At 39.2% G+C, this 104,822-nt stretch overlaps 1 protein-coding gene and 1 long non-coding RNA gene across 4 annotated transcripts; both read left to right on the plus strand.

Annotated features, from left to right (window-relative positions):
* The first annotated feature begins 5,594 nt into the window (after window positions 1–5,594).
* Window positions 5,595–103,318, plus strand: spon1b (spondin 1b). Of its 3 annotated transcripts, XM_044356351.1 has the most exons (16): window positions 5,595–6,261; window positions 7,574–7,680; window positions 20,896–21,029; window positions 40,035–40,108; window positions 41,117–41,239; window positions 42,253–42,401; window positions 78,874–78,938; window positions 81,099–81,300; window positions 84,671–84,811; window positions 85,385–85,460; window positions 90,342–90,524; window positions 96,783–96,953; window positions 98,577–98,744; window positions 98,909–99,067; window positions 100,572–100,841; window positions 100,934–103,318. In XM_044356351.1, the coding sequence occupies exons 1-16, from the start codon at window positions 6,036–6,038 to the stop codon at window positions 101,092–101,094; spliced, it is 2,409 nt and encodes an 802-aa protein (XP_044212286.1). In that variant the 5' UTR covers window positions 5,595–6,035; the 3' UTR covers window positions 101,095–103,318. The 3 variants fall into 3 exon arrangements, with proteins under 3 accessions (XP_044212286.1, XP_044212287.1, XP_044212288.1); XM_044356352.1 differs by lacking the exons at window positions 5,595–6,261; window positions 7,574–7,680 and adding an exon at window positions 17,065–17,206; XM_044356353.1 differs by lacking the exons at window positions 5,595–6,261; window positions 7,574–7,680 and adding an exon at window positions 19,522–20,063.
* Window positions 21,036–32,738, plus strand: LOC122985585. Its single transcript, XR_006404153.1, has 3 exons — window positions 21,036–23,518; window positions 26,238–26,241; window positions 32,727–32,738. It is a non-coding gene; the product is annotated as an uncharacterized LOC122985585 (long non-coding RNA).
* Window positions 103,319–104,822: the final 1,504 nt, after the last annotated feature.

The following is a 104,822-nucleotide window of genomic DNA, read 5'->3' on the forward strand; positions in this document are numbered from 1 at the left end:
AGCAAGTATGTTAGGAAGATTCTGTCAGAGAACTGCATGTGTGTGTATCTCCAAAATGTCAACTTTTTATGAAATAAGGGGGAAAAAAAGCTTTGTTATAGGCTTTGTGATAATGCAATTTAAGGCAATTCAGTGGGTTTTCAGTGTTTTTCTGACATAAGACTCAGCTCATAAAAAGGCACTAAATCCTTCATGTTATCTGAAAATCTTAAAATCACCAAATATCGAAATGCAAGCTTTTCAACTGACGGTGACTATTGATGTGACTTGTCAAGAGTTTGACTCATGATATCTGGTTACACATGATATTAGATATCTAATTAGAGAAAAGGCATTGGAATCATCTCCATGCTGTCTCGTGCACTCTATAAAACTAAAATACAATGTGTTCAGTATATTCAATCAAGCAATAATCAAGTGTTCAGCAATCTCTCTGATGTTCCTTTGTATTCCCACACTGAAAAGGAGTGCAGCCATTACCGATGTTATTAGTTCCACATGCATTTGACAAGTCAACATCTGATCTGTTTGTTAATATGCAAAGAGAATCGTCCATTGTGTCTTTATCTTGTCAGATTTTATGTTTTTTTAACCAAACCAATGAACAAGCCAATGAAAATTCTCATGTTCTCACATTAAGGTCCTAACTTTTGGCAGTTAGCACTAATCCTGGAATAGTGCTAACCACGTACACTTAGGCCCACTTAGCATTTTGTTGCAAGATATTCATTAGTAGGTGATGGCGTGAAAGAGTGGTAATCTTTACCTGCCTGTTTTTTTGACAAGCAAGGAGGTGTGACAGTTCTCCACATTTCCCATTTCTTGAAGTTGTGAAATATGCCTATAAGTTTTGAAACATGACTTTCAGCAGGTTTGTTCCAGCAGCAAGGCACACTGGGAGGTAAGCTAGGTCTCAGTCAGTGGTGGGCAAGTTAATTGAAATAATTTATCAATTACTCATTACTTATTACTCATAATAAGTAATTACATCATACTTTACCAATTGCTGAGTTGCAAAATTAATAAGCTGCATGACTTTTTACATTTTTGTCTGTTACACTACTTAGCCCCATCCAAGCGGCAACTATCACAGCTTAAGGCTGAAGCCACTGACAGCCGCTGGATGCTGGTTTCCAAAAAATCCCTGGCTCCAATTGACTCCCATTCAAAAAGCGTCAACTTCCCTAGAAATATTGAGTCAATCAAACCATTTTTTTGGCTAGACCAGCCATGGACCAGCCCTATAACTGCGATTGTCCATGAGTGGGTGAGTGAGTTCCTGAGAGAGTGATGAAGTTTCACCATTGGTTGGCCGGCCAAGTGTTGGAGTTTCACCATTGGCCATTGCTCTGTCAAAATGAATTGGCGTGAGATGATGGGAGCGGAGGACAGCAGCGACACAGAGTGACTTTATTTCTGCTCCGTCGCTCTCAGCTGCAGTGTTAAATGAAGTTGGTTAAAGTCCTGTTTAAACAGACACATACCTGCATCTCTGCATCTCCTCCTCAACCATCCAGTGTTATCGACTCTCCGGCTGACAGCACTGTCAGCAACTGGCAGGAGAGATGCTCTGCGGCGCGTTTGGATTTTATAACTGAACTAATACCAGGGCTCAAGCTTTTTATTTCTTTGATATTTTCACATCACAAACGATGAACAACAGCATTAAAACACGAGTCTTGCAGGTAAAACATGAGACTTGATTTGACGCTTGATTTTTTTTAGAATTAAAAGTTCTCTTTCAAATCAAACATCCCAAGATATGAGTAGAAAATATTGTTCTTCCAACTGTATTTATACCCCCCTTTCTTTTTTATTCAAATGTAGCTTAACCATGTCATGTGATATGCTACTTCAGTACACTTTAACAACAAATATTACTGGGTCCACAACAGAAAATTGCAGATGAACATTTAATACCACATTATAGACAATACCACTGACTATCCCTGTAACAAATTGGCCACAATTACACACATTGACTATACATGGTCCAGCCATATACTAGGTTTTGACCCAGTAGTGTTCAATGAGCCATTATGGTCTCTATCAGACTCGCAGTCAGGCTATTGTTAGCACAATTTAACTAAAGTAGCTAACATTAGCCTAAATGTGCAGCGCTCGGTGTTCACAGTAAGCTAGTGTTAGCTTTGGTCTGAGGTAGTGGGTGTGTCTCCAGACGGACCCACGGACCCATGGAAAATCTACCTGAACCTGACGTGCATAAATTAATTTTCAAAAAAGAGCTGATAGTCCAGAGCATAACAGACCAGATCCAAAATGTGGTCGACCAGAACAGAGAGAGAACACAAACACCAGCAGCAGCGTGATGCAGTGGGAAAGAGCAGCAATATTATAATAATTATGTCCTAAGAATGAATGTAAAATCATAGAAACAAAAATAATTGTGTGTTATTGTGTGTTAATTTGTGTTTCAAACATAAATGTATAGCATATAATTTATTAACATATAATAACTGATCCTATTCCACCTCCTGTAACAACAATAAAACCTTTTGTAGCCAACTGGGTATTTACTCTTTATTTTATTTAATATGAATTATTAATAAATATAATATCAGTGAATCAAATTCCAAAGTTAATTTAACAGCATAAATCTTGTAGACGACTGATTTTCCTAAAATAACTTTGACTTCAGTTCCCTCGTCAGAACCTTTTTCTCATCTTTGTCGACTGTTTGCATAAAACAGGAGCAAACAGCTGATGTTCCAGCTGGTTTTACTTCCCTGTTCTCCTTTTCCTTTACCTTGTTCCTCAGAACCGATTGGACCTGTGAAGACCTCTACTTCAAACTGGCTCCAATAGAAACCAATTGGTGATATTACACCTCCCTGGGTCCATCTTTATATACAGTCTATGAGTCCATTAAAGGTTCCTTCCAACAACACCAAAAACGTACATACTGACATGTCACATTTTCAATATATAAACCTCATGTAGAAATAGAAAGCGAGAAATTGTGGTTTAGCAAACAGCCAGCCTACTAACAATCAACAACTAGCTTAGCTCAGTGACTACAAACAGTACTCAAGAAGTTCTGTCTTTGCTGTAAACAAAACAGGGTGACTCCAGAATGTGTGTGGACACTGAACATGAGACATTGTTGGACTTTTTTTTTTCTACCAGTCATCTTGGCACACAAGTGACCTATGGCCTTAAAGCACTTCACTATATAGGAAACTGATGTTTATTTGTATTTTCTTGACAGGCACTCTGAAAAAAGTGAAATTGATATGAAGTGGCGGCACTTCTACTTGAGTGAAATATGTCTCCATCACCATTTATGGAAACACAAGACAAAGTGAGGAATGTGTTCTTGTAACAATGAGCACATAGCCTACACAATTCAATCCATTCAATCCATCTTCATTACTCCAGATAGCAACAGGGCCCTTAAATGAAGTGAATGTCTTCTTTGAGCTGAATTTTTAAAAAAAAAAAAGCTTTGTAAAATAATCAGAAATTCTATTACACACTTGAGCACAATATTGAGGCATTAGAGGAAATGACTTCCACACAAGATCAGTGCAATTTTCATATTTAATACACCCTTTTGGCCCTTTCTTCCTGTATCAGAACCTTATTACCCTCATGAAAGTCTTATTTAAGTTGACTAAAGACAAATGCATATGTTATTAAGAGTGGCTGTGGGACAGTAGGCAGACTATTTCGCACTCTGGTGAATCTGTCTAACTTAAAATATGTAGGCTATACGAGTAAATATTGTATCAGAGAAAACTACCCTGAGCCAGTAAACAACCCTGAGTGTGAATTTTGAACAGCATGAAACTCCCCATGGTCATTTCACATGATGTTCAAGCGGGCAGACTAGAAGATTTCACACCACATAAAAAAAAAAAATTAAAAAAAAAGTTGGATGTTTGAATGCAGGAATGTTACTGGCGGGTGTGCAAACAGGTTGTTTTCATTCTGAAAGGTCAGTGGGTTGTTTTGACTCCAAATCTTGGTCAAGGGTACACTCCAGACGTCAGCCATCCGTCAGTGAGTTTATAGTGCAGAGTCACTCCAGATGGGATCCATCACACACAGACATGCAGGCTGATGCTGTTAGTTTAACCATCTCCAGCTCCGAGGAGAGTTTTTCAGTTAGGTAATACTTCCCAGGTTTGGACGCACACACACACACACACACACACAAACACACACACACACACCACATGTTTGGCGATGCAGAAACAAAGCCATGCATACGAGAACAAATCGGTTGGGTGGAAGTTTATTTCATTCAGTTTATTTCCGTGAGGTTTCATTATTTACACACAAACCCACAAACATTTGTTACTGAAAAAATAGACGTTGATCTTGATTATAGTATTTTAAATAAATGAGGAAAGCTGCAGTTAATCAAAGTTGTGCATGTTTCTTTGTAATCATGTCAGAAGAAAAGGAGGATTGAAAATGTCATAAGGAACAAAATAAAGTAAAAAGGGGGAAATGGATCAAAATATCATCTAACTTCAACTTCTTGCTTCAGTCTGCTCCAAACTACGCATTTAATATGAGACCTTAAACCCTGCATTTCCATAATCCCTCATACTTTTCTCTACACCATAATAAAACTTGAGAAGATGGAAGAGTAAAAGGGGTGCAGTGATGAGGAGAGTGACAAATTTACTAAGTAGCTCCAGACGACCTAAAGGTGCGAAGATACTCTTGCGACACCTGCTGGCCGGCACACACTGCTCACTCTTATTGTGAGTGCATGTGTATCTAAAAGTGTTTACAAAGGGATTACAGTCGGTGTGTGAGGAGATGCCGTGAGGAAAGCTGAGAAAGTGTTTCACATACACCAATGTTTATGTAGAAAAATGTGCATGTGCATGAATCCATAAGAAATGATCAAATAAACATACATCAGGTTAGTTCTTTTGAAAAGCTTTATTGGAATGTAAATAATTTATCATGAGAATGGAGTAAATTCAATTACTCAACATTTGAAGTTCGTTGTTCTCCAAGCCTCTGCTCAGGTGTCCTTGAGTCTATTATAGCCAGAGAGCGCAGCATATTGGCAGCTACACAGCATCTAATGCTTGTCAGGAAGTCATATTAAGTGATGTTCGTTTATCATTTTTTCATGAAACACGACAAACTCGTCATGTGCGTAAATGCGACCAGTAAACACTTAGTCTATGTTGCCCACTGTTTAGTTTACAATGACCCTATCTAATTTCATGAAATCTTTCAATTCCCATGTTGCCCACAATACTCACTACACAGGGCAGAAAATGAAGTCATGTTCGTTGTTCATTTGTTTCATGAAACATGTCAATTTTGGAGAAAAAGATGCGTAAATGCGCACAGAGATGACGATTAATAAACAGAACTGTATTTCTCATTTACTTTTAATATGACTAGACTCACTTTTGAGTTTGTAATGACTAACTTAACTTCATGTCTTTCAACCTCCATGTAGCTCACAGTCTATACAGAATTCAAAAGTAGTTGTCGTATTAGCACATCAGGCAGAACATTTGTATTTTCCCCCGAAGAGGCAGCTTCATGTGTGAGATCCCCCCCCACACACACACACAGACAGCGTGTTTACTGCGCGTGTGTGTGTCTCTCTGTGTGTGTATTAGGGGGGGCTGGCTCTTATTATAGTGCGGAACTCCAGTTTGGACCTTCCCTCGCTTCAAGTCAAGGAGACAGCCGCGTGCACCCGCGCTCGGTTATTTGGCGGCCCCCCGCTGCTTCCAGGCTCTCTATCAACACAGTGATCCGGGAACAGCAGCGGCGCCTCTGTCCTCTCTCCCCGCTCAGCACCGCTTCTCCGTGGTGCGCCTCAGACGCGCTCTCCAGTTCAGGATGGGATCGTCTCCGTCTCGCTCTCGTCACCTTTACCACTGACTGTGACGCTGCTGTAGTTTGGAGGGAGTTCCTGGGGAAGGAGCTGGAACTGATCCTCTGTCCGCTGTTTCGCTTTTTCACTACTGGGTTTTTGTTTTTGATTGAACTGCCACTGTAGACTCATCTCCGGGCTATACGGCTCCGAAATGGGAATGTATTTGCATCTGCTGCTTTTGCAGTATTATTTAGTCTTTAGTTTTGTGTGCAACGCCGTCGCTTTCGTGGAGGAGCCTTCCGGAGGCAGGTCGGACGGGTACTGCGGGCGGATCCTACGGGCGCAGACCCAGGGGACCCGGAGGGATGGGCACCATGAGTTCAGGCTCAGAATGGATGGGGACCCGGAAACCTACCAGCCTGGCAGCACTTATAGAGGTAGAGTTTGTTTTCAGACTCCATCTGCCCAATCTGTGCGTAAACCTGCACGAAATGTATCAAGTGGACTGTTTATCAAGATGGAAAACGGTGCACGTGTACTCTCTATCTTTATTTATTACTGGAAAACTTGAGTCTTTATGTATAACCACCATGTTCCCTCTAACATTTAACCCAAGTATTCTAAAAATGCATTAGAAACTACAGCCTGCGGAACAAAATTTCCAAACTATTCGGTCTGCCTACCCTGGCTCCTGCAGAGCGGCTTGTGGTTTGATAGGGCTACTTAGTGTTATAATGTCTGACCTATATTCACTTCCTCCCCTCTCCCTGCATGCAAGTGGACACACACACACACACACACACACACACACACACACACACACACACAAACAAACAGCACATATAGATCTGGCTCCAATTAAGCTGACCCCTACACATTTAAAGTCGCAATCCTGCCTGTTGGATTTGGCCACATAGAGAAAAAAAAACGCTGGCTTACTTAGAGATTCTTGGTGAGTTTAAAACTGAACAATAAGCAGTTTTCAACTTAAAATACAACAGTTTAAAACCGTTTCTCTTCTTTCTCATCTCATGCTACAGTTTTGACACAAAAACAAGGAGGAAAAAGGAGGATCACCTTGTCTTAGAGTCTCCCACCGAGATCTTACTTTAGATCATGCAATTTTTGGCTGTGACGCCACATTTACTAATCTGGGAATAAATTCTAATCAGCTATTAGGGACCTGTGAAGGACACCATCCAGAGATAAAAAAAAAGAAGTTATTCCATAAGCCTCTACTGCCTTTAAGTAGCAAATAAGTTCACTTTTTTAAAAAACAGATAAGATTGAAAATATTGACATCTTCCCTCTTGGTGCTGGGAGTGAGTTTGAAGATAAATGAGCTGGTGTGAAAATGCAAGGTCAGGTTTAAAAGATGGTTTTCTTTGTAAAATGATTTTACTAAAGGAGGCATCAAAATAATTAGGGTACAAGGGTGAGACGTACTGAATAAAATTTCACCCTCATCTCATTACTGTATATAGCTTTCATTCCTGGCCTGCTCCCCGCACCAGACTCCCTACATGGGATTTATAGGCTCTACATTATTCTAAGGTGAGATGCTAAGCTCCTATTTACAGTCCTCACTCTTCCATATCGCACTGATGCTCACAGGAATGCTGCTTTCCCCCTCGGCTTCATCCTGGGTGACCCTGCGTCATGCAGTGCGACCCTGATGCGTCAATGTAAAGCCTCTGTACTGCTCAGTGTCTCTGTGGAGTGAAAACACACTCTCTGTCCTCCCTACAGTGGTCCTCCTGGCAGCCAGCCCTGCTTATTTCAGAGGTTTCACCCTCATCGCGCTGAAGGAGGGCAGAGAGGGCACCACAGACGATGACTACACCGGCCAGTTTCAGGTAAGGATAAGCAGGTGTGGAGAGAAACAGGGGAATCTCTGCATACTGAGTGCGCTCTGAGCTTTCTGGGAAAGTTCGCAAAGATGAACTCATTTGCATGCTTTAATGCACATGGGAGTCGACTTAGCTGCTCCCTGCTGTCTCCTGATATGGAGGTTAAAAGGAGGTGTCGCTGACAGATGCAACACAGCTCCCACAGATGAAGCTAGAACACTGAGCTCTCCTGTTGTGGTGGAGGAGAAAAGAAAATCCTGTCTCCTCTTTGGTGCAGCTCTTCTAGGGTGAGGCAGATATGGCATCCTTCCTTCTAAGAAGCAGATATTTCCTCCAGCGGAAGAAGGAGAGGAAGGAGAGGGCAAGGAGAACAGAGAGGGAAGAGGCATGTGAGGACAGAGAGAAAAGAGATAAACAGAGGGAGCTGGGGAGAAAGCAGGAGAGAGATGTGAGATGTTGCGTTCAGTAGTAACACAGCTCCCGCTGAGCAGCAGAGAGCTCCCCAGACTTCCTCAATTACCTCCCGCTCAGTGTAAACAGGAACACACATATGCGGCTGTGTTTCCACACGCTGATCCTAACCAGACTCTTACCAAACAGAGCAGGAGGCTGCTTTTATGTAGCCAGCTGCTTGAAGAGAGGACGGAGATTTTGCTTCCTGGTTCCACCAGACTTCTGACCTTTAAACAAATAATAATGTTGATTTTACATCATGATGTAATCATCATGTTGTTTTTCTCCACATGCAGACTGAACAGTGAATGTAAGGTTTTTAACCAACTCTTTGTTTTAAACCTAAGATCCTCCTTTTAAAAAAAAATGATGTTGGAAACATCTGTTGGCAAGTGAAACAGTGTGGGTGGTATGAAATGTCCACTATATTTGGGTTTTTCATTGATGACGCAGTGAAATAAACTTTTAGTGACCAAATCAGTTCCTGTTATGTGAATGAACAGTCAATCAAGGCTGGCGCATGCTTGTGTGACAATAACAATGTTTACATTTCAGTTTGAGGAAACACTGTTTGACGCTGTTCCTCTGAACCCTTTGCACCCAGTGGATGCGACTTGCGTCAATGACCCCACTCCTTCTTCTCAGAGTCTTAATTCAGTCAAATCTGAGCACACAGGCATGATACACATCTGGTGTGATTGAGGATGACTATAACTTTTCAGGGCCATAAATATCTCAGATGTCCCGATCACAGATAAATGTCCATAAATGTGCTTTGAAGTAAAAAAGAAAAAAAAAAGCTTCTTGCAACTGCCCCTTTAATCATCAAGTTTTGAGTTTTCTTCAGTGTCACAGTAATCCAGTGATTTCAGGGAATGTCTGTATATCCATGTTCACAGTGCAAAGAGGAACTGCTAATAGTTCATTCACTCGTTTGCCAGAATGTTGCCAGAAAGGCTAAATGAACAGAGCTCAGGTGTAGCCCACAGCTAACTCACACTGACTCTATGGGAACATTACTTCCCGTCATATAAAACTACAGTATAATGGGAACTGTAGTTCCAAAACTTTGAATTACATTATCATTATTATGACCATCATTTTTTGATATTACTTAAGGCTCAGAATGTCCTATCAACATGGTTCTGATATCCCCTCTCCTGTATCTATTCATATACAGACCTGTGAACATACAGGCAAAGACAGTTAAATTGCACAAAACTATTTTCTTCATAACAATTATTTTAAAATCTGTTTAGTAAAGGTCTTGGTATTTCTGAGTAACTCAGCTTTTTACAATGTAAGATATGTGGTGACTCTGCCAAAAGCCTGTAAGTCAAGGGATTGAAAACTGAGCAGTGCAATCTAAACATCTGTGCAATGTCTGATTAATGATTGTACATGCACCTTTTATTGCTTATATATATATATATTTATATATTTAATATATGCCTTATATACATTTATTTGCTGTTTTCTGTAATGGAGCCTCCCAGTTAAAGAATTTCACACGAGTGTTCTTGTACAACCGGAGAGAAAATAAACATCTTGAATCTTGAAGGATATATTGTAGGGCAGTTGTGTTAGCCTGCTTAAGTTTTAACCAAGGTGGACCTAATAAACTGGCAACTGAGTGTAATGTACACTGTATGGCTAAGAGTAAGTAACCTCAACATTAGACACATTCCCAAACCATGAGCATTTATCTGCTGCTGTAACAGCACTCTCCAGTGAAGGCTTTCTGCAGAATTTTGGATCCTGGCTGTGGGGATTTGCTCCCATTCATCATTGAGGTCAACCACTGATGTGGGGAGATAAGGCCTGGCTTATAGTTGTAGTTCCATCCCAAAGGTCAGCCCGGTTCTTCTACACCAAACCAGGAAAAGCATGTCTTTATGGACCTGGCTTTGTGCACGGGGGGAATATCATGTTGAAACAGGAAAGAGGTTTCTTCCAACAGTTGCCACAAAGTTGGAAACCCATTTTTGTCATAAGTATGCTGTAGCATTAGGATTTTCCTTGTAGAATAGATCTGGAAGTAACTGATCCGTTTGTTACCCTCACCGAGGGTGTTTTCAGTTCCATTTGTTAGTCTGTTAGTTGGGATGTTACCAAATTCAAATAAAACGTGGTTGACAGTCCAGCCATGGGCCAAGGAACAAATGATTAGTGGATCTTGAAATTTGCAACAATTGCAAGATGGACAATTATGAACATTTTTGCGGTTTTCAGAAATACTGCACTGATTTAAATGAAAAATTGGCACATGTATCTCATGTTTCTCTATCACCATGTGTATTTTTTGATCCAAATCCAAATGAAAATGCAGTTTCAAAAAATCTACAGTGATTAAGTTGCTCATTTGTTCCTCTTGCTACTGGATCTTTGCTTCTTATGTGGTATAAACTCTTGATGCCTGGCTGAGGTTTGACCTCTCACAGCAGCACTGGCTCTGGATCGGCTCTCCGAGTTTTCCTACCTCTGAAATTATGAACATCCTTTGCGAGTTTATGCAGTGCTTTACAAATGATAAAACAATAACAGCCACAAGATAAAATATAAAAAGTGTGGCATCAATTAAATCAGTGACATTTGAGAATGAACACCAATAATTGAAACAATTTGTTTATTTATAAAAATGTGCCTTCAGTAGGATTGTGGTTTTGTCTGAATCACGATGAAGGAAAGTGTGAGACACCCACTGTGGAAAGCAGCTGGGCAGTCACAAAGTGCTGTTAACATGCTCGGATCGTTTTAGTTTAAACAGTTCAAGCTCAAACATCTCAGCTCACTCTGCTCTATTTGATTTCTGCTCTTTGCACAATAAACACCTCACAGTCTCAACCTCACAGGCCCAACAGAGTCCTGAGTGAGGCGGAGACCAGGAGTAGAGCAGAGGCTGGAACATTGTAGATTGAGCTGGAGCAAAATTGAAGTTGACAATCTGGCTTTGCAATCTCTTTAATTCATATTGGCAAATCCATCAGACACTTCTCGTTCTGTAATTGACAGTTGTAATTGACACTTTTATCCACATGTGGAAAACGATTAAGGCCTCCAGAGATAAGCTGCTGCCAGAACATTGTCAAGTGTTTAAAGAATATATTTGGATCAGAAAAGTTCTGAAAAGTGTGTCTTGCATGACGCTTCATTATAAGCACACAACGTTATCTCATTGGATTCTTATAATAACAAAAATTAGTTTGAGAACGATTTGATTTATTAAATACGCCGTCCTTTTAGTCACAGTTATATTAGCAGGTGGATAAGAGGAGATGCAGCATGACAGTCAGTCTGGCTCTTTATCTAAATGACCTCAATCCATCAAACTCAGCTTCTTTTTATCAGAGAGGTTTACATAATAATACTTATGTAAAGTGAAGTTTATAGAACAATTCATATTCCTGACAGTTTATTTTCCACAAGTTAATTATGTAGCGAGTTTTGCAATGTCATGATTGTTATTGTGCAGTGGAAGAGGAGCCAAATGAACACAGTTGTGGTTCCCTGTACGGCTGTTCTCTCTGCTCGCTCTCTGGTACTTCGGTTGTTTCTGGCATCTGTCCTGGAATGTGCCCGCCTGCTGTTTCACTAAAACACCACAACCACGAGAGTCGCTGCTCATTGTTTTTTCCTTAAGCAATAATCTGCTCTTTGTCCCCAATACTACCATTAAAGGACTTCTGTCTTAATGTGTCAGACCTTAGAGAGTATGTCTGCGAGTGTGCATCTGTGTGTGTGTGTGTGTGAGACTCAGTATCCCTCTGAGTCTGCAAGTCATTGTTTGGTTGGGAATGAGTGTCTTTGTACTTATATATGCACCGAATGGGCATGTGTGTATACGTGTGGGTCTGCATGTGTGTTTTTCCCAGCCCTCTTTGCATTAGTGTGGGACGTGGGTCATATTTATCTAGGCCAGCAACGTGTTATTGCTCAGGGAGACAAGCAGAGTTTGTTTGGATAAGGGGAGAGATGAGCAGACATGAGATATTATCTTCTTTTTTTCTTGCACAGATTATCTAGGGTTCTGAGTTTAGCTGGGGATAAACAAACCAAATCAGTTTAAAGTGGCACAGCAAGTCATAGGTTTCAGACTGAAGCAATTACATAAGTGAAGCAGAGCTTAGAGAGCTTTAAAGAAAAGGATGTGTAAGATGTGCACGAGGTTGAAATGATGGTGACCTGATATGTAGTATAATCATGCTCAAATGTGATCCTAGCGTAATTATTGCCTCTCTAAGCACCATAAGACAAATAAATACTACAGGAGCCCAAGACTTGCACCCCCTCCTTGTTTTCTGATTAACAGGAATTCACAAGGACATCTTCAAGTAACTTTCAGTGGAACCACAGAACAGTTTACACAATGTTTATTTATTATGCTTGACAAGCCGGTTGGTTCAGATGCGTGAAGTCTGCATAAATAATGCTGTGCTCTGCACTGATTGCACTGATCATGACTTATTAAATACATAATGCATCAAGACTATGAGTGTGAGGCCATTATTTCCTACTTACTGCACTCCATGGTTCTCTAGGGACTCAGTTGTGGTTCCTCAAGTGTCGGAGAAAATGAGCTCAGGGAGGTGACAAATCATTTTGAGGGTTTTGTGATTTGATGTAAGAAATGTGAGCATAATAGATTTTTACAAGTCAAGTGCAAAGCATTTTCAGATAAATAAATGGCCATTATGATAATCTGTATCACAGATAACATAACAAGCTATACCCAGAATTGGATTGAGGTTCATTCACAGGAGGCAGAGCAACATGAGTTGTTGGTATTCATATATGCCCCAACCAACGAGTAGATGTCACTAATGCAGCAACAACAACTGATCCCTCACTGGCTTCCCACCAACAAACATTGTGTTTGATAGAATGCAAGCGAGAGCAAATTGGAGGCATCATTACTGGAAACTGAACCTTGGGTCTTGACATTTTGCACTCGTGCATTAGTGCTCACACTGTTTGACTGACAATTGATCTTGAAGTTGCATACATAAACACTACAGCGAAGATCATTTAGCACCAAAGATGAAGACTAGATGAGGATCCAGAGGTTTTTCATCTCTTGTGTATCTTTTCAAATAAATGCTTACATATACCGTATTTTGTGAAATTATGGTAAATATGCTCTACTCTACTAACTGGTAGACTGAAATTGCTTGAAATAGGAAACTAAATACCACTGTTTGGTATCATTTAAAAAAAAAACAAAAAACGTCGCCACAAGCAGAAATTGATTGAGGAGGACTGTTGTAGTCTCAGAAGCTCTGTGATTCAACCTTGGTGTGAGTAGGAGCCTGTCTAGTTTATTCATGCTGTTTCTTATTGAGAATAGCCTAAACAAACTGAGTGGGCAAAAACAGGCTGGAAAACAGACACACACGCAAACACACACACACCCTACATGTGCACACATACACAAAGGCCATGTTTACTTGTTCAGAAAAATATTGGCCCTGCACTATGGTTAGGTTATTATGCAGGTTAAATTGTTGACATGAAACCGTGATAGCCTGTAAGTGAAGCTCCCTGTTGCCATGAATAAACCAATAACCAGCATTCTTCTGTCCTCAGAAGAAAACAGCTCCATCCAGTCTACAAAAGAGGATGAAATATTATATGTATATATATATATATATATATATATATATATATATATATGTATATATGTATATATATATATATATATATATATATATATATATATATATATATATATATATATATATATATATATATATATATATATATATGACAGCATCAACAAGCCAGTGATTGACAGGTGTGACTAATTTACTAATTTAAAAAAATAACTTGTATAGAACTTGGGAATATAGAAGAAAATGTGAGGTTGTATTTTGAAATTGGAGATACTTTAGCAACTCAAAACAGCTGTCAATTAAACACATGACTTGACATTTCTTTTAGGGAAAAGAAATGATGATACCAGTTGGAAAAACTGCTTGTTTTAATGCAGGTTTACTTTATTTGCAGACAGCAGTCAGTAGCAGTTCAGTAGCGATTCAGTAACAGGTCAGGTAAAAATCACACTTTAGGTCAAAAGATGGAATGCCCAGTGCTTGTAATGGCTAGCCTTCGTCATGGAAAGTCTTCGTCTTTACCACATTGCTTATATATATCTCGGTGTGATTTAGTCTTTTCCCTGAGTACGCTCTTTAGTTAAGGTGACAGACTTGCCTGTTATTGTCAAAGCTTTTCACACCAAAACCCTGATAACGTCAGAGCTTTCGCACAAGAAAAACAGAGATGAGAAAAGGACATGACAGACTTAAAGAAATGCAGAAAAGAAATCATCCAACCTTTCTTTACAAGTCAAATTTTTGTGTCTGCATGAACACAGACAAGACACAAACACACACACACTCCTTGGTTTGACAGCACCGGCAGCATTACAGCTCATAGAAACTTTAAGAAATTCTCTTAAATTCACCTCTACAAAGCATTGTTACTCTAAAAATGTGCATATAACTGTGCATTTTAGAAAGAGCTTTGGGGTTATTTTTACATTAAACAGACCCATTGAACAATACACTGCCTTTTCTCCAGTGTTGTTTTGTGTAATTGAATGCCACAAGCCACAGAATTGGCTCCATTTGCTAGGAAATAAACCTGCACACACACACACACACACACACAAAGAGTAAGTCTTTTACAGAGTAGCTGTTTGGGTATGTGACACTGCTGCCTTGGTTGGGTGGCTCAGACACAAAATGTAATATGATGCAATATTGGTGATAGCCCCAAGATCTCAGCGGTATTCTGCAGTAATAGTATGGCTTTGATTGATAGAAAGCTCAAGGCAAAATGGCGGCGCCTCCAAGGTCTTCATCGAGGCAAGAGAACTTTGTTACTTTCTGAAATAAGCTCATCTTCGAGTGTTGATGTGACATTTCAATCTATCTGTCTACCTGTTTTTCCTCTGAAAAGATTCATCTCCGCACTAAAGTCCCAAAGGTTGTAACTGTATTCACTCTTTTGTAACTGCTTTGCATTTAATTAGTAACCTGCAATGTGTCCTCACACCAACCACACGCGCATGCACACACACACACACACACAGCCACAAAAACGCACACCTACACACTAATATCACTCTTATTGTCAGTTTTCTCCAGGGATCCTGGGTGTCTGTTCGAGCCTGAGTTTGCCTTTGTCTGTCTCCAGCTCTCTGTCTCTTTGTGTGCATGATGGTGTATGTGTATGTGTGTGTGTGTGTGTGTGCGTGTGCGCGCGTGCGTGTGTGTGTGTGTGTGTGTGTGTGTGTGTGTGTTTGAACAGGGCTTGGCGTTTGCTTGTGCAGGCACTCTGAAGCATCTGTGTTTACCGTCTCAACAGAGAGCGAGAGATTGAGGGAAAGAGATTGAGATAGACAAACCGTGGACACACACAGACATGCCAGCCTCTGCAGTGAAAACAAACGCTCCTTTGCCAGTCTTCCCACACTCCCTCTAAACCTCTCTCTTTCTGTCTCTCTTCCTGTCTGTCTGTCGTTCCATCTCTCACAGATATCCTGTAAACAAGTGATGGAAAACTATTGCTTGAAACTTTAACCACATGAGCTGGACTTGAGTCAAACTTGACCGATGACCTTGAATTCTTCTTTGACAAAATCAGAAAAAAGACTGGCAACCTGGTTTAGACTCGAACAGCAATGACTTGACTTCACCTGGGCTTGTGCCTGGTAACTTGAAAGACTTTGTCTCCCCACTGTAAGCACAAATTGAAGGTGTCGTTTCTGGACCAGCAGCAAAGAGAGCACAGGCAAACTAACGAACTGACACATTCAGACGGGATGGTGGGTATGCATGCAGCCAAATGCCATTCACATTCGGACTACAGATACTGCTCTCAAACAGGGGGTTGCCAAATTAGAATGAAAAACAAGAAAAAAAGAAAAGAATATCGAGTTTACAACTTGAAATCTAAAGTGTAGGACTTGAAATGTACCTGTTTTGTTGTAGGACTTGACTGTCTGGGCCTACAGGAGGATTTGATTGTCTTGACTTTGAACCCAGTGTTTAGGACTTGGGACCTAACCTTGGACTTAGCTGTCTTGACATGCGACTTGACTGTCTTAATTTGATTGACTTGACTGTATGGATTTGGGACTTTCTGTCTTGAATGTTGACTTGCTAGTCTTAAAGAAGGGTTTCCATTTGAAAGTTTAAAGTTGATGAAAAAAAAACAGGAACCCACATTTAGTCTAGGGACCTGACTGTCTGGAAAATGGATCTGAGTGTCTTGACTGGGCTTTCACTATCTTGACCTTAAATTGGAATTTTACTGTCCTGACTTGGGGCTTAACTTGGGACTTGCTCATCTTGAATTTGACTTTGATTTGCCTTGGAATGCACCGTTAGGACTTTCAGGATTTAACATTGTCTTTCTTGTCTTCACGTGGCACTTAACTGTCTTGACTTGGGATTTAATTGACTCACTTGTGTTGACTCTAGACTTTACTGTCTTGAGTTCAAATAGGCCTACCCTGACTTTGGACTTGACTGTCTTGAATTGGGATGCATCTGTCTTGACTTGGCATTCACTATCTTGACCTGGAACATGACTTGAGATTTGACTTCAGCAATGATTTGGGACATAACAGACTTGAGTTTGGAATTGACCATTTTGACTTGGAACCCAGTGTTTAGGATTTGGGACTTACATAACAGTGGGGACTCACTTGTCTTGACTTGCCATCTATGACTGTACTGAATTAGTACCGAACTGTCATGAGTTCAAACATGCCTGTCTTGACTTAGGTCTTGTCTGCCTTGACTTGGCATTGACCATCATAATGTAGAATGTAGAATGACCATCATAATGTAGAATGTAGAATGACCATCGTAATGTAGAATGTGGAATGATCAATCCCAAGTAATGTAGAACATTACTTGGGATTAGACTGCATTGACTCTGGTCTAGATATACTGTCTTAATTGTATTATTATCATCGCTATCGTACAGAATGCAGTTTTCCAGAGGACAAATGCAGTGATGGACACCCGTCCTATTCATACACTCTGTCATTGTTGTGCCATTGCTCTAGATGGTAAGTGTGTACATATACATGTGAGACCTCAGCTTCACTACACAAAATAAGCTATATTTTTCTTATGTCTAGACACAGGTTTTAAGTATTATCCTTGTACCATTTCAGTTTCAATTTATCATGTTAGGCCTGTTCTATCTCTATATTCCCCTCTCTCACAGAACTCTCAGTCTGTCTGTCTATTCTTTAAGTCTATGCCTTCCTCTTCTTTTATGTTTCTCTTGCTCCTTTTCTGTCCCTATCTTTTTTATGTCTCTCCCTGCTCTCCATCTCTTTCTCTCTTTTTCTTCATGTGCTTTTTAGCCAGTTGTTTGTGCCTGCTTTTGACTGACAGAACATGAGACTTCGTGACACAAAGTAAACCAAATTGTGAATAAGGAAGCATGGGGAAGTCAACACAGAAGTACAGAGAAGTGTCTGTATGTGTGTGTGTATGCATGTGTATGTCCAGATCTGTGTTCATTTCAGTATGTTCCTACTTTGTGCGTATGTGTTCTTGTGTGCGGATGTGTGCGTGTGGAATAAATAGGGGTGTTTGTGAAAAAAAGAAAATGAAAAAGAAGGAAAGAAAGAGCTGTCTTTGACTTTCTTCTCCCTTTTAATGTCCTATGAGGACATTGGGACTGGGTCTTAGGTCATTGTTATTGTTGAGCCGAGGCAGCTGGAGAACACTAGCAACAAGGTCATAGGTCATGTGTGCATGTGTGTGTCTGTGTGTTTAGTCTTTAAAATGTCTGACAAGGTCCAAATACTTCAGGGCTGGGATAGACGCATCTTGAATACACAAGGCTGTTTTTATACAAAGCTTCACTTTGGGAATTTGAGAAATGTCCTTTTTCACACAACTTTACATTTGGCTCAAGCTGATGTCACTGCTGTGATTTAATGAGAAAAAAAACAATAAGTCATCGAATCAGAATTTAAGATAGGCCATATTACTGTCACTGGTGCTGTTTTAAGCATAGACATCAGTTAGCCATCGATCAGATTAATGTTGACTTGTGAGTTTATTTAATGGATCACTCCCCAAACTTATACATTATTAAAACTGGACATGCACAGTGCACACATCTCTGCACTCTGCAGCTGCCCCCATAGCACAGTACCTCTCATCACTGATGAACGGGAAAGACTGCTCACTCTCTGCACCCACAACATATTTACGAGGATGCAAAGTGCATAAATTCTCCTCTGATAAAATCACATAAACCTAGCCTCTGCTAATGTGTTATTGTAGGTGAGCAAGCAAAGGAACAAAACAAACAAATAAATAAACAGAAGCTAGCACTTTTAGTCGTTTTAGTCAAAAAGGTTGTTTCCATTATGGTTTTCTTTATGTGGATAGCTGTTCCTCAAAAGGGCCTTTGGCAGAAAACTTTTCCCCAAATTTCCTTTATTGCTATTGGTAAACCTCTTTGACAGCTTTGATGTGTGATGTTTAGTTGAATGGTTAGTAACTGTAAATCAAAATGGATTACCTATAAGCAACTGTTTTCCTCATGAACATTTAATTGTAAAGTTAATATTCATGCACAATTATTTTCATTAATGATTTATCTGATTATTTTCTCTACTAATCGTTTTGTTTATAAAATATTACAAAACTAGTGAAAAATGCCTGTTACAATTTCATGGTGATGCCAAATGTCTAGTTTTGTCTAGTTTTACTATCATTTATGACAAAGGAAAGCTTCAAATCCTCAACTTTGAGAAGCTGCAACCAGCAAATGCCATTGTCATTTTTGCTTAAAGATTGCTATAACGATTATTCAATAATCAAAATAGTTGATAATTAATTTTCTTTCAATCAACTTACTGATTAATTTAGGAATGGCATCATTTTACAAAATTTGGACCAAATATGACATAATCCCTGTTGTTTCCTAGCCTTGCAAAAACCAGATTAAATCTTGCAAGTTAAAATGTTTTTCTAAAGAAGTTAAGTCTGAACAAGACTAAGAGTTTACTGCCATGCTAACAGCTCTTGCAAGTTGTAATGCTCATTGTAAAGAAAAACAGTTGGTCTAATTGAAATTTTGACCTGTTGATGGCAGTAGATAAAAAGTCAGGATCACCAAAATTCACAAAGACCATGAATGTCTGCAACAAACTGCATAGTAATCAATGACACAAATGTCAACCTGCTCATGGTGCTGGAGGTAAAGTCACCAAAGTCACTAGGAATTTACAGTATCCTCTGGGCACCATAGATACTGTATCTGTGCTAATGTTAATGCCAATCCATCTAATAGTTGTTTCCTATTTCCCCCCAATAAAACAAATGTCAACCTCACAGTGGCCCTAGAGTCAAAGTCAGAGGATCATCAAAGTTAGTCAACCTCTGTGGACCATGAACACACACATATTCATGACAATCCATCTGTCAAGGACCAAACAGTATGGCTCAAGAGCACCAGGTGTGTGAAACAATTTCAAAACTAGGGTCCTTTAACTCAAACTGAGATCAATTAAATAAACAGCAAACTAACCGAAACTGAACATAACTGACCTACTAAATGACACAAAGGGAGGGTATATACACACAGGCAATCCTATGCAGACATAGAAGGGGGGCAGGAATAAACAATTAACTCTATATCACAAATTAATCTTTAATATCAACAAAGATTTAAATCAAAAAATATTTAGAACCAAACTAACTGTCCAACCCAAGAAAAACAACAAAACTTAAAATCCCCAAATAATTTAAGTTGCCTGGATCCTGAGAGGCAGACTCCCCTCTGGCAAACCCAGTTGGCCTCTTCCACTTCCTACCTGTCACAGTATAAGAGGCCATCTTTACTGGTGCCACTTCTTTTGGCCAAGGGAGGACTTGCCTGATCCATGAAAAACAAAGGTAGAACAATTTAACGAATGTTAACCAAAATGTGTGCACTCAATTTAGCAAACAAACTGCCAGTAATAAAGTGTGTGCTGTATGAAAACAAAAGGCTGTGTGTGCTGTCATTACTTGAAATGTTTGTATATTAACAGTGTTAAAAAGAATACTACTAACACTTGGTGTTGACATGTGGTGCAGCCACCGCACCATCCAATAGTTGTTGTTTAGGTATTTCAGTCTACATCAAAGTGTTGGACTGACCAACAGACTGACATCACCATCCATAGACCCACGCTGCTAGCATGGCTAAAAAGTTCTACTGAGAATAAACTGAGCCTGACCAGATCTGTGCTGTAGCAATCAGATAACTACAGGGAGTATTAGGATGTTGATTTAACTTGCCACCCTCTAATGAACAACTATTTGAACAAGGTGCTATTTTAAATAAACTCAGAAACTGAGTTCAGTGGATGGTTCAGGAGATATCTGACAATATTTCCACCATGTTTTCCTGTTTAAAATTGGGAGCAAATACCTAGAGAGTGGTGTGTTTGTCCAGTAAAGTGTCAGAAGTTTCATGTTGATTGAGAGAAGAACAGATTACTAGTCTACATGCTACCAGAAATAACTTCTATCTCAATATTGAGCCTTGCCAGAACACAGTAAGAGAAAAGCTCTTGTGGCAATGCAAGGCCTGTTGCCTCCTGCAGCAGTAAGTCTCCACTGCTTTGGATCCTCATTTTCTGGGAAAAACTGGTTTGGACAAAAAGATCATGGTGACATTTTCAAAATCGAGTTAATTTGCTTTTCAATGTTAATACTGTATCCTCAATTCTTTTGTTTCTAGATCATTGATGAGGATGACACACAGTTCATGACCAACTGTCCCCCTGCAGTGACGGAGAGTACACCTCGTAGACGCACCAGGATACAAGTGTTCTGGACAGCACCGCCTACTGGGTCCGGCTGTGTTATACTGAAGTAGGTTTCATTTTGAATAATGATGCTCCCATTCCCATAAAATTGTAGTTATATTTGTGTCGGGGTGGCAATAACAAAATCCACCTGCAGAGACTTAAACATTGAGATATAGTTCATACATCACAATGACCAAATTCATTTATTTCATGTTTTTTAATGTGTGAATTAAGTTACCATCACATGATAATTGAGCTGTGAGGAGGGACTGTTTTTAAAACTCTCCAAAGCACTAACAACCAAGATTTAAAAGTCAGCTACCAAAAAGTATGAATTAATGAACTACGCTGGTGGAAAATCAAATCCAAAAGACTAGACTTAACACAAAGTAACTGAGGTAGATGGGAATGCCATTAGCTAGATGAAAGGTCAAAGCATCACCAAGGTTTAGAATTATTCCTGAGGGCATGAATGTCTTTACCAAATTTAATGTCAATCAATCCAATAGTTTTTGAGACATTTTCAAGAACGACATTGCCATTACTAGAGCCAATTGATTTTGGACACTTTTTGCATTAATGAGTTTAATTACATTAATTGCATTAAAAGAGTAGTCGACTCATGGGTGTCAGATGTCAGAAGCAACAACAAAGTTCAATAGTCCCTATGCACCGATGATGTAGTCTTGATAAAAACATTAAAGTTATATCTGCGACAGATGATGTTGCTCAAACAAGTTTCAAGTCTCTGCAAGTTGATTATCATGCTGTGATGAAATGAATGGAAATCAATTCAAAAAGCCATATGGTGTGCTTTGGGTAAAGTACAAATGGAAAGCAGTTTTTAGGTAAGATTAAAAATCACCAGTCAAGTTATATAATTCCACAACAACAGGATCACTTTATCCACAGTTTTTCCATTTTTACTTGCACAAAGCAGAAAGCAGAAATCTGGACTGCTTCACTGGCAATAATTATTGTGCCCTAGCATGGTCATTGTTGTTTTTACAGATAGTCGTTATTGGTTATGGGAAACACATTAAGTAAGCTAATGCCAGGTGTTTCTCCAGAAGCTATGACACACTGTGGCTTGTGTAAAGGGACCGGCTCTACAACAAAGAGACAGATGATGATTATGGGGGGCAATTTGTGGTTTGAAGCAGGTTTGACTCTAAACCTGCACTGTTATTTCAACAGTGGTGTGAGTGTGTGAGAGAGATTGCTTTGTTGGATGCGACTGTGTGAAATGGCAACAACAACTCCAAGAATACTCTGAAACTCTGAATTCCTGGACAGTGTATCAGATCGAAGTGTCTGTATTGTTTCATATGGTATTAAATTGTCTTTTTAAAGGTTCCATAAGATGGCTATGAAACTGCCCCTTTTTCACTATGAGTGTTTCCTCATAGGACTAGTGGTGTAGTGGTAACTGATGAAGTGTGTATTCGATAAATATCATTGATAGGAAGGACATGACTTACAGAAGGTGTTAAAAAGTAGACCCTGACCAATACAAATGGTCAAGGAATATACAGTATATCAGTGAATGTTAGCTTATTGCAGATGATGGTATTGAGTATATGAATATAAAAGAAGATGGAAAGAAGAAAGGAAGAATAAAAAGAATGTGAAATTGCACTGAAGAAATTCAAAGCTATGTTTTAAGTAATTTAGAAACAGTGTTGTTTGTTGTTTTATAGTATATCTACCAGAGAGCACTAGCAAGTCTTTTAACTGTAAAATATCCTCTTCAGTACATCAGAGTCAAAAATTCTTTAATGTTGAATGTTTACATAATGTATTTATGTGAAAAAATATCAGTTAATATGAATACGTCATAATATAATTTTTTGAAAGCAGTATTAATTAATTTTTTTTGCCACTTGGAGGTCACAAGCTGTAAGTTGTTAGCAAACGGTTGTGCAATTACACAACAGACACAGAGCAACATTAACATTAATTTGGAGTCATGTTCCTTTTAGCTCTGTTTTGGTCTCCACCAGCTCTTGAGGGAAATATCTGCTTCTTTATTTACTTCAGTAAGTTTCCAACTGCCATGTCTATCTGCCATTTGGTGCTCAGCATGCAGCGCACAGTGTTTATCAGATTTTTCACTGAAAAAATCAGACTTTTCAGACATCAGACTTCTTGAACTCCAGAATAGCTCTGGTTGACTACAGTATATGTTATGCATTGGAATTATTAGCAGATCCGCCGTAGAAGTTTATTATTGGTCGTGGTTAGCATCTCAGGTAGGTCTGAGACGATATGATTATCTCCTGATTCAATACAATGGCAATACTTGGGTGCTGGTTCGATTCAGAATTGATTCTCGATTGAATGAATAGAAAATGGTGCCAAACCATTGACTGGTGTCCTTAGTCCACAATACAATATGAAACATAACTGGCAGATAAGATAAATAGTCGGCAGCGTTTTTATTTTAATAAGTTGCATTAAAAACTGCATTAATTAATTAATTAATTTGAAAGCATTTTACAGTCTCCTGCCTGTATGAGTATAACAAAATGAGGGGAGGCGCAGTGCTTCGCTGTGTTATTAACGTCATGTCTCCAGCAGTGGAGAGCAGCCTCTCTGCTGCTCCGTTAACTGCGGGGAAAGCCATTGTTGTCCAAGAAGATAAGCAGGCGCAGGGTTTTTGAGGCAGAACAGACTTTAAATAAGGAAAACCCTAAAAAAAAAATTGTGCTCTGAATCACAGTGGCATTTTCACAATAATCGATAATTAAAAGTTATTTGTGCTGCCCCATCCCCAGCATATTTACTGCTCATTATATTTACAGAAGCTATAATCACAGCCAGAATTTCATAGTTATATTCAGTGTATCCATGATCGTCCCGGCTGCTCTGTGGAGAAAGAAGTATTAGTTTGCGTTTGATTTGAAGACAGCAGAATGCATTGAACCCTGTGTTTAGCCCCTGGACTACAATACTTTGACGCTTGTGTCATGATGAACACATTAATTCCTAATGTAGCTCTAACCAGAGCCACAGGCTGTTGTGGAATTAAGAGGAAAATCATTAGGTAGAAAGCCAGAGAGAGAAAGAAGGCAGAAGATTTTCACTTTGACTAAAAACATAGTGAAAGAAAGATTTGATTAATATGATTAATGGTTTAATGGATTAATGATTCAACAAATGTAATATTGTCTGATTAGAAATGGCTATTACAATTTCCTTGTTTCAGTAATACTTGAGGAAGTACAAAATGTAATCCAGGCCACCTGTGCAAGCACAAACAAATCTTATGTGGGCTCACACACGTATAGGAATGACATTTCTTTACCGCAATATGTAGCTGCTCGCCACTTTTTGACGAATTGAGAATACAAATGATAATCAGACGATAACTCAGAGTGAACACACCTCTGAAAATGTCTCTCCCTCTGTTTGCCACCCTCTCTCTTTCTCCACAGTTCTGCTTTTTTCTCCTCTCTCTCGTTTCCATTTCCTCATCCGACTTCCCGAAGGGAATAACCTCCCTGACACGCATCTCTTCCTCCTCTGAGCGAGATGCTATAACTTGCCCTTACCTCCACAGTATACTCACAGCTGTTACTTTTAATTTATCTGCTGCTGCTGTATGACAGATGGCACGTAGCCATCCCAGTGTTTGCTAGTCCAATAAATCTAGCCCTGCGTAGGGGAACATCTGCTATGCAAATTCACCTCATATTACTGTCACTTTTGTCTGTCAGCAGTGAGATAGAGATTTAGCGTTACCTCATCCGACTTATGCGCCTTTCTGTCTCACTCTTTCTTCTTCTTAACTGTCTGCGCTCTGCTGTTGTAACTTGCTTGTCACTTCATCTTTGTTGAGACCGTTTTTCTTCCCCATGGTTCTATTGACACAATCTTCAGAAGGAAATTCATGACGGTCGGGGAGGAGATACTCCGCAGTACGTCTGCACTGTAAAACATCCCTTTGGACAACATCGGTGTCTTCTATGAATCATGTTGCTTTATACAGGCTGCTAGTTAAAAGAGAGAAAATGTAACTTCAGCTATGAACCTTCATACCAAAGCTGCACATTTTCACTCACTTCCCCCATCCTCCATTTGAAAATTGAAAATAATCACAACTACACCATGGGAATGCCTCTTCATATTTCTTTCACTTTATCTTGCTCAGCCTGGGCAGTCTCTCCTTACTCCTCAGCACTCTGTTATAGAGTATATGTTGCCATTCCAGGATTTCAACACGTCTCTTAGCTCAATCCAAGAAGCATCAAATACAAAACTCCTTACAGTTGGGAGAGCTCCAATACTTTCCCCCATAGAAATCTCATTGGTCCTTTCACTAGTGTAACAGGCCTCCAGGATTATCTTTTAAATTTGGTGCCAACTCCAAAACCTGCTATTTCAAAATCACTGCAATTATTTTTTCAGGAGGAGGGTTGATTAAGCTGTTGGTGACAGCTGTAGAGCTTAAAAAGAGGGACTATTTTTTATTAAAAGATTAGCCACAGATTTAGACTTTTATTTAAATATTTGTCAAAATCCTTTGTTAAGTGATGTGATGGCAGAAAGCCAAATCTACTCAGATTCAACCTGTGTGTAAACTTTCAAATTTTGTCTGACCAAAAGTAAGTTAGAGGAGCTGAAGAATATGTAGTGCCTACTCAGTGATGATTACTGAGGAACAGAGAGGAAAAAACATTGGTTTTGAGTTTAGTGAAGTAAGTTATTCACTGTACTGTGTTGTGTTTTAACTAAGAGCCAGATATTGTCTTTATTTATAACTGTGCATTTGAAAATGAGCTTTGTCTGGAGCCTTTCTTGATCCGTGATTTTGTCTAACAACGCAGTGATTTATTGTAAGTTAACTGTTGCCCTCACTAGCTGAGATAGAGGGTTTGATGAACTGTTTTTCTAATTGCATTCTGTGTTATTAATGAGCTATAAGTACTGATAGAACAGTTACATGAAGAATTATATGAGGTCCAACAAGCACACCAAACACAAATGTTTTTTTGTTTGACTACAGCTTAGTTCTATCAGTAATATTTACTTTACTCACCAAGTTAATCGCTAAGATCTGGGAAGGTGGTGACATCACAAAAAAAGAATCCAGACCATAAAAGAAATATGAGCAGTCAGACAATCAGGCAGGATTTATATAAACCCCTGAACTTATTTGAAAGAGAAAATGAAGGCAAGTGCAAAATTATTAATCAAACTGTCGATTATAAACCTCCATAATCGTTTACACGGGGCCTTCGTAGTTCAACTTTGACTTACTGTACTCCAGTTGTGTGCACATGAAGTCATGTTTCCTGTGAAATGATACAGTATCACTGGCATTTTGTATGGGCTCATTTTTGGTTTAACCCCTTAATAAAGTGGTTTAGTTTAAACTGGCTTGTTTAATGACTGTACAGTGATATCATAACCAAGACTGATGGGGTGGAACAATTAGTCCATAAATCGAATAGCCAGTCAAGCACATTATAGGGTAACAATTTTAGTGATTGATCAAAATTCACTGCTGTGTGATTATGAAGATTTCTTAAAACTAGGTCACCTATATAGTAGAAATGTGCAATTATTTTTGAAATTGGTGCCCTATGACCAGAGAAAACTGAGAAAAAGGCTGTAGATTCCTCATACCGCTCTTAAGGGGGAATCCTACAACTACCAGAATGCATTGGGTATTGAATTGAATCAGACTGACTGACTCTACTGACAGTGTGTTCATGGCCAGCAGAGCACCAAAGACACAGTTAGTCAGTAGCAGTATTATATCTCTTTACTGATGCTTATTTTCATTTACAAAACGTTTTTTCGTCATCAAATCTGGATATATTGTACTGGAGTGCAAGGATCATAACACCAATGGCGTACTGCAGTTAGTTAACGTTATGTCGAGCATTGCAAATTTACTGAGTCCTGCACGGTGCTGGTGGACAGTCAGAAAGTCAGCTTGTTTTGGGAAACAATCGTGGATGAAGGGGTGGGAAAAACTACAAGCACTTGTCAAATCAAGTGCTCAAGCTGGATGCAGCCACATAAGTTACAGTTAACACAGTTGGTGTTTGCTGTTCTGTATTCACAGTTGGCAAAGTCTGATATAATAATCTGTCAGAAAACAAAATCAATATCAAAACACCGTTAAGTTTGTTGCAGCGTAACAAAGTTTTCTGTTCTGTCTCCATTCTCTCTGCCCCGGGCATCAGTCAATGCTGCAGCCGTCTGTCTGGCTGTGCCTCTCTGTCGGCTGCTGCTGTACCGTAGCTCCAGTGGTAACGTCCTCCTCCATACTCTGTTGTGTCAGATTCCGAAGCACTACATTTGGCTTCGTAAATTGTAATAGTGGCACCACATCTTAGCTCCAACATTATATTGTAAAGGTAGTTGTTTGTTTGTGTCAGTGTTAGTGTTTGTTAGGAATCACAGAGAATTCAGCAGCTGAAAGTCTGCGGCTGTAATGTAGCTCTGATAGTACATTGAATATCTTTAGGTGTTAGCCTGTTGGTTGGATAAACAAGCTATTTGATTCTGTGAACTTGGGCATTTTTGGTGGGCATTTCTTACTATTATCAACAAATGATCAATCCATAAAGTGATTTGCAGCCCTATTTAAGACTACTTCATGACCATGTACTGTACAGCTCCAGTTGGGATTCCACTTTTTTCCCATACGTTCGCACAGTGAAGTGATGTATGAGCTGAACACCTGAAAAAAGTCAGCTGTGAAACATGCTCATCAGTTTATAGCAACAGAACAGAACATGTCAGCAGCTTTTAAATAGCTCTCTGTATTAAGTGCTATCTCTACTCATCTCTTACTGGCACTGGAACTAACAACTTCAAGATAAAATGTGCAACTTCTCATCTTGAGGCAGGAAGTGTGTCAGACCTGCCCTCCTCCTCCTCAGTTGGTCAAGTTTTCACCCCAACTCCTGTCATTCATCTTGCAAAGCTGTCTGCCTTGAAGCAGCATGTAGGTGTTGACCATGTTTTTAACTTTTCTGCCACATATTTAGCTTCACTGTCTTCATTTTTTGATGCCACTTTCATCCTTTCCCCAGTTCTTGCTGTTTTTGTGAGTTAAGTTTCAGCTTAGATATACAGTCAAACAGGAATTTAGGCATGAACACACAGGGCAGCAAATAACTGATCATGCAAATACTATTTACTTATTGTTACGTAAGTAATAATATTTGAGGCGTAGGTGGCGTTTTCTCCACCAAGTCCATTATCATTGATTATACTGAGTGTATTATTGAGATTTTACCATGGCCACTTACCTCAGGCAAAAAGAGGCTGTGGTCAGATTTTTATCCTTAAAGTGTGTTTACACTTGGTTCAACTCATGGATGGGTAAATTCTACCAGTGAGTAGGGTTGATAGCATTTTATTCAATCTGAATCCATTGTCATATCCACTTTTCAAATCTAAATCCTTTCAAATTAAAATTAATTATGTTTAGCTCTCAACTCCAAGTAACTACATTTATAAATAACTAAAACTCGGAGATTCAGTTTAGATCTGTAATCATAATTTGTTAGCTGAGAAGGCAGTAACACAACTGTTTTTAGCAGTGGCCTAATTGCCTGCGAAATGTCTTGTTTATTGCTCATTACTAAATGAAAAAGTGAGGAGGGATAAAAAGACTCAGCTTGGTGGATTTGAAATTTTATGAACTGGGAACCTGATCCAAAATGGAAGTAGCTATTGGAACCCAACCTTACCAGTGAAAGTTAACTGGTCATGTGGCACAAAGACGTTGTGATACCATGGTAACATGCAGTGTAATATACTCTACCTTGTGCACTTATTTACAACAACATATATTTGAGGTGTCCTGTTATACAGTTTCAATGCACATGCATAGTATTTATGTAGCTATGATGTAATGCTGAACATGTTAGTAAACAGTTGCCTATTTACACATCATATCGGCACACGCAAAGTAACATTAGCTTCTGTGCTGAGTTGTGCTTCTGGCTACTGAATGAACGTAGGTCCAATATTCACTCTCCTTTTAGCTTTGTTGTGGTCTCTACTAACTGAAATATCTTGAGCTTCTAAATGTTCCACTATATTCACCACTGAGTTACTTACCTGTCTGCCTGCTGTGCATCTGGTATGTTTAGTAGAATACTTTTGCTGAAAACAGATACCTGCTGCTGCTGAAAACAAGGTTGATGGGAGCTGTAAGAGTGAATCATGGCAGTAAAGTTGCGGGCTGTAAAACCAAAACAGTAAGCTGAAAGATGCTAAAATGTTTCGTAGCCTAGCTGAGGGGAACTCTAGAATCGGGTGACACTTCTGTGTGTTCATCATATCATTGTTAATAAAAAATTGCAACAAGTCCTCCAAATTAAACAACCAAAAAAGGTGTTTGACCATGCACTCCAGAAAGACACATAGGAGTTTCTTCTAATCTGGCGCTCTTATCGGCTGTAATTGGCAGGACATCATTTGTCTGTGCTTTCTAAATCAGTTGCAAATTGTTAAAAAAATATGTTTTATGATGTGACAATGCTGTGCTTAAGGTCTGGTTAGGTTTAGGCACAAAAACCACTTGGTTAGATTTAGGGAAAGATCATGGTTTGGGTTAAAATGATAACTTTGTTAAGGTTAGAGAAACATGTGGTGTGGGTTACTACTTCCTTCAATGTGACATTTGTGGTTGGAAACAGGAAACAAACAAGGGCCTTCTGTAGGGCTGTGTGATGTGACGATATATATTGTGTGGTGATAGAAAAGCATCTATTGTTTCATATTATGCTCTATCGTGTATTTCTTTTGTCACAAATCACACTCTTTACGGCAATATTTTTTGTCATTTGGACGATGCCTTGCATTCCTCCAGCATGGATGCAGGCAGGAAATTTGCATGAAGGCAACACTAACAAACATGGAGGAGAGTGACATGGATCAAGGTAATTCCAAACAGGAGAAGGACTCCGACCAGCAAAGACAAAACAAGGTACTCGTACCCAGAAGAGCCGCTACTTCTGTCACATGGATGTGGCTTTGGTATGAAAAGTCTGACTGACTGGTCCCCACAACAGACTCAAACACCACTAATGTCTTTTACCACCTATCCAAAAATCATGTCAACAGTACGGAGAGAGTCTACAGATGAGAGCCACAAAAATACAGTCAAGTGCTCAAAACAAACCCCAGACTCAGACATTTTGCCCACGGCCCCCTTTTTCTTAATTGAATGTATGCTTGAATGAAAATGTACACAAAGGTTTTAAATAAAAAGAAAAATAATCAAATATGAGTAAGTACCTTTTATTTGTTGAGTATATAATTCAAAATGTAATAAGAAATAGTTCTTTCCATTTGGTAATTTTATATAAACAATTTATTGGTTGAATTTACAGAAAATGTGCTATATCGTGATATGTATCGTTATCTGGATATGAAAGGACCTATATCAGGATATGGGATTTTGGTCATATTGCACAGCCCTAGTCTCCTGTGGCAAAGTCCGCTCAAGTCCACTGTTGGGTTACAGCATCCATCCAACCTGCCGCCTCCAAATGAGGATATTTGTCAATTTATGTAGATGCCATCTCAATTGCGCCCCTGCTTGGGGTCATAATTACTACGCTACTAGTTCAGATGGCATCTGTCACTCAAATGTAACTATATGTCGTATTTTGGGCGACTGATATTACGACCTATTGTGTGGCTTTAATAATCATAACGTCTTCCAATAATGTGACTTCATCATTTTGGTTTAAAATCTTTTTAAAGCAAAGTTTTAAAAAAAAACTTTCAAATGCTGAAATGTAATTGTACCCACAGAAATATTTAGTTTCAAAAGCAGACAACTCTCAATCACTTAAATCTAATATCTTCCAACTTCAGGTTTGACAACCTCTGTAGATGATAGCTAGAGCATTTTGTTTATGTATTCAGACTATAGAGTAAAAACATCTTGATAACATTGCTGTTTCATGGCGAAGCTGTCAGATATTCTCGGATTGCTTTAATAATGGTGAATCACCCACATAATTTCCCTCCTTTCTCCATCTTCAAAGCATCATCCAGTTTTCAACAGCTTCATGTTATGAGGAAGATTTTCAGCTGAAAGGTTTTCATAGTTCTACCTTGTTTTGACTTTTATCTTGTGCGAACATGACATGTCTCTATACACGAGTTCCTCGGGGTGCATCAGAGTGTGTATGTCCATGTGAGTGTGTATGTGTGAGTGTTGAAGAGAGTATGTTTGTCTGTTTCCTCCCCAGGTCACCAAGGTCCTTCTGGTAGATCTGATGAGCTCAGCCCAAATCTGTTCTTTAATCTCCAGAAACTCCTGAAAAGTCTTTCAGTGTCTGGAAACCACCTGGAGCTAAAAGAGACAGAGAGAGGGAGAGAGATGAGAGAAGAATGAGGCACAATGTTTTCCAATCTAAGTTTTGCTGTCCTGTTGATCACTTCTCAAGTTTATACTTAACATTTCTCCTCTCGCTCCATCACTGCCCTGCGGCCGTCTGTTCATCACATTTTCACCTCACATCGACCTTCAGCTCAATCTTCCCATCAGTATTCTGGTGCTGTTAACTGGGAGGACTCCAGGAGGAGGAAGAGGTCACCAGTCGTCTGCTTGCTCAGTGACAACACAAGTCTAACTGTGAAAGGAGTTTGACAACTGGATCTTAACTCTTCGCTCTTGACACAGCCACAGACAGAGACAGGCTTTTTGTATTGATCACAGGACTAGATTATTTCAAGTACACTCAGCTGTCAGAGACAACTGCTGTCATGGTATTTGCTGGCAAGTCATGTTAGCTTTTAAGAAATGAATTCAAGCTGATATAAATGGATTCTTTCTGTATTGCTGCCAGTGGGGCCTAAAGACTGATTGTCAGTCTGATAGTTTAATACCTTGACAACTACTGGCCTAAAATTTGGATGGAGATTTATGCTTTTAGAGAATAATTGCTAATGACTTTTCTTGTGACCTCCTGATCTTTCGTGTGGCACCACATCAAACAGTGATTAACAGTGACCATCAGTCGAAGGCATTCTATCCACCCTCCACCCCAAACAACAACACGTCTAGATATGCAACTTATGGCCACAACCAAAAGGTAAAAGTCAGACTAAAGGTACTCATATTACAGAACAGTATACTGAGTTAACTACATTTTTATCGATGCTAGTTGCGTGTCTATTGCAATAGCAACATTGGTCTGTTGACTGTTTCGATTGTTCCACCACTTTAGTCCACACTGAAATAACTCAACAACAATGTTTTGACATGAAATATTATACAGACATTCAAGGTCCCAACAGGATGAATCCTAGTAAGTTTGGTGATCCATTGACGTTACCTCTAGTCCCACCATATAGCTTGAAGACATTTTTTTGGTTTTTAGTGAAGAGTCTGGACAACTCTTGGATACATTTTCATGAACTACTGTACAGATATCCATTGTTCCCAGAAGATGAATCCTAATGGTTTTGGTGATCTTCTGACATTTCATGTAGTGCCACCAGCAGGTCAAAGTTTTCACTAATCCAGTGAAATATCTCAATATCTACTGGATGGATTGGCACAAAATTTGGTACAACATTCATTGTTCTCAGATGATGTATCCTACTTTGTTGGTCCCCTGACATTTCCTCTAGTACCAACATGTTCAGATTTGTGGTTTATAGTGAAATGTCTCGGCAAGCATTGGATGGATTTCCATAAAATTTTGTACAGAAATTCATGTCCCTGTAAGGATGTGATGCAGCTGTGGTGACATCTTAACTTTTCAGCTAGTAACATCATCAGGTCAAAATTTGTGTAATATTTTGGTTTATGATTAATTACCAGAAAAACGAATGTAGTTTGTAGTTTTTGTGATAGCATATGATAGCACACTAAACTAAGATTGTAAACATGATAAAATGTACCTGCTAAATACCTTCATGTTAGCATTGTCTTGACGTTGATGACCGTTGTGCCCAAGCAGTGCGTACAGCCACACAGAGATTATTTTTTGTATATGTGAAAATAAAAAGCGTATAAATAAGCCGGATGAACTGATTTGTGTTTCCTACTAACGTGAAGTGAATTTCCTCCACTTACTCCTGATGTTTATTATTGGAGTCAGGAGCACTTGACATGATTGCATGAACAGTTGTATATGTTGGACCGCCACACATGAATCCAAACAGCATGCTAAGGATTCAGCGTGGAGTGCTGTCCAGCCCTCCAGGGTACGCAAAAGAGAAGTCAGCAGACATCTCATTGAGATGTGGAATATATACAATGCATGATGCCATTGGAAGTATGATTAATAAGGTACTTGAACAGAAAGAGGCGTGGGAGAACAGGGAATAAGAAAAAAAAAAAAAAAATCAGTCAACAGCAGAATGGCAGGTTGGAAGCAGATGAAAAAATGTAGATTTGGATGCATTAATATACTAACTGTTGCAAGATTTGTTTGTGTTCTGTTATGTGTCCTCCCTGAACGAAACTTTTGTCATACAATAGCAAAAAGTATAATATATTTTGCACAACATCTTATAGGCATTTTCTTTAACTCTTGCTGCAAAGCATTTACAGTGTAGAATGTGTCAGGGATATACTGCAGCCACAGCAGCTCCATGGGTGTGCTATTTGACAGAACAGTGAGAGAGACAGGCTGTCTCCAGAGAAAAGCAGGACTGAGTGTGCTTACCCGATGTGAGAATCCAGATCTAAAGGGAGAAACTTGGTGCTGAATCCAACAGTCAGACGGGAAGTATTAAAGGAAAGAGCTGTGATTAAATCTCACTGTTGGAGAGGATGTCTAGGGGAAAAGCTGTCGACTAGATGCAGCCCTCTGTGAATTAGGTTAAGGTCTGTCTTTCCTGATGGGCATTCTTGAATTGTCAGTTTATTATGTGATCATATAGTCAACTACAGGATACAATATGGACACCCAAAATGGTGAAATAAGGGAAACAAAATGAGTATTTACACAAGTCACAATCCAGGCACAAGTAGGGGACAAATTACTCGTCCAGTAGTCTCAGCGTTAGTGGTTCAATACTGGCTCCTTATATCAGTACTTTTAGCCATGCTAGTGGGGATGGTGATGTCAGTCAACTATGAAATGTATTGCTATGAAATTTTGTATAGACATAGAACATTTTGCATAGATGTCTTTCTCAGGAGTTGGTGGAGACCCAAACAGAGTTAGCTCTGAAGGAGAGTGAATGTTAGAGCTTCTATAAAATTTACTTAAAAACTATCAAGGGCAGCTCAATAATAGTCTCTATATTTCACTTTTGTTTTTCAATTTCATGCCTAAGCAGTCAACCCATGTTGCAGGGTATATTGCACTATTCAGTCTGTGTAAGATTTATAGGAGCAATATAACCAATAACTCCTACTTATTGTCACCAGTCCCTCCTCTGTCTCCGCAGTCAGTGTTGCTCAGCTCCTGGGCCAAATTATCCATGTATCGCATCGGGCGAGTGCCCGGGGATACCAGCCAGTTTGCTGTGCTGGGGGGCACCAATGTGAAAAAAAAGAAAAACGTAAATAGTTTTCGTGGTCGGAAATGGCAGATACGTTTATAAAGCACCTGATTAAGCTTTTATTCAGCATTATTCTTATTAATAAGAAGATGAATAATAAGAATGAGAAAACAATTGAAAAAGTAGCCACTGTTGTGTGTCTTTCAGCACCACGGAGGCGTTGAGAGAAGGAGAGAGAGACGCTGTTTATTTCAGTAACAACAGTAGTAACTATAGTTGTTGCTGATAGAACATATGTTCAAAGACCATTTTGCTAATCCACCCTGCTATGAGGAACAAGTACACCTTCATATTCCTGAGTGCTGCAGTTCATACATTAGCTTTATTTTCTTTTTTACAAAGGCAAGAAGGAGAATCAAGTCCTTTTTATAAATGTTGTATCTGCCGTTTCTGACCAGGAAAAAAAACAAAAAATGCCTTTTCGTTTCTGGGTTTTGAAATGAAAATCAAATCACTATTTTGTTTTCATTCCTTTAATTTCTTTTTCTGAAAACAATAGAACAACAAAACAACCATAATTTCTAATAGCCTGCGCATTGCAATACATTTTCTCAATGTGCCATTCCCTATGCCTTCACATCACCTCACCCGGTGCGCTATGATCATTCAGCTGTTGAAATGGTTGCTTGCAACAGTGGTTATTGGGCTTGTATTATTTGGTATGTGTGTGTAATGATTTTTTTAGACATACTCTGTAATGGCTTTGCATGTAGTCCTCATACAGGCCATTTATGATGGAAATAATGATATTAAGCATGAAGTGTTGCATTGGGATGTGAGTTGCATTCAGATTTGAACATCAGTGTAAGGGCTACTATGGCATTTGTAGGCCAATCTCTATCTGTGGTGTCAGATTTTTTGGTTGTGTCTTACATTTTTCTGTAGTATGTGTGTTGAGCCTGTACTTTAGCAATAAGTTCATATAAATCTATGGTCTTTATAGCCACAGTGTGGTCACCCTAGGGCACCACACTGTGTTAATCCAGGCCATCTCAGCTCACTTTCATTACCCAGTTTTATGTGTCTTTTCTGTATGAGGCAGATTGAACACCCTGTCGCTGTTATGCTAAGACTGCTTTTAAAATAATGTTAATTACATTATTGAGAAATAGCATTAATACATTTATAGTCACAATGTCTAAAGTACAATTTTTCCAATTTTATGCATTCTGACTGCAAAGCTTGATCATGTTTAGTCATTAATCTGGGCTTTTCAGTAATAAAGGTTGGACTGTCTGCTGTCCTAAGACTTTGCTCCTACAAAAGATAACAGTTCTGAAATGTAATTTGGGGTCTGGTGATTAATTACTTTGAAAATGATGAATAGAATTTCAAATCAAGTTTAAGATTACCTGAGTCACAGTAAGATATGTAGCTGCAGTGAATCTTGTATCCAGTGAATCTCATCTTTTAGTTCTAGTTCTAAGTCTGTCTTCAGCATTTTGACCATACTGCAGATGCATGTGGTTTTCTGGCAGAGGCAAGAAAATAGTTACAGCAGTCAATGTGAAATGAGATGTATGGCTTTATCCAGACATGATTTGCTGTTAGTGATATGTCTTCATTTATACATTTGTTTTTAATTTGCTTCTCACTGTAGAGCAGTTTTTCCTAAACAAGGGGTAGGTTGCAAAATCACTTCATATAGTGGCTCTGCTTCACATCAGCATCTGCTCCTATTGGCGACTGTTTGTTACCAGGACATGTTATACACGTTTTTTCAACTTTGTGTGCATAACAGGCCTGTCAATGTCCTGTCTGAGTGTTTGCAAAATCTTTTTTTAATTCCAAAGCAGAATTTAGGGAGTTGAAATGTAGGTGAGGTGCGTTATAATTTTTTAGACACACTTGAGGCAATGTCGGCCTATTGGTCAGTCCACCACTTTGGTTCCCAAAGAAATATCTTAACTTTTGGATGGACTGCCATGAAATTTGGTACAGGTACTCATTGTCCCCAGAGATTTAATCCTAATGACGTTGGTGCCCCTGACGTTTTATTTAGCACCATCAACAGTACAGATCAACACTAAAAATGCCTTTGTTCAAGATCAAATATATTCATAATTAATGACATTCCCATCAGTCTCAGCTATACTTTGTGCTAATAAGCAAATGTTAGCATGTGGTAAACGCTGATGAAAACACTGATGTTTAAACTGTATAGAAATGACAGCTACCACTACCACGCCTAAATCTTCAGGAAGAAAATACTATATTTACCACAATTTCTAGTTCATTTTTCACAGCTTTGCTCACCCAACACCGCATATTGATTGACTGATTGAACTTACCTCATATGTTGACCTTTTTGCTTGCACCATCACCACCATCCTCACACATGTAATACTGCCACACACATGCCTGAGGACTTTCTTTGTACCCTTCTGATATGCAGCAGGTTATCAAAGACCTTCATTCTGACACAGTCTTTTAGCCAATTATTACATTTACTTCACCATGACTACTAAAGATCATAAAAATAAAAATTTTCCCGAGGTGAGGGTCCAGACTAAGAGCACTTGACCTCAATGAAGTAGCATTCCAGGCACATAGGAACCTCATCCGGAGGGGGACCGGAGCACCCTCCTAGAATCAGGGCTGGGTGGGGAACTTGACGTTGAGCATCTGGTGGCCGGCCCATGGGGCCCAGTTGGGCACAGCCCGAAAAAGTAACACCACCTGCAGGGCTAAAAACTGGCGTCAGGTGCATTACCAGATAGGCAGTGGACAGGAGCAGGGAACTGGGCATGCTGATCACAGGTATCATAAGCTAGCTATAGAGACGTGGAACATCACCTCCCTGGTGGGGAAGGAGCTGGCGATAGTATGGGTGGTAGAACGGTGCCGACTAGATATAGTTTGGCTTGCCTCTGCGCACAGTGCAGGCTCTGGAGAGATACTCTTGGAGAAGCGCTGTACTCTTCTTTTCCGGAGTTGCCCAGGATGTGAGGCACCAGGCGGGTGTTGAAGCTCTCCCTGTGGAAGGAGAGGGTCTTCCTCCTGGGGAAAGCTTATGCCAGGGTGCTGGAAAGGATGCTCTGGCCGACTGTCAAACCGCATATACAGGGGGTACAATGCTGATTCCATCCTGGCCTTGGAACAGTGGACCAGCTCTTCACTCTGGCAGGGATACTTGAGGGGTCATGGGAGTTTGCACATTCCTCAGTGCACCTTGTGGGGGTGCTGCGGGAGTATGGGGTACCGAGGCCATTCTTGTGAGCCATTGGGTTCTTATATAACTACAGTGAGAGTTGTGTTGTGCATTCTCGGCAGTAAGCCAGACTTGTTCTCAGTGGGTATTGGGCTCCACCAGGGTTGACCCGTGTCACCGATTCTGTTTGTGATTTTCATGGACAGAATCTCAAGGTGCAGCCAGGGGAGGTGAGTGTCTGGTGTGGGGACTTCAGGATTGCTTCTCTACCTTTTGCAGATGATGCGGTCATGCTGGTTTCAACACACCATGACCTCCAGCAGGCACTGGACAATTTGCAGCTGAATGTGAAGAGGTCAGGATGAGAGTCAGCATCTCCAAGTCTGAGGCCATGGTGCTCTGCTAGAAATAGGTGGACTGCTCCCTCCAGGTTGAGAGTGAGTTACTGCCCCAAGTGAAGGAGTTCAGGTATCTCAGGGTTCACGAATGAGGGTAAGATGGAGCATGAGGTCGACAGGCAGTCGGTGCAGCATCAGCAGTAATGCGGGCGTTGTACCGGATTGTTGTGGTGAAGAAGGAGCTGGGCCAGAAGGCAAAGCTCTCAATTTACCAGTCGATCTACGTTCCAATCCTTACCTATGGTCACAAGCTTTCGGTAGTGACTGAAAGAATGAGATCGCGGATACAGGCCGTCGAACTGAGTTTCCTCCAAAGGGTATCTGGACTCAGCCTTATGCCATGTCAAGACAGCAAGTGTAGTGTAAGCAGCACATCAACAGAGCAGCAGCATCAGCAGTGAGTGCTCCGTCTGTGTTTCTATACTGCAGGTGTTCAGGTGCAGTGTCGAGTATAGGTCACCCACGTGTAGGAAGCGCTCAAGAGCCCAATTCACAATGACTGTAGTTACAGGCGTAAAATTGAAGAAAACAGACTTGAAGCATAAATAAACACTTCAGATCGCAGTTACGCCCATGAGACGCAGCTGAGACGTGAGCCTGCATGGAACCGGTGCAGACAGCTGCACGGATTACAATGAGAGCATATCTGTTGTGAGTGACATGCATATGAAAAATGCATCTCACACACACTTGCTGTCTAGACACAGGGGTAGAGAGATCCTCGGAGATCTAGGGGGAGCTCGGAGTAGAATCACTGCTCCTTCGCGTTGAAAGGAACCAACTGAGATGGTTTGGGCACCTGGTTAGGATGCCTTCTGGACGCCTCCCTTTGGAGGTGTTCCGGGCACATCCAACTGGTAGGAGACCTCGGGGCAGACCTTGAACATGCTGGAAGAATTACATATCTCTTCTGGCCTGGAAATGCCCTGGGATCCCCCAGTAGGAGCTTGAGGGCATTGGTGGGGTGAAGGATGTTTGGGTTTCCTTATTCAGTCTGATGCTACCACAACCCGGTCCTGGATAAGCAGCTGAGAATGGATGGATGGATGGATAATGTAAAAATTATGCATTAATGAGTTTGGGTTGCTGGGGCACACTAATTTAAAATTTTGAAAATAAATTTAAAAAAAAAAACAACAGAAACAACACCCAGTTTTCTATCAGGCAAAGCAGATTCTCTTTTTTGCATTGATAATAATTCATATGAAGGGTTAAAAATCTTTAGAGATGTAAGTTTTAGTTTGCAACACATTTTTAAACATCCAACTGTTAAGAACAGCACAGTAGTGTAAGGCAGTATTGTAGGTGCCAACTTACTGAACTATTCAGAGGAAGTGTAAAATACTGGGAGGGTTTGCAACACTACTGCAATGGAATATAAAACTATTGCAAAAATATTGTAAAAGTATTGCAAGGCCAGACTTCTGCTGACAATTTTTTACCTGCTTTGTCAACTCAAGATTTCCATACAATCGGCATCACACACAGTTTTACAGATCTCTGTGCAATATGAGAAATGCATTTCATTTTAATCAAGAAGAATGTAAATGGTATTGGAATAACAACCTACTTTCATTGGGACAGTTTCATTCTCAGACAATATTAGCTCATAAGTTAGAATTTGGCTCTGTCCACAGTGTGTGTAAAGATCTATGTTCCTGCTTCCGACTGTAATTCCAGCTATCCGGCCTCTCTCTTCTTTATGTCTGTGGGCATGATTGCTCTGTTACATTTCATATTGCAGCAGTGGGATTGTGTCATGAGGTTCAGAGAATACGGCGCTGTTTCTGTGAAAAGATGTGTACTCTGTGTCCATTATGAAACCTCAGGGAACCCATTACCTTCCCCTCTCGCTGAGGATTACATGGATCAGATATTGGAAAAAAAAACTACAGTATTATCCATCTAATGCCCTCTTTGCACCCCTCTCACTGTTCAAATTTCTCTCCCTTTCTTTTCTTTCATAATTTTATATTTCCCTCTCTCTGTACAACTCTCTCTGTCTCTCCAGGGCGAGCATTGTCCAGAAGAGAATCATCTATTTCCAGGATGAAGGATCTCTCACCATTCGGCTGTGTGAGAAAGGTAATGACAGCTGCCCGTCATCTTCTCCTCTCCCTCGCTGGCTGCTCATTTTTTCATCCTTGACCACTCATCATGGTGTCATTATCCCTTCCTCTATCTGTCTTTTTTTTTTTTTTTTTCATTTTTCGGAGCAGAACAGCTCCCAGTCTTTCATACCATATTTTAAAAAATATGAAGCCAACAGGGAAAGCAGGGAAAGCTGCGAGGACAGTGAATCGCAGATCTCATGGGAGTCTGTGTGGAATTTAAATATTCCTTTGTATTTCACCACAGAGTCACTCCATAGCTTTTATGTTACCTGTGATTTCACCGCAGAGAAAAATGCCACACCAGATTTGGAAAGCTGCCGGCTCCCCAAATAAACACTAAACTCTTGTGAGACAGAGAGGCGACAGGACTCTTAGCTTTGATGCACACGTTTATTTGTACAATAAAAAACAAGAGTCTGGACTAATGGTTTTTCAAACTTAATCTCAGGGGAATTTTACTTTTCATAAAATCTTCCTCTCCCCACTGAAATCTAATTTTCCAGGCTATTATGCAAGCCAATCAAGCCACCCCGTTTCAATTTGCTGACAAAAGTTAGGTGCCTTCGATGTTTGACTCATCCTGCTATAACTTAGATGTTAAGTGAGGATTTCTTCTGAATAATTTGGTGACTCATAAATATCCAAGTACTCCCCTTGACCTATCTTTGCAAAGCATTGGTCAAGGGCAATATCTGAATATTTATAAGTCTGCGTCAAGGCTAATGTATTATTTAAATACCAGTTTATTCCAGGGATATAATTTTGTGACATTCTGACTGGTTCCAAATTGTACTCGTTCATCTGGTATTTATGCAGGTGTGCATCTGTGTCAAAGCTCGCACACTGGCTGATCTGTTTGTCTCGTGGTTCCTGAATTGTGTTTTCTATATTTTATTAGGTTGTTTATCCATTTTACCCTTATATCTTTACATGTGAGCTCTTGTGTGTATTGTCATGGTCATGTCCTGTTGCCCTGCAGAGCGTGTGTTTGGTGAGGCTACAGAAGCTCCTGCCATTGAGTGCTGCGCCTGTGGAACAGCCAAGTATAGACTCACTTTCTACGGCAACTGGTCGGAGAAAGTGCATCCCAAAGATTACCCCAGTGAGTAATCATGCATGCATGTATACTGTGTGTATATATATATATATATAATGACAGAATGACACATACAAACATTTTCTGATGGGAAGCCCCATATCGGCAGTAACTGGCAGGATAATAACAGTTACCTGTGCCTTCCAAAACTGTTAGAAATCACTGTTGAAGTGTATGACCTCCTCCCTACATGAACTTTGTCACTCTAAAATAATGACTTCTGCTCCCTTTGCTCCCGTCATAATTTCTACGGCCGCTAGAGGCGTTATGTCACTTGAACGTAAATTTATGTTGTTTTGGGGCACCTGCATAAACAACTGATCCTGAGGACAGTCTCCCTTTAAATCTTTAAGATGTGGGCATACTGTGGCATCACAAATAGTTGAGAAGCCAATCCTGGTCCAGTATTCTACTTACACACAAGTGTGATGTGGAAACTTGAAGCCTGCAGTGCACATACAGTGAATAGATTTTTCAGTGAAGTGGGAGACATGTTGAACTTTTGAAACTAAAAATATTTGATACTGGGTTTGAAGGAGAAGGAGTCGATAAATTAAAAAAAAATAAAAAAATTTTGACTAGGTAATTCAACTTTTTTCTGGAAAAACCATATCAGACACAAATTATTATTCAAAACATTGTTATTTCTATATATCCTAAAACATGTCAGGACATTGTTAACTTGATCAATTGATCAGAAAAAATTTAAATTATTGTTATACAATCTATTATGGTATGTAGAAGTAATGTAATCAGTATTATATGCTTCAGTGGAGTACATCTACATATTGTATATGATCTGGTAAGTAGGAGAATCAAGGAAAACTAGAACAGAAAAAGAATCACTGACCAACTGAAAAGCACAGTTTATCATCTGTATCAGAAAACATGGATGAAGTCAGGCAGGCAGCTAGCTCTTCATTTAATCAGCTAGTATTTACTCTCTTCCTGACTCACTCTTCAGACTTTAAAACCGCTCAAACCTAAATGTCTTTTCCTCTCCTGCTCCTGTCTTCCAGGACGAGCCAACCACTGGTCTGCTCTGATTGGTGCGTCCCACTCCAGAGGCTACGTGTTGTGGGAGTACGGAGGCTATGCCAGCGAGGGAGTCCGTCAGGTCGCTGAGCTCGGCTCCCCCATCAAGATGGAAGGAGAGATTCGACAGAAGGTATGGCTGACATCAAATGGAGCCAGGTCTTCTGTCTCTCCATTTTTTATATAACAGAACTATTTTCTTGTCTTTTTCTCAGTGGCAGTAAAGACTGAGACCATAAAGAGAGAAAAAAGAACTGAATGCAAGAAAAAAAAAGAAAAAGAACTCACTCTCAAACTGCAGCCTTTATCAGTGCATACAGAGTGTAGATACAGTATAATCATGATTGTGCCCTACTATTTGTTGAGGGCTATACAACATACTGTGAGGTTAATGACAGGCTGAGGCAATAAGAGTCTGAAATGACACACACACACAGGCACACTAATTTCCCTCTGTCAAAATCCAGCTGATTGTGCAATGCAGTGAAATTCGCATTTCCACATCGGGCAAAGCATTTACATAGAGACACAGGGCGTCTTCAGACTCATACCCATTCATTATCCTTCTAATGAAAGCAAATGTATATTGACATTTGTGGTGCTGGACCCAGCTTGAAATGAAATTCCTGTGGAAAACTTCAGCAAACTTCTTGCGAACTGTGCCTTTAGGGCATCAGATATTTTTAGAAGGCATGGATAGCACCCTGAGAAAGTGGGCTGTTGCCTCAGCTCCTCAGGAGTGTTTGTGTGTGTGAAACATGGTACGGACAGAAAAGAGTGCATAGCAGAGCATAGCTGAGAGCTGTGTTGCGCATACTCTGTGTGTGTGTGTGTGTGTGTAGGTGAGTTAAATACTTACATGTCAAATCCACTTTAGGGTTGGGCAATATGATGATATATACCATGACACATAGAAATCTGTCTACCATCTGAGATTTTTTGATACCATTGATACTGTGGTATGTAGCAGTTGCCTTAAAGTTATAATCCTTAATATTTTCATCATATCAAATCCCATTTTTGATATTATTTATCAGTTTATTCTGCTCTAGTCATTTACACTGATTAGTTTCCTCTCTCTATAATAGTTTGAATTGTTAGTTGCGGAGTCTGCCATTCCCGCGCTGCATTTAAATGGTGTGCACATACACAGAGGATTTGCAGGAAATGCAACACACACTTACTGGACAGAACACGAAAGACCAGAGCCGATGCACGTTATTAGTGCAAATTTTCATCCTGGCTGAACAACAGGGGAAAAGAAAATGACCATCTGCAAGTCAAAAGTGTTTTGAACAGAACTATGGGACTTGTATTAAGATGTTGTAACATTATCACCAGTAACCACAGGCGTCACCTTAAAACCTGAATTTCCATTGTCTGTGCCATCACATAGAGCTGATTTTTGTTGTGTCTTAATAAGGAGGATTGCCTAAATCAGAGAGAATATCAGTGAAGGTCCCTTATATGTTTTTGGTCTTAAGGACAGAATTACTCAGTTTTCTCTGGAAAAAGGCAAAAAACTACATTGGGATCAGAATTAACTGACAGTATTAACTAAAAGTGTTAAAGGTGATGGACTGCATATAGCCGTTTTGTACCGAAGCATTTTCTATAATGTGCGTTTCATTCAACAACACACACAAACACTCACTGCGGTCCTGACCATCAGGAGAATTTAAGTTCATTATCTTGCTCAAGGACACATAATGTGGACAAGAAGATCCAGGGATCACCAATTAATGGATGCCCCGCTCTACTCTACTCTACTCTACTCTACTACCACTAACCCTAACCATAGCTGTACATAGAGTATATTGTAATTTACACAACGTGTGTGTTGTTGATGTGTGCTGGTTCGACTGAGGCCTCCAGTATATGGCTGTCTCTGTGCGTCCTCTTTCTGCCACACTCTGTCTCTCACTGTGGGCACTGAAAGGTGTGTCCTGGCCATTTGTGGGGGAACAATAGTGTGTTGTTAGTGGGCTGTCAGTCTGGTGTGTGCCTGTCAGTTTGGGTTTGGACTGTTGTGTGGAGACATTAGAGGCTGACGGACAGCCCTAACTCCTCTCTTGGCTGGCTCTGTCTGTCTCTGGGGCTAATAACTACCCTGACACAATGGAAACTTCAGCCTGCTTCATAGCGGAATGAGATAGCTTGATTGTGTACTGTAGACTGGAATGTTAGCTATTGAGCTGTAGAATGAAACAGCTCGATTGTACACTGTTCAGTGGAATGTCAGCTATTGAGTTGTTGGAGTCTTAAAACTTTTTTACCCATGAATCAAAAAGGTTTTGTGTCTTGCGCTCTGTCCCATTCACATGGCAAAATATAGATCCCACAATACGTTTAGTGTCTCATCCTTGAAGAAGAAATGGTGGATAGCCATAGTAGGCTGGCATATTTTTTTCAATGTACCGAGGCAGTATCGACCCATAATACCCCAAAATACCCCCCAATTTTTTATTACTTTCAAATGTTGATTATCCTTTTGATCAACTGATTAGTCGTTTAGTCTATAAAACATCTGCAAATAGTCAAACAAACCCTGATAAAAAAGTTTCCAGAGCCCAATGGGACATCTCAAAATTTTTAGGTTTGTCAGACCAACAGTACTAAAAATATTGAAAAATACTAAATTTGAAGAAGAAAAAAAAAGGCAAATCACCTCATTTAAAAAACTGGAACCAGTGAATGTTTGACCACTTTGGGGAAACAAGCCGTTAACACAACAATATACAGTCCCCTTTAAAATTTGATAAGGCAGATTTGTTAGGAAACTGTTATTAACTGTTATTTACATATCAAGCAACACTGATACGCTGGAACAACACTGATAAAAGCTGTGAGACCAAACCAAACAATAAAGTCTTACAACCAATACAATGAGCCAAAAGACACTAAAATGCTTCATAGAGCTGAGAGGAATTGCAAGTCAGGTGATATTTCTCTGTGGGTTTGACACTACGAGTGACGCCTTCCATGTTATACAGTCATCAGACCCTATTTTGATATAAAAAATATTGATTAGAGCAGTAAAGTAAAAGAGTAGGTCCTGTAGTAGAGTAGAGGACCTTTATTGAAATATTTAATATAAGTCAATAGTTCTCATTGTTAAATCTAATGACAACTTGAAATGTTAAATGCTGCAGTTTAAGTGTATTACTGTAATTTCCAGTGTTATTGTTTCCTTCAGTTAATATTAATATTCATGTTCGTACACATGCACACACTTTGTAGATACCTTGTAGATACAAAATTTTTCTTTTTTTTCCAGAGATATTAAAGTTATCTTTTCAAGGTTTAGACACAAGCAAACTAAATCACACACATACATTCCCATCTTTTCAATTCTCTGGAGCGTCTAAGTTCAGACTGGGTGAACATCGAAGTGGCTGCTGTAAAGGTGGGAAGCCGACATGGGTCAGTAATCCCTGTCTTAGCTGAGAATCCCAACCATCCAGAGGAGCAATCAGCTGTGGTGATGTGTGGACAAAGCCTTAAGACCAACCTCTCCAGCCCAGCGCCGACCTCCGCTCCCCTAACTAACACAGGCCTAAGCCCGGCACAAGACAGGCAGACTGGCAGACAGAGATGCAGACAGGCAGGCAGGGAAGACGAGACCTTAGAGCTCTCGCTGTGATGATGTGAGTACAAGCCAGAACATCTCTGTCAGAGAGGTGCTTCTTCAAACTGTCAGTGCTGAAAGACATAATGTTCAGAAAGTCATTCACAGCATTTGATAACCAATCAGAAATTACACACAGGTTTCTTTTAGAAGCAAATATTCATATGCTATATAGATGTTGACACAACAGTGTGCTCCATCTTACTGGTGTAAACCCAACAAGCACCAAGGTGAAAGTTGAATTGCTGCTGCATGCATTACTTTGCTAAATCATGACCTAAGTCTATAACGTCCTGCTGGTTAGTGTTTATGTTAACCTTGGCCATCATGCCGTCCATCAAACACTCCCCGCTAAGCATGTGAGCACAAAGGCCCACTGGACAGGGCCCGACATGCGTGAGCTTGTTGAAAATATGTGTGATAAAGCTCGTTTTGAAAACCTCCAGGCACACATAAGCTCATACTGCAGCACGTACAGCGCATTGCTGCACACCAGCTGAGAGTCACAGCTCGGACTGCTTTCTGAAAATGGATCTCTCTCTAAACCCTGGCACCCACTGACTTAGCAGCGTTCAGCAACAGGTTGAAACGTGCCAAGATCCTGAAGTGCCTCTGTCAGTTCACTGAAGCTGTCAGAATAAGGTGCACATGCTTTATCAACAACTAGAGCTGCAAGATGAGGAGCACAGTCATTAAGTTTAGAGGAATAGTTGGACATGTTTATTCACTTTCTTGTAAAGAGTTTGATGAGATCAATACCACTCCCATGCCAACAACTAGTTGTGATTTTATGTTCTGAAATTATTTCTTAGCCGGTTTTGTCTTTATTCTTAGGTTGCCAGGCAATTAGCGTCACAATTATCCCTGCTGAGAAATATTTCCAGCACGTAACACTGTAAAACATGTTGTTTTTCCACTTTGGTTCTTGTATAGATCAAACAAACTAGATGTAACATGTTAATCAGTGAGCTTTAGAGGTGCTGGTAGGTGGATTTTTTTTTTTATGTGGGCAGGTTGTTTGTGTCTATACCAAAAGAGAAATCTGTCTCCTGTTAAGTCCAAAGTTGTATTATTTACAGTACATATAGTGTCGTCTTAGCTGGCTTGTTAGCATTACCCACTGGTAAACCCACACTCAGGAATCTGCTGGTTTTGTTCAGACTTGGAGGGCGGGTGACCTCTCAAGGGCTAACGGTGAGCTAGTTGAACGCTTGTTAAACTCTTTTTTTAAATTCTATACAAGGAAAACAGAGATGTGATGTGTGGTGGATTTTGAGTTATTTAGAGGCACCTTTTGATTTAGCTGGGCTTTGTAACAACAATGATGTAACAAATTAATTTTACTGTTGAGTAATTAATAATCTAATTTGTTTTTTAATGAGTTGTACTTAATGTGTAATTGATTACAGGTTTCCAGTAATTTGCCCAACACTGCTTTAAGCAGAACCAAGCTAGCTGTTTCCTCCTTACAGTCTTTATGCTAAGCTAGGCTAATTGCCTGCTGGCTCTATCTTCATGCTGTTCTTAGCATACTGACTTAAATGTATTAATCATGATCATTATTAATTATTAATTTTTTATTTAGGTAACATTTGAACTCAAAAAAACATATCAGAAACTCAAGACACTCATCAGCAAGACATTTCTCCATTCTCTGTTAAAGAGCGGCTGAGATTGACATTAAAATGAGAATTGCTGGTCAACCTTAAAGATCAGTCTTAAGTGAGTCTGGTCAGGTTAGGCTAACACGTTGTTGCTAACTTTGGGGCTAACGCCCTTCGTTAGACGAGTATTTTCTCGATCTTGAGGAGCTGCAGCATTTATTAACTGACACACTGTAGTCTGTACTGTACATTAACTGCCACATTGACAACTTACTGCTAACCTTTTCCTCTGCTCCACTCGCATTCATGTCACTTTTCTGCCGCTCACGATGCACTCGCTCAACTACACACTCACTACACACACAAACACGTTACGCACTGCCTTAACGGAGCTACGCTACTATTATAACAGTACCTTTCACGTAGATGTCCTTTGAAGAACAAAGAGATGTAGGATGACTCAAAACAATTCCACAATCACATAGGCTGTTACTGTGCTCGCACAGTGTGCGAGTGAAAATCATTAGTAGTCCATTGATATTAATGATCGTGTGAAAGCAGCAGTGCTCGCAGTTTTGCAGTGGCTGTGTGCCGCTGCTGAATGAATATAGGGGAAACACTGGTATGTGTGTATGTACTGCATTCTTATTCTCGCGCTTTTCTTTTTTCAACTTTTTCTTGTTGTTCAGCAACATACAGGAACTCCTCAGCTGCATTCAGACTGAAAACGGTCCTGTGTAAAACAATAAGGGGCTGTGTTGGTGTGTACTTTATGCCAGTGAGACAATGAAATGCGATCCAGCAAGTCCAGTTCAAACAGATTATTGCGTTCAAAGGCTCATCAGAAAAATCAGGCACAGCGGTTTGCAGTATTCACAGACTGGATTTTACATTTATGGAAAGTTAACACGCTGCAACTCTGTTTACTATTGTGCACATGTGAAATGCATCTGTATCCACAGACCCTTGAAAAAAATGTATGGAACCACTTGCATGTCCACAGCTGTCCATGGAGACGTAATGAGGAAAGCATGAGTTAGCCTTAGGTGTGTAACAGACTGTTCAGGAATAGAAACCTTCTTCAGATGCTACTATAAATTTCTCTCAACTGATCTGCTTATAGATAACATGAAAACCTGATGATATTTTGTTTTTATCCAGCAGAAGCCAACTTGTGTGATACCTTATATTGTAATATATACAGCGCACACCGTAAATACTGTTAGCTTTTATTTAGTGAAGGAAAATTGACTGAGATCATTTTGAACTGAAGTTATAAGTCTCAGTAGGTTAAGAACAACACAAATTTGTGTCCTTTTGTCCAGGAAACTAAAAGTATCTTTTTAATGTCACCGCTCTTACTCAAGAAACAAAATTACACAGCTCATCTAATTATTGATTGCTTGGAAATGTCATATGCAGCCTAGATTGTATAACAATGACACGAGTGGAGGTTGTAAAATGTGAAGAGCTGCTGGCCAAGGTGTAAATCCTCAACCTTTTTAATGCCACAGCGCACTGACAGAGGACAAAAAAAAATCTGTAGCTACCTAATTATTACCCTGTGAAATGCCACGTGCTCTCAGCCAGGTGTGATTACACTGAGATCAGACACCGAAATGTCAAGAGCTGCTGGCCAACAAGCCGTTTGTATCAACTTTAAAGGGGAGAAGTGTGATCACAGGCCCAGTCAATAACATTTTAATGAAGTTAATGCAATTCTCTGCCTCCGCAGTGATTTCCACATCCAAAATATCAAGGTCTACTGGAGCTGGCTCGCTCCACCATGCACTCTAGCTCACCTCTAAAAGGATTTGTCAATTGGGTTTCTCTTCTTTCCGCATGTATTGCTCAGCAGGCGCTTCAGGGTTAATGTCTGTCATGGCTACAGCTGTTGAGAAGGTGCCATGCCAATGGTCCTACGGCCCATTATCTCGAAAACAAGTCCACTGCTCCGAAGGATTCTTTCTCTGAAAATACACACTCTCCCTTAGAGTGCCCTAAATATCTTAGTGTATTTCGATGTGCAAACGCGAAGATACCATTTATAAAATGTTTTCTTTTTAGTGCATGTAGCGCATACCAACCCTAACCCAAAAGACGACAGGTAGCCTAATTGCAACGCCTAACCTAACTTTCAGTCTGATGGGATATTTTTCGAACTATTATGGTCTCGGAATAATGGGTCTTCGGACCAATGGGCATTCCCCGTTGTGAAAAGCCATTTGACATGTGATTCCTTTGTGTGGAAGCTTAAAAACTGGCTCAGTTTTTAGCACTGCAGTAAACGGTGAGCAGCTCACCTTTTCCTTTTTAGAAAAAGAGAGACAAAGGAAGTAGGAGTATAAAGACAGGTCGACACACAGTCACAGATTTCCCTCCAAACACTGCCCTGAGCCACAGGCATGGCCTTATATTGCCCTGGGCTAGTGCCTATCAGGCCTCTCTGGGGAAAGCAGCAGCTGATATGTCCTCTGTACAAAGTGGCGCTTCTTTCCATTACAAAGTCTCAGTATGACAAAAAGTTTGACTGTTAGAGATGTGTCGCTGTGACCTTCTCTGTGCCTGGAGAGATCAGTCATGTGGAGAGATGCACCTATGGGTTTCTGTTGGTTTGAGGCCACTGCACTTACACAACCTTCTTCTCCACAGATGATATGAAAGTATTTTTGTGCAAAGTTTTTTGTATGGCTACACTAATGTTCTTTATTAACGCCTTCCTTCTTTCTTTCCCTGCTTCTTAACTTTCTAATTCTCTTACATGCCTTACTTTTGTTGCATCAGTTGTTTCCCCATTTATATTTTCTTTCCTCCTTTTAATTCTCTAACACCCCCCCCCCTACTTCCTACTTGTTTTACTTTTCTCCTATCTTTTCTTCAATCTGTGTATTTCCTTTCTGTTATCCTTCTTTCCTCTCCCATGAATTTAGACCATAAATCTGAAGTGTTTTCCTTCCAAGAACCACTAATTTTAGCTCACTGGCCAAGACATAACTTTACTGAAATGCAACATGCTGCTTATTAGTGCAACAGGTCAAGCAATTAAATTACCTTTTTCCATTCCTCTTTCCACCCTTCCACCTTTTTTTCTTTGCCCGCATGCCCTGCATGATTCTTGTCTTCCCTCCTTTCTTCTTTCCTTTCCCTTCACGAATACCGGAAACATCTTTTTACTCATGCTCTTGAGCATATCAGTTTTCCTGCTCATTTTTCTGCCTCCCCCAATTCTCTTTCTCATTCTTTCTTCTGATTGTGTTTTTTTTATTCTTCTCTTCTTCTGTTTTGAAAAGACTTATTCCAGACAAAATTGTCAGAGAAGGGTGGAGGGTGAGATGAAGGAGAGAAGGCAGGGTGGGAGAAGAGGAGCGCTATCCTTCACTTTTATCTCTCTACTCGAAACACTTCACAGGAAATTGCTGCAGACATGCCACAGAAAGGCAGACAGGAAAGCACACACACACACATACACACACACCACTCCCTACATCTTTATTGCTTCCCGTAGAAGTCCGGATCGCACCACTGAATAGAGAAAGAGAACACAAGGCGCTCCGAGAGCGCTCCAGAGCCTCCTCCCATTCCTTTCTCATGGCTGACACCTGTCAGATTAAGAGCGAAGGAAGTAATGCTAAGTGATGTACTTTCTCTTTCTCTGAGTGTATCCTTGTGTACATGTTCACAAACCGTCACTGCTTTCCAAGATGTTTTGTCAAGCCGTCACAGCGTCTACACTTCACCGAGAGAAATGTTTTTGTAGCGCTGCTCAAAATGCCTCAGCAGGGAAATTTTCTCTCTGTCAGGTTTGGTAGTTAGCCAGAATCGCTGTTCGACATGTGTGCAGTGAAGAGGAGTAGAGGAAAGATTCAACTCTAGACTCCACAGCTCTGTCTCCCTCCAACTATATCTGCATTTCACACTCTGAGTGGAAATCCTTTTGACTATAGTGATGCATTTTCTCTCGCTGTCTAACTAACTAATAACTTCTGCAATGTTTTTTTTCTTTTTATCATGCAATATGTATGCGTACAATTAAAGCTGTCTGAAATCTGATTTAATTTTATTTGGCATACAGAAGTGCAAATTTTTTAAGACTTGAAAACATATTTTTATTCTGTTTTAGGCAAATGTCATTTAGTCATTTGTTTTTGTTTTAGTCAACAAAACCTTAAGATTTTTTTTGCATAGTTTTTAGTAAAATATTAGTCTTGTTTACATCATGCAATTTCAATTTTTATATCCTCTAAACATTCTCAAGCTACAGTTGCCAGCAGGGCCGTTATGCAGTCAATTTTTTTGAGGGTGCACAGTTTCACAATGCATATGTTAATATTCACACCAAAACCAAGTTGTTACCAGTAATTATCTGGTTTGGCTTCTATGTTTATGATCAAACCGCCTCCCTATCAATAATTATCTACAACTAACTCACAATTATGAACACTATATTTTACATTTAATAGTAATATTGAACAAGAAAAAGGCTTTAAACTCAGGGGTAACGTTAGCTAGTCAGAACTGTTGATTATTTAATGTAAAGTAAATTTAAAGTAAAGAAAGCTCACAAACATTTAGCTACTGTTTTTACTGACACTATTTAGCTATTGACATTTTGTAAAAAAAAATCTCCTTATGTCCATCCTGTTTTGAAGGACACATTTCAGTGCTGCAAATTTGTTTTGACAAAAACAATACTTTAGCTCCTAATAATAGCAAATGACAACAAGCTAACACTAATGTTAATTAACTTTCTGTCGTTTTTGCTCACATGCTACCTGTACTCTCCACTGCAGAAGAAAATCTGTATTCACTCTCTTGTTAAATAAAATACTATTCACTGCCTGGCTTTAGTTTGAGATGAGCAGAAAACTCACAGATAGCCTATAAACACAAAAATAGATAACATAACTAAAAGTAATGCTAACATTACATTTGCTGGCTTTGGTAATGTTACATTACGTTAGCTTAACGTCTGCTATGTTTATTTTATCTCATGTACAGGTAACATTAGCAAACATTACAGCAGAAACATTACTTAAATGCAACATGCTGCTTGTTAAATGTATTTTTTGATTTTTTTTTTTTTTTTTTCATATATAGGTATGTTTTTCATAGGTTACAGTTTATTTGGTTTAATTTAATTTTTGTCAGAAAAAGGTTGTCAATGAGTTTTTGTAAACATGTCTGCCTGCTCTAACTTTCAAATGGATTTTTTCATTTAGAAACCTGGGGGTGGGTATCATACTGCATTAATACAATTTAATTTTAATCTCTAATAAAAAAACTCAGGTGAATATTATACAATAGTAATTACTTGTTGTGAGTACACAGTGTCTATGTCACATCATGTTGTCCCTTTGGGAAAGCGGAAGTGATAGGCAGCTTGTCAAGCTTTCATAAATAGGCTAGTGACACACTGATGCCAACAGCGTTTCTTGATGGAAACATGGGGAATAATTTTATTTTCATTCCGTGCTTGTTATGCTTCACAGAATGACTCCCATCTTGATAGCTATTGGTTGGGAGGTGTCTTGAGGAATTCACATGGCTGCCTTACACAAACATGATGCCTCACACTTCTCTCTGCCTCAAGGCATCTCCTTTTTAATCAGATACATATCATCTTCGATAAAAACTGAATAGAATATATTAACCCCAGATCTCTATTGAAGATCATGCTCTGCTTGTTTATATATGTAGTTCACACATGTATTTCGCACATCTTATGCATTTCACAACCATAATCACAGACACATGCATGTATGTGCTGTACACACACTTTATTAGGCCTTGGGGTGATTTGACAGTGTTTGCGAAGCTGGTCATCTAGCAGGTTGCTATGATGTGTTGTCAGCTGTATTATATTTGGACTTAATGTTGTAGGTACCTGAGCAGTGGAGCAAATGCAACCCCATTATTTATTAAGGGCAGCAAAGTTATGGTTTTGCTACCCAACTTTGTGTCTCTCTAAATAAACATCATCATACAGTCCCGGCAATCAGGTGATTATATTTAAGCAGCACGTATCAATGATTATTTTCCTATTTTCAGCAACTGACAAAAACAAGGAATAAAAAAATTTTTGGACCATTTTTGGACCACCCTTTGAGTTGGTTCAGTTGAACCTGTCGCTGATTGATCATAGCAGACTGACAGCACAGTGAGAGACAGACAGACAGAGCGGAGCTTTTCCTCACTCCATGAAAGTGTCTGAATGAACAAACAGTCAAATGTTCCAGCAGTGGAAAGTGACTTATTTAAACTTCTATAGACTACTTCTTTTTAGTTTCAGTTTTAGTCAGATTTTGGATGGCATTATTTTTAAATATGAGGACGCTCCTTTCATTCAGCCACTCTGCTGTCATTACTTACATTATTCTCTCATACAGGTTAAATGAAAGAAGCAAGTTTACTCTAAGGGTGGTTTGGCAGTAAGGTCTAGTCCTTGACTAAAATGGCCCTTTTAAGTCTTGAGGAGCAAAAGTCACCTTAGTTGTACATTAAAATAGTCCTTGATTTGAGATGTTGATTAAAATGATCAGCTTTGAAGTTACGATTATTCATTCCTGTATAACATTACAGGTGGGATTGGAATTAGATAGTTGTTGTGAGGCCATTTCATTCATCCAAATTGTTTGTACTTTGTTGCAATTGTTAGACATTAATTTCCTGTCCTGATCCACCCAATTATATACTGCATTCTTGGTTTTCATAACACCCTCAATCTAACTAATATAGTGCAGGTGGCTGTTTCTTGATTTAATCCAAGAGGTTAGGTGGTGTAGAAATTACAGCCCCCCAATTATGTATCTTTCCAAGTTTGCTCCCCCATTTTAAAACATAACCAGGCGCCTGTGCTTAACTTCACTTGTCTCCAAGAGCGAAAGGTGGGTGGAAAATGAGAGACGACTCAGCCCAGTGCTGGCTTTGTGTGTGTGTGTCAGTGTGTGCGTGTGCCTTTTCCTCTGTGTGTATCTTTGTGATTTGTGCACACGTGGGAGTAGTATTATGTAGGGGTATCTTGAGTTCTCGCTTTGAATGTGTGTACATTGAGAGGTAGTTAAGCCAGGGAGCAGCTGATGACATTGGGACATGTGCGCACACACACACACACACACACACACACACACAAATACACACATTGCATTCACAGAGTTAGTCCTCGGGGGATTTTTGGGAAGCTTTTGGCGGCTGACAGACGGACAGAGTCTCACAACTGACTCTAATTGGCTGGGAGTTTCAGGAGGGAGACAACTGGACAAATGAAGCAGAGGATGACGACAGTGACAGCCAGGATACATCCTCTATTGTTTTAAAGATTATTTAATTTCATTCTCTCTCTCACGCCTCAGCTTTCAAGCACCAATTAATGACTGTGTGACTGATGTTACTTCCAGCCTCATCACTGTGCAAGAAAACTAAGAGTCTACAGCCACAGTGGCTCTGTGAGGCTGTAGGTATAGGTACAGCGGTGCTTTGAGCCAAATGCTTACATCAGTATGCTAACCACATCCAAGGTTTAAGGTTTACTATAATCATCATCCTAGTATAGCATTTTAGCATGCCAATATTTGCTAATTAGCACTAAACATGAACTACAGCTGAGGCTGATGGGAATGTCATTAGTTTTGCAAGTACTAGTCATAAAGTATTGGAGGAATGGACATTTTTACCAGTAGATAATGCTAGGGGGAAAGTTAAGATGAATGTCTACAAAATTACATGGAAATCCATCTAAAAGTTATTTCAGATTTTTCGGTTTAAACCAAAGTGGTGGATCAGCCGACCAACCACCAGACAGACCAACATTGCTCTCCCTAGTACCATGCTGTTAGCATGCAAAAAATTATAGTGAACATTTAATACAGACCTGTTATTGTAACATTAAGGCATTGAAGGTGGTATGGTCTGAAGGCCTTTTTAAGCTAAAAGTAACATTTTAGCAGTGCTTATTACAAAGGTGTTTTTTGTTTGTTTGTTTGGTTGTTTTTTTGTTTTTACCAAGGCTGGTTTCCCGACATTAGTATGCTTTTTTTGTCAAATCATTAATTTTAGTCCAATGTTTCAGCTTGTTAAGTTGTGTAGTTTTGTTTGTTCTCCACATGGTTACCATCTGTTAAACGGGTTACATTAGTTACACTAATTACCTCCTAAATCCTGCCCCGTCACTGTGAAAAGAGTCACAAGCCTAGTAAACAGTATAACTTACTGTGGTGATATATGATGTTTTTGATGTAGTGATGTTGGTGCAGATCATCAGCTCATTCAGTCATAGTGGAAACAGATATGCATTGTCAAGTTGTTACCTCTTTTTTCATTAACTTTTTTGTTAATAAACTTCTTTGCATGGACTCTTATAGTACAGCTTTCCTGCTATAGTGTTGCCTTCTTCAACATCTCCTTCACAAAGGAGCGCTACACTATTGTTTCAGGGGGGTTGTACTCTATGCATTTGAATTTTCTCTTCTGTTCTTTTCCTTCCCTAGTAATAAACTTTGGAGAAATTACAGATTATAAAGGAATAGAGTTTTGATTGTCATTAAAAAATTCTCTTAAATTATAGAAACTAACACAAAGAATTGTATTTCATTGTGATTCTGAGACCACAGATATTTTGAATACCTCTTTAGAATCAATTTCAGCAGCCTGACCTGGACTGATTCTTTAGAACATGTGTAATATATACTGTAGTCATTGTGATTTTGTTTGATTAAGAAAACTATCATAGGATCTTAACATTAATATTCTAGGAGTAATAATAACTGGGAGCTTGGCTGATAGTTAAAATGAAATATCCATGTTTGTTGTTTGTGTGAAATGAAAAATTAAAAAAGGAACCTCATAGAAAAAATGTTGTTACCACAGATTTATTTTATATTGACTGTCCTTAAGAGTATAACACTGAGAACATGAACGTCACAAGGCCATGATGATTCATTAGAAGCAGAAAAATATTTTTTTCTTCATTTTTCTTCATCTTACCTTTAAATGGCAGCATGGTGTATTCAACTTAATAACATTAGAAAAATATATATCTATGTAAAATATGTATTTTGATTAACAGAAAATACACTTCCCCTGGTGTATCTGTAAAGCAGAAAGGAAGTTTTCTCTTACAAAGCATTGCAATATTTGGCCTCTCTTCCACTGGTTCTTATATAAACAGCACAATGTCCTTGGCCTGGCAAACCCATTAATACTGTTTGTCACTGAAAATGCTTCACTTAATACATACTATGTCTCTGTTTTAATGAACACATGTCAAATGGAAGAACTTAGTATGTGATCAGTGCAGTCAACAATGTATGTTTCTTTGCAATTATATGATATTTGATTGCTGCTTTAATGGAAACATTAAGGGCAAAGATACCATAAATTACTGCAAAGGCATAAAGCGAATGCACAAAGGGGGGTGAGGTGAGGAGGCTTCCTGTTGTGAAATGAAAACAGTCATTACAAATCAAGGACTATTTTAATGCACAACTCAGAGGGTGACTTTAGCTCCTCAAGATTTAAAAGGGACTTTTTAGCCAAGGACTAGACCTTGCTGCGGAACCACCAGAGTAAACATGTGCCTCTCATTGACCCTGTATGAGGAAATGAGAGAAGAATCATAATAATAAAAGCAGAGTGCAGAGAGGCTGGATGAAAGGAGAGATCACTGCACGGAGTATTTTAAAACAATTCCGTCCAAAGTCTGACTAAAACTGAAACTAAAACAAAGTAGTCCATAGAAGTCTAAATAAGTCACTTTCCACTGCTGAACATTTGACTGTTTGTTAATTCAGACACTTTCACGTGGTGAGGAAAAGCTCTGATCTGTCTGTCTGTCTCTCTCTCGCTGTGCTGTCAGTCTGCTCTGATCGATCAGCGACAGGTTCGACTGAACCAACTCAAAGGGTGGTCCAAAAATGTCTGATTTTTTTATTACTTGTTTTTGTCAGTTGCTGAGAATAGTAAAATAGTCATTGATATAGGCTGCTTAAATATAATCACCTGAATGTGTATTGTAATAAGTTTATTTTTTTAAAAACACAAAAAGTGGGGTAGCAAAACCATAACTTTGCCCTCCCTAATTGAATAATGGGGATTCAGTTGCTCCACTTGTTCCATTGCTCAGGCACCTATGGCCATATATTATATAAAGCTTCAAAGATACAAGATTCTCAGTAAAGATACACTCATTTGACATTCATGGTTCCCAGAGGATGATTCCTAATGACTTTGTTGATCCCCTGAATTTAACAACTATTGGATTGATAGTCATAAAATTTTGTACAGACTTTCATGCCCCCCTCAGGATGAATTGTAATAAAGTTGGGTTATGACCAAATACCTGGAAAAGTAATAACACTCCCTTCAAACTTTATGCTTAGTGCTAATTAACAAATGTTAGCAAGCTAACATGCTAAACTAAGATGGTGACCATGGTAAACATGACCTGCTATGCATAATCGTGTCATGAACATCTTAGCATGCTGATGTTAGCATTTAAATCAAAGCACCGCTGTGCCTGAGTACAGCCTCACAGAGTCATTAGCGTGACTGTAGACTCTTAGTCTTGTTTATTCTCCAGATTGAAACATGTTCTGTTTGCCCAAATTAAATTCTGGTGTCTGGTATGCAGACCCCCGAAGGAGAGACAAATCCCAGCATCAAAAGTCAAAAGCAAACTGTCGTAAACAGTTCTGCTCACTGCAGAACTAGAGAGACAGCTGGACTCACTGACATGAGATATTTCTCTCCTTCACCTCCTTTGGTATAAAGCAGCACACACCAGCTACTGTGCAGTTTGTGGACATCAACACAGAGTTTTTGGTGCTAAAGTTCAAGTCAGGGAACTGAAATTCATCAGTTTACTGCTATATAAAGCAATATAATATAATAATAATATAATACAATATATAAAGGCATATAAAATGTTGTCAGTAAAGCTTTAAAATGCTTTCAGTATAGGACCTCTTTGACCACTACAGACAAATATTCTTATTTTTAGACAGATTTCTATTTTATTTTTCTATTTATAGGAGGATATTAGTTGCAATGGACTAAGACTGTTAAGCCTACCAGTTTACAACTCAATTACATAGTGGTGTTAGACAGGATGATGACATCTCTGGTAGCACATCTCATGCCTCTGTCTTTCTTTCATCATAATGTTGAAAGGCTTTAACACTTCACTTTGTAGTGGGACTTCACTTAGGCTCAATGCTCAGATGCACTGAGGGAATTTTTGCTTTCACAAGTCATAGTTGTATCACATTCTCTTTACTGTGAAGATGACTGCTGGTTCTAAAGTGCCTTTTATTCCATAATTTGCCCGCATTTTAATTTCTTAATGCCTTATGTGATACCTCAGCTGTCTGTTCAGTTATCTGATGTCAAATACGATATCCCATTCTTTTTTTGATATTCTGCGCATGATCCTACTGATCCTATGAATTGATCGTTATTTTTTTACTGGCCACAATGAAAGTCTGTCTGTAAAGATAATGTGACAGCAAAAACAAATGGATACACCAATGATGTATAAGTGATGAATTAGACTAATAGAATTGTGGTTGTTATAACTCTTGCCCAGTCATAAATGTTTAATAAGGTATTACAAAATGCATGGCACTGACAGAAAGTGGTGTCCAGAATGGATCGTTTTTACTTGGGGCTAAAGATCCCCTGTCAGCAAATCAATGGAGGAGATTGAGGCTGTAGCAAGACAGTTTGTTAGGCTGGCTGGCACCACAGGGCCTGTCTTGTCCTTGGCGTGTCTTACTTTGTTTTATTTTGTTTGGTCATTTTACTTCTCTGTCAGGGTTTTCTTTTCTATTTTTGGAAAGAAGGGTGGTAAAGGGGATTTTGCTTAAGCCTGACTGAAAAGGGAAAAAGTTGAAAAGTGATTTCGAAGGACACTGAATTTTAGAGAAGTTGCCCGTTGTAATGATGGAGTGACCAAACTACTACTCAATGCCGCTCAACTTTTTACTTGTTTACTTGTTTCTGTGTGTCTGCCAAGCTGTGACGCTTAACCTGAGTTACCGTTGAGAGCTGCTGTTTGTCAAAGGTAGCAAAAAACCTGAAATATTAGATAAGCAACAATATTAGATTGTTGTTTGTTTTAAAATGACCGTCCCTGTTGAAACATATGGAGTGGATAACATAAAATACTGGTGAGAAAGGTTATGTTCCAAGGGCACAAGGGTGCCGTTGATCTACTCTACTCTTGGCAGATAGTGTAAGTGCACCACTTGATTTGCAATGACACACCTTCCACAGTGCATCTCCTCTCACTGGGATACACAGCGAGTCATGAAGATACCAAACTGGAACTAGCCATAATTTTGCTTAAGCATTTTTAACTTGTACAGATGTGTTGTCCCCTAAATTTTGGGATTTTAAATACAGGACTTCCCCAGAGCTGCATTTTATTTCAGATTCTCTTCTTCATCTACACAAACTGCATCTCATGCAGCAGTGAGGGAATGACTCTTTTTAAATATGCAGATGACATGGCTCTGGTGGCACACCTGACTGACACTAACTCGCTGTCAGAATACCATCAGTCAGTGAACAACCTAGTCCAGGCTTTTGAAGAAAGCTGCCTGGAGCTGAACATTAGCAAGACCACAGAGCTGTGTTGTAGGAGCAGCGGGAAACTGGACACACCACAACCACTTTGAACTCATCAGGCTGGATGGTCAGTTGGTGGAGGAGGAACATGAACATCAACCAAAGAGCGGAGCTTAGCAAATATTGGCCATAGCTCATTAACCATTTGTTCAATGATCATAAATTTTGGTACATAACTTCAGTCCGTGATTTGGAACAGGTCTACCAAAGCATTTTGAGCCCAACCCATAGGAAACACCACAATTGCCACAAAATCATATCTGAAAACCTGGTGGTCAGAATTTCACCAAAATTAGCATGCTCTGGGGATGAGTAATAACCAAAATCTGGAACACCAGATTGATTGGTGCAAGTGGGTGTGGCCTATCACATATTTGCTCATAACTCAAGATGCCTTTGAGCAACCCTGATTAAACTCACTGGATACATCTTGCACTACCTCCTGAATACACAAACCGAGTTTCGTTCAAATCTGATCAGGGGGGGATGGCGGTACTTTGAATGCTCGATTATTGTAACGCTGCAGGCTTAATGATGATGAAACAAGTGTGTGATTGGTCTCACTCCTTTAAACAGAATTAAACTAGCTGAGGTGATTTTTCTTACCTTTGTGAAGCCTGAAACCCTTAAAAGCTTAAATTTTGGCCGACTGATCTGCTTCGTTCTGCTGAATACAAAAAGGCTTATTTATTATTAATTTATTTTATTTTATTTTTTTACTCTCTACTCAGGTCTCACTTGCAAATGAGATCTCGATCTCAATGTGACTTCATGATTAAAGTATATATGTCAGCAGCAGCTCTGTTGGAGGCGGGTCAGGATTAACAATGGCCAACCACCCCCTCTCCTCTCTCATCAATCACAATCACATCATGAATCCCCAATTACCTCCCTACCTGCTGCCCTCCGGTGAGATCCAAGTCTGTCCTCTGATTTTAAAATAATGAAAAGACTTTCTTTTTTTTTTTTTGCAAGTTATTATCGCGCTTCCAGCCATTGACTTTCATCCTAATTATTCTTTCGTTTGTATCTCATTAGAGTGGAGAGGAAAGATTCAGTTTTGATCAAAAGGGGTGTTGAAGCACATGGCTCCTAACACTACAGGTAGTGGAGGTAATGTAGTAAATTAATAATTAGTTAGTAAAGATTACAATTAGGCTAGACTAGAATCAGAGGATACCAGACTAGAGCAGGAGGCGGAAAAGGCTATTTGCAATATTCAGTGACCACACAAGACAAAGAGCTATGAACTGGTACTTTGTATTTTTTTGTAAATAAACAAAATAAAATGAATAACCATGGGTTCATTATACAGTTCAAATCCACAAAAAGTTTCAATTGAGCGACAAATTATTTCTTTTGTCACTCTTTCTTTGGTTTTGTACCACTGAGTTCTTTTCAACTACATTTCTGTCTGACTGGGTGTAACCTAATAAAGGTAATTCACAACCTCAATTCCAAATATTTGGATCCAATATTAGGTAGGTAGCAATATTAAAAAACACCCGATTCAATCAGCAATAACAATCACTGTAACTAAGGCACAATAATACATCATATCATTAACCTGAATACTCATCTATTCACTCAGTCCTTCCACAGGCACAGGGAATGTGTTTGAAGAAGAATGAAGAAGGTGTGTCTTTTTTAAGTCAAGTCCAAAAAGGGGTCAATTCAGATGTTGTTTTCTGAGGTTGTTCAAGTGGCGCTGGTCTTGTACAGTTTATGATGTTTACCCTACCACTGTGGCAGGAGGGGGGTAAGGTTGACAGCTCTCAGCTCTGGGCTCTTCAATCCAGTGATCTAGAGGTCTCGTCTGGGTTGGATCGCCATCAACTTCAAATCAACTCAAAAACACCTGACCTGCAGTCAATGACATGGCCAGAACTGTTCATCAATCAATTGCCTTCCAATTGCCTCTATGATTTGTCAGGAATTGTTAATTCTTCTAATTTTAAATAACCTTTACAGTAAATTATTTTCTGAGTAAAGTGAAACTACATTCTATTTTAACTTAACATTTTATATACTTTTTTGATTAAAGTAAAACAATGTTACATGAATTACAAACTATACAGTGTAAACTTGATGCAGTATTCTTATGTCTTCTGTTTTAAATCAGAATCACTATGCTAATGAAATCAAATACCTAACTTATGTTATTCAGTAAACAGTTCAGTAGCTTTACCAGCCAGAGAAAACAAACAATTAATGTAATTAAACAAACTATATGTCCCATTCTTATATTCTTTCCAGTTGAGTTGTCAAACAGCTTTACTTTAGTTAAGCTCTACAACAGTAATGCTAATTGCACTGTTCATCACTTAATGCTAATTTTGTTAGCTCTAGGCCTATTCACTTGAACTCGCTAGCTTAGCCTAGCACCTTGTGGCGCAGCATTTATTTATTTTTACCACGACTCACCAATTCGGGAGTTTAGCTTACAACAAAATAAAGGCTGTTACCGTTCTGATTTGACAACCTTATATTGTGTTTTATCATTATATCGTTATATATTTTATATGACTTTTATCTGAGTCACATTTTTACCATTCATCACCTCTCCCTACAGTGTCACCCAGCATCTGACTAGCATATGCTGTCTAGCCTGCCTACGGTGCATGATTTTATTTTTTTCCTAGGAGGATGGTGAAGTCAATCGACATAAGACCTGCCCCTACTCTGCCTCTGATTGGTTCTGACCCTGATATTATTACTTTAACCCTAACCATCTCACTCCTCATGCCTAAACTGTAACTAACCTAACCAACAAAGGCAACGAGTACTAGCCAATCAGAGGCAGAGTAAGGTGGGTCATTCCGTTGCCATCCTAGAAAACAAAATTTGCCTATGATGCTGTCGACCTGCATTCTAAGGTACTAAGGTATGGCTAAGGCACTTCCGTTTTGTTAATTTTTTGTGACCTGGGTTACAGTGTGTTTAGGTGTGCAGGCTTTTGCATGCATGAGATAGAGATGGTGAGATCAGTTCTCTTATAGTTAGTGGGTAACAGAAATATACAGATGATTGACAGCAAATAGGGGACGTATAGTAGCTTGTTAGCTTCACACATCTCCCAGGTAGCAATATATTGGGAGCTCTATAATGAGGCTGCTTCTTTCATGTCCCCAACAGTCCTCAACACATAAGCAACATGACATATGGTAAACAGTGCACTGTTATGTGTCACTTACACATTTCTTTCTTTATTCACTTCACTTTCCTCTGAAATCAATCCATCTGCTCATTTCTTTCTTGCTCACTCCCCACACTTCTTCCCTCCTTCATTCCTTCCTTTTGACTGTCACTTTTTCCCTTCCTCAGTGTTTTCTTCTTCAACTCTTCCTTCCTCTGCTCCTCCCTTGCTCTTTTTTACCCCGTCTTCCTGACTCCCTCCCTCCCTCATTTCCTTTTTTTCCTAACAAACCCTGTTATTTCAATTTTCTTTATTCATTCATTCCTGAGGTTGGCAGTAAACTCCAAATGAAGTTTCTGAAGAGCTGCCTTTGGATTAGATTGCTGCTGTGTGTGTGGGCTGCCCAACTGAATTTGTTAAAATTACTGTCTTGTTCATTGCCCTCATGTACATCCTCACATACAACTGGTTGGGTTACTTTTCAGAGCTGTACAAGTTTTAATGTAAATGTGTTTACTAGCTTGCAAGTTGTGTTTAATTCACAAGCTAACAAGAGCACACTAGCAGTCCTGAAAGGCTGCATATCTGTGCTTTGAGCTAAATGCTAACTTTAGCACGGTGATATGCTCACAGTCACAATGCTAACATGTTGATATTTAGCAAGACACATGTTTAACGTGCTTAGTTATTGTGTCAGCATGTAAACATCTGTTAATTAGCAATAAACACAAAGTAGACTAACAAATGTATGGCTGATGGCAATGTCATTAATCTTGCATAAATGACAAATTAAAATTGACCTAATGGTGGTGCTAAATGTAAAGTCGGGATCACCAAAGTTATTACAGGTCATCCATAGGGGGACAGGCAGTTCTATACCAAATTTCATGGCAATCTAGCCAATGGTGTTGCTAGAAGAAAAGTAAAGGGATCAGTAATATCAGTAAGATCCATCCTCTGACACTGAATGTCAGTGTACAAAATGTCATACCAATCCATCCAACAGTCGTATGGTATTTCAAAGCAATGGACTGACATTTCTATCCGTAAAGCCATCCTGCTATCAAGGTTAATGCCATGTTCACGCTATGTTGGATGACTCCCATGTTAAGGACTTGCGAGTGTTCACTTCTTCTGACAACTCAGAGAGGTTGTATGATAATTGAGTTTGGAGGTTTTAAATACTGTGCTTTGAGAAAATTACATTATATCCATTAAATGTTGGTTTAATTGCATTGAGTGACAGACTTTGGCTGACATGAGTCGTCCATGTTTGCTTGGTTTTCCAGCACTTCCGTATTTTAAAGTTATGTCAAAACTTTCAGAAAAATCCAGCTTCCAACATATAGTTACAACGTAGAGGTTGACGTGAATGCTGTTTACAAGTTGGAAACTCGTAAATAAGTTAACTCCGATATTACATGAATGTGGCACAAAAACTGATATTTTAACCACTAATCATTATCTGTTGCAAGCACCATTATGTGATGTGGAAGCCATTAAACAAACACACCTTAAGTTGACATGAGTGGTGTTTGGTTGCATGCACAACATGAAGCTTCAGAAATGACCAAATTCTACTTTGTTTACCTCTTTGGCTCCTTCTTCACACGCACACGCACACACACATACACACACATTTTATCATTATCCCTCCATGCTGCCCTTTGTCCCTGCTGTCCTTTCTTTCTTCCGTCATTCCCCTCTCCAGTTCCTCTGCTTCGTGTTATTCTTGTCACTTTGCTGTTGTTTAACACTTATCAGCCGGATATTGGATGATAAAATGTAATCAGGGCCCCCATCTCAACCTCAGTGCCTGTGTCAGTGCTGACATGTGGGTTGGCATTTACTGTGTGACAGCAGCTTGACACAAGTTCACATCCCTCTTCATTAGGGACGCTGGAGCCAGTTATATTTTGCGCCAATCAGCCTCGGTGTAATCAGTTGTGTTCAACACACCAATCTAGCCCCATGACAAGATAATTACCATGGATTCCTGAGGGAGAAGTGTAGTGAGGAGAAACACAGAACTTAAGCAGAAGTTGTAGCTGCAGTTACGTCATTAGAGTACAATGTAACTCTATTTTCATTAGATTAATCAGAATTTTTCTGTGGCTATTTTTAGAAACGAGTAGGTGGAAATGTTTTCAGTGGGGGTTAGTACGAAGTCTGTGGAGGGCTGAACAACTGGAGTTCTGTTGTGAGCCTACTGTTAAAAATCTAACAAAGGAAATAGTCAGAACCAAGATGTTCTATGCAAGGACATCTGCAAAATATGCAGGTGCTAGAATGTAACTATATACATTTGATCAAGTACTGTACCTTTTGAAGTATTCAAAATATACATACTTCCATTTTACACTACTTTCTCTTCTACTACATTCAGGGAAAATACTGTTTTTAGTCGCAGTACATTTATCTGACAGCTATAATTACTACTTACTTTGCAGAATTTTATATACAAAACATGTGATGAGATTATAAAATATGCATTTCTACAGATCAAACCATCCAACAGCCAGGGCCTGATTAACCCACTAGAGGGCCCTGAGGCAAAGGTGAGCTGTGGGCCCCTAATCAGACACCTCACCAATCCTTTTTCCAGGAGGAAAAGGACTGACGGGGAGTGAGAGATGCTTTGCTGAAACATGGTGCAAAACACAACATTAGACATCTTTTATGTAATTGTGAGAAGTGTAAGTGAGGAAAAAGACATCACCTGCAATAGCCTCATGCCGCAAATGAGCACACGAATGCGAGCACCAGGATGTTGACTGCACCTCATTTAACGGCCACAGATGTCACTAATGAGAAGGAATTTCTGATTCCTACATATAGAACCTTTAAATTTACACTAAAATTGGGATTCCCCTCACTTTTTGTATGAGGAAATATGATATGGCAACATTTGGGCATATTTTTCAATTTTCCAAAAGAAGATAAAACATATTTGGTCAACAACATCTAAGCTTCAGGCCTGTGGGTGTGTTTGCTTACTGTATATCATACAAACGTTGATACAAGACTTTTGTTTTCACTTTTTTATTAAGTACATATAGCAGTTAGCGATTTAAGACATCTGTCAACAAAGTTTACAACATTCAACATTTGGGACAACCCATCATGCTGATAAGTTTATTCCATTCAGAAAGCAGAGGTTAGTTAGCCTAGCTTGCTAACTTTAAGACTGATTCCTACAAATGTTACTTTTTGTTCACATTATTTCAACACCTGCTGATTCATCGGGAGCTCCTGCACACTCACACACTGAGTTTGCATTATAGAAAGGAGCATGTCCAGCTAGAATTAGCGGCCTCTTTTTCATGGCAAATGACCAAAATTCACAAATGAGTAGAACAGTGATCTCAGCATGAATGACGAGAATCAAGACAGTATATAGGCAGTAGCTCAAAACACAGAGGGGACTAGCAGCTGTGTGGCTGTTGAAACTGAAGATATATCACAAACTAATTTTAGTGCCCACCCACACAGATCAATGAAATTACAGTACTGACATTGTCAGTACCAAAAATTCATGCATGTAGGGGTGCTGTCACTCCAGAAAAATTAATAAAACCTATATTTTTATACTTAATTACGCTTTTCTCTGAATAAATATGCGTCAGAACAAGCACTAAGAAGATATATTGTGATTTCTTAGCAGAAATTAATTTGAATTTTATTTTGACTTAAAGTAGTAACAGAACACTTCTTCCGCCACTGAAATTATGTGACATGCTTTGGGTACCCAAAACAGCATGAAAAGAATAAAAAGCGAGGCTCATAAATGATAATTTTTCATACCGTGGGGTTACATGGTGCAAGCCGTTTCAGAATATGACATATTTTCCTGTAGCTGCTATAAGCCTTATGAAAGTTTAATGAGCAGGAAAAACCTGTTAATGTATTCTTTGCTGGAAAACTTGCTGCATCCTAACAGAGGAGAGCACAAAGAGAAGCAGTGTGAGCGCTTTCTCTCTCCAAATCCTTTTCCGGTGTTCAGTCTATCAGTGGTCATAAACATCATCTGTCTGACAGGCCACACAGACAAGAATCCATCTGCTCTAACCATGTTACAAATATTTCTACTGCAGTATCTCTGCTTCTCTGGCCTTTATGCACCCCCTCCAGTCCACCTTTTCCATTTAACTGTTTCCCTGGGCTCTCTTTCAGCTAGTCTTCTGTCCTACTGCATGTTTTTTTTTTTTTCTTCCATGTGGTCATAAACAAAAATCCCTGTGAGCAGTGACTTTACTCCCGTGACAGGGCCGAGGGCATGGAATTCATCACTCGCTTTGACTGAGTTACATCTCGGCTCAGCTCAAGGTCAAAGCAATTACTGGACTTTCACTCCCACTCTGACCTCCCTCTTCTCCCTTTTCTCTGCTCTCCTCTCCACAAAACACTACTTCTTGTACTCCCCCCTGACCCCTCTTCCATCTCCCTCGCCACTCTGCATGCTCTGTCTCTCTGACACACACACACACTTGTGCTTTTTGTTTTCCTTTGCTGCTTTTTCTTCTTCCAAACTTTGTGAACTTCTCCCCTCTCATTTCTCACTCCACTGTCTTTCTACTTGACACATGTTGCCCACATAGATTGCTCAGTTTTTTTGTTTTTCTTGAGTCATCATTTTTGACTTGTGTGAAACATGCTTTGAATAGTAGTTTTTTAAAGTCATAGCTATGACCTAGCCTGCTGCTAGTTTTTGTTTTTTTTATCCCACCAGCAGGTCAGCAGCAGTGACCTGGTGTCCTGAGAGTAAATCAGTTCCTGAATAGACAGAACCCAGCGGTTTTGATTGGAGACCACTGCTGTACAAGATTTCCAGGTGCCTCATCTCACTGGCTCAATGGTGGCCACAGAGGAAGTCTCCAGCTGTGATTATGTCACATTTAACTTGTCCTCCTCATTAGAGTCCAAAATTAACATTTAAGTCATGTTTTTTGTCCGGGGATTTATCGTTGCACCTCAGATTGACGTTGTATTTAGGGGTTGCTACCTTGTTAGCCTGCTAACCTTTGTTGAAGTTGTCCTCTGTCAGACCTAATTTGATTGATTTATTGGATTGATTTTACTGTCTTTCGTGTAAAAGATCACCTTATCATGGTCCTTTTTGGGACTGTCTCATCCACCACAACAGACATTCTTGGATCTTTCTCATAGAAAAGTGTTGTTTTGTTTTTTTTTGCTTTCTTTTTTTCTTAAGACAAGGATATATTTAATATAACAGACAATGCCAACAAACATGAAGAGCTTTGTAAAAAGCAGGAGACCTTTTAGTAAAAGTACAGTAAAAAAATATGAGTAATAATAAGAAGAAGAATGCAGATCCCATGTACATTAATGTCCTTGACAGCAGTCGATGCTTTTCATTTCCTCTGAAATATAAAACCTATGATGCCCCATGAATGCCAGGCCCTTTGCGCTGTTCTTTATTAGACATGGGGAAGTTAACCTGTACTCATTCTTGAAGTCCTGTTTATTGTTAAACCGAAACATAGTGTTGGAAAACACTTTAGATAGAGCATAAATTTCACTTTTGTTTGTCTTGTCAAAGTCAAGTTTTCAATTCCAGTTGGGTGTGTGTTTCCCCTGTGGCCACAAGGGGCAGTACTAAGCCCATTTTGCAATTGAAAACAAACAAGCTGGATTCACAGTTCTATGTTAAGGGGTTAAGCGGCTCTGTGCATAGGCACAGGGACTAGTTGACATGTACCTCCTAAAAAATTGAACTAATGTACACGTTGGGGCTACAGCGACTACAGAGATACAACATGGAGACCACAAGAACAAGTTTCTGATGCCACTGGAGATTTTTGTGTTTTTTAAAGATAAGATTTTTGTTTAAAGTAAATAGAGACGGTATAAGAAAATTTCAATTATCTTCTGCAGAAACACACCTCAAGCACACATCAAGCAAATGCATTTCCACTGCAAATGTTCTGCTCAGCACAATGGCTGCTCTGTATCAAAGTGAATGAAAGAATGTAAGTAGAGTGATCACACATCTGTACTCTCCTATTCAGTGACAAAATAGGGCCAATTTTCTAGGGATCCACTTATCCAACTTCCTTTCTCAAGGAACTTTACAGAGACAGAGCACTGATCTGACACCTGTGCTCCCAAATTTAAAATCTGTGTACCACACTGTGATTTTACTGGAAGGTTACACAAGGCGATGGAAAACTGTGGTGCCAAACACAGAGTATATCAGTAAAAGAAGAATGTTTTTTCTTCTTCCTTAAGGAGCAATTTCAACATGAAGTCATCAGATCTATTTCTTTGGTTTGTACTTTTTCCACAAAGGGGTTTTCTCAGGTCAGCCTATATAACACAAAATGAAACTGCCAGAGGCAATTTCACAATCATCACCTCAGCTGCCAGAGGCAAAGAACCAGTTGTCAGTTGAGCACATAATGGCTTTTGCCTTCCTCCCAAATTACAGCTAAGGAAAGGTTCAAGACTACAGTGTTGATCAATTATCAGTAGCCTGCCCAAGGAAAGGCAACATTCATAACCTTGGAAAAATATCAGAACCTTTCTTTTCCCAGATGCCTAAACAATGGAGCCAATCAGTTAAGGTTTACTTGACCTGAATGATTGCAAAGAGATGGCAAGAAATCATCATGAATTACGCAAAGCAGGACAGAGAAATGGACATGAGGACACAGGACAGGACACAGCAGCCCCCTAATGGTACAAGACCCTCATTACACAAGACAAGCCATTAAATTACACAGGTTAAATGAAAATTATCCACCTTTTCCTTCTCCTCTCCTCTCCTCTCCTCTCCTCTCACCCTCCGGAAGATCTCTGTGATAATGATGTTTCAAATTTAAACTCGTTTCTGGTCCAAAAGCCTTTGAGGTGTCTTGGATGAGCAGCTGCAGTCTGCTGGATAGCAGTCTTTAAAACATCATCTCCATTTCCACATCCACTTCAAATGCACATTCAAAAGGCTTTCTTCAAGCTTCCGTGTTTCTTCTGTAGCAAATCTCGGTTTTCAAAAGCACTTTCATGCCAGTTGATTATTTTCATTGTAATGACAACATCTTATTTTTTATCTCAGCTTGAAAGTATTTTTTTTCTTTTGTTTTCTCATCTGTCATACTACAGCGTGTTTTTATATCTTCCCTTTTTCCCCCCATTACATTACTGATGAAAATGACTTCTTTGCTTGCTCAGCGGAGTCATCCATTTTCCCAAACTACCTCAAAGTTAAATGGTTCTGTAAACACATAAGCAAATCAGCAAGTTATACCAGCAAGAGCAAGAGGTATATTAGTGTTTTAAAATGGGAAGATCTGTGGATGTGTTGCTGCTCATATTTTTCTCATCTAAATACAAATGCTCATGCATACACAGGCCTGTAGCACACAGTTCTGTACCTGATGTTTAAAACAACTCCACCTCATTCTTCAGCTGTTATTAATTGCAACTGTTTCGTTCTTTGAAACAAACATAGGTTTGCCGAGACGAAGTGTGACAGTGATCCATGCTGACTAATGTGACAGTGTTTCCTCAGGTGAATGTGTCACATATTACACCTGACACTGGTGTGATGGATTACCAAGCCCTCGGGTTAGGAGGAAATGCACACAGATGTACACACACACACACAAGCAAAATCATTTTGGCACAGAAACACATACAGCACTCTGTTTATACGAGTTTACTTACAGGATTGTGGCTACAGTATTGTCATAAAACACTGAGATCTAACAGCAGAAAGCATAAGCAACATATGCAGGTGAATATACACACACGCTTGTTTAAAGGTCCCAAATTTTCAAACCAGTTTTTCAGATCAGAACACTGATGGCATTTAACTGACACCAAATAGCCCATTTGGAGCCATTCACATTACATCCTTGTTGGAAGATGCTTCGGGCTTGTTTTCATGAATTTATTTTCTCCCCTGGCTAAAAAACACATTACACAAGCTTTCAGAAACTCCTGCAGGTACAACTGAGCTAACAAAACACTTCTAGAGCTTACTGACTCTTAAGAGACTCACTATAAACAGACTTTCAGACACGAGAAACAATATCTGATGTTGTGAACATGCAAATGTCTAGTCCTTGAATATAAGATGACCACCACTTTTGCAAAGATAACTTCCAGAACAAAATGATATTCGGGCCAGTATGGTTTTAGGAGTTTAAACCTGAAGCCAAAGTAATACTGAAAAATTATCTCTGCCAGATCTTTTGGATAACGTTACATTAATCATAAAAAGTCTTTATTTATATAAACAGATTTTACAAGAAGCTTTTACAAGACTTTTATCAAATAGCTAAGGCCAAAAAAAAAGAACTGTCAGCCTAGTTGTAATTTTAAACCTAGTTGACATTTTGGTTTTTTTGGTCAACATTTATAAGTCATTGCATGTTGGGCCTACTGAGATTGCCTTGTCAGTCTCAATCATAATTAGAGGTGAGAAGGGACTGATTCATTGGATATCATTAAATTTTGGTTGAGGGAAACCGCCAAAATATGAAATATTTCAAAGTAGCCCAAATAAAAACAGCCCATCCAATACCATCTTTTTTCTGGGCGGACTGCTCACTCTGGCAACAGTGTAAGAAATTTCTGTATTTGTGTTTTTTGTTTGTACTTTTCCCCCTGTTTTGAAGTGGGTCTCAGTTGGAAAAAGGTGAAACCACGAACAACATTTGAATCAAACTCTAGGCTGTCTGAAATCACTCCCCTATTTACTTTATTGTGCCCTATATTTTCCTTCTGCCAGTTTGTTTGAGTATGAATTTCATGCACTACATAGTACCCTCAGAAGACACCCACATAGTCCTGATGAAGTACATTAGCTGAGTTTTTGACTGTTCAACTCCAAATACATATTAACTAAGGATTTATTTCTGAATTTAAACTGTGATTGTGCTTATTTACTTATAAATACTTAATGTTACCGAGAAATACTTCAGAGTTGAAACCAAGTTTTAGGGGGCTTTAATGAGGACTGGGGTTAAAAACAGTGGGTGGGGTTTTTGCAGTGGCAGCAGATATAATATCCATAAATCTCAAACCATCAGGGAATTCTTCTTCTACACTAGCACCAAGACTTTAATTGGCTACTTTCAATAAAACTGCATGTTTTTATACCCTCATGTTGCTACCTTTGCCAGCAGCGTCATTGCTGGCATCGTTACAATTGGAAACACAGTCGTCAAACTCTCATAATAACTCGGTTTTAATGTGGGTTGTGGTGCTGCATTATTTTGTATGCTGGGGCTCTAAGTGTGTGTTTAATGTTAGGTATTAAAATTTAACATAGATTGCCGGAATATGAGCTATTATGGGTTACATGGAGACGGGAATGAACACACTCATATCTCCAGGGGCCACAGTGTAGAATTATCAAGTTATTACTAGAATTAGAAACATTTCAAATGCTGAGCTTTTCACTGTTAGAGTTAATCAGATGACTTGAAATGGTAATACCACATATTAAATGTTAGATTATAAAATATTAAATTGCGATTCCACACTAGCAAGCCTTCGGGGGAAAGAAGATATCGGCTTTGTTTATTTCCAATCTGTTTACGGTTTTGCTATACGGGAACATAGGTTATCTTGAACAGTACAACTACAGCAACTGGTTTGAGAGACAAGTAAATTACAATGTAATTGGACAGATGATACAGCATGGTTCTTGGCTTCATAACCATATCACAGGTTGTTGATAAATAACCTGCTGAGCAGAAATTGATGTGTGTGTGTGTCTTTGTGATATCATTTTTGACAAATGATTGAAGACACCTTGCTAGACAAAGGGTATTACAATTTATTTCCACGAGGGCAGATTGTTTCATAATGTGGTCATCTTTAGAAAAAGCTGTGTTTCTCTGTGAACCATGACTCTAAGTGAGCACTTACATGTGTGAGTGGATATGTATATGTGTGTGTGTGTGTGTGTGTTCCCGAATTTTGACCCAAGCTGTGAATTCTATCCGACTGGGTTACAACGTAGTGGCCCAGTCATCCATCTGTTCCACAGCCCCTATGCATTTGTAATTGCATTAGTGCAGTGTTGATTTTTTATTAGACACCTTTTCCCAAAGTCCCCAGGCTCATTTTCCTTTATTAGACCAAGTCTGGAAAGACAAAACAGAGCCTCATGCGGCTGCCGCGCACAGAGTCCCTCCAGGCGAAACGTCATTCCAAAGTGAGCGAGTGATAAGTGGGCAGAATTGAGACCATTGAGGGGATTTGTGAAGGAATGGTGCAGTCTGTCTTTGTGTCTGCCTCTGTCCTGTTCACACAAGTAGGTTTCCAACCAGCTGTCAAGAAAAATGTCCTCCAAATTTTGAAGTGCCACTGAAAAAAGCAGCACTGGAATGCTTCCATCATGCAAATGAATGATATATCTCTAAATTAGCGAGTTGATACTTTTCTGTGGTGTCATCATGTGTTTGTCAAAATTCATGCTTCTATCTGAAGATAAAAAAATTTTTGGAATAATACAATGCTAATGAATGCTAAAATGCATACAGTAGTGGGCAGTTTAAACATGGAAGTACCAGTGTGTTTTGTGATGAGCATGAAAGATTATTCTTGACTTTAGGAATGGTAGAGGGCCACTCACTTTTTCCAGAGCTTTCAACTACATCTCACGGTCTTCATCAGCAGTCTTCACCAAAATATAAATTTCAACACCAACAATTACAACATCAGTGGTAGAGACATTCCTACACTGAGCAGAACATGTCAAAGTGAAGATGAGGATAGAGGTCCAGGCGGTACTCCAGGGGACAATGAGTGGATGATTGGAATCCCACCCCGACTCATGACCAGAATGGACACTGCTCAGTCAACAGCCAGAAGCATCCCAGTGGGACTCCTTACGTGACTGGGCTGTCAGAACATCTAGCTGGAGTCTTCAAGTTGCAAGTTGTCAGCCATTTAACACTGTAAGATCACTGCTGATACTCCCTAAAGACAGGAACCATCCTCAGAGGAAGACTGGAGTGTATGACATCACATGCGACAGCTGTGGGAACACCAGAAACATTCGATGCCAGACACCATCTTTGAACAGAGACAGAGGTTACCATCTTACATTTACATCCACCTGTTATCACCAGTGTTGGGCAAGTTAATTGAAAATTGTAATCAATTACTGATTACACACTACTCGTTGTAAAAGTAATTACATTACTCGTCATTTACTCATACCTGTCAGCTCCATCAAAGTTGCCTTTAAACAACCCAAAATCTTCCACACACGTAGAGAAAAGAAAATGATATTTTTAGGGCTGCAACTAACTATTAATTTCATTAACAATTAATCTTTTGATTATTTTCTTGGTTAATCTATTAGTAGTTTGGTCCATAAAATATCAGAAAATGGTGAAAAATGTTGATCACTATCTTCAAGTCTAGTTTTGTTCTGACTAAGAAGAAATTCCGTTTACTAGAAGACTAAATACTCACATTTGGGAAACTGGAAACAGAAAATTTTGAAATTATCTTCTTAAAAAAATGACTCAAAATGATTATCAAAATAGTTGGCAATTAATTTAATAGTTGGCAACTAATTGATTAATTGACCACTTGTTACAGCTTTAGGTATGTTTGTGGTTTAACAAGCAGGCAGGATACAGTTTATAAGGATTTACTGTCCATTCAACAGCTAGCATTAGCATAGCCTCACTATTGAATGTAGCTAATGTTAGCCACAGATACACCAAGCCAGCTAAGAACACGCAACATGTAAATAAAACAACTCTGGAATTACTGCAAGTCACATTTCTCCTCCTCCAGAGGGAGAAAGGAGAAATGATTCAACTGAATGCAGAGACCACAATATCAACACTCCATTAATCCTGGTAAGAGGTTACCAAGACAGTGAACACACTGACATGCTAGTTGACGCTAACAGAGCGTCACTTCACTTGTCACTGAAAAAATGTTAAAAAGTAATGCCCAATACTGCCCAATACTGGTTATCACGTGACTGAAATTCCATGCTTACGTCACATGTATAACTAAGCAAACGCTGTACGCTGGCAAAGACCATGATATGTGGTTGAAAGCTCAAGAAAAAGTTGAATGGAGTTAAGATAGCCAAGGCTGCTAAAGGGTTGTGCTTTAAAACTGAGGAAACTTTTGGGCCAATCAGCAGTTTTAATTCCATCTTTGCTTATTATGTTATTTCTTTATTGGCATTTGAATAAACAGTAAAATGTTTTCACAATACCAACCTCTGCCTTTTCCATTCAGCTCTTCTAATTCGATACATTCTAATTAACAAAAAAATGTGTGGATTAAAACACAGCTGCTGTTTGAGTCTGTTTCTATCTCTGCTTTGATATTTGTCATCTTTGCCTGCCTGTATTATCTCTGTCACCACCTTCCTATCTGTCAGCCTCATGGCCTAGATATAGATTTTATGTTTACGTCATAGCTCAGATACTATATGGACAGCTGTGAGTCACAGTGCTCTTTACTTCAGCCTTCACCTTAGCACCATGTAGCAGAGTGTTGGCCAGCAGTGTCACTTACTAATCTTTGTCATTTCTTTGTAAGATGTGTCCTGGGCTTCAGCTCTTTCCTCTTCATTTTTACTGCTGTCACATCTGTTGCAGTAGTGGCTGACAGAACATGAATAGCAGCAGATCTCTGAGAGAGAGTCACTCCAGTAAGAGAGACTCACCTTAGTGGGATTCGGTCAGGGCAACAGGAGCCCAAACACATAATATAGTATATCTAATATAATGTAATATATATAATATTGATAAATATCTACATGTGAATCACTGTTGATTTGAAATGTGAGGAGATACAGTATTTACAAAGTGGTGATATTTTGATCAATGCCAACTTTTTCAGAGTACAATTAGGATCATGGCTGAAACTAATATGATTTTAATTATTGATTAATCTATCAGTTTTTGGCCTAGTGTGACTCTATGGATGGCACATTCCTGTCATTTTCTTGTTGTCTGTGTCCTGCTGTCTCCCTGCTTTCTGTCCCATTCTCACTGTCTCTGCTCTTCCTTTGTCTTCATTTTAACTTTGCAGTTCTGTGCTCGTTTTCCTTCCTTTTTTTTTTGCTTTATCTCTTGCCTTCTCCCACCAACTCCTCTTCTCCTCCTCCTCGTCTCAGTTTGCATACACATACTTGTCAATTTTCTTCTTCAGTTTCTCAACAATTTTATCCTCCTCTTTTTTTGTCTTCATCTGACCAGCTCCTCTACCTCCACCTCTCTCTCCTAATGTTCTGTTCTTTCTCTCCTCCTTGAAAACATTCATGAAAATGTAATGTGCATTTGAACATTGGTAAATAACAGTTATTTTGTACCATTACGATAATTACCATAAACAAACAAGACCATTACAGGAAGATTTGAATCTCAGCAGCCTCTTTTAAGCATTCTGTATTATGTGATACCGGTTGAGCCCTGCAATAAAATCGTTCACAGGAATAGTTTTTCTTTTCAGAGGTTCTTGCAATGGCAGATGGGAAGTGAAAAGAAGATGGAGAAATTACTTTTGACGTTTGAATCCTTTCAACATGTTTATCTAGAAAGTGGGAAACATGTAATTACTGAATTCCTTGCATTTGAGCCAAGGTAAGAAGAAACATGCCTGTATTGAAGTGTTGAACTATGTAATACATTTATACTGGAAAAATGACAGTGATGTATGGTTCAGTACTTTGGCATGTGTACTACCCTGCTATGTGTAACAGAAATTGAGAAGCTGCATTTGTTCCAGTGACTTTTCCCCCACCACTCGATCAGATCTCGGTAGTTAGATGGGGCTGGCAGACTTGTAAATGATAGACGTCATTGATTTCTTAATCCCTTTTTGCCAGGAAAGACTTGCTAGCTACTGGTACTACTTGTAGCTTTTCCAGGGATTGCTTATGCCAGCAGGCAGAGGTGGAGTCAGGTGACCTTTCAACTTGCTGTGGCAGGTTTGATAGCTGAGATGGCTGAGAGCCAATCCCAATGCATTCTGCATGCATTTACACCTTGCATTAACATGCATTTTTCCTTATCCAGATAATGTGTCCAGATACAGATTACATTTTAATGCAAGGTGTAAATGGGATATCAGACAATGGTGAAACAGCTCCAAAGACAGCTCAGAAAAATAAATAAATGATAAATAAATAAATAAATAATTTGTGATGTTTCAAATTTTAAATTGTTTTAAATTGAGAAAAAAAAACCTCTGGAGTCATAGCTCATTTAATGTCGATGTCCACTGGTGCATGGCTTGCATTATTTCCTCTCAACTACAGAAATGGGACCAAGCTTGTTGCCTCTTTAAAAGCCAATTGTTCAAGTTATTGTATAATAATTATTATTATGCTGAAACTCTCAATAACATGCCTTGGTGGGACTCAAATTAGTGTTTTTAGCAGCATACATTCCAGGTAAGATTTGTGTATTCATGTGGTCTCACGAAACAACTTCTGACTACAAATCACAAATAAAATAATAATTTTATGTAACATTTCTTAGTTACAAATTTGAATCAAAGTCCAGGTCACGAAAGATCCTCTGTTTGTTCCACATATTGTCTGTTACTGTTATCTCACCTGTCTGAATATTTGTCCAATGCTCACTGGTCCTTCTATTTTTGTGTCTTCTTGCCTCCATGCCAACTTTTGTGTTTCTGTCCCTGTGGCTGTCTATATTAATATACATATCTGTGTGCGTGTGTGTGTGTGCATGTGTGCGTATGTGCGTGTGTGGATGGAGTGAGGTCTGAGGCATGAGAGACCGCAGAGCTCAGGCTGCTCTGAGGAGAAGATGGACACTGACTTGTAAACCTGTTTTTATCCACACACAAACACATACACAGACACACATACATGTAGACACCCACCCGACCACCCAACACACACAAACACACACGCACACTTGTTTTTTCTACACCGCCCCAGGGAAAAGAGGAGCCTATGGAACCTTCAGTCAACCAGAAAAAAAGGGTTTTTTCTTTTTTGGGGGGGGGGGCATATCCCAAACTGACACTTTTGTCTGTACTTGTGTTTGTGTATTCGTAGATGTGTGTGTGTGTGTTTAAAAGAGAGTGAGACAATAAGATGGAGAAGGGGAGAAAACACAATAAAGGCTCTTATTAAACCAGAAAAGGGCACATTTGGACTTTCCAATTCAGTTCTAATCAACTGCTGCGCCACAGTAAGTCCACCATTTGTCTTCCAGCTTTTGGCTGAATAATTACATCCGATCCATTATGATAGATAATGTGTTGTGCAGTCCATAAAGTGGCCATAATGCTACAGAGAAACTAGTTGTGGGTGCTGTGCTGAGTGCAGAGTTAGGTCCCCTACTAGAATGACAGACGGCTATTATAAAACAGCACAGAGCAATTTTGTCCTGATAAGAGACACACTTTGTCCAGGCTCTTAAGCCTTTGAAAAGTCGAATACTTTGCTGTCCTTGGATGAGAGTACTCACCCTCAGTCATGTCATTTTGGACTTTTCTCTGTCAATGTTTTTTTTTTTCTCCCTTTTATAGTCATCCATTTAGTGACAAATTGCTTCTTGTCTCTCTCTCTCTCTCTCTCTCTCTCTCTCTCTCTCTCTCTCTCTCTCTCTCTCTCTCTCTCTCTCCTCAGGGAGATGAAGTACTGACTGTCATTAAAACTAAGGCTCAGTGGCCGGCATGGCAGCCGCTCAACCTGTGAGTATCGCTCAATGTCAGTTTTACTAAAGGGATATGGCACTTCTGCGAGAGATCTGATTGAAAATTAAAATAAAAATTAAAAAATCAAGATGTTATGTAACAGCAGCATTAAAGTCAAACTGAAATTAAAAATCATTTTTCATAAGAAATGAAAATAAATATATTTTTGGGATTCGTTTAGATTTGTGAACATTAATGTTTGCCATGGGGCATGAAATGTTTTGGTACTGACTGATGATGTCGGCTCTGTAATTTGATTGGTTCAGTATCTGTCTGGGCAGGAAATAAAATAGTTTGTAATATCACTACAATTTCGACAGACACAGGAGCAGTTAACCAGCATGGGGGGTGATGTTGTGAACCATTGCTCACTCCCATCTGTAATTTCAGCACTCCGAACATTACTCCATGTCATTATTTGAATAATTGGGTATAACATACGGAGTTGCTGTTTCCAAACATATGTTCAAAAAACAGTTTAATCCTCTTGAAAAATGTAAAATGATCCACAATAGCTGCAGTAGTATAATTAGAGTTTGTACCTACACGAAAAGTAGGGAGATTTCAAATTACAGGTCACCTTTGAATCCTTTTTTTTTTTTTTTGATCAATGGACGTATCACATTTTGACTGGTTAACCATGAGCATGTCATCCACACCCCAGCTCCTGACAGATGTGTTAATCATTTAATCCTCATGTTTTCACTGTGACTATGCTTCACAAAGTCCATGTTATATGTTCCTGCTGGATGAAATAGTTACAAGTCTGATAGTGTATTAATCTAGGCTGAGGGATTACATTCTTCTCCATAGGTTGAGAAAATTGTACAACCTCAGGTCCCTAAAACATTTTTTGGTCTGGTGGCCATGCTGAAAACAAGGCTGATTTTCTCTGTTAATGAAAAGTTGATATTGTGGAGGTCCACAAAACAATATGTCCGTTTTTGCCACTGAGAAGCAGCCCGAGCGTTCTGTCAAGCCAAACAGATTATTCTTGTTTTTTAAAGCACAGCAATCTGTTTGGCTTGAAGTAAACAAAGACATACACAATACTTGTTCAGTGATCTGTATATTGTAATATATTAAAAATTCTACATTTATATAATTTAGAACATACTGGATGATCAACAGAAATCTCTGTTACAGAAATCTTTGATAGTGTGACCTTTCCATGAATAATGCCCTCAACTTCATTGTGTGCAGTATCAAATTCTTAATTAGCAGTATAAGTACTTCAATTGGAAATTGTTCAATTTCTGACAGACTGAATAAATTATAAATTATAATTAAAATTCTGAAACTATTGTATGAATTTTTTTATTCTTAATTGTTTTAGGATGCCTTCCTTTATACGCCTCTCAAAAGCCAGGCTGACTTGTCTGAATAGTCACACACTCTGGCATCCTGTGCACTCTTTGAATTAGTTCAAGAGCAATTACAAACTTATCGCAATTCTAGCCCTCAGCACTGCATGGGCATGAACACACACACACTCACACACACTAATGCACTGTATCTTTCACCAAACATCTGTTTAATTACCCCTTCTAGCGTTGTCTGTCATTTGCGATATATTGTGCCACTATTATTTTTACTAATGAGAACATTCACACACAAGCATAAGCTCCCACAATAACACACTCACACTGTGATGTAGGAAATATTAGCTAATTGTGTTCAATACTGCATGCAAAGTGGTCAAGAAGTTTATAAAATTGTTGTTTGCACTTATGTCTTGGTTAAAATGTGATAATTAAGATATCACATCTTCAAAACATCTTATTATTTTCTAGAGGATTTTGAGATTCAGAGAGAATATGCCAGGAGCTACAGTATTCCTGCCACTACTTGGATATTTTTGAGCTTCAGTTATCCAACAATTAGCTGACTGTGACAAGGGTCAGAGGTCATGACATCAGAAATGCCCATTTTGGAAGTAATTAAAAGTTGCCATAGCAGAGTGTTACAGGGCAATGTTTCTCCTTCAAAATGTACTTAGGGCTCATTAAAATAATAAAAAAAATTAATTAAAAAAATAATTAATTTTTTAAATTTTAATAATTAATTAATTAAAAATTAATTTATATAAATGGATATATCCTTTGTTTTTCCATCTTTTGTTTCTTTTTTCCTTATATTCCCCACCATCATCATCAGACGAGCAGCTCCATCAGCAGAGTTTTCGGTGGACCGGACCCGTCACCTGATGTCCTTCCTCACCATGCTGGGGCCCAGTCCGGACTGGAACGTAGGACTGTCTGGAGAGGACCTCTGTACCAAGGACTGTGGCTGGGTCCAGAAGCTGGTGACAGACCTTATTCCCTGGGATGCAGGCACTGATGGTGGTGTTACATATGAGGTATATATATAATATGCATTTTTAGTTCAAATGTACAGTACCAGTCAAAAGTTTGGACAAACGTTCTCATTTAAACAAATGAGAAAGTGACAAACTTTTGACTGGTACTGTATGTTGTTAGAGGCAGAGACCTGAAACGTGTCACATCAAGTAGAGGCTTTGCAGTTGTGTCAAATCTACCAGCTGTTTCCATCATACAGGACCCCTGGAGAATTCAACGTAAAGAAAAAATGGGGAAATAAGCCATGAGAAAAAAAAGCATGTTTGTGGCCAGAGATTAGATTCGTAATATTGTCAGCAGCTCTGACACTCTGTACGTTAGCTGTAACGTTAGCTTGAGAAATGTCAGTGTCATTAACCACCGTAAATAAAAAGCTGTCTTTATTAACTAGCTAAATACTGATCAAAGCAGCTGTTGTCTATCTGCTGTTTTCCTAACAAAAGCTATATAAATTGGATGCAGTTTTTTATGTTTGTGGCCATAGGTCAGGTTGGTAATGTTTCATTTTTACTGTCTTAAGCAGCTCTGACCCCAAAAAACTATTAGCTGTAACATTAGCTTGAGAAATACAAGCCTAGCTACCATTATTAGAAAGCTGTCTTTGTTAATTTGCTTTTTCTTAACAAAAGATACATTAAAATGTATTACATCACCTGATACTACTGTGTATGAGACACAAATGTTGCCTGTGTCTTATCAAAGGTATACTGGTGTGTGACTGCAGAAGATAAATGAAATGTGACAGTTGTCATTAAGTGTATTGCATATAATTATAAGTTATATTGCCAACTATAGCTGCCGGCAGTGTTAAGCTGTATTTATATCTACCCCTCACGTCGCAATACACTTGACTTCCACCTGTCTGTTACTGTGACAGACATCCTCTTTAGTTTTCTACATCCTTGGAATGAAAGGTGCTCATCCATATTCACTTACTGTTTGGAGACCACAGCAATTTATTTATAGTTTACAACCTCATGAATAAGCAAGGAGCTTATCCTGCTGAGGGGAGGAGGTAAATACCTTTCAAAAACTTCACTAATATAAAACCAGAGCTCTTTTAATTCGTCTTCTGTTACTTTTTAAACGATTAAGTGTTTCTCAGCTGTTCTGGCCCCAATTTTAGCTTTTTATCAAACAGTCTGTGTTTGGTCTCCTCAGCTCTCTGACCCACTCTGGTACTCAGTTTATTTGCATTTTGTCCAGCATTTGTATCCTATGTCACAAAATGTTGTGATTCTAGGGACACTGAAATGAGTCAGGTTTTTATTCTCAATCAGATGAATGTGCCTTTGGTTTACAATATTTTTATCTACAACTATATTTCATATTTGCTTTTGTTTCATGTGTATTGTGCAGTACATATGTGAACCAGTCTTTATATAAAAGGTGGAATATAACACATTCATATATCCCTGCAGTGCTTAGACATTGCTGTACTTTTAAAGACCTGGACAGTCTTTTAAACTACAGTTTCCAAGTTAACAATATACCGTATGCTTCCACTCCTCTGGAAAGTGGTTCCCTGGAAACACTAGTTTTTGAAGGTTTGCCACCAGATAATGCGCACATCCTACTACACAGCAGACATTAAATGACTGCCACCTACAGACAGAGACATGGAAATACATGTCTACAAGACCCTTTTGCTTGTTTGCAATTGCACTCTATGAAAAGCAAGACATTTATAGTTTCTTTCCATTTGCAATTCAGTCATTACAAGTAATGTAGTTTCTAATTGTCTCAAACAAGTGATGGATGTATTCTCTTTGGTCTCATTCAGCACAAGATCTTTTCAACCAAAACTTCAGAGAAGAAACTTTAAGTGAACTTGAAACTACAAAAAGAGAATTGTTGGCGTTGTTGTTACAGCACTGCGGATGTAACATCATATCTCCCTAATACTCCCTTTGTAGATATCTTCCTTTTGTCTTATTCAGCACTGCTGAATATATTAAATCAAAAGTTGGTTTGAAACTTGAAACAACAAAGTTGAGTTAACCTGAAAGAACAAAGAGAATGATTCATGTTTGTCACGTGTTTTTATCTTTTCTCTCTGTAGAGGTTTTTTTTTTTTAAAGCTCTAACAATACATGGGCACACATGCTGTCACACACACCTGGAAACAATGCCACGAATCTCTTATTAAAAGGCTGTTAAAATGAATATAAATGATGCATAGTGAGATCAAACAGAGAAGGGGCTCTGGACCACATGGCTGATGGCAGAAACAGTGACTATACAGGACTCTTCAGGCCCATGAAACCTAACTACCTCACAGTTTTTGGGCAGAATCAAGTATAAAATCAGTGCAGCTATTGTAATGTTATTTCTTTATAATAATTTGAGTTTCCACTAGCAAATTACTGCCACTCTAATGTTCCTTCCCTCAAGAGAAATGGTGTTGTTCTCTTTTTAAAAGCCTGTTTCACAGACATGCATACACTATATGCTGCTATTGGATTAATATTCTTGTCCCACAAATAATTCCCATGCCCTAAATTTTGTCTGTTAAACTTTGATTACTCTAACCATTCCTCAGAGGAAGACTCAGACTCTAATCCCTCAGGCGAATTTGATACCTAATATATTGAAGCAGATATTTCCTCGAGGACACCAACCATTCCATCACAGAGAGCATGATTTACACAATGCTAATGTGGGAGGGTGGGAATAGCTCCCCTTCAAATCATGACCTGATCTTCACCCGTGGCGTCTTATTTATGCATGTTGATTTTCCCTTGATTGTTAAAGAGCCGTCAGGGTTAATTCACCTTTAGAAATACATTGCAAATTCAAAGACAACTACATAGGGAGATGACAGTGAAACCTGAGAGACCCCTGTAGTGCTCAGAAATTCATGATAGGATGTTTAATACAGCAAGGGGGCTTCTGCTGGGTGATAATTTCAAGTCCGCCTGGTGTCTCATTTTGTTAAGAAATATTTTTTAGTTTTTTTAGGAAGGTTACTGAGTGCTTGAAATGTTCCAGCTGCTATATGCTCAGTTAAGTTCACCAGCTAGTCACTAGCATTTTCTGTGTGCCATGAGCTTCATTGCTGAAAGCAACTGCCTGCTGCCGCTGGAAAAAGACGCTGATGAGACTGGTGAGACTGACCCAAATCAATAAAGACGTGGGCAGTAAAATCAGAACAATGAGCTGAAAGATATTAAAATGCTCAGTATAGCTGAAAAGAACTGAAGAATAAGATAATTATCTTTGGGTTTTTCATGACATTTCACATTATATATAGCTATTTGATCTATTGTTCATAGAAAAATACTGATTATAGCACCTTTAAATTTTGTATATACTGTACAGCACTTAATATCTTATTTTCTCACTCACCTTCTTTTCGGACTCTTTCAGTCGCCAAACAAGCCCACCATTCCTCAGGAGAAGATACGACCCCTGACTAGTTTGGATCATCCCCAGAGCCCCTTCTACGACCCTGAGGGAGGGGCAATTACCTCTGTGGCCAGGGTGGTGGTGGAACGCATTGCTAGGAAGGTACAGTGTATTCTGTAAGAGTTTGTGTGCTGTCTGTCATTCAGTCCATCACTCCAGACTGAAATATTTCAACAACTATTAGATGGATTGCCAGCACATTTGGTACAGATATCCATGGTGCCAAGGTGCCAAGATTATGAAAACTTTGGTGATCCCATGACTGACCCATGAAATATTCTCTTATCCAGTGAAGTATCTCATTATCTACTAGATTTTTTTGCACTAAAATTTACGCAGACATTCATGGTTTCCAGGCCATGACTTTGGTTTTGGTTTTGTATACAACCATATACAACCACCTGTTATGTAACTGAAGTTGACGGGATGACAACTAAACCATTTCCATGACATTTCCAAACTCTGATGAAGACGGTGAGATGTGGTTTAGGGCTTTGGAAGAAGCTGGTACTATGTGATGATGTTGAGTTTGTTTTTTGGGGCAAACCACTATTTCCAAGGTCAAAAACTTTCCTGCTCAAAGATTGTTTTGTCTAGTATAAAGCTTTAGATAAAGGGTTTTGTGATTTGTTTGTGTCTGTTAGTATGTGACCCCAATTTTGCTTGTCTGCATAGGGAGAACAATGTAATGTGGTACCAGACAGCATAGATGACATCGTAGCTGATATTGGACAGGAGGAGAAGGAGGAAGGTACAGTAAAAGCGCACACATACACACACACACACACACACACACACACACACACTTGATCACAGTTCTTCAGGGAAAAACCCCAAACAAGTTTCAGTGGATGAACTTGAAGGACTTGATGGGCTGTTAAACTAATTATTCAAACCCTATCATTACATGATATTGCATTCCTTTGCACTGTTTGCACTAGACCATTTTCTCGGTCCACTCTGTGTTTGCTAAACATTCACTTCTCCTATCAAGTCATGCAGCTCAGAAACTAAGCAGATACTGTGGGGATTCAGTATCTTAAGATGCTCAAGGACACACACGTAGCTGCTGACATGCATCGACTGTTAAGCTGACTGCTCATTACAGACACAACTGGTTTAAGTTGAGCCTCAGGTGAGCTCAGGTCAGATAGTCAGAATACACATCTGGCAGGTCCATGTCCCCACCCTGCTGTGAGAAGGTTGGAGCCCCGCTGTTACAAAGCAAATTCTGTCCATATCCAACATGTTTAATATTTATGATGCATCACAGGTCCTTTAATTCTGGACACTGAAGTTTCTGCATTCAGCAGTATAAAATATGTATGGTCCGAGTGTAGCTGAGAGGTTTACCTGTAATGTAGTCAATAACCACAATGACACAAGTTAAGTTTTGGTTTCTGTCTAGTTCTCTCTTCCTGTCTCACACCTTTCTTTTCTCATTTTTTCTCATTAAGGGAGGAAAATAAATCCATCTCACATGAACCAAAACATAAATATTTTCAACGCTGTCTCCTAATAATTATAAGGTTCAGGGTTCAATAGCATTTTGTTGCATCTAATCCCAGTATCAAATCCGCTTAACAACTGAATCCATTTGAATGTCTTATTGAATCTTATTAGGTTTAACTTTCAATGTTCACAAATGACTGAAGTTCTAAAAATCTAATTAATTTTCACAACATGTAATTACAACCTGAAAATAAGATGAGCAGGATTAAATATAAAATATTGATTAAATATATCTGACACACTGAAACAAAAGGTGTAGCCTGCTGGACTTATTTTTTACAAGCTATTTACTTCAAATGCTGGAGATCTCAATGCATAATTATTAAGTTGATACGTTTAAGATATTGATATAATAAGCACAAAAGTTTAACTGAGTAATTTAATGTGAATCAGATCTTCAGACTTATAGCTCTGTTGGAGTTGTTAACTACAAAAAGACAGTCCACTCTTGGTTGTAGAGCAATGCTACAGCATGATGTTTCCGTTACCCCAAAACAGTGTGGCTGAGTGCAGACACCAGCTTGCGGAGAGCACATTAACCAGATGAAAGCCAAGTTTCATTATAGCTGTTCTCTAATTTGGGTTAATAAGCAACAATTGATATAATCTGCTGCTGTTGTTTGTTATTTTAACCAGTTAGAGCGATGGTCAGCACAGACTAAAAATGAGAACCTGGCCAATGTTACCTGTGTTTTTTGTACACCCTCCTCTTTGCTAATAAAAAGAGGAAGGAGAGATAAAATGTTTAATAAGAGGTTTGTTAGCAACAGAGTTTAATAGATGTGATTATTTTGCCAACTGGGAACTATATCCAAATTAAAATTGGCTATAGGACCCCAACCCTAGACACGTAATGCTGCCCCAATGACTTTTTGTAAGTGTTCATTATTAAACTTATCTGCAAACTGCTGTATTTTATGAATTTCCTCACAAAATTATGTAAGGCAACTCAAGGCAGTAAGGTTAAGTAGTGTTGTTCAATATTTAACCAGAACCATATCTTTCCTGATCGTAAGCAAAATCCAAAACCTAAGAGCACAGAAGCTACAGGACATGAACCTTGGTCGCTGGTGTCAAAGTGCTGCCCTTCATTTGCCTACCCACCCACTCTACCTCCTCCCGTTGACTTCTCTGCTAAAGATGCCACAGTTCTTGGAATGGAGACACCTTGCAAGTGAATGGAATCAAGAAAGCAATTACACTTACTGCAAATATATTTGTCAAAGGGAATTAATAATATAGTAATATAATAAACTTAACACAAAAAGTAAGGAAATTAAGGAATTAAGTAACAATGCTTCTTGGCAATAAATCCCATACTGTTAGAAAGCCTATTTATTTCCCTTTTAAATGGTACCACATTTGTAAGGAACATGCATTTTTGGGATGAGCAGCAGAGCTGAGTATGTGGGTTGCGCCCATGAAAAATTTGCCAAATCTTCTCTGCCAATGCTAAACAGCTTATTTTACTGTTGCTATTGACTCTTGTTCTGTTTTGTTGCTTCTGGTACCCCCAGGTGCTGCCAATCAAGTGCCTGATTTGCACCTGATTGGCAGCACCTGTGAGCATGATGGGCCCTGCTGCAGTGGTTAGTAGGTGTCTGCTCCAGGAATCGGCATGCCATGTTTGACTGATCTGGATAAGGCCCGTGCAATAGGGCAACTTCAAGCTGGTGTTCCGCAAAACTAAGTTGCAGCATTATTTGGAGTGAGCCCTAGTACCATCTCCAAAGTGAAGGCCAAGTTCCATGTAACGGGGGATGTCAAAGACAGGCCGCGAAGTGGGCATCCCAAGAAGACGACACCCCAAGAAGACCGTTTCCTCACCCTGTCAGCACTTAGGTACCGTAGGCTGTTTTCTACAGATTTGCAGTCAAGGTTTGCAGGACGATATGGCCGACGGCTCTCTGCCCAGACAATCTGGAACAGACTACACGCAGCCAATCTCCAGTCTTATAGGGCTGCCAGGAGGCCTGCCATGACTTCACCTTCACCGTCAGGCCCGTTTGCGCTGGTGTCGACAACACACGCACTGGAAGCTGAACATGTGGAGGAACGTTATGTTCAGCGATGAGTCCAGATTATGCCTACGGCAGTTGGATTGTAGGGTCAAAGTATGGAGAAGACCTGGAGAACGCTATGCTGACTGCACCAATAGAGTAACATCCTTTGGTGGAGGCAGTGTGATGGTGTGGGGCGGCATCTCCCTCACTGGAAAAACAAGGCTTGTCATCATTGGAGGCAATCTCAATGCAGAGATATCGAGATGAGATTCTGCAACCAGTGGCAATCCCATATCTCCACAGTCTGTGACTGAAATCCTCCGAGATGACAACACTCGCCGCCACAGAGCAGGGTTTATCAGAGACTACCTCCAGAATTTGGGAGTGGAGAGGATGGAATGGCCTGCCAGCAGTCCTGACCTCAACCCCATTGAACACTTGTGGGATCAGCTTGGGTGTGCTGTTCGTGCCAGAGTGACCAACACATCCACGTTGGCTGACTTGTGACAAATGCTGGTTGAAGAATGGGATGCCATCCCACAGCAGTGTGTGACCAGGCTGGTGACCAGCATGAGGAGGAAGTACCAGGCTGTTGTAGCTGTGTATCATTCTTCAACACGCCACTGGGGCTCCTGTTTGTTAAATGAATAAATTGTTAAATTGCCAATATGTCTTGTTTCTTCAAACCTCAATCATCCAATCCACCAAACACCAAACAAGAGTCAATGGCAGAATAAGCTGTTTGGCATTGGCAGAGAAGATTTGGCATATTTTTCATGGGTGCAACCGACATACTCAGCTCTGCTGCTCATCCCACAAATGAATGTTCCTTACAAATGTGGCACCATTTAAAAGGGATATAAACAGGCTTTCCAACGGTATAAGATTTATTGCCAAGAAGCATTGTTACAACAAAGAAATAATCTACCAAACACAAATTTCCTTACTTTTTGTGCTGAGTTTATATACAGTACCAGTCAAAAGTTTGGACTCACTTTCTCATTCAAATGAATGGGACGTTGTGTCCAAACTTTTGACTGGTATTGTATATATTGTGTATTTTGTAGGAGATAAGGTTTGTTTTTGGAACAGACATGTCTCGTATCTAGTGTTGTTGTCACTCTGTAAATGGGTTATAGTTTTGAACAAGTCATCCTTGAATGGGCATTTGGCCTTACAGGGATCAGTCTTACCCGGACAGACCAGGGTAGACCAGTGCATAACAGTATTTGTTTTGCACACAGATGCTTTGTCCCTATTTTAACTGTAAGTGTCCATGGGTATGGTCCAGGATTTTGCTCATACAGCAGATTTCTTAACAAGGATCTAATAAATGTCTTCCTCAGTCAGTCATGAACCATTTGCTTCTTTCCCCTACTCCTTTTCCCTCCTCTCTTACTCTACCTGTCCTCTCTTTCTCCCTTGTTTCCCCTCTACTCTGTTTGAGATGACACTACAAGGGACGAGTATCCATTCTGGCTGGTCCGCCTGGGGTGTCACTGCTTTCACTTACACATCAACCCAACTCTCTTCTTACCGTCCTTTCTGCATTTTTCCAGCTCCTTTCTTAACTCTTTCTTCCCCTCTGTCATTACACTGTATCCCAGAGAATTGGACCCACTCAGGTTTGTCCCAGAGGCCTGACGATATATTCTCTCTCGCCTCTCCTCTCATTTTCTCTGCCTCTCTGAAACCCCAAGAGAGCATTATTAATTGAAGCCAGTACCCCCAGTACTTCTTGTAGTGCTGCTACTGCTGATAATTGGACAAGACATTCACAAATCACACTCCTCTCTTTCTCTCCGACTCTGTCCCTCTGCTCCTTCTTCTCCCCCCTTAGATGTCACTCTCTTGTGGTCCTCCACATGCGGTAATCACCTTTGGATACAATGTTAAATAATCAATGTAAGCTCATCCCTCATCCCTCACCCTCCCCTCCCATCTGACAAATGAGCTTAGATTCTTTAGTGGAAGGAAATAGAAAATAAAGCTTTGTAAAAGCAACTGTATCTGCTAATGATGACCATGTGAGAGAAACGTAATGAAAGTATTAAAATTCCTCCTTTTCTTCTGTCTGCCCTCCGTCAACTCACCATCGCTCTGTCTTCCTCTCTTAGACGACACACCGGAGACGTGTATCTACTCAGGCTGGTCTCCCTGGTCGGCATGCAGCAGCGCCACCTGTGAAAAAGGCCGCAGGATGAGGCAGAGGATGCTTAAAGCCCAGCTGGACCTCAGCGTGCCGTGTCCCCACACTCAAGATTTCCAGCCCTGCATGGGCCCGGGATGCAGTGTTGAGGGTGAGCGCACACAAACACACACATGTACAGTGCAATGGTTACCTAGAAGTAACAGAGCCACAGTTTTCAATCATCAGCTAGAGAACTGTACACTCTACCCTTGCTCGACAACCACTTCTGAGATGTCCTTGAGCAAGTGTAGTTGTTAACTGTGGCTGTGTGGGATGCAGTTCATTTATGGAATCATATAGATATAAATAATGGAGGATTTGGCTAGTTTTCCTTCAATTAATAACATGTATTTTGGGGTGTGGAAGCACTACCAGAAGCCAAAGCAGGAGAGCAGATAATTCTTTATTTTCATTCTTAAATTGATGACTGCTCTTTCATTCCTTCAGAACAATGCCGAAAAGGGAAGCCTTAAAACACTTAAGACCATTAATACTGTGAAAACTTGGAGCACACCATTTCTTACAAGTATCAGTATTAAGTATTAAAGGGGACATATCGTAAAAAGGGAGATTTCCATTTCTTTTTTGAATAAAGCAGGTCTAGGTGCTATATAAATATTGTGAAAGCATCAAAACGCTCAGTCCACAGAGAAATGCACACAGCCCGTATTCAAAAACTGTGCCTTTAAACAAGCCGTTTGGGCTTTCGTAATGTTGTGATGCCAGAACTATACACTCAGCACTGAGGGCGGGGATCATACACACAGAGCGAAGCACAGGAGAGACAGTCACGGAGGAAACACTGTACAGTTGTTGGATGTTAGGAAGTAAATTTGTCATTGCACAGCTTTCCAAAGGTTGGATAATATTATCTACAGTGGTGGCCATCACAATTTACAGGTGAGTTTTACCCAGAGCCCTGTTTTTATCTAGCTCCAGCAAGCTACAATCCATTAGCCTACCTGTCATTGGCCTGAGCATGCGTCACTCAGAAAACAGTCAGAAGAGAGGGACATTGAGCAGACACAAAACAGCCTGTTTCAGGCTGAGTGAGACAGAGGGGCTGCATCCATGCCTTGTACAGCTGTAACCAAGTTGACCATTAAAACATGCAAATGTTTGTAAATAGACCACGAAAATGAAAATATTAAACTGGGAAAGGGGCATCTTATGACCTCTTTAATATTACAGCTACCAAAAGGAGTGCAAGCTGTGGTCAACAATGGCAGAAATACCTAGTTAACAATACTGCAACTGCAAAGAGTGCCGGAAACATAAATATGGTTTATGCATAACACTAATTCTCCTTTTAGCCACGCTAGTGACAGTGCTCTAGAGATGTTAATGTCAACCTGGCCACCATTTGGTGCTGACTGAATTATCTCAATAACTATCTAATGGGTTGTAATGAAATTTGGTATGTTTTGAACATTCATGTTCCCAGAAGGTGAATTGTAATCCCTTTCCTTTCAAAGCACCACAAGTGCCACAGCCTCACAGGGCAGTTAGCATGGATGTTAAATTGCATTTGTCCTTATTATCTAGGACTGCACCAAGGTTTTGTGCAGGTAAACAAATAATATGGATAGAATTTGTGAAAATGTAATTAAGAAAAAGATGAAATAAATTGTAAAATAAGAGAGGAGGGAATAAATTCATAGAGATAGCCACTGCAACTGATTTATGCCTACTGACTAACAACAGCCTCAGAGGAAAGTGTAAGTGTAAAGTCTAAAATTTTACGTCTGGTAAACATTCTGTTTTTATCAGAGACACAAACAGGGAGAGACTAGAGCCAGATCGAAACAATGAGTGAGAGACAGCACACATAGAGAGAAACAGTGACACATGGTTCAGACAATGAAAATGCTTCAGTGACAGCGGAAAACAATGTTGCAGCGAATTAAAAGACAAATTACTTTACATTGGCCTTTTATTCAGCACTACATCACAACCCAAAAGAGCAGCAATGTGACAATTTTTACCTCTCTGTATCCATCAGACAGTAATACTGAAGTGTTCCTGCTATGTTGTTTTTATTTACACTAATAACACAGTCAAAGGAATTCAAAAGTTTACCAAAAAACTCCCTCATTATTTTTGATAACTCATTCAATCATCGATCTTTTTGTTGAGCTGGCAGCATCGGGATATTTTACTCATATTTTCTCACATATAGCCTTTCCCGGCTGCAGCTCTGAAAGTGTCTCCTCTTTGACTGATGTACAAAGTTCTGCAGCAGAAAACATTTTCTTTTGAGCTTGATTGCTCTCCACACATGTCAATCCAGCCCGGCGTCAGATCTTATTTAGCTGCACTTCATGCAGATCGGATGAAGTGCAGCTTGGCTCGTTTCCTGCAGCAGTTTTAGTAAAAAACTTGCTAAATTAAAAAATTGCAGTTATGCAAAAATGTTGGCCCATAATGGTAATTTATACAGGATATACGTACATAATATACAGGATACTCAAACATCCAATCTTTTATACACACAAAAACACACGTACCAAGTTGTCTCGAGAGCGTACACCGCTGAACTCTCTCTGACCTCCCTCTTTGAAAGACGTGCTTTTGCAGACAGAATTCTTTTAACCTCTATAGTTGTCAAAAAAGGTATTTTTTATTGCATGAATATAAACACACTGATATCCTTCTCTCCTTCTGAACTTCATTACACGAAGAAGCATCAAAGATTACATTTCTTCTGCTCTAATCTTTTCAGAGTTTGAGGCGTTCATTTCCTATTAACAAGAGGGGCGATCAGTGAACCCTCAAAATAATAAGCAGATTAAAGCTCAGGTATTTATCTCATCGTGACAAAAACCGACTCAGTGACTGTGGATGGTTCATTTTGGCTTAAACCGATGGAATCTGTAGTGAAAACACAAAGCTGCTGCCTCATTTATGTTTCACAGCCCGTTGGAATTATTTTAACCAGAAATTTAATTGTGCAGCCATTAGATGACAATTGGGGTTATTGTTGTGAGGGATTATACACATTGTGAAGAAACAGGTAAAACAGAAGGAAACAGGAGGCAGCTCTGTGATTAAAAGGAGAATTTCTAACCAGGAGCTGACGGGATAGATCCCTGAAGATGATATGGTTACAAAAACAGGATATGTCACAAAATACAGTAAATCCCTAATTACCCAGAGTAAACACTGGTGATTGGATACCCTAATTACTTCACTGAAACATAAAAGATTATGTGGATTAGCTGTTAATGCTGAGCGGCCTCCTGCATCCAGGATGCTTAAACCAGGATTTGATTGTGTTTATCTTTAACTAAAAGAAATCAACGCACCATACTTTCATTGTTATGGTAAAGATAACAGGGAATACAGGAGGATTGTGTTCAGGAATCTAATTAAGATTCAGAATTCAAGTTTAGATCCAAACACACAAACATATTTAACAAAGTGCATGTTCACAGTTCACGGTAATCCAAGTATCAAAGATGATAACAGATGTGTTTTCAGCAAATTAGCGTCGACTTGCCCCTCATTATTTTCTCCTCCTTCCGTCAGTCTGTCTCTGTTGTTGTCAAAGGAGAAACTTTTCCCTCTGATTTCCATCAAAGTTGTCAGTATGATGCTCTTTACTGTGAGTAACAACCCCCCTCCCCCCCATCCAGCAAACAAACTCACATGAGCACAAAACCCCAGGAGTTTGCTTTTGTCCAATTTCCAGTGAAGTTGTCATTTTGGAACAAATGCTGAGAGGCAACGCAGTCAACGGCTGTCTTCCCCTCCTCACTCTTCTTCCCTCACTCCCGGAATGTCTACCAGTCATCAGACGAGTGAAGCTCAGGCTGTTCAAGGCTGAAAGAGCTCCTCACGCACACACAGACACACTCCCACCCTTCACTGCTCCTCGTATCGATTATCAGACAGCAACACGGATAGCTTTTTGTTCCTGAGCATCTCTCCTTTGTTTTCATTTAGCGCTCCGTTAGCGTGCGCTGTGAGATTGATAATTGTGGGGTTCATGCTGGGGCAGGATGGGGGTCAATGCAGAGGGTGATTAATATTCCTGGGAAACACTCTGTCTCTCTGGAGGCCTCATCCGAGCTGGAGATACCTGTATCTTTTATTAATGATTCACTTAGTTCTGGTTTATTAGGCCACAACCGGTAAGCAGTGCTGCTCTCAGTTTGTTGGAAGGCAGAGAGTGTAAGAGAGTCAAGTTTTTCGAGTCAAAGAAAATCCATGCTATGTTGCTCAAAGTTCATCCATCATTTCTAAAAATAAAAAATAAAAAAAAAATCCTATTTGCAAGGTCTGTTCTGGCATAATCGTCTCTTTTTCACAGTCTCTTTTTCTCACTTTTAATATACTATCTGCACCAAAGCTCCACTCTAAGAAAAGCCATTTAAAGAAGACAACAATGAGGGGCAGTTAGACTTGCACAGTGGCTCTTTGTAAGTGAAGAACAGGGAGATCTTGAAGCGCCATGCTGGCTAATAGTGATAAAATACACCAGAGTGAAGCCCTGTTAAGCCTGAGAAGCTGCAGTTCTTTTTTCAGCTGATACAAGCCAGGGTCATACATATTGACTTCCACTTCCTCAGGCCCATGCTGACTGTCCCTCAGGCTACTACCTTATTAAAAGAGAGTTGAAGCAGTTTCTGAGGAAGAGCTTTTTTGGAAATGGCACTTTCCAACTTTGAACTAACCTCCCTGTAAAGGACGATTGATCTTGCAGCTAGCTAACACTTGTAGCAGGTGTAACAGTCAGCTTAGCTTTATTAACCACTAGCAAGGCAAAGTAATCGATTTTAGTTTACAGGGAGGTTATCACTGCCTACTTCAGTAACACATAGAAATAAAGAAATCAGTGCATGTATATGTGTAGAATTGTAGAAATAAATGAAATCAACAATCAACAAAGCAACATTATTTGTTTGCATGAATTACCAACATTGATTTATTATTATGCATTTCTTCACTCAATTATGCTTTACTTATATATTTCATCATCATTTGTTTATAAAGTACATGTGTACTTGTCATTTACAATTTAAAATGTTATTTATTTATTCATTTCAGGATTTATTTATGTATTCATTTATTAGTAATTTTTGTCGTCCATACCATTGCACCTTTATGTTCTTTGTGGGAGGTGGTAGATTGGGTTGGCCGTTGAAGGTGGGGCGATGGTTGGATCCCCCCAATTTCAATGGTTGCAGGTTCTCAAATGTGAGATTTTGCTGCTTCTTCTTGACCTTACATTATAGTAAATTGGATATCTTTGTGTTTTTGACATTTGAAGACATCAAATTGTAGTCTGGGACACTGGGAGGGACATTTTTCACAGTTTTCTGATGTTTTATAGACCAGACAACTGATGGAGAAAATAAACGGCAGATAAATAGATAAAAAAAAGATTTATTAGTCACAGCCCTAATTACAGTATATGAAGTATTTATGTTGTTTTCCTTAACACTTTACATTTATAAAAAACATCATGTGACCAAGGAAAGCATAGGGAGGAAATAATAAATGGCCGCTTTAGTGCTGATAGAAGATGAAACTACAATTTTCCAGTTACACTTGTACTGGGCATTCTCTCCATGTCATATTATGTAGGCTGTTATGCATAGTCGATCCACTGAAAAATGTTACTTGTTGGAACTGAAAATTAAATCACATACCCCGTTGTCTATCTTGGTCATTAAACAGTGCAAAGTGGTCTCCGTGTGTGACTGAAAATTGTAAATAGTCTCTTAACATCACTTGGGCAAAAAACTCTGGGATGCCAGTGTCTCCTTTCCTTTCATAAAATATGCGATATCCATAGCTGAAGGAGCTACAAACACACTGTTCCTTAGCTTATGAATAATTCATCCAGTTATCATGACTGGCTCTGGGTACCAAATCAATAAATTCAGTTATGAACCCTCTTAATCACAATTTTCATTCACATTGTGTTGCTCCCCTTTATGTATCTCTACACATGTTGCACCTATGAAAGCGGTTAAATGCACTTATGAAACCAGTTAACTGAGTGGTTGACTGTTAACATACTACTTTAGCTGTTTTTAATTAAATCTATATGGAACACCGGGATATTTTGACTCCTTTGTTTTGTTTGACCAAAACTAGCTTGTTGGTATTACTCATTGAAATAAATGGTTTAGTCCAGCAGTAGATCTACTTATGTACTGGTAACAATGACAAATAGCAAGGAAGCTGCACCTGCAAATCCTAACAGTACTAGCAAGTTTTTTTAAACACAGCTCAAGTACAAAGAATACAGAACTTTCCCCCATAATAACCAATGTCTAACAAAGAGAAAAGAGGTATTCTTCTTATAGTATCTATTGCTTAGTAGATCTTGCTCTTTTTTTCTCTTCCCGGTGGACAGAGCCGTCAACGTGTATGATGTCGGAGTGGATCAGCTGGTCGGCCTGCAGTGTGTCCTGTGGGATGGGGATGAGGTCCAGAGAGCGTTATGTCAAACAGTATCCTGAGGATGGCTCACTGTGCCAGCTCCACACTGAGGAGACAGAGAAGTGTGTCGTCAACGACGAATGCTGTGAGTCCTTCTGAATACTGTATGTGTGAGTGGGTGTGTGAGTGTTTTTGTCAGGAATTTAACATTTAAAAGTTCAACAAATCAAAGCAGCATGAACAAGAAACTGCAATTTTCTAAATTACCCTAATTTTTCTCTGTGATGTGGCCAAATCAACTCTGCTTTTAACTTGATTCAGCAGTTACATTTTTATCATATACAGTACTGTGCGAAAGATTTAGGCACCCTAGATGTTTAGATTCTTATCCATTATACAATACCATCAGGGAGGTGTCTGATCGGACCCAAATTTATTTATGACATGACAATGACCCCAAGCATACAGTTAGTCATAAAGAACTATTTTCAGCAACAAGAAGCATCTGAGATGGCCTAAATAATAAATCCACAGAAGAACATTCTTTCTCCAGGATGGTTACAACAACCTACCTGCAAGTTACCATGAAAAACTGTGTTAAAGTGTTCAGAGGAGAACTGCTGCTGTTTTAAAGGCAAAGCTGCTCACAGCCAATATTGATTTCATTTAGGTTTCTGCTGTTTACTCAACCTTGTAAGAAGTTAATTGATAAATTAAAACAATTTATAGCAATATATTTGTAAGCATTCTCACTTTACTTTTAGTGCCTAAAACTTTTGCACAGTAGTGTATATACTGCATCAATTCACTGTCTGATGACTTGTACTTCCAGATGTTAGTTACATTCAACCCTACAGGTGCATGAAGTGGAGTGCATTTTAATTTTTGTTCTAAACTGCATTAATATGTAGCTCCACTTTATCTGGTACCTTTTGGTTTACAAACTACCGAAGGATCAATAGCTAATATATACACTACTGGTAGCTGTGTTGTTAAATGTAAAATTTAAAACCATACTATTGTTTTATCATGAAACATGTTCAAAACAGTGTTTTCCTATACTCTGGTTCTATTACAATAATTGGGATTTACAGGAACCTTGTGTTTATTTTGTTATCTACAGTAGATTTGTGAAAAATTATGCAAGTTTTGATGTAAACCATGAAAGTCAAAACTTTCATCAGGGGGCCAAATATTTTTGCTGCAGGGCTGGATTTGACCCATGGGCCGCTATTTGCTGAGCACTGCATTACTGTATGCCCATTATTAAAAGTAATGTAGGCACCCATCTTTAGGTTTTGCCATTTTTATCACATTTACTACATTTGGAAGACTCAAACTCAAATGAAATCAGCTCTGCAAAGTTCATTTGGTTTGACAGGTTGTAGGTTGGTAATGTTGTGACGGGGGGGGGGGGGGGGTTGGCAGTAAACATTGACTCAAATGTCACACAACCTGGACTCACTGCTGAAGTTTTTGACATTGCTGTTCATTTTCATATAGCCCATTTACATACCACATTTGTGACTGACACTTCAATCAGAGCAATTCTCTCTATTCGAGAGGCAGGAACATAACCTACACAAATAATTTGAGACTTGTTAGTGTAGAAAAAATGACTCATTTAAAATTCTGATATAAAAGTAAAGAGAGATAATAGTGATGATGAACATATTCCCCAACAATTAAACTACTTGTTTAACCTTGAAACTTGATCTGAATAACACTGATATTGTCTTTTCCTGTGTCGTTTTGTCTTTCCCCACAGCACCCAGCAGCTGTGTGGTGACTGAGTGGGCAGAGTGGGATCCTTGCAGCGTCACCTGCGGGTTGGGCATGAGAAGACGTGAGCGCATGATGAAGATGCCTCCTGTAGATGGATCAATGTGTAAGACGGAGGTGGAGGAAGTGGAGAAATGCATGATGCCAGAATGCCGTGAGTCAACAATTACTTATTCATAAAAATGTATTTATTATATGATCATATACATGAGCATTAGTTTGTAAATGACTGCAATTTACACTCACGTTTCAATTCAGTTCAGTGTAACGGATAAGAGCGATACTGATATGATATGATGCTTGTGTGTTTGTTCACAGATACCATCCCGTGCATGCTGTCACCCTGGTCGGATTGGAGTGAGTGTAGCGTGACGTGCGGGCGGGGCATTCGAACACGTCAGAGGATGCTGAAGTCAGATCCTGCAGAGTGTACTGAGGAGCTGGAGCAGACAGAGAAGTGTATGCTGCCTGAGTGTCGTAAGTAACTGAAGTGTTATTTCTTTACATAAATAGGGAGGTAAAGCAAAAAGCAGGGACACATTTTTAAATTCCCTTCACACCAGTGCAGACTGTGGGTTAGGGTTGACTGACATCATCCTGACTGTTCTGTTAGTGTTGTTGCACCTGTCAAGGTGGGAAAAATGACACCTTTATTATACAAGTACAGCATATGTACAGTCTGGGGACATTGTATCATTCCCAGTGTAACTCTTCCTGCCTTAAACCTGAGCAGAGGCCTAATCCGCTACTTTTCTAAAAACTAAAAACCTATGTGTGGGTGTGCAGGACCTTTAAGTAAAAGATTAATACAAGCCTCCTGGTGTGCAGTGATTTCACCATAAACCACTTAATGTGGGTGAAATTAAAGAATAACTAACATTTTCACACCAACTTTGTTGTAAATATCAATTTTATTTTGTGGAGGTACTTTCTGGTTCAACTTTGAACTTCTTTCCTTATCAACATACACACACATAGTTTTGTAAAGCAATGGACTATAGAAATGGATTTCTGGTGCATTCACCTCAGTGTTAACACTAATAACCTGCCTGTCCATCTGCCTGCTCATGTTGCTCTAATAGATTCTGTTCTGCATCCTCAGTACTCAGACATTATACTGGCAAGAAAGATGCTTTCATAGCTGAAATAGTGGCCAACACTGTAAATATATGTACAATTACATTATTTATTTAAACTACATAAAAGAATTCTGTTATTATGGGTGTCAACTTAATGTCCTCCAAACCTGCCACACTTTAGTTGACCAGATTTATTCTATACAATTACTGTATAGTCAGAGGTGGAGGAAGTATTCTCGTCTTTTACGTAAGTAAAAGTAGCAATACTACAGTGTTAAAATACTCCATTACAAGTAGAGGTCCTGCATTCAACGTGTTACTGTAAGTAAAAGGAGGTGTGCAAATATACAGGAAGTATCATGAGTAAAGTGCTTATTATGTAGGTTAATACGCCCCCTTTATATGTTATATTACTATAAACTATATTATTGGATTATTGCTATTGATGCATTGACGTGTAAACAGCATCTTAATGTTGCACATGCTGTACATACACTTGACATACTGATGATTTGTTTAATGTATCTATGACTCAGTGTAATGTTTTATAAACTGATGACAGGTTTTGTATATGGAAAATAATTGGTAACTATAGGTGACAAATAAATGTAGATGTGTAAAAAGTACAATATTTTCCTTTGAAATGTGGAGAGGTAAACTGGAAATACTCAAGCACGGTACTTAAGTAAATGCACCTCACCACTGCCTAAAGTGCATTTCAATATTTATTTAACATGCCCCCTACTGCTATAATATTTTTTCCTCTGTGCCTATATTTGTTCGTAGTCTATCATTCTCATTTTTTTTTATTATCTGACTCTCCTTTATTCTTCTGTTTCTGTCATTTCCCCTTGTTTTTTACCTCTCCGTCTGTTCTTCCTTAATTCTGTCCCTCCATCCAGCCATCGACTGCATGGTGTCCGAGTGGTCGGAGTGGTCAGAGTGCAACAAGTCCTGCGGTAAAGGACACACCATCCGAACCCGCATGGTCAAACTGGAGCCGCAGTTTGGGGGCAGTGCTTGTCCCGAGACCATCCAGAGGAAGAAATGCAAGATTAGGAAGTGCCGGACGAAACAAAAGGAGATAGTAGGAGGAGGAGGAGGGGGAGGTGGAGGCAAGAGGAGAAGAAGGGGCAAACAGGGAAGAGATGCAGCAGTGGAAGAACAGGCAGGTTGGTGGTGATAATCTGTTATACATTATTTGTAGCCTATTAAAGCTGCTACACGAGACCACAGGTGAGATGTCTAGCATTTGTTCCAACAGGTTGCAAGATGCAGCCGTGGACCAGCTGGATGGACTGTACCAAACCATGCGGAGGGGGGATCCAGGAGCGTTTCATGTTGGTGAAGAAAAGAGCTAAGGGCTCACTGGCCAGCTGTAAGGACCGGAAGGAGATCCGTGCCTGTAACGTTCATCCCTGCTAGGGAGCACTACTGAGCTACAGAGGAGAGGAGGGGAGCAGCGTGTAATCTGGGTTTATTTGATAAAGATGAGGAGGGGGATTCACTTTTTTTGTGTACAGGGATGTTGAGGGTTGGATGATGGGATAGTTTGTCATGGAGAAAAAGGGAGCTGGATGAATAGAGAAGGAGGAAAGAAGGAAGACTTAAGAGAGGGAATAGAGGAGAAGATGATGTGTTTTTAGTGAAGCCATTGTAGACACTTAGCTGACAAGGCTGACTTTTTCTTTAGACCACTATGGAAGTATTAGAGAGTGATGTCTGTGTCCTGCAAAAAAATGTTCTCTTCAAGAATTAGAGAAAAAACAATTGTAGTACAGTAGCTTTCCCATCAACATATCATTACCTTGTGTGTACTTTTAGTATTTTGGCCCATGGGGCTTGAAAAAGGGTTGAGTACTGGAAATTTGGAATCCAGTATTAACCAGGAATTTTCAATGACATCTGCTCCATTTTCTAGGAAAAACACCAGCAGGAACCCTGGATTTTTGGCATGTCAAAAAAGACGCCCTCCTAAGAACGTCATTAATGCTACCATGCAACTGTCTTAGCTGTAGTCCGACCCTGAAATATAAGCGATAATATAAGTGGATTAGCTGTAGCAGTTACTTTCAACTATTTCCATGTTAAAATGTCAAAATATTTTTAGAGTAAGTGTTAAGTGGCATGCAAAATCTGTGAATGAAATCTTAAAGGAGTAGTTTGACATTTTGAGATACACATATGTCCTATTTTACCATAAATATGAATCTGCAGCTAGCAGCCAGTTAGCTTAGCATAGCATAAAGAGTGGAAACAGGGAAACAGCTAGCTGGGCTTTGTCCAAAGGTAACAAATCAACCTACCAGCACCTCTAAAGCACACTAATTATATCTCATTTGTTTAATCTCTACAAAAGGCCTCCTGTTTCAAGTCATTTTGCTAAGCTAAGCTAACCACCTGCTGGCTGTAGCTTAATTTTTAGCACACAAACATTAGAATGTCATCAATCTTTTCATCTAACTTTTAGTAAGAAAGTGAATATGTGTGTTTTCTAAAAAGTCAAACTATACCTTTAAGAGGGTGTGCTGAAAAACAGAAGTACAGAAGATTCAGTTTGTTGGCATGTGCATTTTTTTCCACCAAAGATCCTACAACATAAGCTGAATAATAACATCAGAAAATGTGAATAAAGAGCATTTAGGATTAATTATTGGGTGTTTGAAACCAAACTTCATTTATGGGGAGAAATCCCAGGAATCCTGAGAAAAGAGTGATATATTTCCCTCTAAATCATATTTTTAAAGTCACAAGAAAACCTTTGAATGACTTATTGTAAGCTGTCAACTGTTACTCACATGAGAAAAAAAAATCATGAACAGCCTAAACTGAAGATGTAAGATTTCTTTTTTTTTTTTTTTTTGCAAGACATAGATGCTAACACAGGAAGTCTGTCAAGACTCATGGATGTACTGTATATCTACTATCTAACCAACACTTATAAATGACACTACTATGTAATTACTAAAAACCACTTTCCCTAATAAACAGATACATTTAAATGGAGATGTTTTATACTGTTAAAATTAGTCTTTATATACTGTACTGCTGTTTATCTGTTGTTTCAGCTGATGTAGCATTAAGCCTGCGATAGCTCTCACTCTGTCAGAAGACTTTATTTTAGCATGTGCAAAGATGATTATTTTTGGTTGGACATTATGCTTTATCAGCTGTAGTTATTGTCTAAAAACAGATAGCTAAATGACTGTATCTGCCTTTGTTGGTTCCTAAAAACACAGATGGAGCCTTAGAAGTGTCACGTCTTACACATGTGCTGTGCTGCACTGTCACAGTGTTGTGGATGCAAAAGAGATGGTTTGGAAAACATTCCTTACAAACTGCAGGACAGCTCAACTGACTGTTACTGGGGCCTTGGTTACAACACACTTTATTCCCATGTTTGTTTGTTTTTCATTATTGTGCATTCCATTGTGTTGCCATGATAAAAATGATCTGTAAAACCTTTTTGGATTATTACTTAGCAGATTATGTTGCTGTTTTTTTGTCACCACCAAAGTTCTATTTTTGTTTCTCTGACTTTCTTGGCCTCACTTTTTTTTGTTTTCAGGCCTCTTTCTTTGCCTCTATAACGTGACTGTTTTGTAAGAAACCACCTTTACAATAAAAAAAAATGTAAATGTTAAAATCATGATGTCTCTGAACTGGTTTTGTTCTTTTTGGGGTCCAGGAGACCTCATAGATGTCAATTGACTTTTTATAAGAAATTATCTTTCATGAGAATTTCATCAAAAAAATCCCTCATAGATTAAAAGAAAAGAATGTCTTTATAAACATGATTTTGAACTGATGCCATTGTAGAATACACAGACACAGTGGTGTGTCTGTATGATGATATATATTTTTAAAACTTTACAGTGAAGTAGGAGACATCTTGTGTCCAGCAGTTAAACTTAAATATATTTACATATTCATAGGCGTCATTTTAAGGATTTTAACATGATAGTTATACTATTTTTGTGGAGAAACCATATCAGACATACATTATTGCTCCAAGCAGAATATTTTTATTTGTCTTAATACATGTCTTGGGGGGATCTTTAAAATATACATTTCAAACATAAGGAATGTTTTTTAATGCATAGCACATGTAATATGAAAAACATGAAATATTTACTACATTGCTGTAACAAGACAGCTTGTTATAGTCATTACTGTATTTTACCACACAATACATTTCTACATATTGGGTTTTGATCAGGTCAGAAGAAAATAATACAATATTTGAAGGAAAATTTTGTTGAATTTGCAATTATTATTATTACTTTTACACATACAGTACAGCAGTCTGTGTGACCCCAAACAATGAGGAAGTAAAACCAATGTCAACAAAATAGGAGTAATTATTAAACCAAGACAGGTAAGGATTATTGTGTTTTAGAACAACTGTGCATTGACTGTTTTTTGTCATTGGAAAAAAGCATACTCCTTATTGACTGATTGTGTGGCCATTTGAAAAGTTTACTTAGTCTGTGGTAGTGTACTTATGATTTCACTCCACTAGATGGAGACAGAAGAATAAAAAATAATGTAACTCATGAGGAAATCATGGTCAAGATGATACTGGGAGTGTGATAAATAGCTTTAACTTGGTGTACTTTAATAATCAAGATAATATGAAATACAGCTTGACCTTGGCATCTCATATTATAACTTTTCTTTCCTGCTGTAGAAAACCATAGAAAATGTATTAATTTTCCATCAAGTATAACATTATCCTGAACGTACATTATTCTTTACTTACTGTTTTTCATTTACATTTTCCAGACATTACTGTAAATCAACCGGTAGGTTAAAACCATGATAAAAGATGAGTCATTATGAAGACATCTCTTTTTAAAGGGGCGCTCCAGCAATGTATTGTTGCACTTCCATCAAATTGTGGGGCTTGTGAGTGAAAGATTAAAAGAAGAATGGTAAAAGTCAGTACAGCAGAGGCACAGATATTTTAAATATAAAGAAATAATAGAATACATAAAAAATAAAGTGTGGAATAAAATAGTCTAATCAAAATCTTAAAAATTAAGCTAAAGAGGTGTTGAGTTTATGTTTAAAGATAGTACAGTACTTTCATCTGCTCTAGAGTTGTCCCAGCAGCTTGGAGCACAAAAATTAAAAGCTGCCTCAACAAAGGT

This window comes from Thunnus albacares, chromosome 7 (assembly GCF_914725855.1).
Source record: "Thunnus albacares chromosome 7, fThuAlb1.1, whole genome shotgun sequence".
Classification (NCBI taxonomy): Eukaryota; Metazoa; Chordata; class Actinopteri; order Scombriformes; family Scombridae; genus Thunnus; species Thunnus albacares.

Coding starts and splice junctions, on each gene's coding strand:
- spon1b (XM_044356351.1), top strand. CDS start 6,036: ATGGGAATGTATTTGCATCTGCTGCTTTTGCAGTATTATTTAGTCTTT. Junction 21,030..40,034: donor TCCGGCTGTGTTATACTGAA/GTAGGTTTCATT, acceptor CTGTCTCTCCAG/GGCGAGCATTGTCCAGAAGA. Junction 100,842..100,933: donor AGCAGTGGAAGAACAGGCAG/GTTGGTGGTGAT, acceptor TTGTTCCAACAG/GTTGCAAGATGCAGCCGTGG.